This window comes from Liolophura sinensis, chromosome 10 (genome assembly GCF_032854445.1).
Source record: "Liolophura sinensis isolate JHLJ2023 chromosome 10, CUHK_Ljap_v2, whole genome shotgun sequence".
NCBI lineage: Eukaryota > Metazoa > Mollusca > Polyplacophora > Chitonida > Chitonidae > Liolophura > Liolophura sinensis.
The window spans coordinates 25,326,886-25,471,064 of NC_088304.1; the positions used below are offsets into that span (position 1 = coordinate 25,326,886).

Genomic DNA, 144,179 nt, shown 5'->3' on the forward strand with positions numbered 1-144,179 from the left:
TTATTTATCGGTAGATTTAGCCTAATGATCAGTGCTAAATTGATTCATTCGCTGATTGTTTGATTAAGCTTATTATATTATTGTCTGAATGATTCAATAGTGAATTCAATCATCAGTGCACTGACTTATTTATTGGCTGATTGGTCCGTTTGCTGATTGATTCAGTGGCTAGTTAATTCTCTGACTGATTTATTGATGCATTAAGTGATTGATTTGTTGGCTGATTCATTGATTGGATTGTTCATTGGTTGATTGATTCATTTATTGATTGAGTGATTCATTGTCAGATTTATTCTTTGGTAGATTTACTCATTGGCTGATTGATTATTTGATTGATTTTATTCTTTGGCACCTGTCATGTCTGTACCAGTACGGTACAGTTAAATTCTTAAATTGGCTGATTTTAAAATCTGACAGATACATGGACTCATTGATTGGCCTGCTGATTCTTTGGCTGATTGATTCGTTGATTCGTTTATTGATTCATTTGGAGATGAACTCATTTTCTGATTGTCATGGCGTTAAAAACAAGAAATATTATAAATAAAATCAGTCACCAAGAACAGGGGCAAGGGTTTTAATTGCAGAGTGACCTCCCTTTAGGCACTCTCCTGTGTCCTATTGACAACGGCTGTGGCAGTCAACAGGAAAATTGTAAGATCAAAATAGTTAAGTCTTTTGTTATAATTTGAGTGTTTTATCCCCGTAATGATGGTAGCTTTTGGAGCTATACAGGCTTTGTTAGAGACCCTTCTTATCGCAACGAACGACAAGGTGTTTGGACACATTGAACGACAAGTCTAGATGCGCGATGCTGTTGTTGTATTTCTGCCACTGATAGTTCCGATCGGTATCGCTTTCGCTTACGGTATAAACACTCTTACGAATGCCTTGGCGAATGTGTTGGGAATATGGCAACGAGTCAAGAAGACCAAGCTGTAACATACGCAGAATTTCACGCAGTCCCATGTACTATGTTAAAATTCTGACATCTCATATCCTCATTGTGAAAATCTGGTCCTTCAGTGAATTGACCTTGCTATGGCATATAACAGCAACCAGAACTTTCAAATTCCCATATTTTTGGCATAGCATTACATAGCCGTGCGAATGTGGCTCAACTGATCTAACGATGCACTGACGTGCCGAGCAGACAACCTGACTTGTGGTATCATGCAAGATGTCCAACATGTTCTGTGAGTATCGGTTGCAGAACGTTAGTTTTTTGACGAAGTTATTATGTCTTAACCTGCGTAAAACTGGTTTCTGCGAAGACACAACATGTAAAGGGTTGCTTCAAGACAAACATGCAAGGTCCCTACTCCAATATGGATGACAAAATCAAACGATTTGGGCGCGCAAGTTGCCTCCATGTGTCCATGCCTTTAATGTGTTGGTTGCCATTTTTGGCTGTTGTACTCCCTGTCATGTGATGCGGGCATTCCAGCTGGAAACATCATAAGCTGTCAGCTATAAATAGCTTGTGCGTCACACAGATGTATATTCAGTTCACTGCGACCGCTAAGGTTACAAATAAATTACTTAGAACCTCCCTCATTGCTTTTGATTTGTTGACAATTCATAGTAAAGAAACTCTTTGGACATGTCTCCTTGCTGTGGAAAAATGACAGCCACAATTAACGCAGTTCCCGCTTGACATCTGGCTCTTTTGACTTTTCTCTGGTACTTTGTGTGACCCTTGGCCAAAGGTCAGGGAAGTCCAGTAAACAAAACCACATAATGCAAAGACCAGTGTTTCACAATGTCAGGTGACATGAAATTGATTATTGCGTGAAAGTTAGTTGATACATGGCGGTAGTATACCGAACCGAAGACGTTTGTCAGAACACCAAAGATTTACTCTACCGGACCCATTGATCGGAACATAAAGCTGAAGCTACATTTGAATGCAGACATGATTTATCTGTTCATCGATGCATACATCTACAAGGTCAGGGTTTAATACTTAAAATTTAAGGTCACTGTTAAAGTAGAACAGTGAGCGTATCTGGGATCATTGCAGAAGTGTGTGAAGCTGACCTAGCAGCTGGGTATGGTAATACATTGTTAAATCTGCTGTCAACTTCACTTGTGGAGCTAAGCATTACTATGAGGCGGCAGTAATACAGTGTTCAATCAAAGCTTGCAGCGATCATGTGCGCATCTGCTTCGTTATTCATGTTTTCTGCAGAGTGCCTTGCGGAATGAACCTACAGCGTTTTTGAATTCAACGATTAAACGTTGAGGCAGGTAAATAACAGAAATTCTTGAAAATAGGCTCCAATGCCTAATTTAATTGAACAACGTGAAATAGTTCTAGACGATAAAATGTTGAAAGCGACTTTAACCCCATGCAAACAAAAGAGTGACCAGTGATGTATATTTCATTTTAGGTATATATTGTATATCAAACTGGCTCAAAAGTAGCTCTCAAATAGTTATTATTAACCTGAGGATGATCGTGGGTTTCCCTCCTGGCTCTGCCATATCTGCTTGGTTTTCTTTCCCCCTGATGCTACCTGCAGTCATATAAAGGAAATATTATTGAGTACGACGTTAAACACCAATCAAATAAATAAATCAAATGGTTGTTTATTTTCCTCAAAATAAATAGTGTGCTTTTTTCTTTTCAGCAATGTACATCAGATGAAGCCTGTATCTCTGAGTTGAAAATGGAGTTGGTGAGAGAACCTGTGCAATACCAAAATACTCCTGCCAATAAACATGCTGTAAGTATGCTTCTTTTCCACAGGAGCTTCTCACTCACTGTGAGCCAATTCAGCATTTCAGGAGTCTAGCAAATCCTAGCAAAATTTATGCAAGTCCTTGGGGTTCTCAGATACTAACAGGGCTAAGTAAAGTATTTTATGGAAGCTGCTAATGGCACTGTTGAGCCTACAGGAACGACTGTGAGAGATGTATATTCAGTATTTTAGCTGCGTTAGTTTGCAAGAACTTCGATTCTGCCTCATCCAAACCTGAGTGAACTTGTGAGACACCTGAAAGGCTGATTCGGCTCACTGTCACACCCATTTGATTGATTTTTGGATGTAAAGATGCATTTGGTATGTAATAAGGCCCACTGTAAAATCGTTTTAAATTCTGCAGTCAACTTTGTCCAGGCTCCCTTGGCTGGGATGTATATCGGTTTGTCATTGGCCAAGAAGCTCACATGTCCTGCTCCCTCTTGTTTGGCTTGACCATTGGGTGAAGAGGTTTGTCAAGAAACTGGAATTATCACGATATGGTTAAAATAACAGTAATCCAGACATTTAAACTTTTGAATCAAGTGAGTCGAAGCAATGTCTTTCAGGTTTTAAATTCGAACTTTTGCCAAGTTTCAGTAAGGTAGACCTTGAGCTATGGTTAGTCTTGACTTCTGCCTTGGCACCTTGAAGAAAACACAAATTAAAATAAATGAACCAATGTCTGTTGCAACAAGATAATACTTAGTAGTTAGTAACAGAAATGTCATAATTATGCACGAGTTTAGAGTAGTGTCCTGAAAATTTGTAAATCAGACATCATCTGTTGTGTTGTCTCAGGATTCCCATTTGTCACTTTAAAATATGAATAAATAAATGCATATATAAGTTTCAAGGTACATGTATTAAACTGGTTAATTAATATCCATCAGAACTCTACAAGCTTCGAGCGTCATTTTTTTTTTGACCTTCAGGGAACTTTGGCTGGACAAGGAAATCCAACCTTCGGGATTGTCAAGTCCAGTTTATCGCCAAACAAAGAGTCACATTTTGTTATAACAGTATTACCTCCGCGGAGTAAAGGTAGCAATGATCCAGCTTCAGCAACAACGGCATCATCGAAAGTGAAAGTGAAACCGACAAAGGGGAATGGGGAATACCCGTGTTCTTTTTGTGGCAAGGTGTTTGAACGAGCGGCTTACCTGACATTGCATATCAGAATGCACACGGGGGAGAAACCTTATGCCTGCAAAGTTTGCGAGAGTAAATTCTCACATCAGAGCGGTTTGAATCGTCATATGAGAGTTCATACGGGAGCAAGACCTTACAAGTGCAAGTATTGCGACATGAGTTTCACACAGTCCACGCACAGGAACACCCACGTCAGAGCTCATGAAGGCATGCGAAGGCAAACCAAGCAAGGCAAGTCCATCGCTGACATAGATTATGAGGACAGACCGCTCAAATGTCCAGATTGTCCGAAGGCTTTTTTCAACCAGGCTGCTTTACGGTCTCACGAGATCATGCATTCCGGCGAAAAACCGTTTGTCTGCAGCTACTGTGGAACGTGCTTCGGTCGGAAGTCTGCCAAAGACCGACATGAAAGAGTTCATGCAGGGAAAAAACCATACCATTGTGCTTACTGTGATAAGACCTTTGTCTGCACCACTGGGAAAAAACGCCACGAACGTACACACACAGGAGAGAAACCGTTCAAATGTAGTGTTTGTGAACAAAGCTTCGGGACTTCCTCGACAAGGGCTTCGCATGTCAAAAACATTCACGAAAATCCACTTCCGAACCGGGTTCACTCGAACATTTTGCCATTGAACAAGGACTTTAAGTGCCCAGACTGTAACAGGTCTTTCGCTTTGGAACTGTCCTTGAAAATGCATAGAGACTTGGTTCATAAGAATGGCGATCAAACAGAGTAGTCCGTGGACATTTAATCTTTAACCCGTTACACAAGTTACAATTCTGCAGAACTTCTCTTTTATTCTTTTGATCTGATTCTCTAAAGTACTAAGGGCTGCTTTCCCAAAGCTGTTGTACATGTAGGCTAAGTTGATTATAACTACTGTGGCGACACATGTTCAAAGAATATGTTCCCGTGGCAGTCAACTTAGGCTTTGTGCAATAGGTGCCAGAGCTTCGGGCTTCTTAAACACAGGCATTTAAAAGACAGAACTGATAAATGCATTACATTTAAATGTGTTACATATAATATTGCTTTGTTTACAAAAAAATTATTCCCGCATGAAGCACTTGTAATTTATGGTGGGGGCTCCTGCTGACCAAGTGGGCTGAAATGTCTAATACCTGGCTTGACCATAAGTCAAAAGTGGTCAGGTAACTGATGTATGACAATGGTTTACTCTGGTCACTCCAGTGTCCACTTAGCACTCATTGACCTGATTACTTTCATATGCATGTAAGTGGGAAGCTCTTGAGTACAGTGTTTGAAACGGATTAAAGAAATAAATGTTTTCTAGCCTTCAAGCATCTGCCTTATGATAATGATGATAATACCCCTTGTTGCCTTGTTTTAGAAAAAACAATACCCTGATCCCGGTAGATAAAACGTGAACATTATTCATGTAGTTTACTTTTGAATTTGGTACTAATATCTCTTGGCACAAGAAATGCAGGCTCCATGCCAGCCCTCTTAATTGGGAAAATTTGCCACACCGTTTAAAATGCTGATCTAAATTCACTGGGGATGGCTGTTACAACGGCACTCTCCATGGCAGCAATTTTACTTCTAAAATCTACTAATTCTGATTGAAGTTTAATAAGTTGTTGCCTCGTAAATGAAGTTTTAGTGGGTTACTCTCGCCATATACGGTTTTGTAGTACGGTTTTATTTTGTTTCGTATCCTGTATCTTTGTCTATATACTTAATGTCAACACAACAGCACAATTTCATTCAGTTGGTGTCGGCTGACCTAAAAACAATGCGTCAGTAATTACCACAGTTTTTGCAGAATACCGTGGCTAATTATTATGCGGGGCTGCAATCTGGATCATGGACTGTGAATATGTGGATTGCCTGTTGTTTGTGAGATGTTGGTGACGATAAGTGATCAATGCTGTCTCGCATTTGTGATGATAGACTTGACTTATCCAGGGCTATCATTGGGTGTCAAATACATGATTGTCCCTTGAACCTCAAAACAAACTTTTTCAGTCCCTGTTATGTGCAATAACGACATGTCATACACCTTTCCCTCATTACATTGCTGTTGTCAGTGGACAAATCTGCCTACTGTGCTATAAGTGAGGTGCTTTATATCATCAATATGATGTTCTTTAACCACTTATTTACTTATTTGATTGGTGTTTGACGCCATTCTCAAGGATATTTCACTGATACAACGGCAGCCAGCACTGTGCTGGGAGGAAACCGGGCAGAGCCCAGGGGAAACCCACGATCATCCGCATGTTGCTGACAGACCTTCCCACCTATGACCGTAAAGGAGGCCAGCATGGGCTGGGTTTGAACTCACAGCGACCGCATTGGTGGGAGACTGCTGGGTCAATGCGCCATGCTGTCATGGAACCTCCTCAGTTAACCACTGATAGTCTTTGACATAATAACTCAAGAATGGACAATGTGATGCTGGATGTTCATTGGATTAAAGCCAGATTAGAATAGTTTCAGGACTTCCACTGGATAATTACATGATAACGAAGCATCTGAATTGAAAGAAGATACAAAATCTGGTGGTTTTCTTCACCCAAACTATTCTCAACAAAAATATACATGCTCAAAGCAAACAGAGTGGTTGGAAATAACAGTTCACAGCACAGAGTACCAAGTGTGTTCACTATTAACATCCTGAAGTGTTTGAACTGTGTTTACCCACCACTGTTTTCATGGTTCCATAGCTCCTGGTTTACTGCTCTAAGATGTGAAAATCTGGTGGAAATAGAAGCCAAGGTTGTTGGTGGACTGAACCAACCAGATGGGTAAGTAAAGTAAACAAACGACATCCATACACCCGGTTGTTTGTGGACTGAACCAACCAGATGGGTAAGTTAAATAAACAAACGACATCCATACACCGGTTGTTTGTGGACTGAACCAACCAGATGGGTAAGTAAGGTAAACAATCTACAACCTGTTAAGATGTACTATAAATATGCAAAATAACTCTTAAGAATATTCTCAATGTTTTGACTCGGAACAAGGCATCCTCAGGATGACTTGTTCAATGAAATATTTTGAGATCGATTATCAAAATGAATTTCTTCAGAGTTACCTTTGGCACTGTGCCTGTGGACCATCATTACATAACATTAACACATGAAATATGACTTGGATACCTTACTCTTTCGCACCGCTTCGGTGGCCTATTGGTTAGAGCATCCGCTTCAAAGTCAGGACAACCCGGGATCAAACTCTTATCGGTTCATACCAGACTTGTACTTGATGGTATTTATTGCTGCCTTGCTTGGCACTTGACACTGAGAGGTTTATGCACTAGTACTAGTACAATATCACTGGATGGGTTGTCATGGTTGGTGTCTTCGGAATGATACTTCAGTGTGGCAGCATGGGCTCAAAACGACACAATATATCTACAAACTAACTGACTCCTTGTCATATGACTTAAATATTGTTAAGTATGATGTTAAACTTCTAGCATTACATAAATACTCCATCGTTCAGTCACCACCTTTGACTATCGCTATGTTGTACATGCAACAGGTTTGTCTAGGTAATGTTGAAGTATCCCAACTTCTATTCGTATTTCACGTAGAGGCAGAAAAACTGAAGATTCTTGGCCAAGGTTGTATTACCAAACTGTCCAACAGACAGTGAGGTCATTCACAGGACTAGGAAATCGTCAAGAAATCTGATATAAAACTAATATGAAAGATTCCGCAACAGTGATACAGATAACTTTCGCTGTTTAATAAATGCTCTGTGGCTTTAATAACAGCTGACATACACGTATGCAACTGCCAGAAATACAGGTACCATTCTATTCGATGAGTCCCTAAATGACAACGGACAATTTACCCTATTCTATGTCAGTGTCTGTACCAGTGAAATGGCTATGACCCCGCACGCTCGGGATGAGCCATGTCCTGGTGAAGTCTAAGAGACAGTTCCAGAGCGAAAGTTCTATCACACTTTCCACATTTGAATGGTTTATCTATGCTTTCCTTAGCACCAGGTTTTGATTTCGCTTCTGTCTGGGTGGCATCGTGAACAATTTTGTGTGCTTTCAGCCGAGCGGGGATACTGAACGTCTTTCCACAAATATCACACTTGTTCGGTTTTAAGCCGGTGTGGTTCATTTCATGGCCTCGCCATTCATGGCGAGTGGCATAGGTTTTGGGGCAGTAGGCACACTTGAACGGACGTTCTCCTGTGTGTAGGCGGGTGTGAAGTTTGAGAGAACTTTTGGAGGCTAAGCGCTTCTCGCAGTAGTCACACTTGAAAAGCTTTTCTCCGGGTCTGTCATGCTTCACCATGTGTCTCTTTAACTCAGAAGCGAACTGGAAGGCGACTCCGCACACTTGACACCTTACTGCGGCCAATTGGCTAGCACTGAGGTGGCGCACAGCATGCTTCTTCAAAACACACTTCTGCCTAAACTGCTGTCCACAGATCTCACACTTGTGTGGCTTCAGTCCCTTTTTAAAAAAAAAAAACAAAGCAGAACAGAATTATCAAAATTTGAACAATAAAGCAGTCATTAACTAAATGTAAGTATATATAGGGACTGTACATTTCCCCACCCAAAATAATAATTCAAGAACTGTCCTGATCTCACACTTGTGTACCTTCAGTTGTTTTCTAGAAAAAAAAAAAAACAAAACAAAAAAAAAAAAACAAGAAAAAACAAGTCAACGGGAGCTGGATTTGAACACACAACCTAACTGGTCAGGGGCCTGATGGCCACAGTTGGCCAGCACATCTGAGCCAGTGAGGCCCATATCTTTTTAACATATGCCTTCTATCTTTAAACATGGCTTGAATGAAAGCCGACAGGAAATTTTCCTTGGGGGATGTTGCATGCAGCTAGTGTCAGTTTGAGCTTATTTTTACCTTGTGGATTAAGCTATGCCTGTTCAGTCCTGCCTGATCGTAGAAATTCTTCCCGCATGTGTCACAGTGGTAGGGCCTCTCGCCGGTGTGAATCCTTGTGTGTAATTTCAGATATGATGACTTGGAGAAGGTTTTTGGACAATGTAGACAAGAATAACTTTGGCATGTTTGACTCCCTGAGCTGGTTTTCTCCTTTGGCTGATGACAAGGTATTTTCCCTTCCCATTCTGCAGATGGCTGCTGGCTCAAGGCTTCAACAGGAGCAAGCTGAATGCACTCCAAAATAATCTCTGTAGCGACATTTGCCATCTGTGAAAAATATAGGTGTATATTATATGTAGCTCTGCGCATGCACGTCACAACTTGGGGATTTGTAAAGCTGAGGTAGCTGTCATGTGGTAGAGTTATGATAATTTATTGAAGAATTTTGTTTTTTTCACAATGAACATCAGAGAATTGGATGATCAACAAAGGCAACAACCTTGCCAGGCCACATGTCTTTGCTCAGGTAGCTGTAAGTGTGAGATGGTCTACAACTAGGGTCAGTCAGTCAGCGCCGTGTACACATCCCTGTAAGCCTCGGCATTTTTGTGAGTACACGATAAATATCAGTAGGCCTGATTGTGTAATCTTTGTCAGAAATATCATGTCCACAACAGATCGCCGTGTTCATTTCTCTATACATCGACAATCATATTTACATGCCATCAGTTTTCAAACTTTAAAGTCCAGAAATAATTCTAAAATGTGTATTTTACAATAGCAACATTTAACAACTTTTATAGATCATATTGTATATAACATATATTATGATCGCAGACATATATCGAAGCCCATCCCGCTAGCTTGAACATGCATTTTATATAGTGAGCATTCTGACTAGATGATGTTCTGATTGTAATTCCTCCAGTGCAGGCCGACACGATGGGGTTACCACCGCTACATATTCATCACCATTATGATCACGTAACATAATGCTCTGGCTGAAGTTGTCCGTTATTAACACATAAAGAACTCCTATTCAACAAGGGCAATTCAAAGTGACATCTAACTTTTTAAGTAGCGCCGCCCCATAGTTGAGAGAAAAGTGTACATGGTACTTAGTAAGTAGTAAATGAAGGCCCCACAACTTACTTTTTACCGATGCATTCAGTTTTACAGCAACAACAACAACCAGTCGCTTTGGCAGCTACTCGGCTGATTCCGTTTGTTTCCCTCAATGTCACGCACACCGAATCCTGCAAAAATTTTCTAATACCATTGGAACACTCACTTTCTTCTTCCTTAACAGTTTCATATCTGACTCATGAAGACGACAACTTCACCTGCCATTAAACATTACGAAATGGCTGTTTTAACGATATGATGTTGTTCCATATCTAAAATATGGCTGTTCGAAGCAAACGAGGCGTAAATGAGCACTTGTGACTATTTTCTCATGAAACATCACGAGATCTCTCGTGAAAACAAAGACACGGCCTGTAAGCCGGCACTTAACAAAATTAAAGACATTCTGCTAAGGGCATTTCATAAGTGATGATCTACGGATCCAGTCTGATTGATACAATCTCAGTCAAAGGTATATTTACTGAGGAATGCATATCATCGAATTTCTCTGGCCGAAAAATCAGTCAGAGAGTGAAGTCCTGTCTTGTTTGGTGTTCCAGCAAGCGGAGCTACCAGCAAGATTGCAACAGTTATGTGGCACAGAAACGTTTTGTTGTGTACAGTCCAGGGCCCCGGGTCCAGTTTTCGTTACATGTAGGATAGACAGGTTCACATTTGTTATTTACAGTAGCGGTGACAACGTTTATTACGTCAGAAAGCCAGTTTAATGTCTGAAGCTTAAAATTGTTGTTCCATCACACAAGAAGGTTCCATCACACAGGCCTGGGCTGGACTAATTATATTAACCCTACATGGCTTTACCATTGCTCACACTCCGGAGGAACCATACCACATTCCATTTTAAAAATTTTCAGCAGTAGTCTCAGCGTTCTGTCGCCAGCACCTCAGTTGCTTATCGAGTGTCTCTTGTGAAAGTACAGGAGACTTTAAAATTTTGTCCTAGCACTATGTTTTTTTGAAGCAGTAAACTAAGCCCATGAATGTGCTATCATATTTGTCATTTTGCATTAGGTTTACTGGAGACTGAATACTCTTCACCAGTAACGCCTATCACATACTGATCAGTTCGTCGCAAATGTGTAACTAATTTTAATGTTGCAGGGATGAAAAGATGCATATTTTTTGTGCGATTTCTTCAAACAGAAACAACGCCTGCATCCACAGTTGTCACTGGTAGTTGTACATTGTATTCGAACACTTACCACAAGGAAAAATCACACTGTTATCTCCTTTTTCTTACAATTTCACACTTTAATCCAGACTTTTTTGACACAGCTAATGCAAAAGTTCATGTAAGGCAAGGTACCAGTTCAAAGTACAACTCTTCAGTAAGGAGACATAGCAAAATATCCTCTGACACATTAGAAACCATTTACCACTGTAATTCTTGTGACTTCACCGATTGAATCAAAGTTGACATGTTTGCAGCTACAATCCATGTCACATGTATTAATCCCCGAATAAATCTGAGCACCATCATAGAAGTGAAAAATTGTTACAATATACCACTAAGTACTGTGCATTAAATAAAGTACCTCAATCTACATGTGGCATTAACTTTTAAAATCTTTTTTTTTTTTTCCAGAAAATATTGATGCCATATATAAAGCAGCAATCCATTGTCAAGTGTGTGGTCTTAAGACTCAAGCCATCGGATGACAATGGAAGCATCACTTATTGATTGTGCCAGACCTCATGTGTGTGCTGTGTGCGAGAAAGGCTTTGCTCGTCGGTCAACTTTGAATGTTCATATTAGAACGCACACTGGAGAGAAACGTTACTGCTGCGACTTGTGTGGGGCGATGTTTTCAGGCAGCACAGCTTTGAAGCGGCACACTGAACGACACAACAAAATCCGGGCGTATAAATGTGACACATGTGGGAAAAGTTACATTGTAGAGCACGAACTCAAGGAGCATAAAAAAATACACAGTGAAATAGCGGAACAGCTACTGAAGAAATACCCTTGTGATATGTGCCAGAGAGTTTACAGGTATCCTAGTCAGCTTAAAGTGCACAGGAGAGTACACACTGGGGAAAAACCAGCTGAGTGTACAGTGTGTGACGCCAAATTTATCTCTACTGCGAGCTTGGCTGTTCATGTGAAACGAGTCCATGAGAAGGTAAAACACTGTAAGTGTCTCTTGTGTGGGAAAGGTTTCTTTGATGGTCATGAGCTGTACAGACATTCTGCAGTTCACTCCATGCTAAAACCATTTAAATGTCAAAAATGTGGCAGGTGCTTCAGCTTGGTCCGTCACCTCAAAAGGCACCAGAAATCAGACTGTGTCAAGAAAATGATCACAACTGAGAGTGAAGAGAAGGAGAAATCAGTGATAACTGGGGTCCGAGGGAATTGGAAATTAGCGCGATCTGGGAGACGCGGGAAGAAGAAATCAGGCCAATCGGGGGCCCGAGGGAAGAGGAAATCTGTGAAACATGGGACTCTACGGAAATTGGCTTCCACGGAAAATACTGTTGTGAAGAAAACCCATACATGTGACATCTGTGACAGGAGCTTTGCTTTGGAACTTTCCAGAGATATGCATGTAAAGTTAGTTCATGGTAGAAATGGCAATAGTGAAAATTCACAGTTGCAAAGTACGTGAAAGTCATAATGCAGACAGGATGTGCCCAAAGAAGTTCTGAATACCATATCAATTTATTTTTTGAGTGATAGGTGAAAGGTTTGATTTGATTGGATTGGTATTTTATGCCGTACTCAAGAATATTTCACTTATACAATGGCGGCCAACATTATGGTGGGTGGAAACCGGGGCAAAGCGCGGGGGAAATCCACGACCATCCGCAAGTTGCTGATAGACCTTCCCACGTACAGCCGGAGAGGAAGCCAGTATGAGCTGGACTTGAACTCACAACGACCGCATTGGTGAGAGACTCCTGGGTCATAGGACTCCTGCCCTAGCGCGCTAACCAACTGAGCCACAGAGGCCCCTGATAGGTGACAGATAATCAGACTGACGAGAAACTTGGATTTTTGTTTAACATGCATTGATCGTTCACAAGAACAATGTGTGATATAACAATGTGAACCATCACTTCAATTTGTGAAGGTATAAATCTTGACAATATTTTTGAGTCTGGTGTAAAACATCAATCAGATAAATATAGATCCTGACACATGTATTTCAACTATCTATAAATTATGATATGAATTGATTTGGCTGTTGTTTTGTTTCTTATATAAAGGATGTGGACAAGATCTGAAGCCATGATCCAGAAACTCAGATGAAAGAAAAAGTAGCTTTAATGTTGTGTACATGTATCTGAACAACATCATTGATTAACGTAATGAAAGCCAGAGCCCAGTTTCACAAAGATGTTGTACATGTACCATAATCACACATATAGGACAATGGTACAGTAATAGTGATGTACGAAATATCGCACAACAAATGTATGATTAAAAAAAAATGCTACGTGCTGTTTTGTGAAACTGGGAACTGAACTGTTATCACCCATTAAAGTAAAAGAAAACCAATCATCGGACAGGCAACTGGAAACTATGCATAAAAATACCTACACTTAAAAACTTATGCGTGAAATGCGTAAAATTTACTTCGTTTTATTTTTTTTAGATTTTTTCAAAAGAGTCTTGAAAGGCATTCAAATATTTTAATTCTATGGTGGGCTTTATGAGCCATACTGACAGTATGTAGGAACTCTGATGTAACAACTTTTTCAAATGATATTCACCAGAAAGAATAAAGGAAATTTTGACATTTTCAGCAATCTTTTACTCATGGGTAAAAAAAAAAGTTATTCCAACATTCAGTGTTGTGAATATAGTTGGAAAGACTTCCTGTAACGTCAGAGTTCCTAAACTCTGATAGTATGGTCTGTAAAGACCACCTTAGAATTCAAATGTTAGAGCGCATTTAATCCCCTTCAAAAAAAATAAAAAAAAATAAATGAAAGTACATTTGTGCATGGTTTTAAGTGGTCTATTAAGTGATGCCTGTATTGATTTTTACAGGTCTTTTCCTTTAGGTGTTTGCTATCGATGAGAAAAGTTCAGGTATTCATTCATTTGATTGATGTTTCACGCTGTATTCAAGAATGTTTCACTCATACGACGACAACCAGTATTAATGTGAGCAAAAACCGGGGGAAACCCACAACCATCCACAGGCTGCTGGCACAGCTTCCCTTGTACTGCCGGACAGGAAGCCAGCATGAGCTGGACTTGAACTCACAGTGACCGCACTATAAACTGGAAAGTCCTAGAAAGCAGTCCTTTCTTGTGGGGCCGATGTGGTTTGCGGGTGACCACGGTTAACAGGCCGATGTGGCCAACGTGGTTAAAGTGGCAATGACTCCAGCAGCTTCTTACCAATGCACATTGTTCATAAACATAAGAAATGCAAAACCTTGTACGATGCATTTATTCCTTTACTTCTACCATTTCATTCTGACCTCAGCAGTAGTTTATCAAAATCATCGTACATACATATCTTTCTGGAATTCTGGAATAGGAGTGGAGCAGTGGTTACCATGTCAGTGTGGTGCCTCTCACCAATGTGGTCGCTTTGAGTTCAAGTCCAGCTCATGCAGGCTTCCTCTCCAGCCATATGTGGGAAGGTCTGCCAGCCATATGTGGGAAGGTCTGCCAGCAATCTGCAGATGGTTGTGGGTTTCCTCCAGCCTTTGCAGGGTTTCCTCCCATGATAATGCTGGCCGTGGTCGCGTAAGTGAAATATTGGCGTAAAACACCAATGAAATAACAAACATCTTATCTCAGTCATCCATTGTGGAGATCTGGAGGGCAACAGCTGGATTTGAACCTGATTTCATAGGTCATGAGAAAACACTAAAGTCTACAATTTAGCATCCTAAACCACTTAGCCACCAAGGGACATAACTTGTATTCAACACAGTCGATTTAACAACCACTTTTTACATATAACCGTGATTACTGAATCTGGCCTAAAAATTCACCATCAAAAAGTCCATATAAAAGTGCAAATAAATGTCATCAATTATTACTTTCACTGCTAGTAAGGTATCATCCTGCCTTCCACACAAGCCTCAAAACACTTTTCTAAGAATAACAGAAGTTGGACTTTGGGTACCACGTAAAACAAGTAACATAATCATGGTTTAAATTTGAGGTCACACACACGAATTAGTCGATTTCACGGGTACATGCGACCTCATTAACCTCATTAACAATGACATTCCATTGTTGTTTATGATGTTCATCGCAATAAAATCACACAACTTTTACAATAACAGATTCTGAGTCCTTTTCTTCTCCGTTTTTGTAAGATGTTTCGCTAGCTTGGCCCTGCTCAACCTCCTCTGTGCTGTGAACCATTCTCATGTGTAGATCAAGGGATAACTGTAAGGCAAATGTTTGATCGCAAGTACCACACTGGAAAGTTTTGTCTTTGGTATTATTTGCACTTTTAACAGTCTCCTTGAAATGAACCTTTCGATGACTTTCCATTTTGTATCGCCTCTGAAAATGCTTATCGCACAAATCGCATTTGAAAGGTTTTTCGTTGCGATGGATCATTTCGTGTCTGTTTTTATCAGATGTTGTGGCAAATCGCTTGCCACAGAACAGGCACTTGGAAGGTTTTTCCCCAGTGTGAGTCCTCTTGTGTATATACAGAGTCTGTGGCGTGCGAAACATTGTATGGCAAATATTGCACTCCACAGGTTTTTCACCAGTGTGACGTCTTTTGTGAATTTTCAACTGGAATGGATAGCGAAAAGCTATGCCGCAAACATCACATACGCATTTTTTTTCTGCGTCAAAACCATGACCCTTGCGATGTTCACGCAGATCTTGCTTAAGCACGTAGTCATTGCCACAAATGTCGCACTTAAACGGCCGTTCCCCGGTGTGACGCAGCAAGTGCCGCTGCTGTGCAGTCCTGCCCGTGAAGCGAGCTTCGCACAAGTGGCAGGCATAAGGCTTTTCCCCAGTGTGGACACGCATGTGAATTTTGACGTACGCTGATTTGTTGAATCCCTTGCCACACACAGTGCATTCATGTGACTTGTCTCCTGTAGACTTTGTCCATGTAGCTGGAGCAGACAGCTCTTCTTTTGCAGACTGAGTTGGTGGCTCCTTATTGGGGTCTGCTGGCGAAATTTCATCTTCGCCCTGTCGACCCTCAACAGGACCACCTGTGGGTGTGACCTCTGAATTATCTACAAAGGGAACATCTGCACTGACTTGTGTCCCTGTGGGTGGATCAACAGGTGATAGCTGGAGCTGGAAAACATGAATATAAATTGTGATATAATATTTGTGATCTGCTCAGTATTGATCAGTAAAATCATGCCTTATGTTAGACCTCTTTTTTTTTACCGTTTATTTATTTATTTATTTCATTTATTTCTTAAGTGGAGGAAACCAGAGTGCCTGGGTAATCCACTAACCTATGGCAAATTCATGATGAAATTTCCAAAGTATGATCTACAGATATGCACACGATATAATTATAAGTGATCTTCATTGTACAAACAGCCAGTGTCATCAATCACTGTTTGTTACCAGGATGCCATCAATAGTGAAAGCAGGAAGTGTACAAGTTCCCTGTCAAAGGCCAGGATTGAACTCACATCTTATGTGTCGGAGTGGTTGAATAGCATGCAACTTAACAACACAATCATACATGGACTGCTACTTATTGATGGTATTATTAAAGGCAAAGGAAACCAGGCAGCACTCAACACTACCACCACCTGTGTTTACACAGGTTCACACAGAACAAACAATCATGTAACCATCTTGAACAGTCCTTGACCATGTTCACATTTCCATGCACAATGGTATGGAGGATGGTATCCATGTAGGTCAAAACACAGTACAAAGTGTCATTCTGGGTGTAATAAATCAGAACTCACATAATGCAACTGTCCATCCATTTCAATGTATACCAAGCCACCATTTTCTGCCATCTCAAAGCCCTAAATAAAATAAAAAGTAAAACAATTAAAAAACTATTAAACAAACAGTTGAGCTCAAACATTTGAAATTAAGATGTCATTACCCATGTTGCTGCTATATTAACATATGGTGTTGCAGGCTCTAACAAACTCAGCTAACAGGCGTGAATCTACAGCAGTGGCTTGACTGAATATCCATCTTGCATAATCATAATAACAACAGCACTGTAAGCAACTGCCATAAATTCATGCCTGACTTAGACACGCCAGTTTACAAGTATCTCTTACCCACAACTACATGAAGTCATAACACTCCTGATATGGAGATTCGCCTTATTTAGTACACTTCTTGCAGCTGTTGTGCTCAGGCTAGGTTGTTGTTTATGTTCTGCTCTCCACCTTACTTCATAACTTTATTCATCCATGCTTTGCTGAATGAGGCTGGGACTCATGACATAAGCATATCCACACTTAAACTTTACAATACTTATCTGTTTTAAACACGTTTAACAAACATATTCCATCACAAGAAGCCAAATGGTCTCGTGCTATAGATTTCGCGATACAAAAGTTTGAATCCAGAGGTAACGCAGTGAAGTATATATGTATGAAAGTTTGTTGGATTGTACCTTATTGCTTATGTTAACAATCTGCTTTATCATTTACAGTCCAAGATTTCTCTGACGTTAGGTTTGGGAAAATTATGTTTGGGCAAGGATGGCCCAAACAAATGAGTTATTTTTGTCTCAGACACCGTGGCAAGCCGCCATGGCAACTGCACTGCCATCAGGTTTTTAAATAAGCGTATTGACGTTGGTTTGAGGCCATCCATTGTCGATCAAACTGTTTGCCAAATCTAAAACCAGAGCAATCTCGGGCTCACATTTTTATGATCGGAATGAGATACACAGCTGAACATGTACAACAACAACACATGATACAGACACACAATTAACGATGCATCTACTTGCATATTTCATTTCATTTTGAGACCAAATAGTTTAAATTCAAATTGATATCAAAAGTCAAGGTACTAAATCCAAACCCACTTGTATACAATGACGTTTTCATTAGGTGTTTGAAAGCATTTAAAGGTCTCCTTCGGCTTCGGCTCTAATGACTTCGCACGTTTTGTGACCTGGGCCCGTCACTATCCGGGCACCTGTCACTCATCGGGTCTTAGAAGTTGTGTACTTATTCTCAGCCGCAAAATTCGGCCTACGCAAATGTCCAGGTTGCAAGCGAATTTTATAACAGATGTGAGGATTCCAAATGCTTTTGGAAAAAAATATTTAAATTCGTCACAAATAGACAATCAATCCCCTTTGAAGGTATGCATAATCGAAAACTATAACAATAGTCACGTGACTAGAAAAAAGCGAACCGGGAAAATAAAAGTAAAACCCCGACCAGCAGACGGGCCGTGTCGTAAAGGTGGTCAGGGAAGGCTGTTACTGAAGTCGGCCCGTACATGTAAGTTTTCAATATTTTCACTGACAACATTTACTTGAGTAATATGGTCTAGTTTGAATACTAGGAAGGTGACAAATACCCTTCCGGCACAAATGATTGGCATGTTTGCTGGCGCAAAAAATACAAACCTCAAACTTTCCAGCAGTGGTTCAATCAAGCGTCTATGCATTATTTTATTTATTTATTTATTTATTTATTTTATTTCATTTTAAAAACTCGTTAAGTTTCAAATATATATCTTAAATTACCAGTAAGTCATTCTCAGAAGTCTCAAGTATTGAGTAGGCTCTTGTTGATATGTGGACTGTGTATTTCGAGATGTCGTGATATCTTTTCACCTAGGCTACCGGTATTTCAAATTCTTTTTAACACATCCATTTTCCTAACACAAATATAACCAAACCAAAAAGGTACATATATAACACAAGAAGAATTTGAGATCATATGTCAGTTATTTCAGATACAGGTAACTTGAATTTATTTTAATAAGGACATTACTTTTGCATGTACTGTTGACTGAAATTTTTTTTTTTTTTTTTGGGCCTATGTGAAGGATAAAATATATTATGGTAACCTTAAAATGAATTTCAGATGTGGATATCCAGTTATGTCAGTATACGATTTTCTGAAGTACATTGACCAATTTCCAGATAATGGTATCAAGACAACTTAATACCGTACAAGATATCTTAAATAGGGCCTAAATGCTTGCCACGACATGGCTGGACACTGGCGACTTGGTATTAATTAACCCATAATCCTTCATTCTTAGATAACTGCCCTAAAGATGAAACAGGTTGCCAGACAGCGCTCTTATATTAGTCCTGGACAACATCAAGTCCACCGTAAAACACTTATTATATACTGATCACTTAAAGAGCAGATGTTCCAAGTTCTTGGAAACTTTTTTTTCCTTGATGGCATAAATTTTTCAATACGGTAACATTAGCTTTTTATGCAGTTATTGTATAGTGACTGTGCTACACTTAACACTATCTTCTTTACCCAGAAATGTTACACATTTAAATATATAGTGCTGAAATGTTTTTTTCTTTTACAGGAAATGAATCTAATGTTAAGATCACACCTGCGAAAAAGTATTGGAAGAGGAAAAAGGAAAGGAAAGGAAAGGAAAAAAAAAGAAAAAAAGAAAAAGGGAAACAAGGTACAAGTAATTGCAAGGCTTTAATTTGGTGTGGGAACTTCATTTTTCTCTGTCAGATTTAACGTTCTGTAACTACAGGATGACAATCTAGCACGGTTAAAGGAGAAGAAAACATAAAAATGATGACAATTAAAATCAGATGAAAAGTGTGAAAACTTCTTTACATATATGACGTTAAGGTTTCTTTAGATTTTTTTCTTTCAGGAGAAAAAGGTATTTGAAAATATTTTTGTTAGATGGGTATTTGGGACCACTTCTTGGTACAGATCACCGGTAGTAATATTCAAAGTAAGGATGTGATGCAAGCCTAATAAATCTCTTTGAATGTAAATTTATTGCTGGATCCCAAAATATGCATTTAATCTGAATTATGATATTATTTATAAATATATTTCAGTTAAATTAAATTAAAAATTAAATATATTAAATATTATGATCAAAATCCAGGCTGAACACATTTGTTAGCTGAAATTCCAAATATATTTGTTAAACATGTGTTACATCTTATTTATAAAATTATTATGAAAAGACAGTGTAGTTAAATACTATATTTTAACTTGATACTATTGTACTAGAAGTTAGATAGCAAGTCAGTGTGACGTCATTGGCAGCATGTATTATTATTATTATGGTTCATGAAGCCCACCTTAAAATTCAAACATTTGATTTAGATCCTGCAGAAATGGTAAATTAAGCTACGTGGCTGAGGAAATATGCCATCTTTTTGTCATGTTATGCTTCTCACGCATGTGATAATCAAGATTTGTATTCATTTGTTCTTGAAATGGAATTGTTGTCCAGGAGTGATATTTGACTGATTGGCACCCTCTTGCATGAAACTGTGGTCCAACCAGCATCAGATTTTCACTTCAGATTTGTAGTGGCTCTATCAGGATACATGTATAGGTTGAAACCTGTTTCCTGGTACATGTACATGCGTGTGTCCATTTCTTTCATGCCTTCTTGCATGAAATCACCACCACGTGTAATCATATGTATATCATTGCCTTTTTGCATGTCTTCTTGCATGAAATACCTGCATTGAACTTTAAGCCAGACTGTCCATTTTCTGTTTTCTTGAGAACTGTGCACATAGCACATCTATGGGAACATGTGTGAGCTGAATGAGCGAACATTTCAGACATGTTATAGTTAAGTTTCTGAAATATTGGTTTGCATAGGTAATGGGCACGTAGGCCTACATGACAGGTGTATAATTGGCATGTGGGCCTACATGACAGGTGTATAATTGGCATGTGGGCCTACATGACAGGTGTATAATTGGCATGTGGGTCTACCGGGTGGATTTATTCATCAAATAAATGACGTTTTGATTTGTTATTAAGATAACATGTATTTCCTTATTTCATATGTTCAGTATTTTTAATTTTTAATTCTGAATTTAACAAAATTTACATTTTCTGTCCTATTTTCAGAGCATATGTTGTGCACTTCATCACCTAATGTAATGTATCCAGCCATTTAAAGTTTATCTTTTTGTTAAAAAAGGCAGATGGAAAAGTAATTGTTTAGCTCCACTGCGATGGCCAATGTGGTTTAGACATGGTGGATAGGGTTACAGTATTCATCTTATTATAGGGCTGTTGTCCTTCACACAATAATCATTACATATAATCTTATGTGGGTCAAACATAGGTATCTTAAGTACCATAATAGTACATGTCTGTCTCGAATACTTAGGCAGAATGTATGCCCTAGATTTAGAGGTATCCAATGCCCCATGGGACCAGAATGCTGTTAAGTACACAAGCATTTTACATTTACATGTGTATGTCAGATTTTTAATTGTATGCAGATGAATTAATAATTCATTCTGACATCATTATTCTTGCTGATTTTGATTCTCATATGAACATTTTATGTACATGTACAGTCTAATGGAAAACCATGGTAACAGCTGATTGATGATGTGTTCAGCATTGTTTGTTCCTGTAGTTTAGAAGGGTTCTTAGTTCATACCATTGTATCTCAATGGTAAGACAGAGTCTAGAAGGGAGTTTATACAGTGATGTGGCTAGGCTGTAGAGGGGAGTTGATGCAGTCATGCGGCTAGGCTGTAGAGGGGAGTTTATACAGTGATGCGGCTAGGCTGTAGAAGGGAGTTTATACTGTGATGCAGCTAGGCCCTAGAAGGGAGTTTATACTGTGATGTGGCTAGGCTGTAGAAGGGAGTTTTTACTGTGATGACAGCTAGGCTGTAGAAGGGAGTGTACACTGTGATGACAGTTAGGCTCTAGAAGGGAGTGTACACTGTGGTGACAGCCAGGCTTGTGAAAGGAGTGTACACTGTGATGACAGTAAGGCCCCAGATGGGAGTTTACACTGTGATGACAGCTAGGCTGTAGAAGGGAGTCTACACTTTGATGACAGCTAGGCTCTAGAAGGGAGTTAGGCTCTAGAGGGAGTTTATAACTTGATGACAGCTAGGCTGTAGAAGAGAGTTTATACAGTGATGCAGCTAGGCTCTAAAATGGAGTGTACACTGTGATGACAGAAAGGCTGTAGAAGGGAGTGTACACTGTGATGACAGTAAGGCTCTAGAAGGGAGTGTACACTACAAAGACAGCTCAGCTTTAGAGGGGAGTGTACACTGTGATGACAGTTAGGCTGTAGAAGGGAGTGTACACTGTGATGACAGCTAGGCTGTAGAAGGGAGTGTACACTGTGATGACAGCTAGGCTGTAGAAGGGAGTTTATACTGTGATGACAGTTAGGCTCCACAAGGGAGTGTACACTGTGATGACAGTAAGGCTCTAGAAGGGAGTGTACACTACAAAGACAGCTCAGCTCTAGAGGGGAGTGTACACTGTGATGACAGTTAGGCTGTAGAAGGGAGTGTACACTGTGATGACAGTAAGGCCCCAGAAGGGAGTTTACACTGTGATGACAGCTAGGCTGTAGAAGGGAGTGTACACTGTGATGACAGATAGGCTCTAGAAGGGAGTGTACACTGTGATGAGAGTAAGGCTCTATAAAGGGAGTGTACATTGTGATGTCAGTAAGGCCCCAGAAGGGAGTTTACACTGTGATGACAGCTAGGCTGTAGAAGGAAGTGTACACTGTGATGACAGTTAGGCTGTAGAAGGGAGTGTACACTGTGATGACAGTAAGGCTCTAGAAGGGAGTGTACACTGTGATGACAGCTGGGCTCTAGAAGGGAGTGTACACTGTGATGACAGCTAGGCTGTGGAAGGGAGTGTACACTGTAATGACAGTAAGGCCCCAGAAGGGAGTGTACACTGTGATGACAGCTAGGCTGTAGAAGGGAGTGTACACTGTGATGACAGTAAGGCTGTAGAAGGGAGTGTACACTGTGCTGACAGTAAGGCTGTAGAAGGGAGTGTACACTGTGATGACAGTAAGGCCCCAGAAGGGAGTGTACACTGTGATGACAGCTAGGCTGTAGAAGGGAGTGTACACTGTGATGACAGTAAGGCTCTATAAAGGGAGTGTACATTGTGATGTCAGTAAAGCCCCAGAAGGGAGTTTACACTGTGATGACAGCTAGGCTCTAGAAGGGAGTTTACACTGTGATGACAATTAGGCTTCATAAGGGAGTGTACACTGTGATGACAGCTAGGCTCTAGAAGGGAGTGTACACTGTGATGACAGTTAGGCTCTAGAAGGGAGTGTACACTGTGATGACAGCTCAGCTCTAGAAGGGAGTTTACAATGTTATGACAGCTGGGCTGTAGAAGGGAGTGTACACTGTGATGACAGTAAGGCTCTATAAAGGGAGTGTACATTGTGATGTCAGTAAAGCCCCAGAAGGGAGTTTACACTGTGATGACAGCTAGGCTCTAGAAGGGAGTTTACACTGTGATGACAATTAGGCTTCATAAGGGAGTGTACACTGTGATGACAGCTAGGCTCTAGAAGGGAGTGTACACTGTGATGACAGTTAGGCTGTAGAAGGGAGTGTACACTGTGATGACAGCTCAGCTCTAGAAGGGAGTTTACAATGTTATGACAGCTGGGCTGTAGAAGGGAGTGTACACTGTGATGACAGCTAGGCTCTAGAAGGGAGTGTACACTGTGATGACAGTAAGTCTCTATAAATTGAGTGTACACTGTGATGACAGTAAGGCTCTATAAAGGGAGTGTACACTGTGATGACAGTAAGGGCCCAGAAGGGAGTTTACACTGTGATGACAGCTAGGCTCTAGAAGGGAGTGTACACTGTGATGACAGCTAGGCTGTAGAAGGGAGTTTACACTGTGATGACAGTTAGGCTCCACAAGGGAGTGTACACTGTGATGACAGTAAGGCTCTAGAAGGGAGTGTACACTACAAAGACAGCTCAGCTCTAGAGGGGAGTGTACACTGTGATGACAGTTAGGCTGTAGAAGGGAGTGTACACTGTGATGACAGTAAGGCTGTAGAAGGGAGTTTACACTGTGATGACAGCTAGGCTGTAGAAGGGAGTGTACACTGTGATGACAGCTAGGCTGTAGAAGGGAGTGTACACTGTGATGACAGCCAGGCTTGTGAAAGGAGTGTACACTGTGATGACAGTTAGGCTCTAGAGGGAGTTTATAATTTGATGACAGCCAGGCTGTAGAAGGGAGTTTATACAGTGATGCAGCTAGGCTCTAAAATGGAGTGTACACTGTGATGAGAGCTAGGCTCTAAAATGGAGTGTACACTGTGATGAGAGCTAGGCTCTAGAAGGGAGTGTACACTGTGTTGACAGTTAGGCTCTAGAAGGGAGTGTACACTGTGGTGACAGTAAAGCTCTAGAAGGGAGTGTACACTGTGTTGACAGTTAGACTCTAGAAGGGAGTGTACACTGTGATGAGAGCAAGGCTCTAGAAGGGAGTGTGCACTGTGATGATGGCTAGACTAGAAAGGAGTGTGCACTGTGATGATGGCTAGACTCTAGAAAGGACAGTACACTGTGATGATGGCTAGACTCTAGAAAGGAGTGAATACTGTAATGACAGTTAAGCTCTAGATTGGAGTGTGCACTGTCATGACGGCTAGATTCTAGAAAAGGGAGTATGCTGTAAGCATGTGTGTCACTGTGACTTTCTGTCATATGTGTCATAAAATTGAAGTATGACTACAGCATAGAGAGAAAAACAATGCAATGATAACACTGCGACAGGCAGTAAATGATAAAACGCATTACTGGTGAAAATCTGGCCTCTTCTTAATTTACCTCAGTCAGGGTTTTTTTCCCACTCTTCATATATATGCTTTGAAAGAGGTAATTTGCAGAACTCCCATAGCAGATGATAGCTTAAGCAGAATTAGATAAAAGTGCATTGATGCCACTTGTAAATTAAACATTGCATATCACACATGGCCATGCAACTATTACTGGTTATCATAGTGAAGAACACACAGTATTTCTTAACCATGCCTTTGGGCTCATCTGTGACCATATGCCTGTCACAACAACTGGAGGCTCACCGGTTTTCCACTTGAATGGAGAGCTTTTGTTGGTCAGAAAATATTTACCTGTAGCTTTCGCTCTGCATGAGTAACTTTCTGGGCCTTCACAGGTTTAGTAACGTGACGCTGCTTGTCAGTGTGCTGAGAATATGCACAGAAGTTACATGTGCGTGTATGTACAGAAAGCCATGTGATGCAAGTGTCGCTCTAATTGACATACGTTGTTTGGCGGGTGAGTCCAGAGTACGTGTACGTGTACCCTAGCTATTTACAGAGACTTACAGAACTTACCGGAACCATGAAATCAGTGACAGATGTAGTACATGATTTTTGATGATCATTTTCATGCACATTTAAAAGTTACATAGCTTAACTGTAGCATCCAAAAAGTTGAATAATTTTCCCCTCAGCTATGTAAGCAAAATGTGTGATAAACTGAGTACCACACATTAGCTAAGGGAGACTGTGATGTAAGCAAAATGTGTGATAAACTGAGTACCACACATTAGCTAAGGGAGACTGTGATGTAAGCAAAATGTGTGATAAACTGAGTACCAGGTATGAAAAATGATGCCATGGAGAACCCTATGTATGAGAATATGTTAATAAATATAGATTTGTGTTGTTTTACCTTGTTTTGATCAAGTTGTCAATTTAATAAAATAAATAAATTAATAAATAAATAAAAACTGTATGTAGTGCTGGAAAATTCAACCGTACAATTTTTAAAAAATTTATAAAGCACATGCTGTATTATCTCTAAGCCTGCATGATTAAGATAACATACTGCATAGGTGTATGAACATGTGTATTTCAGGTCAAGTGGTGGGGCTGGGGGCGTGAGGGTGGGGGAGGGGTTGGGAATCCTCTGTGTGCATGCTGAAGATAGAGAGTCTAATAAGGAGTCTAATAAACACATGTAGACTTGTTTGTATTAAGGCCACTGTGAGAGCAATTGTAATTGTTGTTCTACGGACAGAATAAAGCTTTCCTCAGTGGTGGAGGAGGGTATAAAAGTAAAACTTGAAAATGTTCTTAGATTTTGGAAAATTTAAACTATCTTGGCAATTTTTCATCTTGAAGATATATTTACATGATTAAAAAGCCTTGCAAAAAAAAAAGGAAAGTAGTAAGAAACATCAAGATATTTACTGTTATACAGATACCGGATCTGCTGAGAAGACCCAGGTAATTCACTACCGGCATACCTTAAGTCGCAGTAAAAGTTGCCTGCCTTTAGGAGTGAAATTGTTGTATGTATCGGTTCATTGACCACAGCGTTCCAGGACGTATTGACATGGGTCAGTCGGTCACCTCCAGTTAAATTAACAGGTAAGTGACAGTTTTCTGTATGATAAAGGTGACTATTTGCCTGTCTACACCTCCCATACTGTTTACACTGGTAGACTGTGATTGCTGTTTACAATTTCTCGCTGAAAACATAAATGTTAGAGATCAATACAAAAAATGTCCAATTCCATCTTTCATAGTGGGGATGTCTTTTTTGTTGTTTTTTTTTTTAGCATACAGAAAAGATCTACATGTAGATGCGAGCATTTTTCCACCTGTGGCAAACTTTTGAAGACGCAAACTTAAGGAATCATCATGGCAGTCGTAGGAACAAGGGTGAGTAACCTTTGACCTCAACTCTTACTCAGATATCAAATTACTGGAGGCTTTCTGTTGTGTTCTTACATGTTCTTCTAAAGGTTTATGTTTTCTTAGATTTACAGACCTTGGCCCTATATGACCAATCAGGTCATAAACTCGATGAATTCCAGCTCTTTAATGAGTCGAATGTCCAGGTTAAACCACCAACATTTGGCAAGATACTGACAGACTTTCCCTTGTGTGATATACACATGTACATATTTACACCTTATCCATGTTATTAGTGAAAAACCATTACAAGAAAAGACAACAAAAAATATAGACAAAGTTATTTCAGATGAGGGGTCCATACAGACCAAAAAGGGCATAGGCATTTGTTTATTTATGTACATGGTAACTCCATAAATCACCTTTTAGTTCAGAATTCTTGCAGGATCATGGTATATGTCATTAGAATAATATAGAATAATTGGAATCACGATGTTGTGTCATCCATACCCTACGTTTTTCATTATTAGAGGCGAGAGACCCCTTTTGCCGGGCAAAGTAGGGTCTGGATGATGTCACTATATGGAACAGATGCCCTCTCAGGTGGTATAAATATCTCGTCTTTGATCGGTTTAAGCTGGTAGCTTGGCGACTGATTCAATTTTCCGTATGCTGGTGTTTTTGCTTGCTTTGAACTGCAGTATCTCTGTTATCCTACATCACAAAAATAAAAAGTGATGTTTTTTTTCACTTTAAATCTTACTCTTGTTTGTGTACTCCAGTGTTGCCTTTTCTGTTAAGTACTAAAAATTGTTGAGAACGATGTTAAACGCCAAGCACTCACTCACGCTCTCTTTAAAGTACTGGATTTCAATGAATGCTAGACTGTACACATGCTCATATAGTGTCATCGGTACTCGACTCGCTTATCATCACCAAAACTCTCTGAACAGTGAGATCGGAGAATTCACGAACCTGACACACTTGTTTATGGGACTATTGTGTTATGCATGTGGGGAAATATTCAACAGCTGGCATATGCATTGCATAAAACACTTGTAAACAAATAAACAGGGCCCAGGGTCATGAAGCTCTGAAAACGTTACAGGCTTGCAGCTACCATGATGACACAATGCCTACAGTGCAGGTTGCAGTGGAAGTTAAGTGAACGTAACGTTTAGAGTGCTTCGTGAAAGTAAGCCCAGATATTTGAGAATGTGGAAATAATGACACAATAGCATAGTGCCATAGTAGTAGACTTCATGGTTACATGTAAGTATATATATATATATATAGACCAGCGCATATCCCCTGACCATTATCGAAAAAGTTTTGCTAGGAGATTATTGGTAATTGATCGTGAGCGTTAAGCCATTGGTATCAATACAGTAGCTATGGAAGTCTTAATGACTGTATATGTACAGGTATGAGGTAACATTTTATCCTTGACCAAATCACTCAGCTTGTCTAAGTTGGAGAGTTCTATTTGCCTTAGACGGGTGTTCAGAGGTTTGCTTGGAAGATAGGATGGCATACTATATGAAGTTATTGTGTAATTTGTCGTATTTTTAAATCATTACATGATGAGTCACCACTATATCTAAAAGAATTGCTTGTTAAAAACACAGCAGTGCACATTTAGTTTCTTAGATCAGCTGTTAACAATCGTCTTACTGATAAACAGAACGCCTAACTATGATAAAAACAGTTTTACAGTAGTGAGCTGTCATGCTTGTAACATTTCAGAATGTCTAATCAAAACAACACCATCACTGTCTGCTTTTAAGTCACATTATTTGAAAAATTATTTCAACCAGTAAACTTTATTAGCTGATATATGTACATGTGATGTTTTATTGACTGCTTTCATGTTTTTAAAAATGTAATTAGTATATACCGTTTGTACTTGGTCAATGTTCATTGTTGTATTGTTTTGGAGGGCCTCTGGGGAGAGCAAATTGTTAAATCTGGCACAGCTACCCTCCTTAAATAAAGGTCTCATTCGTTAATTCAAGAAATGAAAGCTTCAGCTCTGAAAGTAATATTTTATTACTGACTTTTTGAGGCAAATTTTTAAGGCAGATGCTGTAATTTGGCATCAAACTGTTCTACCTGTATGTATCTACATTTGCAGGTACACCATTTGTTATACATAAGGGCAGAACATTTGGTTTTGTTAAGTTTAGTAAATTCAAAAAGAAATTGAATTAAAAATTTTAGATATTTTCTTTGAATAGTGAGATTAATTAACATATTTAGGAATGCAAACGTACTATGTAGTCCTTGTGTGTAATGATATGTGAATAAAACGCTCAGAGTGGACTGTGATAAAAATGGTGCTTTGAGTAAAATTTTGAACAACTGACAGCAGTTATTATAGAAAATGTAGATAATTACTAGGAAAAGCCTTTACATGTACCATATGACTAAACATTTACTAAATGATTTTCAGAGCAAGTATAATAGCACACTTATTCTGAAATATGCAAATCAGACGAAAGCAACAAACCTCACATGTTCATTGACAGGTGTGGTTGCAGTTTTGAATACAAATTTGTCTCAAGAATTTCAAAGGACAAAATACAAACAGGTTGAAGAATACTGTAATAATATAATTACATGGACATGTGTATATATAATGTACATTTGTGTATACATAATGTACATTTGTATGTGTAATGTACATTTTTATGTATAATGTACATATGTATATATAATGTACACTTGTATATATAATGTACATGTGTATATAGAATGCTTGTTTTGTGGTTAAATGTGCTGTTTGTACTTATAGCAGTGGTTTTAATATAGGAAAATCTCCCTAATGCCGTTAAAGGCTGCATTATCTGAGGTGTGGTCCTACTCACAGGCTGATGCCACAGGTGATTGACAGGTCATTAGTAAGGCAGGTGGGCAGTGATCAGGTGTTAGTGACAAGGACAGGCGGCCATGCAGTAATGGCTGCTGATCGGCATTTAGTCCCAGCCACATATTCTCCTGGAACTGACCAGATTATGAAAAAAATGTAAGTTCTGATTATTTTTGCACAAACTACAGGCATAAGAGAGTTAAAATTTAGCAAGTGTACATGCAACTATATTAATATGTCTATGCAACTATTGAACAAATACTAGTTATATTCAAACTGTGTAGAAAATTTACCTGTATATAGCATTTGGCTGGTACACATGTATTAAAGGAACATTTTTTTTTTAAACATGTACAGTTCATTAGGTCATATACTGTAATTGCAAACATTCTGAACAACAAACTATTGACTATTCTTAATTTACTCTGCACTCATTTATACATTGTTTACAGGTTTGTTCACCCATTACAAAACACATGTTTGGGCTGTGTGCACGTTATTTTTAAAAGTGTTAAGAATTTTGCTTTTTGTCATAGGTGTGGAATCTGTGCACAGTGTACCATTGTTCACAGGTGTAATGTGATGTTTTGGTGTAATGTTTACATTTCAAACATGCATGAGCCACATGACACGTCACCCATCTCAAGAGGTTTTATCTGTGAGGCCAATCACACTGGATTCCTAGTTTCCCCCATCAACACTCGCATGCCATTTTACCTCACCACTCTCAAACCCCAATTAAATGTTTTCCTCTTAACTGTTGTATATATCTACATTTTGTTTAGAGTATCCATATGCACTGAAGGTTTATCCTCTATTATTCTGCAAAAGCCATGCCATCTGTGATGAGTGTTGGCTAGCCTGCACTTTGAATTCTACAACTCCTTGAATTTCCAGGGAATATTTGATGTTAATTTATACATTAAATTCTCTTCGAAGTGGCGCAACCTGATCTTTGTTTTTCTTGCATGTGCATAATGCCTAGTGATGTAATGCATTTTGCTGTTTTAGGCATTTTGCTGTTTTAGGCATTTTGCTGTTTTAGGCAATATAGGCCACACCAATTTAAATTTTCACTTTTTATGGGCAGATCGAATGAATCTTTTTCAGTGTTGGAGGAGAATAAAAATAAAATTAAAAAATCACTTAATTCGTTAGAATGCTCAAACAATTAATATTTACATGATCCGAAAGTCTTGAAATACTGGTAAAAAAAAAATCATAAAAAATATCAACATCATACCTAATAAGAAAGTTTATTGAGTTTCACTTTTATTTTTATTGTGTTGACCCGCCATAAAAGACAAAAATAAATTCAGTGTCACCTTTTATACAGTGCTAAGGAAAGGAAATGCTATGGAATAATGCTAAGCATAAAAAAATATAAGCGTAGGCTGAGTATGTCGACTTTCAACATCAAAGTCGAGAAAAGCATGTAAACCTAATAACAAGTACATGGTCATACAAAGCCAGTCATAATTTAGCTGTACACATGAGCATGAATCACTACAGTACACCTCTATGAGTAGGCTATGAATCACTACAGCTCACATCTGTGTAGGCCATGAATCACTACGGTACACCTCTGTGTAGACTGTGAATCACTATAGTACACTTCTATGTGTAGGTCATGAATCAGTACAGTGTACCTCTATATGTAGGCTATGAATCACTACAGTACACTTCTATGTGTAAGCTATGAATCACTACAGTACACTTCTATGTGTAAGCTATGAATCACTACAGTACACTTCTCTGTGTAAGCTATGAATCACTACAGTACACCTCTGTGTAGGCTATGAATCACTACAGTGCACCTCTGTGTAGGCTATGAATCACTACAGGACACTTCTGTGTAGGCTATGAATCACTACAGGACACTTCTGTGTAGGCTGTGAATCACTACAGTGCACCTCTATGTGTACTGTATGTACAGGTGTGTGCTATAGGGACATATATGACAAGGTGGGCAGCCTGTCTGTTTTATAAAAGGCCCAGTTTATACCCAGTGCACATCCATGCAGGCAGTTCTGTTTAAATAGCATCGTTAGACGTACAGGTATGAATATAATATGTCTTAAGATATTGTTGTAGCTTGGAATGGGGAGCCAGGTGGATAAACTGTAGGTGAGTGCTTGGTGAAGAAAGCCATGTACATTTTATGCACCATTTCACCTGTCAGTGACTCTACTGCAGCCATAGTGGATATAGTCAGTATTAGGACTTGGCTGCTCTCTTGTTTCAAGGGATATTCTTGACTGCCATATATTCTTGACTGTTTCATTTGGACATACTTGCTACATGTCCTTCTCCAGCGTTTTAGCATGTCACATGAGTTAATATCTACAGCTGTGTATAGCCATTGTGATGACGTCTCTGTTCTCTTTTGTTTCAACGATATTCCTGTTGGAATACTTTCGTTCCGTATATTGCACTCAGTAATCAAGCTGCATGTACTTTTACAGTGTTTTACCGCGTCATACCCACATTTATTTGGCAAAGGTTTAATTGTCTCTAATCATTCTTGAAGGCAAACTGCAAAAGTTTTCATTTCTTTATCTATTTATTTCATTGGTGTTTTACGTCGTACTCAAGGATATTTCACTTATACGATGGCTGCCAGCATTATGGTGGGAGTAAACCGGGCAGAGCCTTGGGGAAACCCACGACCATCCACAGGTTGCTGGAAGACCTTCCCACACACGGCTGGAGAGGAAGCCAGCATGAGCTGGACTTGAACTCACAGCGTCGGCATTGGTGAGAGGCTCCTGAGTCATTGCGCCATGCTGGTGTGCTAGCCGCCTCGACCACAGAGGCCTCCCAAATGTTTTTAATCTGAAACTAAAATTTGTAAGAATATGAATACATGATGCTGAATGTGCTACATCTTTAAGTTTTTTAATTGTTTTGTATACGAGTATGCAATTTGTAGCTTATGTTTGGCCAGAAATAATATTCTAGACAGAATATAATTTGATTAAACAATTGTAATGGTTAATACTCGGACTATATTTAATAAATTATTTTTACAAAGAAATTAAACTTAGACATACAAAAAGATTGCAGAAGTATGTCAGAAATTTGAAGATTTACAAAGATGAACACCAAGTGTATAATTATAATACATCCATCAGTAAAAACCATATTCACCATTTTGCTAGAAAGTATTTCACTGTTTTTTTTTATACGCGTGAAGTCCTCACTCATTTCTGTCCTTTCTGTCTCTGTCTATGATTTTCTTTATATTCAGCAATTGAAAATAAACATCTCGATAACACATGTATCTAGCTCACACTCCTCCCCCTTGCCTTGAAACCCCATCCTGGAAATGACCCTGACATTGAAGCAATTCCGGCACTGCATCTGCTTGATCAATGTGCAGTGGCGATAAATGACAGGTGGCCATGGTCGACAACTGTACCCAATGCCAGACAACCATAAGCTTATTTAATACCCCAGGTATCTGATTGATTTTATATCTGATCTTGCTACGGTGATCAGACTGACTTTGAGCAGATAACAATTATACTGGATAAAAGGCACTGATTAATTAAGTGAGCTGATCCCGGCCTAAGAGATTAGACGGATGCCTGTTGTCACTCCAGCTAGCCAATCACAGCGCAGAGTACAGTAAGAGTAGTAAGAAGGGACAATTAACGTGTGAATTGAACATTACGCTCCTTCTTCATCCTTCCTGACTCTCCCTCATTGTGTGTTCTGTTTCAAGCTGTCGTGTGTGACAAATTTTCTGGGGTTTTTGTTTAATTTTGGGTAAGTTTCTTTTATTCTTCTGTCATAATTTCTTCCTAATTGTTACATGTATACACAGTTATAAGCTACATGTACATGTACTTTGGAAGACATTTTGCCATCCATGTGCTTGCAGTTTGGTGTTTAGTTCATTTACTTGTTTATTACATTGTTCCGGTAACCCTAACGCTTTACTGATGATTTTTTATATGCCCCTGCCATTTGGCGTAGCGTTTTATGTTATAGCGATTTTGTTTGTCTGTCTGTCCATCGCTATTTTTCTCTGGGCTATATCTCCAATTGTTTTCTGTGTAAAGTTTTCATTTTTTGTGGATGTGTACGTACATAGAAGACGATGGGTCACGACTCACATTTATTCATTTCCGTGGTTGTCATGGTTACCAGATTGCCATTTTCTGTATATATGCTACATAAATAGATATGGTTTAGTGTCCGAACTATAACTCTGTCTTTTACGAACACTTTAAATTTTTGGTGGGTACATAGATACACAGAAGACGATGTGTCACGACTCACAGATGTTCATTTCCATGGTTGTCATGGTAACCAGATAGCCATTTTCCTTTTAAATACTATTTATGGATATGATTTTGTATGGGGGCTACAAATCCAACTGTTTTCTGCATAAAGTTTTCATTTTTGGTGGACACATTTGTTCTCTTGTGCGGTTGTCATGGTAACCACATACTTACATGTATCATCAACATCCATGAAGATTCCCCTCAGGGGTTATACTCACCACAGTGCTGCTGGTATTTTTTTATACATTTCAAACAAATGTTGGGGCGTATGTTGTGTTCACCCGAACTCTTGTTCACTTATACAGTGGCAGTGAGTTTTATGCGTGGAGGAAACCCATGTGCCCAGAGTAAACCACCAACCTTTGGTAATTTACGGATGAACTTATCAACGTGTCACTGTGAGATGCAGATAAAATAGACTGAGCGTCATCATACAATTACTTCTTGTCACCAAGGCTCCACATGCAAACACGTAGAGCAAAGGGAAGCACAAACCTTGTGTCCAACATCGGGATTGAATTTGTACCTTGTTTGTTTATAACAAAGCTGTCAACAGCACATAATTTGTCTCATTCTTGCAAACCAGGCTCATTCAGTGCTGTTTACATGCTTATTGGACAGCCATGCTAAAGACACCAGACATGACACTATATCCCACCCTTTGGTAAAATACATGTCTAGACACCTGAGCTATAGGCTACATAGTACTTTAATAGACATACCTCACTTGTGCAGAACTTTAAGAAATGAAGTACTAATTTCCTAGTTTAATAAAGATTACTGGTTTGGGATGTAAAAGTCATGTGACCCCACTCAGAATTGAACTTGGTTTCTCCCCAGCACAGTATTAAGCATTTTTGAAAATATTTGCTTGACCAGTTTTAGTAATTATAGTATTTTTGTTGTGACATTATCACATATAGAATGGGTGCTAATTTTAAATGCCATCCTTGTAATGAAGTGAGTACTTTTTGTCAGTCAAGAAACCTTTAACATTAATTTTCAAAAACATACTAAATGTGTAAATGGCTTTGTTCACTCGATATGTACAAAACTCAATGAAATTACTGGTCTATTCCATTTTGTGAACAATTTTTTTTTCTGCCAATTTGTTTTATGTTGATTACTGAAATTTCGTAGTAAATTATTTTTCATGGTTTTGAAAAAACTTTTCTCTAAATTATGTTCAAGCTTACATTAATTCCAGTACAAAAGTTGCATGCAAGTTGTTTTCCAATGTACATCAATAATGTAAATATCCAATGTGCAAAAAACAGCTATTATGCGCAGTCCACAACTGTCTGGCAATACAACAACAATAACAACAACATGAAAGCAAAGTGGTATTTTAATACTGTAGATTTCGCAAAATTTTCTCCATGACTGAAATTGCTGGAACTCATTTTTCTTGATTCTGACAGTTCTGTGCTTTTGTAGCATATGTGTGCCGGAGGGAATGGAGGGTTGTAGATATAGCTAGGGTGATGACCTGGAGTGTAAGCCTCAGCACTAAAAATAATATGACATTTTTTTGTCTCTAACAGTGCCCTTATTGGGGCAAAGTTTGAGAGCCAATACCGTTGTATTGTTTATCATTAATTACATGCATCTGTGTGTTTATTAACACTGAATTAAAAACAAACCAGAGGGAACATGCTGGCAGATGTGTCACAGGGTACTAACAAGTATGGCAGATACTGGAATAAAGTTTTTGGAAAGTGAAGAAGGCCTTGAAAATGAATTTAGCAATTTGCTAAAATAATTTAGCAAAATGTGCATTAACTATTGTTTGTCTGGATGTTAAGCAGTGTGTGAAATGGTTTGATGCGTTCGCCAGTTGATGATGTCTGATTGACTGATAATGGCCGGCTTAATGCCTGCACATGTGAAATGATATTATCTGACCATCTTATGAACAATGGCCAATGACACGCGATCTTTCATATTAAGGAAAGAGAGGACCCCTGGTGTCAGAGATTCACACTCCCTGATTGCACAGGATTCCAAACAATCAGACCTGGCTTCATTTTTGTATATAGGGTTATATAAAGACTGAAACAGTCATTTACAGAATTTGGAGACCTCCGATGTTCAAATGTGTGGCAGTCTAATGTCACAATTCATAAATACAAAAGCAAGCACACCCAGGTGTTTGCCAGTCCACACCAGATATATTCATGTATGTATATGTACAATGTATATAGTACTTTGTGATCCCTGATCTTCTAAAGTCATAACCTTCATTGCTATCAGTTTTTTTTAACATGTTTCCATGGTAACAAGTTGATCGTATTTCCTACAGTGACAGACAGGCACACGTTGAGTAGGACTAACATCATATTGTTGCATCGGGATGGTCACATTATGTCACAACATGATCGCGACCAGTCTTCCAGCGTGTTACAAAACTCGATAGTGTTTTTATACACATTTCCCAGTGTTCTTATTTAAAGCCTTAATACGTAGTGAACTAACCTAAATATACAAAGAGTCCTATTTATTTCAGCGCTCCACCGTTAACTGTCAATTCCACAGTTGTTAAGGCTTTACTAAATCAGCATCCCTTGGAGATTAGCCAATCATTTTCTCACAACTGTTTACAAAATTTGACATCTTTTTTGCCTGTTTGACTACACATGTATCACTAGAGCTTATTATATGTGTTTTGGTGGTTGACAGATATCCTTCCTGAGTGACAGCGATCGCATAGACCAAAACAACATGGCCTGCAAGGTTCAGAATGGTGAAGTTCAACGAAGCCCCAAAGAAGAAGCTGCTATTAAACAGGTTGGTCATTAAAATTCCATTTCCAACATTATCAAAGAATTTTGCAATTCAAAGATATACTGAAAAGAAGAGAAATAAAGGTGTATGACGGAGGCCAGCATTATGGTGGGTGGAAACTTAGTGGAAACCCATGACCATCCACAGGTTGCTGGCAGACCTTCTCACATACGGCCAGAGAGAAAGCCAGTATGAGCTGGGCTTGAACTCACAGCGACCGCATTGGTGAGAGGCTAACCAACCGAGCCATGGAGGCCCCTGAATTTTATTTGAGTCAAATAAAATTGTACGGTGTTTGAAATTGGCCATATGTTTTTGTGTTATCAAAGGCATCAGGCATATTTGATACTTTCATTATCATACATGTTTGGTGTACGTCACATATTGGCATATTTGATATTGTCTCTGACATGTTTGGTGTCACATAAGGCAAATGTGATATTGTCTCTGACATGTTTGGTGTCACATAAGGCAAATGTGATATTGTCTCTGACATGCTTGGTGTCACAGAAGGCATATTTTATATTGTCTCTGACATGCTTGTTTTCACATAAGGCATATTTGGTATTGTCTCTGATATGCCTGGTGTAACATAAGGCTTATCTGACATAGTCTGTGACATGTTTAGTATCACATAAGGCATATTTGACATTGTCTCTGACGTGCTTGGTTTCACATAAGGCATGTTTGATATTGTGTCCCAAATGCTTGGTGTCACATCAAGCATATCTGATATTGTCTCTGACATGCTTGGTGTCACATAAGGCATATTTGATATTGTCTCTGACATGCTTGGTGTGACATGAGACATTTACTTGGTGTCACATTAGCTTCTATCCTACACATAGTTTATGTTACATAGACGTATTTAATATTGTATCAAGGGCCGGCATGTTTATAGTTTCACATCAGACATACACACAGGTACGCTCATACAAGTCTGTTGTTAAATCAGACGTGTGTTGGTCTTAAATCAGGCATACATGTATTTGATCTTGCATTAGATGTGCTTTGGTGTTAAATCAGGCACCAAAGCATTGTATCAAGAGCCGGCATGTTTATAGTTTCACATCAGACATACACACATGAACGCTCATACAAGTCTGTTGTTAAATCAGACGTGTGTTGGTGTTAAATCAGGCCCATATGTATTTCATGTTGCATCAGACATGCTTTGGTGTTAAATCAGGCCCATATGTATTTCATGTTGCATCAGACATGCTTTGGGTTCAAATCAGGCATACATGTATTTGATTGTTGTATTTGTGATTTTTAACAGTTCCGTGAGAAAGTAAAAGATTTGCTGACCGCAGATCATGATGACCATGTCTCATGGAAATGGCTTAAAGGTGAGCATTAATATCAGATATACACATAACTGTGACCCAGAAGAACTGGAAGTGCTTATGCAAGCCTAACATTAAAACATTATGTACTGTAATTCCTCAACCTTTTTGCATGTGTGCAAAGTGTTCATTCAAGTATCTTCAGAAGGCATTGTTATTTTTGTGAAGCCCTGAATTGACCAACCCAACCAATGTAGTTTTGTCTCCGAAATTAAATTAAAAATGTGCATAAATTGCGCTGAAAGCTAATCTTTCATATACGGTTGAGGAATTAGTGCGGCTTGTATACAGCTGAACAATCTCATGAAGTCTTGTCTTAGCTCTAACATTTACTACGTCATCTTTTCACTGTTAAAAAAGGGTATGTGGCCTCAGTAATTAGATCATGACGAGAAAACACCAACACACAAAGGTTTATATTTATTTATTTATTTGATTGGTGTTTTACGCCGTACTCAAGAATATTTCACTTATACGACGGCGACCAGCATTATTGTGGAAGGAAACCAGGCAGAGCCCGGGGGAAACCCACGACAATCCGCAGGTTGCTGCAAGACCTTCCCACATATGGCTGGACAGGACAAAGGTTTAAATGGAAATCAAGTAAAGCATACATAAACAAATAAATGTAATAACATTTTATAATATGTGCAGAATGGTATGCTTTATATATTTATAAAAGTACAGAAATATCGGCCTACACATTTCTATGACAATTCAATCATTCTTTTTACAGCTAGGGATTTCAATGTCAACAAGGCTGAACAGATGTTTAGAAATGTGAGTATATGAGTACACCTATACTTGAGTACCAATATTTTTTTTTTTTTATTTAACAAACATTTGGGCTGGGATTACTTCTGTGATCCCACTGAAGCTCATGTGGTTTGTACAAATGGGGTCAAAGGCTTGAATCTAGCAGGTGCTCATTGGCAGTAGGAATATTTCACTTATATCCCGCCAGCAATATTGTGGGAGGAAACCAGGCAACCCGTGACTATCCTGTGCTTGATGGCAGACCTTCCCATGTTCGGATAGAGAGGAAGCCAACATGAGCTGGATTTGAACTGACAACCAAGGCATTGGTGAGAGGCTCCTGGGTCAGTCTGCTGTGACTCCAGCTAGCTGAAAGCTTGTTCTCAAAGCCAAGTATATGGCAGTTGGCTGTTGTAAACCTGACCATTTAACATACAAGTGAAAATCACTTCAGTACAGAAATAAACGCCCATCAGATATGTGAATTGTAATTGACATGTTAATTTATCACTGACTACATGCACTTGCTGTCCACAGAGCATGGCTTACAGAGAAAACATGAAGGTGGACACACTGGTACAGAATTACAAACCACCAGAGGTAAGCTCCAGAACACCAATCACATTAACTACTTAATTTATTTATTTATTTGATTTGTGTTTTACGCTGTACTCAAGAATATTTCACTTACACGACGGCGGCCAGCATTATGGTGGGAGGAAACCGGGCAGAGCCCGGTGGAAACCCACGACCACCCGCAGGTTGCTGGCAGACCTTCCCACTTACGGCTGGCATTAACTACTTAAAGGGATACATACATTGATTGGCTGACAGTGGAGATAGGATTTCCTGGGTTAAAGCATACAGCCTTGGTCACGCGTGAATAAATACACTGTACCTAAATTTCAGGATAGCCTGGACTTGCCCATCTTTCACAGCTGCCAGTGAGTGATGAATCTCAGGCTATATACCTAAGCTTACAATAACAGACCACAGACAGCAAAGTCATCATCAGCATCGCCATCATCACCATCATCATCATCAAATACTGAAAGCTGTATCTAACTTTTAATACATTCATTCAATTCATTCTTGAAGAGAAACGCATTTAAATATTTGATTTCTAATTGTTTGACATCCTTGATGTATGTTAATTGACAAATTTTTTCTACCTGTACAGTAAGCCATTAGTTGATAGTAACAGTGCATTTTGTGATATATGGCCACATGAAATTGCACGCACAATACTTACTAACTTAAAAGAGGAAGTTGTAGCTTCCTCCCTTGACGTTCAGCATGAAGGGGAAGTGCAACGACTGGTTGACCCTTATCAGTATAATGGCTTGGGTGGGGTGGCTTACTTGCCTTCAGTAAGTCATCTCATTGAGTGAGTGAGTGAGTGAGAGCTTGGAGTTCAACGTTGTGCTCAACAATTTTTCAGTCATGAGACGACGAAGGAATCCTGAGTGTGTATGTAATGTACCTCCTTGTTGCAGGATGGATTTCCACGACCCTTTTATCTAGTGCTGCTTCGCTAAGACGACTTACAGAAGGCAAGTAAGCCGCCCCACCTGAGCCATTATACTGATTGGGGTCAACCAGTCATTGTTGCTGAACGCCAAGCGAGGAAGTTATAATTTCTTCTTTTAAAGTCTTAGATGTGACTCGACCCAGGATTGACCCTGGATCTACTGCTCCCAAAGCAAATGCTCTACCAACTGTGCTATCCGGGCCAGTATTGTCTCATTGAAGCAGCATTTGATAAAAGAGCAGTGGAAATCCATCCTGCAACAAGGAGGCACATTATACATGCACTCTAAGGACTCCTTTGTCATCATATAACTGAAGTATTGTTAAGTACGACGTTAAACCCCAAGCACTCACTCACTCACTCACTCACTCACTCAGTCGTCTGTCATTAATGTTGATGATCAGTGCATTTTATATTTTCTCATTGAATTCACTTGCTTTAATGTCTTTATTCAATCGGTGATTATCGTTTTTTTGATGCGGAAAATTTTATGTATCACAACAATCTGAAATGATCAATGATCCTTAAAAGAAGAAGGTGAAAATGACATTGAAAAAAAGATTCTTTCTGCCTGTGAAACACAAATTTTGACTGGTGTGGCCTGTTGGAAAGGTGTTGGTGGCAGTTTGGATCATCATCCCCTAACATGTACAAATGAATCAGCATTTTCAGAATTCTGGCAAGGATTCATCATTATAATAATAATCATTATAGGTATCACATTGTAAATAGATACCCCCAGGTACATGTTGATAATTTGCGTCTTTGGACTGCTGAATCACAGTTGTTCAAATCTATACCATGCATGGGATGCTGTGGTCCAACAGTCGTTTAATAGTGAATGTGTTGTGGGCGATTTAACGTTTAATTCAGCGGGGCCTCCGTGGCTCAGTTGGCTTGCGTGCTAGCACAGCATAATGACCCAGGAGTCTCTCACCAATGCGGTCGCTGTGAGTTCAAGTTCCACTCCTGCTGTATGTGGGAAGGTCTGACAGCAACCTGAGAATGGTTGTAGGTTTCTTCTGGGCTCTGCCCGGTTTCCACCCACCATAATGCTGGCCGCCGTCATATAAGTGAAATATTCTTGAGTACAGCGTAAAATACAATCAATAAATAAATAAATTTAATTCAGCAGTTGCCATGGCAACAGGTTTGGAAATTAAGATGCTGGCATATATGTTGACGTGAATGGAGAACAACATTTTTGCCCACTAATATTAAAATGTACTTTCGAGAATAATACAGGTTATTACTTTTAATTAATTGAAGAGATGACCTCATTTGAATCATTAAGGGCTAAAAATTTTTTTGTACTGTTTTGTGAGAGCTAGAATTCAGTCTCGTTTGACACCCCTTGACGTAAACACACACGCAGTGTTTGGAAAAGAGACTATATATTGTCTCATGTTTTGTGAGCTAGAACAAAATCAGAGGAAGCCACATGTCCGTATTACAAGTCTGTCAGGCAAAGATGGGGTTAATGAGTACAGATAATTAAGTGACTGGAATCATACGGTGTAATTAATTAATTAAGCCTATGGCAGGAGGCAAATCGCTATTGATGCTTTAGCTTTCAAGCTATAATAGACTAATTGCCATCTCCATTTTATGCCGTCTGCCATTACCAAATTTCCATTCTGTCAATCTGAAGCGCTTGTCTAACATTTTCAGCCTGGATGTATCAGTGAAACAGTGTTTAAAACATGAGATTGTAACTCTTCCTTTCAATTTGGATATATAGATGTATTCTCCCGGCTTTTATTTATTGTTTAACACCATAGTCATGAATTTTTCACTGATGCGATGGTGGTCAGTGCCTGACATAAACCATCAACCTTATAGCAAGTTGCTGACAGACTTTCCCACACGTGATCTTCAAGGAACATGTGGAAATAAGTGGTCTTTAATGAATATTAGACATACAAGTAATGTTGACCACTTACTGTCACCAAGATCCCACAAGTAGTGAAATGGTAGGAATCTACAAACTTCTGTGTAGGGGGCTCGGTTAATCCTACACCTTGTTTGCGGTTGAAAGACAAGCTCCTCTAACCACAAGGCTGTGCCCCACTGCCTGTATATGTTCTCTCTCTCTGCATGTTTATATTGGCTCAGACCTTCGCAAATCCAATTTTCCACACAATTGAAAGTTTTAACTCAACTTTATTGTGACTTTTCACCAGACCAGGGCCTTTAATTGCTGGCTAATTCACCTAAAGTGTCTAATACCGCTACAACTATTCCAGGACCAGCGAGCTCAAAAAATGCAATTTCAGAAGTTTTTTTGTTTGGACAGGTTTCATAGGTTGGTTCCTAATGAAGGTCCAGTCCAGCTCTGTGTGTTGAGTTCCAATCTAATTTATTGCCTGCATTGTAACATTTATTTTAATCCAACTCTGCAAGTTTGGATCCAGCTGTGTGTGCTTGAGTCCAGTGTTGAATGCTTGAGTCGGGGTTTTGCGTGCTTGAGTCCAGTGTTGCGTGCTTGAGTGCAGTGTTATATGTTTGAGGCCAACAGTGCCTGTTGAATCCATTCTTTCAGGTTTGAACAGAGATCTTGCTTGCAGGGTTGCAGTGCCTCAGAGGGTTTGTGATATATTAGCTTTGTCATATCACAATCAAGCAAAACAATCAAGGCACATTATCATAGTGTAGCTTTGCTCAGTGTGTACTGATACTTAAGTATATTATTATGTATGTGTGTTTCAGGTGTTAACGAAGTACCTGACAGGCGGGTTCTGTGGCCATGACAAAGATGGATCACCTGTGCGCATAGAGCCGTACGGCCACCTTGACATGAAGGGCATTATGTACTCTGCCAAAAAATCGGACCTCGAAAAAACAAAGCTGTTACAGTGCGAACTGACTCTGTTAGATTGGGAGGAGCAAAGTAGAAAGGTAAGATGGCTGTATTACATTGGGAAGACCAAGGTAAAAAGGTAACATGGCTGCGTTTAGATTGGGAGGAGCAAAGTAGAAAGGTAAGATGGCTGTATTACATTGGGAGGAGCAAAGTAGAAAGGTGAGATGGCTGTATTACATTGGGAGGAGCAAAGTAGAAAGGTAAGATGGCTGTATTACATTGGGAGGAGCAAAGTAGAAAGGTGAGATGGCTGTATTACATTGGGAGGAGCAAAGTAGAAAGGTAAGATGGCTGTATTACATTGGGAGGAGCAAAGTAGAAAGGTGAGATGGCTGTGTTACATTGGGAAGACCAAGGTAAAAAGGTAACATGGCTGCGTTAGATTGGGAGGAGCAAGGTAAGAAGGTAAGATGGCTGTGTTACATTGGGAATAAAAAAAGATTAGATTGCAAGGAGCAAAGTAAAGAGGTAAGATTAGCTGTTCCCTGCTTCAGAAACTGAAGCTTCAAAATGGATATATTTAACTTTTAATGATATATTTTGTAGATTTACATGTATATATAAAACAGTAGAATGGAATGGCTTTGTTCCTTCTTCTTTACTTCTTATGTGTACATGTGACTTTTATAGCAGTAACATGATTTCGGTGATAGACACCAATGTAAGTCTGTATTGTTCAACTCGACGAGTAATTGTGTATGTGCTATACATATTTTTTTTTTCAATTTCATGTCTCAGCGTGGCAAGAGGGTAGATGGCTTGACTGTGATTTTTGATATGGAAGGTGTGAGCTCTAAAATGCTGTGGAGACCAGGTCAGTCTTGCAATGAGGATTTCTATGATATACTGTACTGTTATTCTGAGGACATTATTCTGGGTTGACTGATAATATTATAGCTTTCCTGAATTCCTAAAACCAATGTAGTTGGGTCTTCAAAATCAGATTGGGTCGTAAGTGGGGTCTGCCAGGTCTGCCAGCAACATGCGGATGGTCGTGTGTTTCCCCCAGGCTCTGCCCAGTTTCTTCCCATCAGAATGCTGGCTGCCATCGTATATGTTAAATATTCTTGGGTATGGCATAAAACACCAATGAAATAAATATATAAATAAAATAAAATCGGATTGAAAAGATGCATAAATTTCAGTGAATGTAGCTGTGTTAAATGCAAGAAGGCTGTTTGAGGATGAAGTTATAAGTATGGCAAGTATATCACTTATAAATGACGAGCTTTTTTTTTGAAGTGATACATTTTCTTTGATTCTAATTGATTCATCCACCTTATATACAATTTTGGTACAACTAAGTACAGTTTTTGATGTTTTCTTTTGCAGGTCTTCAAATGTATCTCTATTTAGTTAAAGTATTAGAAGACAACTATCCCGAGATGATGAAGAGGATGTTTGTTATTAATGGTAAGTTGATTAAGGGAGCGTTTGTTATTAGTGTTAAGTTGATTAAGGGAGTGTTTGTTATTACTGGTAAGTTGATGAATGGGGTGTTTGTTATTAGTGTTAAGTTGATGAAGGGAGTGTTTGTTATTACTGGTAAGTTGATGAAGGGGGTGTTTGTTATTAGTGGTAAATTGATGAAGGGAGTGTTTGTTATTAGTGGTAAGTTGATGAAGGGGGTGTTTGTTATTAGTGGTAAGTTGATGAATGCGGTGTTTGTTATTACTGGTACAGTGAACTGAAAAAGCAGGTGTTTGCTATTAATGGTACAGTAAGTTGAAAAAATGGGTGTTTGTTATTAATGGTAAGTTGATGGAAGAGGATGTTTTGTATTAATGTTGAATTGATGGATTAGTTTTTTTTATTATTACTATGTTGATGTAGTAGATGCATGTTTGTTAGAAATGGTACAGTAAGTTGGAAAAAATGGGTGTTTGTCATTAATGGGGAATTTTTTTAGATGCATTTTTGTTAGATGTTTTGGTTTCAAGTCTGTTCAGAGTGAGGCTAATTAAGTATAAAATATACCTCACAAGATAGTTTTCCTTAAATCAACATATCACTATAATCTGTGTTTATATTATTGCTTTTCTGTTTTACCTTTTATTGGTACACCTCACCTGATACAGCGTGTAAATATATACAGGGGTTTCTGTGGCTCAGTTGGTTAGTGCACTAGCACAGCGTAATGACCCAGGAGCCTCTCACCAATGTGGTCGCTGTGAGTTCAAGTCCAGCTCATGCTGGCTTTCTCTCCTACATGGGAAGGTCTGCCAGCTACCTGCAGATGGTTGTGAGTTTCCCCTGGGCTGTGCCCAGTTTCCTCCCACCATAATGCTGGCCGCTGTCATATAAGTGAAATATAGAGTACGACGTAAAACACAAATGAAATAAATAAATAAATATAATTATATACTTATTATTTACACAGAATCTGTCTGTATGAAATCCACTTGTCTTTCCCACTGTTGTCTATTTATCTTCTGTGTCAACAGTTCAGTGTGCAATGTTCTTACATTCTTTTCTTTGTTTTGTTAACAGCACCCAGGATATTTCCAATTTTATATAAAATTTGCCGACCTCTGATTAGCGAAGATATGAAAAACAAAATCCATGTTCTTGGAGGTGAGTATGTACCTGATTTTCTCAGCATGTTTACACAGAAGAATTTAGAAATACAGCCCAGTTTCTGATCAGACTTGATTGTTGGAATCTGACATTGGCAGCCCTTCAGTGAGATTCTTGAATCCATTATCAGATATCTTGTACAAAAGCAATATGTAGTCGCTGTGAGTTTCAAGTCCAGCTCATACTGTCTTCCTTCCTGGTCGTACAGGGGAAGGTCTTCCAGCAACCTTTGGATGGTTGTGGGTTTTGCCAGGCTCTGTCCGGTTTCCTCCACCATAATGCTGGCTGCCTTCGTTTAAGTGAAATATTCTTGAGTATGGCGTAAAACACCAATCAAATAAATCAAATAAATAAATAAACAAAAGCAGTATGTGATGTTACTAGGACTTATGCCTTCATGGGACAACAGTTCTTTCATTTTTATATGGTTTTCTTGAAGGAATAAATTTATCCATGCACTTGTTATTGGCTGGATGAAATGTCAGATTCTGTTCTGATATAGTTCTTGGATTCTTCAATTCTGAGAAACCAGAGCTCTCTTTGATTAATGAAATATTAAAAAAACATGTGATATTTTTTGATGAATGGTAAATGCAGAAAATGTCTTTAAAATTGACAATTTTGGAAACTCCACTAACTCTGGTCGACCTGGTGTTGGTAGGTGTACACAGTGATAGGTTGAAGTGTCATGTCTGATGTCTGTTGATTCACATGGTGTCATTTTAGTGAAGAAACACCGTCATGACATTGATACTGATGCCAGCATATGCAGAAGAGATCGAGGAAACTATGCTTGTAATAGCATATACCTGTTAACAAATATTGCATTTTCCACCTGGCAGGTGATTACAAGTCTCATCTGTTGAAGTATATAGACGCTGATCAACTTCCCGCGATATATGGTGGTGATCTCAAAGATCCAGATGGTAATCCTCGCCTTGCTTCAAAGGTATGCTTAAGAATCCTCATGTGAGCAAAAGGATGTAAGATTTTGTGAAAACATGCATATTGTTTTGGTTTGTTCTGTATAATAGTGATAATTGTATAAAAGTTCTAGTTTGGTTTAATGAAGGCCCATAAGACCATTATTTGAGTTATTAAAATATGATTGGGGGCCCAGTTGGCTCACTTGGTTAGCGGGCTAGCGCAGCGTAATGACCCAGGAGTCTCTCACCAATGCAGTCGCTGTGAGTTCAAGTCCAGCTCATGCAGGCTTCCTCTCCGGCCCTATGTGGAAAGGTCTGTCGGCAACCTGCGGATGGTTGTTGGGTTTCCCCAGGCTCTGCCCGGTTTACACCCACCATAATGCTGACTGCCTTCGTATAAGTGAAATATTCTTGAGTACGGCCTAAAACACCAATCAAATAAATAAAAAATTAAAATATGATTGTGTTATTGTAAGTTTTTGTCTGTCTCTTGATAAAGTCAAGTCATCGATTTTTTGTTCAACTCCATACTCAAAAATGTTTCACTGATACAATGGCAGTCAGTTTTATAAATGGAGGAAACCAGAGCACCAGGTGTAAACCACTAACCTTTGGTAAATTACTGACAAACTTTCCCACATGTAATGCAGGTACAGATATTAACACCATATCAAAGACATGTGGTCTTGAATGAAAATTTGACTGTGGAACCAACCACACAGGAGCTTCAGCGAACAAGTATTGTCCATTGAGCAAGGTTCACAAGCGATGAGAGCGGGGGGAAATTTGGGAATTTTCTCATACAAGCTCGAGTTTGAACACACTTCTTTTCTCCGTGTATGAAAATGTACGCTCATTAGATATATATGAAATTGTAGGTATGTCAGGGAGGGGAGGTGCCAGAGTCATACTTCCTCAAAGATCAAGATCTGTTCAGCAACATGGAATGTGTGACCGTCCCCAGGGGGGAGAAGTTCTGTTCAGAACACATGGTAGAGAAGGCAGGCAGCCTTCTCAGGTAAACGATGATTTCTTGTTACTCAATCTTAAGTGTTGGTATCCAAAGTATCATTTTAAGGCCTTTATGTCTTTCCGAAAGGGCATTTTTATGTACCAGGCTTTAGGTGAAATACATAGAGGATATTGCACAGTGAAGGTTGAATACCATAAATATTTATGGTACTCAGCCTTCACTGTGCAATATTCTATTTATTATTTATATCCTGACATTTTCTCTACATGTGTATAAATTTGTATCAGTTTATCTGTTGCATCCATGAAAAAAATGTGCAATGTGCCATCTGCGTCGTATTTTTTATTCTATTCATATGCGCTGCAATTTCGTTCACGTCCGCGCTCACAAAACCTTTTTACAGTTTTAAGCGCTGTCTGTAAGCAATTATACATTCTACAAATGTGCTTAATGCTAATGCTATATAGGTATTTACGTAAATTAAGCACATGAGGAATTTCTACCATCTTTTGTTTTTTTGGGCCAACTATATATATTGCGTGGAAGTGCAGGGGCTTGTCACACGGTCCACGAAGGGTCAAGGTCTCCAGTAATGTAATAACAAAATGTAATAACAAAAGTGATATCTAACTGCTGAAGATATCATTTTTATCAGTGAAGGAAATACTGGGATTTCACTGATGTATAAATAACAAAGTAATTTCTTGTATTCTCACTTCTGTGCTTGTACAGTAGTCTGCCTTGTTGTTTTTTTTTGTAAAGGTGGGAATTCAAGACGGAGGAATATGACATCAGTTTTGGTGTGTTTTATGAAGAGGACGGAGAACAGAAGCCAGTCGTGCCCACCATCCGCGTCAACTCTCACATCATCCCAGAGGACGGCACCTATACCTGCGAAAAGGTCGGAAAATGTAAGTATAATGTCATTTTACATGTTAATACACTGTATGTATTCATCTTGATGATGAGGCTTTAGAAATTGTTCTTTTGTTTTTTGATGTGGCTCATCCTTCGTTAAGTTGCTAGATTAGTAGGAACGCTGAAGGTACTTTAAGATCAGATTTTAATAAACACACATGATATCAATAATATGATATCTAAAGATATTATTTTCAGTGTGCCTGTCTGTCTTTCTCTCTGTCTATGACTGAAAATTGTTGCTAGGGAATGAAATTTTTGTAACATTTTGTGAACTTATCTTCTTCTGATAAGAATTAAAACTTAATTATGTTTTATCAGACTACATTTTCAGTCATGTTCTTCTGGATGGAAAATTTTTGCTTTATTTCACCAAATATTTTGACATTTGCAGTTTTGCGTCTGCACAGCTTTTCCACTGGTAGTGTATGTTTTCAAATAAAATTTGTTTTAAAACTGAACAGTGACAGAACAGATTAAATTAAAAATGTGTGTTGGCAGAGATGAAGTCAACCCGAAGTTTTACCTGCGTGGGAGTTAATTGTTAATTTTTTCTTATCACTGAAGGGGTAATGAACATTGGTTGTTAAATAAATCATAAACAGCAAATATTTTTGGAAAGTCCACATTTTCCAGGAATAGGGTGATTTTTTCAGTTTTATTTTCATTTTCATACACTTCTTTGACTAAAAAAAGTATTAATTTTGTTTAAGTGACTGATGCACATCCCGCAGAAATTCTATAAATCCGTAGTTACGATTAATGTAACCAATGGGATAAGTTACAGTTGCCTGTATGGGCATGATAGTAGTTTTTTGTGAGGATGTTTTTTGATGTTGGATTAACTGAGGAATGGAGAGTCAGTAATAATTGCTGAATCGGTAATTATAGTTTAGTCAGTTATAATTGCTGAGTCAGTAATAATTGCTGAGTCAGTTATAATTGCTGAGTCAGTAATAATTGCTGAGTCAGTTATAATTGCCGAGTCAGAAATAATTGACTCAAAGGTACTTAAGTTTGATACATTTTAAGGAAACAAAGGGATGTAAATATTCCTTTTAGAGATCATCTGATTATAATATTTCATGAAAACACCTTAAATGTGTTTCCTGTGTATGTGCTTTTATCGATCACAAGAAATGTACACTAATTATCATTGTTGCAGATATCATGGGATTTTCTAACAAGTATAGTTGGCTTAAGTCCAAACGTCTCAAGTACAGGATAGATTTAATAGAACCCGATGACGACGATGACTGTAATCAAAATGATTCAAACAATCCTCACTGACAAATATTCATCCATTCTATAGGGTAATCCTGTCCGTTGTCATGGTGATGTTATCATGTTGCCCCGGTTTGTGTCCGTCATCTTTGTTGATTCCCATAGCTGTTGTGGACATAATTGTAGGCAATGCTATGAAAACCTGCAAAGTCTATAGCAGCAGTTAATTATGCTAAGCCATTGAACAATAATAATTTAATACTTAATTAATTAAGATCATCTGTCAATCTGAAGTTCATCAACAATCCTTAAATTGTCTTTACTTTGTTTAATTCATTTTCTGGAGAGTTTCTTTTAAAGCATAGAAAGATAAATACTTGGGCCTATCTGGTCCACCATTGATACATTTTGTTTCCAAATGATGTTTCACAACAAAATCTGTTTTGGTATTTATTTTAATATGTAGTTTTTACTTAGTCCATTGTGTCTCCAGAGTACATGTGTATTTGGTTGTGTGTCATGTCTGTCTGTCTGTCAGTACATTTTTCTTTACAATGTTCAAATTTCACAAAACATCCTTCATATTGTTTGACAAAGTTTGGGTCAAAGTTAAGCTAATTGTCTGCAAAATACTAAGTTAATCATAATTTATGATATCTGATGCTGTTAAGTGAAAGTTATCTAGCATGCCAATAACTCGGCCAAGGTGTATAAATTTATTGCAGATATATTGCTCTTTATTGTTAATGGCCATTTTTCCATTACCTTAGTAAAGTCATCTGAATGGTCTAGCCTTGAGGAAAACGTCACATAAAATCATTTTGATCATGGAAGTATTTCAAGGGCTTTATGAAAAGTAAATTGTTTGGATTTTATAGTTTTTGTGTGTTTGACCCTCTTTCTGACATTTTTCTGTGGCTTAATTTTATCATCAGCTTTGAATATACATGTACATCTATGATGACAGTTTTTGGGGTTATTTAAACTGATAGAGGGTTGCCCCATTTCAATAGTAGGGGCCCTGTTTCCAGTTGGTCATTAGTAGAAATTGTCATACATGCGGTCCACAATATTTATTTATTTATTTATTTATTTTATTTGATTGGTGTTTAATGCCGTACGCAAGAATATTTCACTTATACGACGGCGGTCAGCATTATGGTGGGTGGAAACTGGGCAGAGCCCAGGGGAAACCCACGACCATCCGCAGGTTGCTGGAAGACGGTCCAGAATAACACCCAAGGCTACCATTGGATGAAGGTATTTCAGGTCACCTGCTGGCTCATAATTGTTAAGATAAAGCATTGTTTCTTAGTCCAGCCAGGTGACTCTCACCCTAAAGTTTGCAGGTTCAAGTTCAGATTTCGATAGTTCCTTAGCAGTTTTAAGTCAGGAAGTTTTATTGGCAGGTGCTTGGCAAAGGTGTGGTAATTTGTTTTGCAGTCCTTTCAGTATCCTTCACCCATAAAATTTATTAAAACTGTATTCAGTGAGGTATCCTTGAGTTCACCCAGTAAATATACATGTATAAAAAGAACGAAAAAAGCAGTAAAAATGCAGTTGCTGTCTGTCTTACAATAGAGTAGCTGTCTTCCTCTCGGGCTGTATGTGGGAAAGTCTTGCAGCATCTTGTGAATGGTTGTGGGTTTCCCCTTGGCTCTGCCCGGTTTCCTCCCACCTTAATGCTGGCCGCCGTCTTTTAAGTGAAATATTCTTGAGTATGGCATAAAACACCAATCAGATAAATAAATACAATAGAGTATCATTCAAAATTACACTGATGATGGCCAGTGTTCATATCATGACTCATGGAGCTGTTGTTGTTTGATATCATTGGTAAATGCTATATTCCCATTATATGCCCATCATTAGTGGAGCGTCTTTAGTATGGTATGGTCAGGAATTTAGATCTTAATTAGACCTTAATCTGGGCGTGCCCGGTATTGAAACAGTTGGTTTCCGACATTTAAATGTACATTTTTGCTGATGTAGAGGTCATTTACTCAATCATCTAAGTTGATTAACATTATTAACATGACAAGTTTATGTAGTGAAATGAATGTCTTTGTTTTCCCCCCATTCATCGGAGTGGAAAAAATGTTAAGCTTTCAGACTGCCACTTTGTATTTTGGTCACACCTTACAGTCATGGAAAAGGCAAAGTCTACATGTGTAAAACCTCAGATGGCATTAGTCCGGTACATTGGTCAGCATCAACACTATATGTACTGGTGTTTTACTTAATAGAGTTTTTAAAGTTGACTTGCATATGTACCGACCACTGATCCAGAAGCCTATTGAAAATGGATTGGTTATTCCCCTTTTTGTAACATATCGGTTTTTTATTTCGTTAACACTGTATACTAGATCTACATGTACAGATTTTGCTTAGACTTTTCAAAAATGGGATGCACATGTACCTAAAGCTTTCTCTGTAGTCAATTGAAACTAGATAATAAAAAATTGATAGTTATGCGACTTTTTGTGCTAAATTGGTTTTTCATTCATGATACCTACAGAAATGCTTCAATTTGAGCTTTTATATTTGGGGTGTGCATGATCCTCTATCAATGACCCAGAAACCTATTGAACATGAATCACAAAGGTGCATCTTTGTTTGTAGAAAGCAATATCACTTCTAGAATTCTTGTGATTATATATGAAAGTGGGCATATAAATTTGGTTTATTTTCAGTAAGATCTAGTCGTAAGCAGTGGTTATATATGCAGTTTGATTAACTTTTGTTTTGTTCTGATATACTTTTCAAAACACACAAAAAAGATGTTTTTTGCAATGCTGTAATGGAACATTTCATTGACATGTTGTATTTTTGTTTTCAGATGTTTTGTGTTTTGATAACAGCTTCAGTTGGACTAGATCAAAAACAATCCACTTCATGGCTGAAGTGATCAGTGCAGAGATCGATAATGTCAAACCCGAAATCGACACACTGATTGATGGGGGAAACTGGAACAGCTTGGCTGAAAAACTGGAGGCAACAAAAATGTGAAGACATACATGACTGACACAGTCCGTATTCCAATGGTGGCCTTCCTTTGTTATAATTTCTTCTTATTTCTTCTTCTGTTTTAAGAAGATCAGTAAGTGATCTTAAAACCAAGGCTTGGTGACTCTCTTTTTTTAAGACTGAGGCCTGTTAGTAAAATCAGTGGAAGAGACATTTCTTTTTGCGTTTCCCATGCTCAATCTTTTAGCTAACCTAAATTAGGACAGTGCATATAATAATTCTTTGGTTTGATTTATGAAATGACCTGTGAAAGGAACTTTTTTAAAGGTGTGATAATTCTGTATGACACGTATCATGATTTGAATGGTCTATTCGAAGGGAGAAGAAAAAAAAACTTCTTTCTGGCACAAGTAACCTTATCCAGGTATCATCTTTCTGATTGGTTGATACTGGATTGGTGATCTTGGATTAAGTTTGTTGTTTGTTGCTCTTTAATTGTCATGTCTGAGTGCACTATGACTTTATAAAAAGTACAGAAAGTTGGTCTTCTCTCGCAGCAAATCAGTGCTTCATGTTTTGTTTTTACCTTTAATAGAGCGATATTTATTAAGAAAATCGACTTTGGTACTGATGTTTTTCCTTAATCTTTTTATACATATATACATCTCTCCTCTAGCTTTATACCTCTCTATCATTTGAGTATTGTAATTCTTCTTAATAAAATCTTAAAATTGTGATCTTTACATTCACATGAACTTCAAACATTTTGCTATCTCAACCAAAATACTTTTTTAGGTTGTTTGTTGCTCTTCGTTATAGTCTTTTGTAGTTCACGAAGTATTTTAAGTGTGTAGCACAAAAAAAATTATAGAAATTCATTTCCAAGGAGCTTGCATGGATTTATGAGCTATTGGTAGGTGTTTAATGATATCAAAAAAGTTAGCGCAGTGTAATGACCCAGGAGCCTGTCATCAATCCGGTCGCTGTGAGTTCAAGTCCAGCTCATGCTGGCTTCCTCTCCAGTCGTAAGTGGGAAGGTCTGCCAGCAAGCTGCGGATGGCCCTGGTTTTGCCCCGGGCTCTGCCCAGTTTCCTCCCACCGTAATGCTGGCCGCCGTCGTATAAGTGAAATATTCTTGATCAAGGCGTAAAACACCGATCAAATAAATAAAATAAATATGTAAAAAGTTATCTCTACAAGTGAAATCTGAGGTACATGTTTATTTATGTACAAGACCTGTGTGGTTATGGACACAATAAACATTGAATGCTTTCATCAGATTCTTTCAGTTTTTCTCATAGCCAAATTCTGTAGTTTAACTGACCATACAAATGGAGGCCGTATGGGCAAGACAAGATATTGCCACAAGATGGAGGGTCGTGGTTGATTAAATTGTCAAGCAGTGTAAATGCTACCCAATTTAGATACTGATTTAATTCATAATTTGCCTAAAACTTGTTGGGGTAAAAGATAACGGATCAGGTCTCTTAAAGCATTAATAAATAAATGTATTAAAATAGAAGTAATAGTCAGAAGATGTAACAGGGTGATATATAAGTGCTATCTACCTCTCGACTGGAGGGAATTTCCCTTTAGTCTAGTGGTTGAAGTGTGGAGTGGAAACCCAGAGATTGCTGGGTCAAATCCCCATCTGGTCAAATCTCTAACTGGTAAGCCCCATCACACTCGAGCTGTTCCTATACATGTTCTCGGCTTGTGCGACTATTATGAGGACACATTTTAATAATATAATTGAAAAGAATTATGAAAGTTCATACAAAACAAATGTCTGCATTTTATGACATACGCAGTATAATAAATGGTGATAAGTTGATAAGTTTTTGAGGAGCGTCCCAGGTAGATTGAGCTACCCATGGTATGGAAACTGAAATGCTCGATCTTTTTTAAGGATGTATCTGGCACGATAAAAGCATTTCACACATTTAGCCCAATAAATAGTAAGACTGTCGAGAATCCACATAAACAAGTATATGCCAACATAATAGTTCATTGTATTGAAAGACCATCTATAAATATGATGCTCCGTGGCCGAGGTGATTTTGCGTGCCAGTGTGACGTAATGATCCATTGCCTCGCCCGAACGCGGTCGCTGTGAGTTCAAGGCCAGCTCATTCTGGCGTCCTCTCCGGCCGAAGCCTACGTGGGAAGGTCTGCCAGCAACCTAGGGACGCTCCTGGGTATCCTCCTACCATAATATTGGCCGCTGTCGTATAAGTGAAATAGCACCAATCAAACACTGGGTGTGTGAGAAATAATTTCAGCTTATATTCACGGCCCAGTAACCTGCGTTTTTCACCGGACTATGCCCGATTTCCTCCCACCATAATGCTGGTCGCCGTCGTATAAGTGAAATATTCTTGAGTACGGCGTAAAACTCCAGTAAATATATTCACAGCCGCAAGGTATATGCAAAATACTGTATGCTAATATATCCACAGCCGCTGGGTATAAGAAATAATTTATGCTTATATCCACAGCCACATGGTATATAGGAAATAATTTAAACTTATATCCACTGCCGCATGGTAGGTAAGAAATAATTTAATCTTATATCAACAGCTGCATGGTAGGGCATACCGGTATAAAAGATATAATGTATGCTAATATATCCACAGTCGCTGGGTATATAGTGACTGTCAAAAAAAAAAAAGGCCCTGTAAATAGTGTGCGGCACTGCCTTGACGGGCAGATAGATTAGAACGTGTTTTTCATTTCTGACTTTTCAACATGTAAATGTGTTGTTTGTCTAGGTAGGCCCTATATCTACTACGTGTACAAATTGACCTGAAGAAGAAAACCAAGTAAACTAGGTAACGTTATGTCTGTTTAGATTCCACAATACCAAGGGTTGACCTATTTACAAGCAGTCGGCGACGAGGTGCATGTGGTTTGTATTAACTGAAAATCGTCTGCTAAATCGGAAGTACTTATCTTTGAGATGACAACAGCTTGTTTCACGCCAGACGCAGACATATCGGCATGAAGCGTGAAGCGACAGCATTTTTGTTATTTACTGCCTTTGATTTGCAGACAACTGAACTGGCTAGTTTTTAATGGTAAGTTCGTGTTAGCCTATCTTATGTCGCCCAGCACTGTGCATAGTGGGTCAACATAGCAGCATGCATACAACTTCAACTGAGCTGTAGCGGCCAGGTCAGAGTGTCAGAGCTCAACACCAGTTGTCTATGTTCAGAAAGCTGCTCTATTTCCAGCGGTAATTAAGGATAAGGTGGGCAACATATACAGGTGTTCAGTTTCAACTGTTTTGCAGAACAGACAGCCAGCAAGGTTAAAGAGACTTAGTTTATTTAACATTTATGCATAAATGTACATCTGCAGGTGGACGTGGATAAGATCTGTTTGAAATTTTCATTGACGAATGAGAACTTAGATTGAGTTCAGTCTTCTGAGTTCAAAATACATGTACGCTGGATTTCTTCTACTGAACAGTCTCATTATTTTGGGGTTTGCTGACAGTTTAATTTAATTGGATTTCTTTACTAGAAAATCATGTTCTGTTCCCAACATAACCTCAAACAACCTTTTTAAGATCGAAAGAACCTGTAGAATGAATCAGGCAAAACATACAACTTGGTCATGGGAGAAATTTTCGATCATTTACCATAAGTTTGTGGGTGAATGTTTATTAGTGAACCATCACATTTTTGTTCAATTTATTTCATAGTTTTAATACAGCTTGATTTGTTTCTGCACCCAACAGTTTAGGAAATCAAATGTTTTCGGCATCTAAAATGGCTCTAGACGTGACCTTGGTGGCAAAGTGTGCTGGCCTGCTCAGGGTAGTGTGGTTAGCTAAGGAAAATATTGTATGGCTTTGGTGGCCTAATGGTTAGAGCGTCCGCCTTGAAGTCGAGAGATATGGGATCAAACCCGGATTCAGTAATACTAAAGACTTTAAAAATGGTCTTGCTGTCTTGCTCGTCACTCAGTCTTGAAAGGTTATGGTGCAAGGAAACTGGTTGAACTGGTGTCAGTTTAGTGTGATTGGGTGGGGTTTCATGTCTGGTGTCAGCGGTATGGTATTTCAGTGGCGAAAGCAATTTATTGGTAGCATGTACTCGCCCTGCCACAACAAGATACAGTATATATGTACATGCACCTTGTCATGTATACATGTATGACTAACATATTGTATGACGTGAAACGAATAAACAACGCCAAGTAATGTAGCTGTTGTGTATTCATTTTGTTGTATACTGGTATGTTCTTTATTTTTTACTGCCAAGTAATATAGGTTAACCAATAGGCCTTCATAATGGTAAATGTGAGGTTAGTTTGATTGGTCCAGGAGAATGGATCTAGAGTTGTGTCCCTTGGAATGTGATTTACAAATTTTTTAAATACAGGATTAAGTGAACCATGGAAAAGTTAGGCCATAAACGTGGTGCAGGACTTTCTCCAGGAGACAATCAACCTCCTAAAAAGAAGCATGGAAAGTCTGAAGATTTGTCCTCTCGATTTGTGCATCATGTTGTGGATGTGTCCCATGCAGAGCAGCCATTGAGCTGTGACTCGGTCTGGCGCCAGTGGGGCCCTTATCTGGCAGAGCGACACTGGGGCACAGTGAGGGAAGACGCTTCAAGGGATGGTAATTGGTGAGTAATTTGGTTATTTGTTTACTCCAGGCAATGCTTAAAGCTGTTTCAAAGATAGTAACAAAAAGAAATTTGTATGCTGTTTCAAAGATTGTAACAAAAAGAAATTTAATAGAAATACAAACACTTGCAAGTATATAAATATTTAGTGTAAGGTGTGGTTTTAAATTTTCTGTCATGATAGATTGAATAATTCCAACCAACAGGGACCTCCATGGCCTAGTGGTTAGTATTTTAGTACAGCTCAAAGACCCAGGAGCTTCTCACCAATTTGGTCAATATGAGTTCAAGCCCAACTTGTTCTGGCATCCAGTCCAGCATGGAAAGGTCCACAAACAACCGGCTGATGGCAGTGGATTCCTCCTGGGCAGTGCCCGGTTTCCTCCTACCATATTGCTGGTCGCCGTCCTGGGTTGTGTGAGAGAAATATTGTTGAGGAAGAATGACAACAGCAGTCAGATTAATATACATGTGTGAATAAATAAAAAAGTTCATACATAAATAAATAAATTCAACCAACATATGAACTGAAAATAGGCTCCTGCTCGATTTTGTCATTTCTATCTGATTGTAATTTTGTCATTTCTGTTTGATTGTAATTTTGTCATTTCTGTCTGATTGTAATTTTGTCATTTCTATCTGATTGTAATTTTGTCATTTCTATCTGATTGTAATTTTGTCATTTCTGTTTGAGGGTGGTGTTGTCATTCCTATCTGATTGTAATTTTATCATTTCTATCTGATTGTAATTTTATCATTTCTATCTGATTGTAATTTTGTCATTTCTATCTGATTGTAATTTTATCATTTCTATCTGATTGTGATGTTGTCATTTCTATCTGATTGTAATTTTATCATTTCTATCTGATTGTAATTTTGTCATTTCTGTCTGAGGGTGATGTTGTCATTTCTATCTGATTGTGATGTTGTCATTTCCATCTGATTGTGATGTTGTCATTTCTATCTGATTGTGATGTTGTCATTTCTATCTGATTGTAATTTTGTCATTTCTTTCTGAGGGTGGTGTTGTCGTTTCTGTCTGATTCCCCTGAGGTTTAAAGGATCATGGTTTGTCATTTACAAAGTGTGGTGGTTTTTGTGGTAATAATAATAATAATAATTAAAGGTCTTATCTTACAGCGTTGCCGGGAATCCACGCCTCTAGGCTTTTACCACTTCTAGTAGCCTGGTGTTTATAAAGTTCTTGATAATGGGGAAAAAACGTGAAAAAGCAAATAAAAAAGGAATGTACTGGATTTGAACCCTAGACTGCTGGTCATCATTTCGAATGGACCAAGCACTGAAGAGTAGCGTACAGATAAGGCAGCTTTGATCGTTTGTTGATAGCCGAGGACAAAAGACTTTGTTGCAAGTTGGTACCTGAGAGAAAAGACAAAAAGAATACATTGTTGCAAAGCTGATGCAGTCAATGGTTTCTTGCATTCAAGCTTGAAGCCCCCATGTTATATACAAAGGGTAGTGTATTTGTTTGATGATTTTAAGCAGTTTTAAAAATTGACCTACTCTTGAGCCGAATTCATTGGTCTGTTTTGGCCTTATTTGCATACCAAACTACAAGTTTTTTTTACAATATGGGAAGGGTGATCAACCTAAAAAATGTAAACGAGAAGTCTATCTCGATTTTTAGAGAAGAAGATTTTTTGAGCTTATCAGTAAAATTCAAAATGGCGGCTAAATCACGTGACTGGTAAAACAGTACAAAACATCAAAAGTTGCTTCATATGTTCCTCATTAAGACTCCAGACTGTCTTTTTTTCTGCCTTTACCTGTTTTTGAGATATTGCAGTTTTACAAGTTGATGAAGAATAATAATAATAACTAGAATGGATCTGCGAATAGCAGATCCTAGGCCGGGATCCCGGATCGGATCGATGACATTTTCCCCTGCATGTCCTGTGGTTCTTGACACAGATCAAAGATTTTTGGCACACATAGTGTACGTATTTAGCGCTTTGCACTCGGTGATTTTCAGCTTTACGGCTGTTACGGTTTCCTCGCAATAGATCTCCAAATATGGTGAAAAATTGCGCTTTTTCGCGTTTTCATCGCCATTTGAGGCAAAACTATGCGTCGCCGGAAAGAAATAAGTCCAGATTCATGATCAGGACGTCAAACTACGTCGGGTAGCATGCTTACATTGTTCGTGCCTTTATCCCAGTCGCAAATGCATTTAAAATGCATCATATAACATGGGGACGTCAAAGTGCCAAATATAGCCAATCGGCCTTTGGACAATATTTGAAGCATTGCAACTCCCACATTTATTGACACACTTCCATGATTTTACGCACGCCTACAGTACACATATTGCCCTTTGCACTCAGTGATTTTCAGCTCCACAGCTGCAGCAGTTTTGTGTCACGTGACCGCCAAACATGGGCGAAAATTGCACTTTTTCGCACTTTCATAGCAATTGGAGACAAAACCGTGCATCGGACAAAGGAAAAACCACCAAATTCGTCATCAGAACATCGAACTACGCCTAACAGCCTACTTGAAACCTTAAAATTCACAACATTTTTATCGCCTGACAAATTGGCTAAGCTGGAATCGAACTCTGACATGACTGACAGGCGTCACACCACGCAGACGGAAGACGGTTAGCGTTTAAATCCTTGTGTAATTAGGTCAAGTCTTAGAAAATTTCGCCAGCGTCTCCCCTACCACCCACACTATTGTATATCTCACGTAGTCCCCAATGAAGTCGCAAATCTCACTTCAACTCTACATACAAATTTTCTTTATGCTTTCATCTTTTATATGAGAACATAAGTTATTGGTCGAAAATCAACACATAACTAGCTACACGGCTTTCAAAGTCTCCATGCGACCTTACACCGTTTGTCAATGAGGCAGTCGGCCGGTCATTCCCTATGCGACGCTATGCCCAGTGAAAAACAGTCATTCCTTGGCAGACTTGGCTGGCATTATGTAAGAAATAATGTAAAAACACAGCCCGTGTAACAGCAAATTTGAACTTCCACGTCTCAATCCACGACCTGCCATGCACAGACTCACAGCTCTACTGATAGCTCGGCTGTTGTCAGAAAGTCAACACCTGGACCACGGCACATGTCCATATCTGTCAATCACCCTGGCCTGGTTAGCGTATAGTAAAGAAAACAAGGTCTGCGCAAAACAAAGCTAACATTTACAGGTCCACGTCGTTTGCTGTTGTAGTTAGATCTCTACGCCATCTAATAGAGTACTGGAGTTAGATGGGAACTGGACTGAATGTCACAGCACAACCGTTTCTGGAGGTCACGGACAGTGTAGCCGAAAGCATCAGGTCAAATACTACAAACCCAGTCCAGTCCCCATCTAACTCCATGTTAAAGCAATCGGATTCCCACCTTTTTCTAAACAAAAAACGGTCTTGTGATTTAAGCGCTTGTAGTTAAAAAAGTATTGATCGGAGCTCAAATCCGTTGACGAATGATCAAAAGAGCATGTCTTGGGCTACAATTTGGTGAAGGTTGCACATTTCTAGCTGCCTTAGTTCTTGAGTTACAGGTCCTTGAAGTTGCGTAACTTTTTTCAGTTTTTTGCTAATATCTCAAAAAGATACACCGATATGCAAAAAATACAACCAGATTCGGACTCAGCAGCTCAAGATACATCAGAATACGTTGAGAACAATTGAACTTTGAGAACTTTTTATAACGTCACAAATTCGACCAATAGCGAACTTCCAGAATTTTGACCGGAAGTGAACCATTTTCGCAAACTTTAAAGAACTCGTAATCTACTAGCTGCATGTCAAATTTGAAAACGATCGGTTCAGTGGTTCTTGAGAAGAAGATTTTTAAAAGTTTTACACAAAATCCAATATGGCGGCCGAACCACGTGACATGAAAAAAAAATGGAGAATTTATCCCTGGAAAATCTCCGCCAGAATTTGTGTGCAAAATTTGAGATCTCTATGTTGAAAGGTGAAAAAGTTTCCTTGCTAACAAAGTCGGTGAAAAAAAAATAATAATAAGAAAAAACAGAACGATAACAATAGGGATCCCGTTCGGGAGAACGGGATCCCTAATAACAATAATCAGAACGATTTCAAGAGGTGTCCTGCTAGGATACTAGTGTGGACCCCTTATAATACTTTATTTCCTGAGAGAGATCAATTAGTTACACACCAACCTTCCCTGAGTCCGTTGTGAATACACACATGCACACAAAATGTCATGTACCGTGTATATACAGTATATATAAAATATAGGTGGATGATAACCAATAAATGATTACCAACTATATACATATATTTTATTTATTTATTTATTTATTTATTTGATAGATGTTTTTCACCGTACTCAAGAATATTACCAACTATATACAATGTGCATCATAGACAATTCTACACTTAATCAGCAGACCCATATTTTGACATTTTGACATTCTGTGATGTTTTAATATGTATGGGAAGTCGGTTCCACAGTGTCAACCAGAATATGTTAAAGAACGTTTAAGGGCATTAGTTCTAGGCTTGGGAGGGGTGAGGCTCACGGATGTGGTGGCAGGATGTGTCTGGTTTTCCCCCACCCATAAACCTGACTGGTCTTTTTTGTATTAGTGCGATAGTCTCGAGTACAGCATAACAATCCAGTGAAATAAGTAAATTAAAAAAAAAATAAGCAGATGTTGCTATGTAACATTGCAAATTAATGGGACGTAACTTTTAGCAAGTTGGCATTGATCTGTAGTGATAATACGGTAAATGACCAAAACAATAGGCTGCATATTAAAAAACAAATAAGTGTCATCAAATAGTTATTTGATATTTATTTCAATATTTGCTGAAGCTTACATTTTTCCAGGTGAATATTAACCTGTCATCCAAACAAACATCAAAGCACTGTTCTAAGCTCAGTGGATTACTCAGAATCAGGCAAAATGTGCAAGCTAGTCATCAGAAATTTTAGGTCATTTTACTATATGAAGTGTATTTCATTGGCTCTGTGTTTTCAGCTGGGATTACTTCCCCTTTGATCAAGCGGGTGTGCGGGCATACAGGTCAGGAGAAGATGGGCTACTGGGCTTCTCTGACCACCAGGGGGAGCTGTGTATTGGGCTGGCTCTGTCCAATGGGAAAGATGCTTTTCTGAAAGAGAGATTGTTTGGCCTGGGTGGATGTCAGGTAAAGTGGATGTAATGTATTATTTTCTCTGGCTGAGTAGCTTTTATTTGTGCGAACTATGAAGGTAAGCCGCTTGGATTCAAAAGTTGTTGACTACATCAGATCGTAGTTTTATATTTTATCAGATTGTTGTCAAGTTTACTTTCTCTGGTAATATATCAGACATTTTGTCAGGTGCAATATGGTACTGAAGGATAAAATTGCTGTCATCTTAGCGTGGCGAATCAGTAAAGTTTCAAGTTTGGGCTGTTTGGTGGGTAAAGGTAAAAAAGCCCTTACTGGACCACGTGACTTGTCAGAAATGTCAGACAGTAATTGTTATTTACATACATGTATACTGTAACATTGGCATCTATATGTATTAATTGTCAATTATCTCATTGTGGCAGGGGTCAGAATGATTAATTGACCTTATGCTGTGCACCATATGTTTTTGTCTGTCTTGATACATGAAGTCACATGTGTTGTACATGTACTTAAGGGCATTTGTCTGTGTCATTGCAGAGTGTTCTTTTTCTTATGTGTGCATAGGTGTACTTGTGTGACGCTGTATTTAGCTACATGTATGTACTTGTTTTTATCTTGCTATGGGCGACAACATACGGGGAGACCTCGGCTGGAAATCTACCCATCACCCTCTTTCATGGTCCTTTGTCCAGTAGCTATCCCAGCATCCTTTTCCCGTGCATTCCCGTGAACTGAGACTCTGTCTTAACGGTCATTTCGAAAGTTGTGTCCACTACACCATGCGTGTTTGATATTTAAAAAGTTTTACTTGATTTGTTTGCCTGTTGTACCATGTCTTGGGCAACTCGTGTGAGTCCTCTTCTCCGTTATATTGTCAGATTGGCCACATAATGCGGCTCTCCGTCCAGGAGACATAGATGATCTTTCTGTTCATTTTACCGGAGGATATCATTGGCGATCAGACAAACCTCGGGCTGAACGCCTACCAGCACTCTCTCTCTAACCGTTCAAATTGTCCACGGAAAAATCGCCTCATTTTCTAGTCAGTTTGCCGTTCATGAGGAATTTCAGCTGATGTCGCAAGTCTATTAGACATGTTTTTTCGCCACCACTACATGACTACTGCTAAGCTGCATGGAAGACAATTCATCGCGCCCTAGTACCATCCGGTCAACAGAGACGAGTCTGTGATTATACTCACTCTCTTGCGCTGGGATATCCTTTTGTCGTGCCTTCGGGTGCTGTGGTTTGAAAGTGAGTGTCGAGTATGTTTGGCGATGTTGATGTGGGATCACTGTCGTATCTCAATTCCCCTCCAGTTAGGTGAAAGGAATACTGTGTTTCGAGTCATCGGTGTGCTTAGTTTGTTAACTGCAACACCGGGATGCTGTATTTCGTCATACTTGGATTTCCCGGGAAAAAGATCAGTGGAATTATGGTGGACTGTACTACTAATTCAGGCCCCGCAGGGCAGATCTGGTGTTTCTCATTGCTGTATTTGTGATTTTCAAGGTATCAGTTCGCTTTGACTCGTCATTGCAATGCCAAGATTCGGGTTAGCGATGATGTTTTTCTGATTCTCCTTGGAAGGTGCCATTATTGATAGGGGGAGGGGGGGGGGCTCCGTGGCTCTGTGGCAAGTGCAGCGTAATGACCCTGGAGCCTCTCACCAATGCGGTCGCTGTGAGTTCGAGTCCAGCTCATGATGGCTTCCTCTCTGGCCATAAGTGGGAAGGTCTGCCATCAACCTGCGGATGGTCGTGGGTTTTCCCCAGGCTGTGCCTGGTTTCCTCCCACCATAATGCTGGCCGCGGTCATATAAGTGAAATATTCTAGAGTACAGCGTAAAACACCAATCAAATAAATAAAATAAGTTATTGATGGAATATTGTGTTTCAAGTCATCAATACGCCTTAACTCTCCACTCCAACCATGATGTGTGGTCAGTCGTGTTGTATTGCGATTCCCAAGGTTGGTGCCAGTATTCGTGAATGAAAGTACTGTGGTTCAAGTCATCAGTTCACCTTGTCTTGTCGCAACACCTGTGAATGTGCGGTCGATCACTGCCGTGTTTTGATTCCTCTCCAATGGTGCTGGTGTTTATGCCGTGTTGTGCTTGATGTTGTCAGTGCATCTTGTCTTATCTGGTCTCGTCTCGTCACCGCAACACCTATAATATGCGGTTGATCACTGCCGTGTTTTGATTCCTCTCCAATGGTGCTGGTGTTTATGCCGTGTTGTGCTTGATGTTGTCAGTGCATCTTGTCTTATCTGGTCTCGTCTCGTCACCGCAACACCTATAATATGCGGTTGATCACTGCCATGTTTTGATTCCTCTCCAATGGTGCCGGTGTTTATGCTGTGTTGTGCTTGATGTTGTCAGTGCATCTTGTCTTATCTCGTCTGGTTTCGTCACCGCAACACCTGTGAATGTGCGGTCGATCACTGCCGTGTTTTGATTCCTCTCCAATGGTGCTGGTGTTTATGCCGTGTTGTGCTTGATGTTGTCAGTGCATCTTGTCTTATCTAGTCTCGTCTCGTCACCGCAACACCTATTATATGCGGTTGATCACTGCTGTGTTTTGATTCCTCTCCAATGGTGCCGGTGTTTATGCAGTGTTGTGCTTGATGTTGTCAGTGTGTCTTGTCTAATCTTGTCTCGTCACCACAACTGCGCCTATATGCGATCGAACAGTGTCGTTTTTTTTTTTTTTTTTTTTGATTCGATCCTTCAGATGGTGCCAGTGTTCTTGCAGTTTTGTGTCTCAGGCAGGTCAGCAGTTTGTCTCATCTTGCCATGATAGCCGAATGCAGATATGCAATTGATCAGTGTTGTGTTTTGATTCCTCTCTGGTCGTGCCAGTGTTCATGGAATTTTGTGCCTCAAGCAGGTCAGCAGTTTGTCTCATCTTGTCATGACAGCCGAATGACGATATGCAGTTGATCAGTGTTGTGTTTTGATTCCTCTCTGGTCGTGCCAGTGTTCATGGAATTTTGTGCCTCAAGCAGGTCAGCAGTCCATCTTGTCCATGCAACACTGATAGGCTGTTGATCAGGGTCGTAATGTGATTGCTTTCGGAAGGTGCCAGGGTCCAGGGAGCATATCATTGTTATTCCATTCATGAGTGGTACATTGTCCCTGAGATTCCGTCATACATTGTCACTGAGATTGTGTTGTACATTGTCCCTGAGATTCCGTCGCACATTGTCCCTGAGATTCCGTCGTACATTGTCCCTGAGATTCCGTCGAACATTGTCACTTAGTTTCCATCATACATTGTCGCTGAGATTCCGTCGCACATTGTTCCTGAGATTCCGTCGCACATTGTCCCTGAGATTCCGTCGCACATTGTCCCTGAGATTCCGTCGTACATTGTCGCTGAGATTCCGTCGTACATTGTCACTGAGATTCCGTCGTACAATGTCCCTGAGATTCCGTCGTACATTGTCACAGAATTCCGTCGTACATTGTCACAGAGATTCCGTCGTACATTGTCACTAAGATTCCATAGTACATTGTCACTGAGATTCCGTCGTATATTGTCCCTGAGTTTCCGTCATACATTGTCACTGAGTTTCCATCATACATTGTCGCTGAGATTCCGTCGCACATTGTCCCTGAGATTCCGTCGTACATTGTCCCTGAGATTCCGTCTTACATGTTCACAGAGATTCTGTCGTACATTGTCACGGAGATTCTTGTGGTACATTGTCACTGAGATTGTGTTGTACATTGTCACAGAGATTCCGTCGTACATTGTCCCTGGGATTCCGTCGCACATTGTCCCTGAGATTCCGTCGCACATTGTCCCTGAGATTCCGTCGTACATTGTCCTTGAGATTCCGTCGTACATTGTCACTGAGATTCCGTCGTACATTGTCACTGAGATTGTGTTGTACATTGTCACAGAGATTCCGTCGTACATTGTCCCTGAGATTCCGTCGTACATTGTCACTGAGATTCTATTGTACATTGTCACTGAGATTCCATCGCACATTGTCACTGAGATTCCCTCGTACACTGTCACAGAGAGTCCGTCGTACATTGTCCCTGAGATACCGTCGTACATTGTCCCTGAGATTCCGTCGTACATTGTCCCTGAGATACCGTCGTACATTGTCCCTGAGATTCCGTCGTACATTGTCCCTGAGATTCCGTAGTACATTGTCACAGAGATTCCGTCGCACATTGTCACTGAGATTCCGTCGTACAATGTCCCTGTGATTCTGTCGTACATTGTCCCTGAGTTTCCATCATACATTGTCGCTGAGATTCCGTCGTACAATGTCCCTGAGATTCCGTCGTACATTGTCCCTGAGATTCCGTCGTAAATTGTCACTGAGTTTCCATCATACATTGTCGCTGAGATTCCATCGCACATTGCCCCTGAGATTCCGTTGCACATTGTCCCTGAGATTCCGTCGCACATTGTCACTGAGTTTCCATCATACATTGTCGCTGAGATTCCGTCGTACAATGTCCCTGAGATTCCGTCGTACAATGTCCCTGAGATTCCGTCGTACATTGTCACTGAGTTTCCATCATACATTGTCGCTGAGATTCCGTCGCACATTGTCCCTGAGATTCCGTCGCACATTGTCCCTGAGATTCCGTCGCACATTGTCACTGAGTTTCCATCATACATTGTCGCTGAGATTCCGTCGTACAATGTCCCTGAGATTCCGTCGTACAATGTCCCTGAGATTCCGTCGTACATTGTCACTGAGTTTCCATCATACATTGTCGCTGAGATTCCGTCGCACATTGTCCCTGAGATTCCGTTGCACATTGTCCCTGAGATTCCGTCGTACATTGTCACTGAGTTTCCATCATACATTGTCGCTGAGATTCCGTCGTATATTGTCCCTGAGATTCTGTCGCACATTGTCCCTGAGATTCCGTCGTACATTGTCACTGAGAATCCGTTGTACATTGTCACTGAGTTTCCATCATACATTGTCGCTGAGATTCTGTCGCACATTGTCCCTGTGATTCCATCGTACATTGTCCCTGAGATTCCGTCGTAGATTGTCACAGAGTTTCCATCATACATTGTCGCTGAGATTCCGTCGCACATTGTCCCTGAGATTCCGTCATACATTGTCCCTGAGATTCCGTCGTACATTGTCCCTGAGATACCGTCGTACATTGTCCCTGAGATTCCGTCGTACATTGTCGCTGAGTTTCCATCATACATTGTCGCTGAGTTTCCATCATACATTGTCCCTGAGATTCCGTCGTACATTGTCCCTGAGATTCCGTCGTACATTGTCACAGAGATTCCGTCGTACATTGTCACTGAGATTCTGTGGTACATTGTCACTGAGATTGTGTTGTACATTGTCTCTGAGATTCTGTTGACATTGTCCCTGAGATTCCATCGTACATTGTCCCTGAGATTCCATCGTACATTGTCCCTGAGATTCCGTCATACATTGTCCCTGAGATTCCATCGTACATTGTCCCTGAGATTTCGTCGTACATTGTCACTGAGATTTCGTCGTACATTGTCCCTGAGATTCCCCTGAGAGTCCGTCGTACATTGTCCCTGTGATTCCGTCGTACATTGTCCCTGAGATTTCGTCGTACATTGTCACTGAGATTCCGTCGTACATTGTCCCTGAGATTTCGTCGTACATTGTCCCTGAGATTCCGTTGCACATTGTCCCTGAGATTCCGGCGCACATTGTCCCTGAGATTCCGTCGCACATTGTCCCTGAGATTCCGTTGTACATTGTCACTGAGTTTTCATCATACATTGTCGCTGAGATTCCGTCGCACATTGTCCCTGAGATTCCGTTGCACATTGTTCCTGAGATTCCGTCGTACATTGTCACTGAGTTTCCATCATACATTGTCGCTGAGATTCCGTCGCACATTGTCCCTGAGATTCCGTTGCACATTGTTCCTGAGATTCCGTCGTACATTGTCCCTGAGAGTCCGTCGTAAATTGTCGCTGTTATTCCGTTGTACATTGTCGCTGAGATTCCATCGTACATTGTCACTGAGAGTCCGTCGTAAATTGTCGCTGTTATTCCGTTGTACATTGTCGCTGAGATTCCGTCGTAAATTGTCGCTGTTATTCCGTTGTACATTGTCGCTGAGATTCCGTCGTACATTGTCACTGAGTTTCCATCATACATTGTCACTGAGATTCCGTCGCACATTGTCCCTGAGATTCCGTCGTACATTGTCCCTGAGATTCCGTCGTACATTGTCACGGAGATTCTGTTGTACATTGTCACTGAGATTCCATCATACATTGTCCCTGAGATTCCGTCGTACATTGTCACTAAGACATCTGTATGCATTTGGTACTACATATTGTTTCTTCCAGCGGTCAATCTCTCGTCTTGTCACCACAGCGTTGATATATGCTGTGTTGTCCAGTGCTCATCTCCGACAACACTTTGAGTGTTGTAATTCTAATGTTTGCCAGTCTGTGTATGTATATGTTTATATATATAGATATATATGTATATAAAATGTGTCCTCTCTTGCTGTGAACTCTTATTGCCTCTTGTTATTGCCCATAACAGTCTATACCAGGGTAGCTGCTGCTTGTGGATTACCCTACAGAGCTGATTCTAATGTGGAGGCTCACGGCAGGGGTCATCGCTTGGGACTGCCCCTTTTTACTCGTTGTTGTATTCCCGTTTGGTAATTGTGGGGAATATGCCTTTATTGCGGACCCTTCTATACTAACCCGGGGCTGGTGTTTTATTATTGATTTACACAGTCCTCCAGCAACTTCAATTACTGATGTTTTACACATGTAACATGTTTGCTATTTGACTGACATTGCATTGTGTGATTTTCTCTCCCCTTGACTTCCAGCACAACATCGATATTGCATTTAATCATTGTTCTTCTAATCGTCTTACATGCGTTTTCGGGCAGTGTTGCTGCATGTGTTGATATATCACATATTACTTCTTTTTGATGTTCCGTATTTTTAAATTTGTGTTACTATCAGACCCAGTGATCTGTTACTCTATGGCATGGGAAATTATATTTTTGGACCTGTTTTTTAACCCATGATGAATATCGCATTTATTTTTTGCTTGTTAATTCTCGATCTTTTATTAGAATAACATCTCTTTTCATGAGGTGAAACTCTCCCGTTTGTTCTGTTTTTTTTAGCCATCCTACATCTAGGTGATAGCTTTTTCAGTATGTTTCAGGCTCACTCCATGAGTCCTGCGCTTTGTATTCCACATTTGATGATATGTACATTTGCTTATGCCATTTTGTTATCTTTTCAAGTTGTACAATGCATGAACTTCTTCCCAGATATTCAAACCCGTCTTCCTAGTTGTGTTTTACTGTTTTTTTTTTTCTTTCTGCGATTCTGTTTTTTTTTAACACTAACTTGTTTTGTTCATAATTAACTTGTTTTGCCTCTTGCCTTTCGAATTCACTGTTTTGCCCTTCTCACCGATCCACGGCGTCCGCAGTGTGCTTTCTTATGTCATAGTTTTCTTGTGGGGATCACCTGGCTAGCCATTTCAGTTTCCCCCCGTTCCAATCTTATATGCTGATTCCGATCTTTATGATACATGTCCTCGGCTTCAACCAGCAGCCCCTGGTAACGTAACATGGTACCGGTATTTGAATTTTGATCTCGTACGGCTGAGAAACTTAAGTTTCTTGTTCGTACTGTCAACCTTCATACTCCAATCGTTTATTTCCATTCTGTTTTTCGTTGGGTAAATTTCCAGCTGAGCCTGTTTAGTATGTGTTTTTCATATTTTGGATGACTTGTTATAGTTACCATTACATGTGATATACACGTACTAGCAGGGCCTTGTTGGGCCTGCTGCCTCACTGTAATAGTTTACATATAATTCCTGCGCGATTTTATGTCACATTAGGTTGGCTTAAAGTATACAACATCTTATATCTTGTATGGGCTCAGTGCGGATTTTCCTCTATACATTTACCCCCCCCCCCCAAATCATTAACGGCAGCCTTTTAGATCCTGTATTTGCTTTTTGCTATTTTGTCTGTGACTTTGAGTTGGTGCTATGCATGCAATGTTAATTGCATGAATCTTCAGTTTCAGATTTCATTGATGTGTTTTATAGATATTCTTCTACTGGGAAAACGGAGTATTATCACCCTCTGAAGGTATGAATTGTTTTTGGTTGCCAGGGTAACCATGGAGAAGATGTGAAAGAGCTGTATTACTACCTCGATGGAACTCCTTCCCACTCCTACATGAAGGCACTCTACCGGTATCCACAGCAACCGTTTCCATACCAACAGTTGGTTGAAGAAAATGCTCAACGTTCAGCAGTAGATCCAGAGTTTGAGATTGTGGACACTGGTATGTGTGTGGCGCTATAAGACATGGATCAGAATATTTACAATGACCTGTTCTTCCTTTTTCTGCAAATTCACACTTTTTTGGTTTTGTGGATCATTCTTAACTTAGTGGCCATATTGAGGAAACATCCAAAATAGATCTTGTTTAAAATGTGCTAACAACAGATATCAACCTCAATCAAAGCATTAATCAGAACTGAATGAATTTTCTTCTCCACTTGTCTTAAGACTGTTATTCATGTTTTCTCTTTACAACAGGCTGTTTTGACGATGGAGAGTATTGGGACATCTTTGTGGAATATGCCAAAGTGTCAGCTACAGATATTGTATGTAGGTACTCCCTTCACAACAACGCTGGAATCAAGGTTGACATACATGTGCTGCCTCAACTCTGGTTTAGGTGAGTTTTAATATGACTGGTTGTTGTAACAGTGGACATTCATGTACTGCTTCAACTCTGGTTTATGTGAGTTAGTGACATATTGTTGTGACAGTGGACACACATGTGCTGCTTCAACTCTGGTTTATGTGAGTTTATGACATGTTGTTGTGACAGTAGATACACATGTGCTGCCTCAACTCTGGTTTATGTGAGTTAATGACATGTTGTTGTGACAGTGGGCAATGAGGTGCTGCCTTATTACTGGCTCAGGTGAGTTTATGACATGTTGTTGTGACAGTGGATACACATGTGCTGCCTCAACTCTGGTTTATATGAGTTTATGACATGTTGTTGTGACAGTGGACACACATGTGCTGCTTCAACTCTGGTTTATGTGAGTTTATGACATGTTGTTGTGACAGTGGATACACATGTGCTGCCTCAACTCTGGTTTATGTGAGTTAATGACATGTTGTTGTGACAGTGGGCAATGAGGTGCTGCCTTATTACTGGCTCAGGTGAGTTTATGACATGTTGTTGTGACAGTGGATACACATGTGCTGCTTCAACTCTGGTTTATGTGGACAGTGGACATGGAGGTGCTGCATCAGCACTGGCTCAGGTGAGTTTATGACAGGTTGTGACAGTGGACATGGAGGTGCTGCATCAGCTCTGGTTCAGGTGAGTTTATGACAGGTTGTTGTGACAGTGGAGACACATGTGCTGCCTCAACTCTGGTTTATATGAGTGTATGACATGTTGTTGTGACAGTGGACATAGAGGTGCTGCCCCAGCTCTGGCTCAGGTGAGTTTATAACAGGTTGTTGTGACAGTGGACGTACATGTGCGGTCTCAACTCTGGTTTAGGTGAGTTGGTGACAGGTTGTTGTGACAGTGGACGTGGAGGTGCTGCCTCAGCACTGGTTCAGGTGAGTTGGTGACAGGTTGTTGTGACAGTGGACATGGAGGTGCTGCCTCAGCTCTGGTTCAGGTGAGTTGGTGACAGGTTGTTGTGACAGTGGACATGGAGGTGCTGCCTCAGCTCTGGTTCAGGTGAGTTTATGACAGGTTGTGACAGTGGACATGGAGGTGCTGCCTCAGCTCTGGTTCAGGTGAGCTTATGACGGGTTGTGTTACAGTGGACATACAGGTACCGTGTACACATATGTGTTCATCTGGGTATATTCCAGAAGGGTCTAGATTTTCAACACGGATTAATGGGTATGTCATATTCACTAAGCTAGCTTGAACTGAAGGATTATCATCAGTACAGCAAAATAAGTTTAATTTGCATAAATTGTATAAATTATAATTTTTCTGAACTTTTTTTTTTTTTTTTTTTTTATGCCAGGATTACCTCAGAGGAGGAAGACGAAACAGATGAAAGTCTGGATAAAAAACTGGAACTGGCAGGAGATGGGAAAGTTCAAGTTACTCACCCTAGTCTAGGTATTTTGGTGTTTTATTCATTTATTAATTACGGTATAAATAACTGACTTCAATCTCCACAAACACAATTGACCCTGTTAAAGAGATGATAACAGCAACAGATAATATAATACATACAGTGTAAATGCTGAACAGAACGTAAAGGGTATTTTATGTAAAGGTGTAACAACAGGGCCCCTTGCTCAAAGGATTCGTAAGAGTAAACTGATTGTAGATCTCTAGGATTACGATCATGGCCTTAGCTATAAACAATCAGCATCGTCTTACATGAAGGAATTGTAAGCTAAGACTCAGTTTGCAAAGATGTGCAGTGTAATTGTCTCGAAAGATGGTAAGATCACTTTTTCACATGGGGTTGTTGTTGTTGTTCACTGCTGTGGAACTTTTTTGAAAATGAAGGAGAGAAAAGTTATTAACCGATTTATTGCTAATTTACACTGCTCACCATTACATGTATGTACTAGTCAAATTTGGCTTACAATCAAGCTGTAACTTCAAAAATTTACAGTTGCCTTACAGTTTCTTTGTGTAAGGTGTTTTTTACAGTCAGTTGTAAACTCAATTGTAGGGTCTACAGTTGATTGTAACTACAATTAATCTTCTTGTTGAAGCAGGCCCAGACCCTCACCTTCATAAATAAAACATCACACTGACAAGAGTGACTATGGTTATAGACTAATGCAGGAATATTTTTAAATTGTGTAGTAGACTTTGCAAGAAGAAAACAAAGACACTGCCAATTAACAAAAGGAAGTAAATTTATTTATTTATTTGATTGGTATTTTACGCCGTACTCAAGAATATTTCACATATACGATGGTTGCCAGCATTATTGTGGGGGGAAACCGGGCAGAGCCTGGAGGAAATCCACGGCCATCCGCAGGTTGCTGACCGACCGGAAGAGGAAGCCAGCATGAGCTGGACTTGAACTCACACCGACCACATTGGTGAGAGGCTCCTGTTTCATTACGCTGCACTAGCGCGCTAACCAATTGAGGCCCCCCCAAAAGGAAGTAAAGATTAATGTCTTCTTTTAAATGAGTGGTGGGCAGCAAATGTTTGAGACATGTTATAAAAGACTTCTCATGAATATTGCAACCAGTGGTAGGCAGTGCACATCACATCTGCTAGCAAGAGAGCTTTAAAAATCTGAGAAAGATGATGTATAATTGCAAATCTTGGCTGGCCTAGACATGGAAGATAATGTGGACGTAATGGCCACACATATACCCTTTTAAGTCAGTGACAGATGGTCACCTGTTTGCTAGTGGTCGACAGCCATTTTGTTACTCAGGGACCTATATTTCCTCCACCCATAAAACTATCTATCATGGTCAAAATTTCTTGAGCATGTTGTTAAACAACAATTGAATAAATTTATTTATTTATTTATTTGATTGGTGTTTTATGGGGTACTCAAGAATATTTCACTTGTACGGTGGCCTTTGAGAATACATGTGGATTCCATGCAAGTTCTGGCTCCAGGATTTAAAATTTGCATTTAGGCTCCAAGATAAGTTCAGTTATAATACCACAAGTTAAGGTAAAAGACAGCTAAAATATGAAGTAAGGTTCATCATACAGACTGCTGGACACTATGCGTAAAAATACTTTCGTTTATTTATTTTTTTGTATTTTTTGAAGAGTGTTGAAAGGCATACAAATATTTAAATTTTGTGGTGGGCTTACTGCGAGCCATATTGCCGATGTCTAGGAATTCTAACGCCATGTCCTTCCCTGATGTTCACCAGAAGGAATGAATTTTTTGAGAACATTATTTCAGCAATCTTTTACTCATGGGTAAAAAGAGTTATTATGACATTCAGTGTTGTGGTTAGAGTGGGAAAATCTTCCTTTGATGTCAGAGTTCCTGAACTCTGATAGCATGGTCCATAAAACCCACCTTAGAATTCAGATGTTGATCCCCTTTAACTCTGTACACAAAAATCTAAAAAAGCAATAAATGAAAGCATCTTTATGTACAGTTTTAAACGGTTTGTTCAGTGATGCGTACTTCAATTTTTAGAGGTCTTTTCCGTTAAGGCTAAGTGTGTACCTTGTAAGCCCAAGAAAGCTTTCTGATCCTGGGCACCGCATGATCAGCTCAGATACTCGAAGCCTTCATGGATTATGGCCACAGTTAAGGTTGTCATGTGCTTTAGTTCTCAAGGCAGTTCAGGTTTCGTCAAATTTTACATGATTTTCTGAAGGTAGATTCGTGGAAATAAATATAACCGAATACTACATGGGCATATGGTTTGCAGATTCCAATTTTCATTGAAACAGAGAAATACAGAATGAATTTCTTACCTGCCAAAGTCTGTGACACTCATGAGGATCCCGTGATGTTATTCACTAACAACGCCACCAACGAGGACGCTTTATCAGGAAACGCAGAGTCTGCGTCATCTCCGAACCTCACTAAGGACTTGTTCGGTAGATATGTAGCTGCTAGATTGAAAGGTAGGCAGACGCTACATGAAATTCCTCGGCCTTTTCACATATGAGAGAGTAAAACTGCATTGGTTGGGTTGGCCAGTTTCGGAGCTGCTTGCCTGGTCATCACAAAAAGAATAATAATGTCCTTTGGCTGTTGTCGTATAAGTGAAATATTCTTGAAAGTGGCCTATACTTCTAATCAACTGAATAAATAAATAAATAAATAAATACATTGTAAATGTGTAATATTTGGTAAGTTTACTATTGAGATTTTGATGGTTTTTAAGCTTTGCCTGATTTTGACAGGTGAGTCATTCAGTACACCTGCCTCAGGGACAAAGTGTGCAGGATATTACCATGTGACAGTCCCTGCAGGAGGCACAGCGATCATCAGGTGGCAGCTGTCATGTGACTCAGAAACCAGCCAATCAGAATGTCTGTCTGCAGAGGGAATTGATAGCGTCATAGAGCAGAGGATTGCGGAGGCAGATGATTTCTATGACAAAGTAATTGTTTTGAACTTGTGAAAAAAAGCTGGCTTTGTCCCATGGTTTTGGAACATTTTTAGTTTGATCAGATTTATTTGGCTTAATGTACATAAAGTAAAAAATAATGTGTGCCTCAAACGAAATACACCAAGAGGCCTGTTTCAAGGAAGAGTTTAAATTATTTTTAAAGAAATTCAATGAAAATTTTTTTCTAGTTTCTGAGTTTTTTGAGACCATATTCTCTAAATGTTTTACAAATTATTTTTAGCCCATAAAAATTCGTTCAAATGTACTATTTACAAAGTGTCTTGATAACAAAAAGGGACAATTTTTATGAAGAAAATGATGTGACATCTCATCACTGTAAACACACTTCGAAAAGGGCACCATATTTTATCCTAAATTAAATGCTTTTTATGGTGCAGCAAGTGCTTAGAGTAGCACTGACTTCCGTGCAATATTACTCGCCCCGATATCACAGTTGGTAGAGCTTCCGCTTCGGGAGCAGTAGATCCAGGGTCAACCCTGGTTCGAGTCACACCTAAGACTTTAAAAGAGGAAGTTGCTACTTCCTCGCTTTGCGTTAAGCATAAATGGGAAAGTGCAACGACTGGTTGACCTGTATCAGTATAATGGCTCAGGCGGGAGCATTGATGACTTAATGTCTAAAGGCAAACAAAACCCTGAAGTAAAGTATTAAACACTGTCCAGGAAAATAGTTTAAGTTAGAAACACTGGAGTCATTTTGATGCATTTTTGAATGATGGCATATAGCCTTCTATGTGTCAAGGGGCTAATAGTTGAAGTGACACCACAGGTTCCAATATGGTCAGAAAAGACCATAGTAGAGTCCAAAGCTCTAAATGTATTTTACTACATGTGGGTCGAAAAACATTATAAAAAAAATAAATCAACTGTTTTCCCAGACAGTATTTAATGGTCTTTCATCTGACATGTACTTCATGCCTTTGAGGAAGATCCACAGTCTTTGACAACTGAGATCACAGGTTCAAATCCAGCTTTCTCTAGTTTGGCTGCAGATTTAAGTCAGGAAGTTTGACATTGTATGTGGAAGGATGTGATTATTTTTTGTACATTCTGTCCTGTTTCCTCCCACCGTGATCCAGACCACTGTCATATAGATGTCGAAGTACAATATTTTTGAATACAGCATGTGACTTCACTGAAATTTATTTACTTATTTATTTGTTTGGTGTTTTATGTCGTACTCAAGAATATTTCACTTCTACGACAGCGGCCAGCATTATGGTGGGAGGAAACCAGGCAGAGCCTGGGGGAAACCCGCAACCATCCGCAGGTTGCTGACAGGGCCTTCCCACATACAGCCGGAGAGGAAGGAACTTCGATCAGATTAAATTTTTGTCAAAAAAAATTAAAGTAGGTCTTCCTTTGTGAGAAATGTAGTATCATGTCTCAGTTTTTGACTTTCAGGTCATTCCGTCACGGTGCTCTACAGAAGAGAGAAATATTATTCGTCAAGCATATGCAGGCCTGCTCTGGAACAAGCAGTTCTATTGCTACAATGTCAAACAGTGGTTTCAGAGAAGAGGTGTGTTTTTGATAATACATTTATGTAAATTTAAAATTACTGTAAGAAAATTATTTCCTAAGTTTTACCTGTTGTAATTGTTTCCCCTTATCTTATTACTTGTTTAAATGATGATGGGTCTGGCAGCAACCTGCGGATGGTCATGGGTTTCCCCCTGGGCTCTGCTCGGTTTTCTCCCACCATAACGCTGAGCGCCAATCCACCTATCACATAAATAAATAAATAAATGATAGTGAAGGACAATTTTACCATGCAACAGTTGTGTGAAAACATATTGACCAGTAAACAACAACAGGAAAGAAAATATATGTAAAGAACCAGACACTGAACAAGCATAAACTGGTATTCTTCAGCTATGCCAAATTCCATCAGCTTCAGCATATGATTGTGGAATAGAATCACCAGGAACTGTCTGTATACTTTACTTTATCTGGTTTTATATTAGACTTGCTTTATGTACAAGATCACAAACATTTTCATCCAACACTTTTACATACGTGTATTAGCTTGAGGCTTTCTGTGGCTCTCCACGGTCATCAATTCCCACTGGCTCCTGCTAGTTTAAGTACTGCAAAAGTTGCTTCCGTCACAGATGTTGATGTCATCAACACAGTCTTTTAAATCAGATAAGATTCATTAAATGGGGAGATGAAGTAGTTCCATGTGAATTTGTGGGTAGTTCCACCCCAATTTTAGAACCAGATCAGATTTCAAGTTCAAGTTCATCATGTAGCTAAACTGTCTGCTGTGTTGTGGGTTGCAAAAAAATGGCTAGGGGCCAATTTCACAAAGGTGTCGTACTTTTATGATAATCAGGATAATGGTACGCTAATAGTGATGTACAAAATATCGTACGACAAATGTACGATAAAAAAATGTTGTAAGCCGCTTTATGAAACTGAGCCTAGATCTTCATCGGTGATCCTCGAATATATAGCTTACATTGGCACAATGGTTAGCCCTAAGGTAGACTTCTCATCAGATGTAATAAATAATAACACTGAATAACAGGTCAAATTTTGTGGTGTCCTGTGGGCTGTGTTTGGCTTTCCTCACCCATAAACCTCACCATAATTGTATGTTAAAAGATGCATGTAACGGTTGGGTCTTGTTTGTAAATATGGAGTTTAGGATATGGTCTAACATATCAAGGTAAGAAAAAGCTTATCAATTTTCTTCTTGAGATGTAATAATAATTTTAAACTACAGGCCTTATAGCGGTCAGTCTGGATAATCGGTATATGGCCCGCTGTGGTGATGTCAGTAGTGGTGGCTGTCAAAACCAAGTTGTTGTGGGGTGATGCAATCCCAGTATGTTCTTTAATGGTGTCATTTCCAAGTATTTGGGCCAATGACTACATGTGCATTAAATAGTGGATCTATCAATAAATGTAAAGTGTATTCCTCAAAGATGAATTTTGAGATTTTTTTTCAGTCTTTTTCTTCATTTTCCTTAAAACACTACTCTTCATTTTACGGTACCTTTTTATGTATCTTTTATGTGAAATATTTCTTTAATAATGTGAATAATAAAAACTCATTACATTATCGAAATGTTTCCCTCTCCCCAGAGAAGTTGCTGGGCTCTGGTACCGAGGAGCACCCAGCTGATGATGTCAGCACTTCACATGGTTCTCAGCTAGACCTGACAGAAGACAGAGTTTCTGAGGAATGTTCGAGGATTGGTGACTGGGGGACACTGAAACCCTGCCAGCGGAACATTGGCTGGCAACATCTCCGAAACCATGATGTAATCTCTATGCCAGACAAGTGGGAGTTTCCATGGGTTGGTCCTCACAGATACATTATTGGTTATCACTCTTTTGTCATGGAGATATCAAGTAGTGGTGAAGATTGGTTAGTGCTATGGAGATATGAAAAAGTGGTGAAGATTGGTTATCACTCTTTTGTCATGGTGATATCAAGTAGTGGTGAAGATTGGTTAGTGCTATGGAGATATGAAAAAGTGGTGAAGATTGGTTATCACTCTTTTGTCATGGTGATATCAAGTAGTGGTGAAGATTGGTTAGTGCTATGGAGATATGAAAAAGTGGTGAAGATTGGTTACCACTCTTGACATGAAGATATGAAGTAGTGGTGAAGATTGATTAGCACACTTTTGTCATGGAGATATGAAACAGTGGTGAAAAACCTTGTTTACTCCACCAATGCAAAAAACAACATAAAATCTAATCATTGTTTCAGACAGACCTGTGAAAACTACTGTCCTTGTATCTGTCCCATGATTTTGCAAAGCAAAGCGACTTTAAATTAATATGTTAATTTGCCACTTATTTCATTATTAATTTTTGTGTGCAGCATGTGTTTGTTCGGATACACATGTGAATTAACCTCAGATGAAATTTGAAAGCATGCAAATACAGTAAATTCGTGTACATTCATTCACTTATGATAGCTTTTCTTCCCTTTCTAGTATGCAGCATGGGATTTAGCATTTCACATGGTGCCTTTCTGTAGAATTGATTCGGAGTTTGCGAAACAGCAGCTGCTTCTCTTCCTGTCTGAGCGATATTTGCATCCCTCAGGAAAGGTGAGTTTGATATGCTAAGGTGAGTTTTGATATGCTAAGGTGAGTTTTGATTTGCTAAGGTGAGTTTTGATATGCTAGCACTGTGTGAGTCCTGAGTTTTGTGTTTACAGTAGTTTGGGTTTTGAGTTGATAAGATTTTGAATTGTGCTTGAGTTTTATGTTCGTTGAGTGTGAAGCTATTTGATTTTTGAATTCTTTGAGCTTTACATATTTGGAGTTTAGAGTTGCTTAAGTTTTGGGCTGTTGGAGTTTTGTGCTGTTGTAAAATCAGTTGGAGATGTTTGATTTCTGAATTATTTGAGTTTTGAATTGTTTGAGTTGCTTAATTTATTTGTTTCATATTTGTGATTTTTTTTAGCTTGACCTTGTTTGAATTTTAGTTCTGTGATGTTGTAGCTTTGTGTTGTTTTGAGTTATTTTGGATGTCTGTTTTTTTCCCACTAATTGAGTTTTGAACTACGTTGTTCGAGTTATTTCATTGTTGAATTCTTTTCATTGTTTGAGTTTAAAGTTTGTGTTTTGAGTTGATAGGATTTTGAATTGTGCTTTTGAGTTTTATGCTCTGTGAGTGTGAAGTAATTTGATTTTGAATTCTTTGAGCTTTACATGTTTGGAATTTAGAATTGTTTTGTGCTGTTGTAAATTTGAGTTGCTTGAGATGTTTGATTCTTCAGTTCTTTAAGTTTTAAATTGTCTGAATTTGGATTTGAGTTTTGGGCTAGAGAAGTTTGGTTTTTGTACCTGGTGTTGTCCATATGTCATGTTGAAGTCAAAATATTTGGTAATATATACTCTTTGCTTGATGGTAAAAAAATGGGCTTAAGACAAATCTGCTCAGTGTCACTTTAATGTACCAATACTTTAAATGTGGTGTCATTATTCGGAATGAATTTGAATCTACATGTAAGTGAAACCCTCCAGTCTTCAGCTGGATTAGGTGTTAAGCCTGTGCAAAGGTTTTTCACTCAGGGGCAGGAAATAATGGAAGTGGAATAAAAAGAAGGTATTTGTTCACACGATGGCAGAAGTGATAAAACTTGGTGTGTATATAAGTGTATTCTTGCTCATACTATAAACCATACTCCTTACAGCAATGGCGCTGATCTGTAGGTTTGCTTACATCAATGCCACCATTAGCCACCAAAATTTGTACTAAAGTTGTGAACAACACTAAGGTCAAAGGGAGTCGTGGTGGTGAGGCAGGAAGTGATGTCAGAGTGAGTGAGTGCTTGGGGTTTAACGTTGTACCTAACAATTTTTCAGTCATATGACAACGAAGGAGTCCTGAGAGTGCATGTAAGGTGCCTTCTTTTTGCCCAGAATGGATTTCCACTGCTCTTTTATCTCGTGCTGCTTCTCTGTGACGCCTTACCGAAGGCAAGTGAGCCGCCCGCCTGAGCCATTATACTGATACATGCCAACCAGTCGTTGCACTATTCCCTTAATGGTGACTGCCAAGCAAGGAAGCTACAACATCCTCTTTTAAGATCATAGGTGTGAGCCTACCCAGGATTGATACCAGATCTTTCGCACCTCGGTCTGAAATGTCAGGAAACTTGAACACGCTGTCTCAAACTCTGTTTGTACAATAATGTGTAAACATGCCTTCTGTTTATGTGAAGTATGCAGAACTTGGTTTTCCTACATGCGGAAGACAGTGTTGAGGCTAAGCCTAAACAAGTCTGTATACATGTATGTCACCAAGGCTCCAAAGGTCAATCATGTCTAATGATGCAGCAGTGATGTAAGGTGAGTGAAGAGAGCAGCACATGCGCTGTAAGGGGTGTGACTGTAAACATTTCTGTTTTTTGTGTATTATGTTTTCAGCACGTTTTTGATAAGCAGAGAAACTTGCTAGTTTTAATAAATGTATCTCTCAGGAGTAAGACTTTTTCCAAAACCACTGTTTGTTGTGCAGCTTCCAGCCTATGAGTTTGCTCTGAGTGATGTGAACCCGCCTGTCCATGCCTGGGGGTGCTGGAAGGTTTACACCAGGACTGGGAGACAGGACAGACATTTCCTAAAACAGTGCTGTCATAAACTCCTTATTAACTATACGTGGTAAGTATTTATGCTTTGCATGCCTGAACATAAAGAAATCATGTACTCTAATTGACCCGAACTCCATTGTATACATGTATACGTTATGGTGAACAAAAGACAACAGTCTATTTACTCTATGCGTTCGCTATGAGTTCAAGTCCAGCTCATGCAGGCTTCCTCTCTGGCCTTTTTGTTAAGGTCTGTCAGCAACCTGTGGAAGGTCGTGAGTTTCCCCCGAGCTCTACCCACTTTCCTCCCACCATAATGCCGGCCGCCGTCATATAAGTGAAATATTCTTGAGTAATACCAATCAAATAAATAAATAAATATTTACTCTACAGATAAATAATAAACATTAGAAATCTCAAAATGAGGATTTTCATCATAGACGAGAAAGTTTAGATCAAATATACATGTAGTAAATATCAAATATGGTATACCTTAGATTTGATAAAAGCAGAAAGGAAAGTTGGGCTTATATACATGTACAAAATCAATTATCTTAAGATTAATAAAATTAACTTAAAGCTGGGTGGTCATGGCTGAGTGGTTGAGACACTGCCACATGTATGCCGGCGGTTCAATCCCAGCCCTCGACAAGCCATCCACAAGAGAGTCCCCTGCTGTCGTGTCCCGAGTGTTGTCGATATTACCCGAAACGTACGCGCTATGTATTATGTGGGCCATGTGCTCAGTCAGTTGGGTACCGGCATTCGGAAGTAAAGAAACGTAGCCATTATGCAGCTCTGTGTCAGTATTAATTCATACAGTAATTAGCTTAGGCCACCCTGGACATATACATAACACCTGCTACTGTTCTTCTTGTACTTGGTGGCAAGAAGCAGTATACAAGGCTTTCAAGGACATTTCAGTTAGCCTTATGTGAAGCTTCTTGAAGATCATTTCATTGCTTATTTGGATGAAAAGTGAGTCATATAAGTGAAATACATGTAGTGAACATGGTGTTAAGGACTATACTATCAATTAATCTGTCAGTCATTGGCTTCAAACTATTCTCTGTGGGTGAAACATTTCTGTGTTACTTGAGAAAGTTTGTCAGTTACCTACCCAGATGCTGGTGGTTTATTCCAGTCACATTATACTGACACCTGCCAGCTTGAACTTACAGTGACCACGTTGGTGAGAGGCTCCTGAGTTATTTCACCATGCTGTCTTTGCTAACCACTCAGTGGTAGAGGCCCTTTTGGTTCCTTTTATGTGGAACCATGCAAATTTTACAGTCAAAGTTTATTGAATGAAAGGCATGATGCCATTGCTCCAGTGATGCGTGGCTAAAAAGCATGATAATTCAAATGGTGAACTAAATGCTGATGTGTTTACATCATTGTAATTTTACTGTTATTCAGGTGGTTTAATCAGAGAAGATCTGAAGATTTGTTCTTATTTAGTGGTGGCTTCCTAGGCCTGGATAACATCAGTGTGCTGGACAGGTCATCTGGTGTACCTGAGGGCTGGTCCCTCGATCAGGTAGGTGTGTACCTGTCAGGATAACATCAGTGTACTGGACAGGTCATCTGGTGTACCTGAGGCCTGGTCCCTCGATCAGGTAAATGTGTGCCTGTATTGTGATGACTGTCTAGGTCAGGATATCACCAGTGTACAGGCCAGGTTATCTGGTATACCTGAGGCCTGGTCCCTCTATCAGGTAAGTATGTACCTGTTTGGTGATGAATGTCTGGGTCATTATAACATCAGTGTACATGCCAGGTTATCTGTTATACCTGAGGCCTGGTCCTTCTATCAGGTAAGTGTGTACCTGTTTGGTGATGACTGGCTGGGTCAGGATAACATCAGTGTACAGGCTAGGTTATCTGGTATACCTGAGGCGTGGTCCCTCTATCAGGTAAGTGTGTACCTGTTTGGGTCATTATAACATCAGTGTGCAGGACGGGTCATCTGGTGTACCTGAGAGCTGGTTCCTTGGTCAGGTAAGTGTGTACCTGTTTGGTGATGACTGGGTCAGGATAACATCAGTGTATAGGCCAGGTTATCAGGTACCTGAGGGCTGGTCCCTCTGTCTGGTGAGTTTGTACCTGTTTGGTGGTGACTGGGTCTAGATAACATCATTGTACTGGACAGGTCATCTGGTGTACCTGAGGGCTGGTCCCATGATCAGGTAAGTGTGTACCTGTTTGGTGGTCACTATCTGGATCGTTATAACATCAGTGTACAGGCCAGGTCATCTGGTGTACCTGAGGGCTGGTCCCTCTATCTGGTGAGTGTGTACCTGTTTGGTGGTGACTGTCTGGGTCAGGATAACATCAGCGTACGGGGCAGGTCATCTGGTGTACCTGAGGGCTGGTCCCTCTATCTGGTGAGTGTGTACCTGTTTGGTGGTGACTGTCTGGGTCAGGATAACATCAGCTTACTTGGCAGGTCATCTGGTGTACCTGAGGGCTGATCCCTCTGTCAGGTAAGAATGTTTCTGTTTGATGGTGGCATGCCAGAGCTAGATGTATGTGGGAAGGTTTGCCAGCAACCTCCGGATGGTCATGGATTCCTCTAAGCTCTGCCTGGTTTCCTCCTCGTATAAGCGAAATATTCTTTAATATTATATGTCAGACAAAATCTACCTGGATTTCTTTAGTGCACAACAGGTACATATATATAGTAACCCTTGTTAAATGCAAATGCATTGTCAGTTTTGTAATACATTTGCAAATACATTATTTAATGATTTTGGTTTGGTTGAGGCATTGACTTTAAAATGTATATGTGTTTCTACATTACAACAGAGTTGTTAAGTACTTTTCCCGCTTTTTTTCTTTTGAAGGCAGATGCCACAGGGTGGATGGCATTTTATTCCCTCCATATGCTGAAGATTGTGGTGGAGTTAGCTCATGGTGACAAAGTCTACATAGATCTCATCCCTACCATCTTCAGGAATTTTGTCAGTATCTCTGAGGACCTAAACAAGTCTACAGAAGAAGGAGGTCGGTGGTCATGTGACATTCAGGGGCAAGTGAGAAAGTAGTCTGACCATTTTTAGTAAAAGTGCTATATCTAGAGGCTATAGATTACTGTAGTTTGGGCATATACCCTCTGATGTCTGATTTTTGGTCTTAATTTTGAAGGTCCCAAAATTTATATAAATTTTATCTTTTTTGATGATTTAGAGGTTATTGAAGGGCTTAAATATGTTTGTCTTGCAATTATTTCACCAAGATTATTGGATGAAATGGATATTTTCTTTTCACTTTAAATTTAACAAAAAATGTTCTACATTTTCTTGTGGCTGATTTTGGGTGCTTTGTACAGGTATTTTTTGTGAACTTCCTTTAACATCAAGAACTTGGTGTAACCTAAAGCAGTGTATAGATGAGGAAGTTAAGCTGAGTACATGTAATATTCTGAAGAATAATATCTGGCAGACAGAAGGCCTCAAGAACAGTTGGTCAAAATTACTGATTTTGCTGGGTTTACGGAGTTTACGCACTTGAAAAACCTTACGTATATATATATATATATATATATATATATATATATATATATATATATATATACGATGTTTGACCTAAAATTTTCAAAATGTGAAATCTTTTCGATCGGTTTCTTTTTTTTTTTTTTTTTCTAGGTTTATGGGACGATGCAGATAGATTTTTCTATGATGTATTGCATAGGACTGACAAGTGTGAACCAATCAGAGTTCGCTCCCTTGTTGGCATAGTTCCCTTATTTGCTGTGTGTGTACTGAATGTATCGGATCTTAATGTCCTGACAGTTGATGCCAACAGAAACGTCCTGGAAATGTTTTTGGAGCAAGGCCATAAGGTAATTAGATGCTTTTTGTGTATGTATGGTTGGAGTATATGTAGATTCATTGTTCATTTTGTGACTTTGTCATCTTCTAACTGTGTGGGGGCCTCCGTGGCTCAGTTGGTTAACGCGCTAGCGCAGCGTAATGACCCAGGAGTCTCTCACCAATGCGGTCGCTGTGAGTTCAAGTCCAGCTCATGCTGGCTTCCTCTCCGGCTGTATGTGGGAAGGTATGCCAGCAACCTGCGGATGGTCGTGGGTTTCCCTCGTCTGGTTTCCTCTCACCATAATGCTGGCCGCCGTTGTATAAGTGAAATATACTTGAGTACGGCGTAAAATACCAATCAAATAAATAAATAAATTTAACTGTATCCATCTATGTGCACTTGGGATGTTACCTTGTACTTGACAATTTTTCGGTGATATGACGACGAGGAGTCCCTAGGGGTTTATACATGTACTGTGTCTCCTTGTGGCAAGGAAAGTTCATGATACCAAAGTGCTCCTTTCACTGAAGTATCATGACAAAGACACCAGACAAGACACCCCACCCAGTCACATTATACTGACACTGGGCCAACCAATCCTGTTTCCTTGCTCTAACCTCTCAGTGCTGAGCACCAAGCAATGCAGCAAAACATACTATTTTTAGGGGATTGTTTTTGATAAGTTTTTGGGAGGACCTGAGTTTGATCAGTAACCAATTAGCGCATCAAAGTATTGTTTAATTCTCTTCAGGGCTAAGTTTAATTTTCTTGTTAGAGTGTATAAGTGTAACTCAAATTTTGCACACAAAAGTGCATTTGTATAGGCAAATAAACATCACAAAATATTTTTGATTTAAGGAAATTCAAATTTTTCAGTAGACTATCATCTCATGGTCCAAGCAAACCTCAAAACACCTTTCTAAAATCAATAAAACTTTCAGAATGGGTAAAAATGGGTGTTGTAGTCATGGACTAAATGTATGGTGGTTTAGGGTATTTAGAAGGTGAAGGCCATTTGTTTGGTAAATCTACATATGTACATGTATGCTGTTATAAGGAACTCGTATTTCCTTATGATGACATCAGTGTAATGTCAAAATGAGGCACAAAAGTAAATCCTTGACTTTCTTCAGATTGAGTTACTGGTAGTGATCATTCAAGTTTTGCATAATGACATACTTTACTTGATTTTTGTTGATTCATTTACATCATTTGACCACTTAAAGGAGAAGAAAACTTAAAAAAAATGACAGGCTATAGGCTGAAAAGAGCACATTTTTTTTCCATCTGGTGGTGCCTGCTGCATAATTTTGCGATTTCGCCTCGCCATACACATAAAGTCTGAAAACGGCAAAGCTGGCATAAATCGCCGAGTTCATCACGTCCTCCATCTTTAACACCCTGTAATTTATGCTGGGGGTGTGTTGCCTCTCAGCCATTGAGAGTCATTAAAACTGACAGCTTGATTGTATAAAATTGGAACCCAGGTCCAACATTCTGGTTTCCCAATCGTCAAGCGGAAAACGAACTGTACAGTTCGCTACCTTCTGGGAAGAAGAGTTCTACCGGAAATGTATGAACTGCACTTTGGCAGTTTCCGACGGCAATTCTTCTCCTAACACAGAAGACTTCAGGACTAGTTCTTAGGCAAAATGGAGTCGCCCACAGCAGATTTTGGCACTGACTATATCTATAATTTATCAACTTGAGGTACATTTTAGAATTTTTTTATGGCATGCACTTGCGAAGAAATGCATACTCTTTTCAGTGGTATTTGTTTGATATTTAAATCTTCTTCTCCTTGAAGAGATTTTTGTAGAGTTTGATTAATTTCGTATCAGAAAAACTTAAGTGGTAATAGTATTTCAAAGCCTTTATGTTCTTCTGCATTTTGTACAGTTACCAAACTTAAGGTGAAATACAGTTATTTTGTTTTGCCTTTTAAAGTGAACAAGTCAGCCACTAAAGCTGAATTAATTAACTAATTAAGTGGTATTCCAGAAATGTTCTTAAAATATTCTGCACCGCTCGTCAACAAAATAAATAGCAAACAATCGTCAGTACCTGGCCAATCATTTGGTGATGCCCTTTTGCCCTGTTATAGTTATCTAGAGTGACAAGTTACTGCAGTATCCTGCCTAACATGTACGCATGATGACACGAGCAGGCGTTCTCAGCTCCCTGCTCATTAATGCGTGGTCCAAAATGCATCATTAACACTTAAACTAATAGCAAAATCCAGTTTATTGCATGGATATCTCTTATCCAGTGAAAGAAACCACACTGACAAGCAAGAGCTTATAGGTCTTTTGACCTGACAGCCAGTTATCACATGACGCTTTCAGTGCTAGTGATTGGCCAAGTTCATAAGGGCTTCTACAACATGGCTACTCAGAGTGAATTGTTCGTCAGTGCCAAGCCCCCAGTACTGAACTTCATTTTCTCGGCTTTCAAAACTTTATAGAATTTTTTACATATTTTTCTGTGATTTCTGTGTTCTATATCATGTTTTCTATGTATATATAGTGGCAGACTCTATGTTCACTTTAACCATGTGTGCCTGGGGTAAGATTGATACGACATTGTGTTTCTGGTTGCTCTATAACATGATACGTCTCATTACATCAGACCCTTTAGGTCTGCTTTCATACATCTTCCTAAATATCTTTTCTTTTAATTATATTTATAATATGAATTGTAAAGAATTTATTTGTTTCAGTTTGTTAGTGTACAGGGAGACATGGTGCTGCTGTCAGCATTGAGTGCAGGGCGATCAAAGACAATTCTCTCTTACCTCATGAACACTGAGGAATTTCTTTCCCCATTTGGAATCCGTTCCCTGTCTAAGGTAAATATACATAAGTGAGGAAATCTTCACTGCATGTATGAGAAGCCAGCAGAACACATGTAGATTTTACTCTTGGTTTCAAGGATTCTGTGTAGCTTACGGTAAATGACTACAAAAAATTATTCTGGAACTGTAGTACATGTACCCTTGATTTACTCTTTTTGCTGTTCGGGAAAAATGATCAACACATTTATATCATTCACTTGCTTTTCAGTATTACCTTGACCACCCCTATTCCCTGACAATAGATGAGGTCTTTTACAGTATTACATTTGACCCGGGAGAGTCTACCACTTCTTGCTTTGGGGGGAACAGTAACTGGCGAGGCCCTGTGTGGTTTCCAAGTAAGAATGATTGTGTGAAATTCCACGTCTTTTTAACCGGCTATTGTTACAGAATACTTTGTTTTTTATTGTTAACTTAAGCCAGAGCAATTTTAATTGTTGCCTTATAGGTGGAATAAATCTTTTCTCAATGCCCAAGGGGGGGTATAAAAATGAAAATTAAAAACATATCATGTAATTTGGGGCAAATGTGGACAATGTTTGGTAATTTTTCCTGTTGGAGGCATGGTTACATGATCAGACAGCCTTGAATTGCCATAGCAAAATTTTCAGCTGTTATATTATAATATGATATATGATATATATATTTTAGTGTCTGTTCAGCCGTAAAAAATATAATGTCAGGTGTATTGAGGATGGTGTTTCAATGAGACACACCTGTAACAACACTGACACTGAATCATCAGATGCAAATTTATACACACCACAGTGAAATAATCATTAAAATAACAAAAAAGGAGAATGTCACAGTGAAAGGATGCTTCTTGCGTTATTTCTTATGTGTGGTTAGGTGTTTTCTAATTTTATGGTAATCTTTCAGTGAATTATCTCATCCTTGAAACACTGATGACTCTGCACTGTTTTCATGGCGATGGTTGGAGTAATGTGGAGTCTACTGGAGTAGATACTGGTATCAGTTTGAAAGCCATGGTAGAAGATATTCAGAAACGCCTCATCTCATTGTTTTTGATTGGATCAGATGAACGAAGACCCTGTCATGGTATGTCAGTTAGAGACTGTGTGACATACTGCATTCATTTCCACTAAAGCTCAGCATTATTCAAGTTACATTTTCTTTGGTTCTGAATGATTAAGGCCACTTAAGAATTTTTTTGTGAAGTTTGATTGAATTTTTTTATCAGAAAAACTAAGTGTTATCATAAAAAAAAAGACTTCTATGAGCTTTTGCAAATGTATAATTACAAGCCAAGTTTTAGATGAAATACAGCATAAGCTCTTGGCTCTGAGGAAAACTGTAGATCTACATCTGACAATGTAAAATACTAGCTCAATTAAGACATAGGAAGCTCAGTAGATATATGTACTTTCAGTTACAGCTAATCACTGTATAGGTAACCGTCAGAAAAACAATGTGTGACAAACTATTTAGACAGAGGGAATTTGAAAGTTGAGGGGCCTTCATGGCTCAGTTGGTTAGCGCGCTAGCGCAGCGTAATGACCCAGGAGCCTCTCACCAATTCGGTTGTTGTGAGTTAAAGTCCAGCTCATGCTGGCTTCCTCTCCAGCCGCACGAGTGAAGGCCTGTCAGCAGCCTGCAGATGGTCGTGGGTTTTCCCTGGGCTGTGCCCGGTTTCCTTCTACCATAATGCTGTAAGTGAAATATTTTTGAGTATGGCGTAAAACACCAATCAAATACATTAAATAAATTTGGAAAATGAAGCTGCTATCATGCGGTAAAGTGATGTCAGTTCTTTGAAGAGCCAGTTTAACATTTCACCTGGAGCATCTGAGAAGGGGCTCATTGACTAACAATATGATAAACCAGGGGTCTGTTTCATGAAACATACTTAGTGTGAAGTAGCCCTTAGCAATGTGCACTTTATATCTCTACAACATATGTCATCATGGTAGTTAAGGGGAAACTTAGGTAAGTGAGTTTCATGAAATGGGCCCTGGTTCTTACAACTGCCTAGGCTGGTATATACAATATATCTTCTGTAAATAATCATTCATTGTTAGATCATTTCATCCAGGCTGTGCCCAGTTTCCACCCACCACAATGACGGCAGCTGTCATATTTGTGAAATATTTTTGAGTACGACGTAAAACACCAATCAGATAAATAAATAAATATATTTTTTAGATGAAGGAGAAAAGCAAAACCAAAAAAATAATACACAAAGTTTCATGAATGACGATGAATATTTAATCCAAGTCGTTCTAACTGTCGCTGAATTTAATTATGTTTAATGGATGAGTCATTGTGAAGGAATTTGTGTGTAGCTTCATTTATGTAAAGTGCCAGTACCTCAGATCAAGTAAGAAAACAAGCCAGATCCGTGCAAAGGTATTGCTGAATGATTTCCAGGATTCTGAATGGATATTGGTTTCTGCACCGTAACTGCCTGAAATGTAAACCGATTTTAGTAAAATTTCTGTGCAGCTTCATTTGTGTTCCCTCAGATCAATTTAGGAAACCACCTTGATCAGTGTCTGGAGTTCAGTATGTTGTTATCAAGTGATTAGATCTTATCATGGGTTAACTGCACAGCAGTCTTGTACTTTTATGTTTGGTTATTTGGTTTACCAGTGTTTCACCATGACACCTTACAGATCATCTTCAAGGTTTGGACTGTTTCATCTGCTTTTGACAGAAATAAAGGATTGTCTTCTTCCAGAATGGTTTGTCATTCTGAATTTAGTCTGGGACTGCTCTGTACAGTATACAGTAGTCCCAGATTTACTGTAATTCCTCAACCGTTTCTCATGTTTACAAGGTGTTCATTCAGGTATATTCTTAAGCCATTATTATATGTACATTGAAAAAATTATACTTTTTGTGAAGCGCTAAAATTAGCCAATCCAACCGGTGTAGTCTTGTCTCGAAAATAGATTTTAAAATGTGCATAATTGCACTGAAATTTGCTCTTTCAGAAGCGAAAAGTTGGTGGAATTAGGAAAAGTTTAGTGAATATGAAGAGTTAAAGCTCATGCATGATTTCAAGATCTATTTAGGTTATTTTTGTTCTTTCGTGCTCTGTGGCAGTTTTCCGCTCTTAATTGTTTTTTTTAAAAGGGTTCATCAAAGTGTTGACCTTGTACATGTACATATACATACACTGAATACAGGGATGGCTGAACCATACACCTGTACCATACATCTGTACCAAGAACACAGTGTTAAAGGTGGAGAAAACATAAAAATGACATAAAGTTCAGATGAAAGAGTGCGAAAAGTTATTCCTGAATGTGGTCTTCAATATTTTTTCCAGTTTTTCCTTGAAGACACTTGAAAATAATTTTTGTATGGTGGGTATTTGGGACCACCTTTTGGTATATGCAATCTTTGTTTAATAATGTCATAAATATGGATGTTTATTTATGTTTTTAATATGTTCATTAGTGTTATCATAATTTAGGTTAAATGTATATGTTTTGACATAAACAACAAATTTACATTCAAATAAATTTATTAGATAATAAATAAATTTAGGCATCACATCCTTATTTAGAACATTATTATGCAACAATGATAAATACCAAAAGTTGGTCTCAAATACCCACCATACAAAAATATTTTCAAATAACTGTTTTCTCTTGAAAAAAAAAAATCCAAAAAAATATTAAAGACCATATTTGCAAATAAGTTTTCAATTTCTTTCATCGGATTTTGGCATCATTTTTATGTTTTCTTCTCCATTAAGCATTAAATGAACACAGTTTGGGCAGTCTTTTGTTGAATCAGTGATCTGGTGACAAAATATATCTATGTATCTGTTCACAGGAGACTGTAACTTGTACAGTTCTCAGGAGGGCTGGAAAGACTTGATTCTGTTCCATGAATATTTCCACAGCGAAACAGGTAGAGGATGTGGTGCAAGGTGAGCATTTTCTGCCTAATGCAAAGTGTTTACCTGACTGCATTTTCCTGAAAAATTCACGCAAAAATATTAGATGTTGGAGGTAAATAAAGGTCATGATGAAGTATTGCAAGAAAGATTGGTGCTGAAACTTGTTTTTTTCAAGGAGGATATCTTTCTATCTTCCAACTAAAGGCCAAAACTGATAAGTTTCAGGCGAAATCAGGATAAACAGTGATGAGCGAAATTTAAAGTCATATATGAAGCATTTACAGGTATCTGAAGTATTTTCTGATGCAAAACAGTTTACTTTTCAACCTATTGGGATCTTAGCCCATTAAAACCCTTGGGTTCTAATCACAAGAATCAGTCTTTGTTGTCGTGAAGTATTTTCTTTTCTAAATTCTTCCCAAATTTTAAAAATCGTGCAGAAAATATTAGTTTGCTTTCAAAAACGTTGATCAAACTCTTAACTGCTTGTGTCACTTTATAACTTGAGTGAAAAAGTTCACACACACATATATATATATATATATATATATATATATATATATATGTACATACATACATATATATATATATATATATATATATATATATATATATATATATATATATATATATATATATCCACATTTACAACCTGGTGTGATGGTTGTGGGTTGGTTTTCCCTGGGCTCTTCCCCGTATACTCTACCATAATGCTGGCCGCTGGCGTATAAGTGAAATATTCTTGAGTACGGCATAAAACACCAATCAAATCAAATCAAGTCAATCCACATTCACAGTATTCTTTTTTGTTGTTACAGTCACCAAACTGGATGGACTGCTTTAGTTGCAGAACTGTTTGAAGATTTAACAGTTTGAACATGTTGGCGCTTCGGAAGTGATTAATCAATTTATGTACAGGAACAAGGGTGTCCAGCAGTGAGGGTGTCCAGCAGTGGGGGTGTCCAGCAGTGAGGGTGTACCACAGCTAGGATGTACAACAATGAGGATGTACAGCAATTACAGGAATTAGGGTGTACACCAGTGAGGGTGTACAGTAGTCAGGTGTACAGCATTGAGGATGTACAGCATTGCGGGTGTACAACAATGAGGATTTAAAGCATTGATGGTGTACAGCAGTGAGGGAGTACAGCAACTAGGATGTACAACAGCAAGGGTGTACAGCATTAAGTATGTACAACATTGAGGGTGTATATAGCAATGAGGGTGTACAACACTGAGGATGTACAGAATTGAGGTGTACAGACGTGAGGGTGTACAGAAGTGAGGATGTACAACAATGATGTACAGAACTGAGGGTGTACAGCAGTGAGAGTGTACACCTATGAGGATGTGCAAAAGTGAGAGTATACAGCATTGATGATGTACAACAATGAGGGTATACAGCAGTGAGAGTGTACAGCAGTGAGGGTGTACAGAAGGGAGGGTGTAAAATAGTGAGGGTATACAGCACTGAAAGTGTGCAGCAGTGAGGGTGTACAAAAATGAGGGTGTACAGCAGTGACAGTGTAAAGTAGTCAGGTGGGCAACAGTGAGGGTGTACAGCATTGAAGTGTATAGCAGTTTCCGATCAATGAGGGTGGCAATGTATATTGTTCAAAACAATACTGTTCAAACGTGTTAAAACAGTACCAGCCTATCTCATTTATATATTATAGGTGCATGGTGCGGATGTTCCAGGAGTGTAGATGAGCTTTGTTGAGGTGTGGTGCATTCAAACATGCAAATTAGCACCTCGCCTATACCGCAAATAAAATACACTTCATGTGAGAAGAGTGAAGACGAAAGCCCTGCTGAATAAATATCCGGTGATCAGTATTAGTGGCGTATCTTGAATGATATATAAGCCTGGTTGTTTTAGAACTTCAGTCAACTCGTTTTACCTGGATACTGGGGGCGGTGTATTGCTCGCGGATCGAAAGCTTTATGGCCAAATCCTACGATGAGAATTTCGTTGAACACTGATGTTCGGGTTACCCTGTGTGAGGGCGACTTATCTGAAAACTAAAAAATAAAGTACCAACAAGGCTAATAAGTTAAGCAATTGCCGTTTCGCAGCTTACTTTAAACTTGTATACTCTTTCTGTAAGAACACAGATGTTATTTCAATTATTTCATCTGAAGGTGCTCTTATTTTGAAATTTTTTTATCATTACGTGTGAGAATGAGAATAGCTGTCTCAATCAGTTCTGCTCTGAACGGTAGTTTAACCTCGTGTACAATGTCATGCCTATCATAGGCATCATTGGTGTTATAATTCTCGAAAAAGACCCAGGACTTATACTGCTTTTCTGTGGTTCAGAAGCAGTCATTTTGTGGACTTTTGGTAGCAGTTATATATTTTTGAAGAATATATTCAATACCTGTGGGTTGTATTGATACCCGAACGTATCTCCATGTTTCTTTTTTTATCACGCGCAAGTTGCACGTCTGATTTACCTCAGTGTCCGGAGTGAATGTCGTCATGGCTGTTTATAGTAATAATTGTTAAACTTTTATGTAATCCCGGTGGTGGTGTCAAATATATTCTTAAAGCTGAAGAAAACGTAAAAAAGTTCAGAGGAAAGATTGCGACGAGTTAGTTGTAAATGTCGTCTTCAATTTTTTTTTCGATTTTTCTTTAGAGCAAAAACACTTGAAAATAATTTTTGTATGGTGGGTTTTTGGGACCACCTTTTGTGTAATAATAGTTTAAATGATGATGTAACACATGTTTTTTAAATATATTTGCACTAGAATTTAGTCTTTCCATATTTATATCTTTGATGTATTCATAAATATTATCAACAGATTAAATGCATATGTTTGGATATAAACGACAAATTTACATTCAAATAAGTTTATTAGATGTGGATCACATCCTTATTTAGAACATTATTACGCAACGACGATAAATACTAAAAGGTGGTCCCAAATCATAAAGAAATATTTTCAAATACCCTTTTTTTATGGAAAAAATATTGAAGACCATATTTCCAAATACGTTTTGACGCTTTTTATCATATTTTCATTCTTTAAATGCGACTTCAAACCGAAACTTGCAAATCTTGTCAAATGATATAAGTTGTTCAGTTGTTTTTGTTCACAGTGGTTGTCTCAAAAGCTGGTCTCACCTCTCCGTTTGTAGGCAGACGCCACGCGGCGTCTCTTTCAAATCACAAATGTGCTTATTGCCTACAGTGCCCTTAACTTCCTGACAAGCTCAAACAGCTGTGCGACTACCATGGTTACTAGGGGGCGACATTCTGTCTTGATAAGCTTGGTACGCGTACATTGTCAGCTTGCAAAACACCTTTTGTTGCAATAATTCCCCATAAGACGTTTGTACCTATATGTACCATCTCTTGTCTTCTACTAGTGGAACACAATGACCCAGCAGGCCTCTCACCCAATGCGATTACACTCTCTGGGCCTGGATATGGCGCAGATTCAAATGCTGGAAACTGCCTGGCATAAGCCCGGGTTTAAAACCAACAAATATATGTCAACTGTCTTTCGGGTTCATTCCACTAACAGCCTCCCACAGAAGCAATAACGACAATGTTGTTATATAATATTCGGTGTTTAGCATGCGAGCGCAGCGTAGTAATAATGAGGAGACTTTCACCAATGTGGTCGATGTGAGTTCAAATGCTGTCATTCTTTCCAATCTTACGTTGGAAGGTCTACCAGTATTATGCGCGTGGCCATGGGTCCCCCCCCCCCCCCCAATCTCTGCCTGGTTCCTTCCCGCCGCGGCCTAATAGGCCTAAGCGAAGTATTCTTGAGTGCGGCCGTAAAACACCAGTCCATGTAAATTAACGAATAAATCAATGCAGTGACATTGCTGATTACATATACCTGCGACTAAATGTCTGACATCAACGCCTTTCTTAAAATAATGGTTTTAGATCCAAATTCCTTGGCACGTAAAAGCAGCGACTTATTTAGACAGTTTGCCATTGGTATATTTATTTGGCTCACATTGTATTTTGCTGTCTACAGACGTACAAAAACAACATGAACATATGTTATGTTTAATGTGGCATATAATGCAGACATGATGACTGCCCTGTGACACGATTTTTACCAGTTGGCAGACGCTTGGTTAATTCAACTTTGTTCTGAACGGGTTTGAGGAAATCCAAACATTATGACCATGTTAGAGCCTGAATGGTTTGTTGGTTATGTGTGGGGAAGGTTTGGGAAGGAAAAGGGGGAGGGGGGTATCCTTGCTGTACCACTAAGTGCAGACCCAATTAGCTAGAGTTTTCTTGGTCCGATAGAGAGTGTGCCACAGCAGCTGGCACGGTTAGCTTGGGGGAAACAACTAGATAACATTTCTCCATCATTTTCGGCTTATTTTCATTTCCGTCATTGCGACAAAACACAGTGTGAGGACGCTATTTAAGGGGGTTATCGGCTAGTGTCAGGGGGAAATAAAAAATATCATTCATGTTTCAGCCAAAATGTACAGAGGAAACAAAAAATCTACATGCCTTAATACATGGCCATATATGTAAATAACACAAATATTATTTACGAATATTGCTGTTGCAAGGCCGAATAAGTCTCCAAAATGGTTCATTTATGTGTGAAGAATTGACGTTGACATTTTCGTTGATACTATAACAGATACATACCGTTCAGCATAATACAAAAGCATGGATACTCCGAAAAACTGAGAAGTCACATACATGACGTTTCAATATTTCGACAAAATTATATTTGTCATCTTCAGGATACGTACGTATGGAAACGTTATAACACGCGACTTCTTCTTTTTTTCGGAGTATCTGAGCTTTGCAATATGCCATGCTTATTGAAGGATAAACACGCTTTCACATAACCGTTCACAGTACGCAATTTAGGCATGCAGACTACACTAATTTCCTCTCAGTTTCAAACAGTTCAATTATTGATTTAGGATTTTTACTCTTTGTTCTTTTTGTGGCTCACATAATTTGTTGTGGTTTGTTTCTAAGTGTGCCACTCTGTAAGGTTTTTTGTGAAATTGTAGTTGTAAATCAGTTAATCCCCATGCCGTGTGAACTTGATATTGAACAATCCATGTGTGTGAAAATGCTGAATTATTATTCTTTATATGACCCCTACGGTGCAGCACCTTGTTAAAAGAAACTGACAGTCCTGAAAACATGTTCGGGTTTCGTATAATTATGTATAAGTAGCTTTAGCAATGTATACACGCAATAATTATAAAGGTATAGTTTTAGTTTTACCGTCATGCAACCTAACCTAATTACGCTGACACATTCATATGCATAAGTATGGGTGCATATCGCACAATTGCCTGACAATATTCATTTTTATGCACCTTTCCACGAACTGTCCATTTTCGAGACAAATGCTACTCCATGAACCCACCTGAATACCTGCTGGTTACACTAGTAAAACTGACAAGTAAGCTAACCATTTGCTCCTTAAAAAGGCTCACACACTTCTGCGATGAAACAGACAGTAATCGGGGACAGAATATAATCGTACTCAACCATAACTTTTCCGTTTGTTATTAGACATGAAAGAAACTTGATATGTAAATTGACAGAAAAATCTCCACAATGTAAGTTTTTGAAACTGCCAAGCGCTGATTGTCGGACAAGTGTCTGCACCGACTGAAGTATTTTTTTTAGCGTTCTTCTGATTGGCTAAGTCAAATTTTGGAGGCGTAGCACTCGAATGGTTTATTAGTAACCAACCTATGAGCATTTCTGCCTATGCAAAGGTTTTACCTGACTGCATTTTCCTGAAAAATTCACGCAAAAATATTATAAATAAAGGTCATGATGAAGTATTGCAAGAAAGATTGGTGCTGAAACTTGTTTTTTTTCAAGGAGGATATCTTTCTATCTTCCAACTAAAGGCCAAAACTGATAAGTTTCAGGCGAAATCAGGATAAACAGTGATGAGCGAAATTTAAAGTCATATATGAAGCATTTACAGGTATCTGAAGTATTTTCTGATGCAAAACAGTTTACTTTTCAACCTCTTGGGATCTTAGCCCATTAAAACCCTTGGGTTCTAATCACAAGAATCAGTCTTTGTTGTCGTGAAGCATTTTCTTTTCTAAATTCTTCCCAAATTTTAAAAATCGTGCAGAAAATATTAGTTTGCTTTCAAAACGTTGATCAAATTCTTGACTGCTTGTGTCACTTTATAACCTGAGTGAAAAAGTTCACATATATATATATATACAGTATATATATGTACATACATATATTTATATATATATGTCCACATTTACAACCTGGTTGTGACGGTTGTGGGTTGGTTTTCCCTGGGCTCTTCCCCGTATACTCTACCATAATGCTGGCCGCTGGCGTATAAGTGAAATATTCTTGAGTACGGCATAAAACACCAATCAAATCAAATCAAGCCAATCCACATTCACAGTATTCTTTTTTGTTGTTACAGTCACCAAACTGGATGGACTGCTTTAGTTGCAGAACTGTTTGAAGATTTAACAGTTTGAACATGTTGGCGCTTCGGAAGTGATTAATCAATTTATGTACAGGAACAAGGTGTCCAGCAGTGAGGGTGTCCAGCAGTGGGGGTGTCCAGCAGTGAGGGTGTACACAACTAGGATGTACAACAATGAGGATGTACAGCAATTACAGGAATTAGGGTGTACACCAGTGAGGGTGTACAGTAGTCAGGTGTACAGCATTGAGGATGTACAGCATTGCGGGTGTACAACAATGAGGATTTAAAGCATTGATGGTGTACAGCAGTGAGGGAGTACAGCAACTAGGATGTACAACAGCAAGGGGTGTACAGCATTAAGTATGTACAACATTGAGGGTGTATATAGCAATGAGGGTGTACAACACTGAGGATGTACAGATTGAGGTGTACAGACGTGAGGGTGTACAGAAGTGAGGATGTACAACAATGATGTACAGAACTGAGGGTGTACAGCAGTGAGAGTGTACACCTATGAGGATGTGCAAAAAGTGAGAGTATACAGCATTGATGATGTACAACAATGAGGGTATCAGCAGTGAGAGTGTACAGCAGTGAGGGTGTACAGAAGTGAGGGTGTAAAATAGTGAGGGTATACAGCACTGAAAGTGTGCAGCAGTGAGGGTGTACAAAAATGAGGGTGTACAGCAGTGACAGTGTAAAGTAGTCAGGTGGGCAACAGTGAGGGTGTACAGCATTGAAGTGTATAGCAGTTTCCGATCAATGAGGGTGGCAATGTATATTGTTCAAACAATACTGTTCAAACGTGTTAAAACAGTACCAGCCTATCTCATTTATATATTATAGGTTGCATGGTGCGGATGTTCCAGGAGTGTAGATGAGCTTTGTTGAGGTGTGGTGCATTCAAACATGCAAATTAGCACCTCGCCTATACCGCAATAAAATACACTTCATGTGAGAAGAGTGAAGACGAAAGCCCTGCTGAATAAATATCCGGTGATCAGTATTAGTGGCGTATCTTGAATGATATATAAGCCTGGTTGTTTTAGAACTTCAGTCAACTCGTTTTACCTGGATACTGGGGGCGGTGTATTGCTCGCGGATCGAAAGCTTTATGGCCAAATCCTACGATGAGAATTTCGTTGATCACTGATGTTCGGGTTACCCTGTGTGAGGGCGACTTATCTGAAAACTAAAAAATAAAGTACCAACAAGGCTAATAAGTTAAGCAATTGCCGTTTCGCAGCTTACTTTAAACTTGTATACTCTTCTGTAAGAACACAGATGTTATTTCAATTATTTCATCTGAAGGTGCTCTTATTTTGAAATTTTTTTATCATTACGTGTGAGAATGAGAATAGCTGTCTCAATCAGTTTCTGCTCTGAACGGTAGTTTAACCTCGTGTACAATGTCATGCCTATCATAGGCATCATTGGTGTTATAATTCTCGAAAAAGACCCAGGACTTATACTGCTTGCTTTTCTGTGGTTCAGAAGCAGTCATTTTGTGGACTTTTGGTAGCAGTTATATATTTTTGAAGAATATATTCAATACCTGTGGGTTGTATTGATACCCGAACGTATCTCCATGTTTCTTTTTTTATCACGCGCAAGTTGCACGTCTGATTTACCTCAGTGTCCGGAGTGAATGTCGTCATGGCTGTTTATAGTAATAATTGTTAAACTTTTATGTAATCCCGGTGGTGGTGTCAAATATATTCTTAAAGCTGAAGAAAACGTAAAAAAGTTCAGAGGAAAGATTGCGACGAGTTAGTTGTAAATGTCGTCTTCAATTTTTTTTTCGATTTTTCTTTAGAGCAAAAACACTTGAAAATAATTTTTGTATGGTGGGTTTTTGGGACCACCTTTTGTGTAATAATAGTTTAAATGATGATGTAACACATGTTTTTTAAATATATTTGCACTAGAATTTAGTCTTTCCATATTTATATCTTTGATGTATTCATAAATATTATCAACAGATTAAATGCATATGTTTGGATATAAACGACAAATTTACATTCAAATAAGTTTATTAGATGTGGATCACATCCTTATTTAGAACATTATTACGCAACGACGATAAATACTAAAAGGTGGTCCCAAATCATAAAGAAATATTTTCAAATACCCTTTTTTTATGGAAAAAATATTGAAGACCATATTTCCAAATACGTTTTGACGCTTTTTATCATATTTTCATTCTTTAAATGCGACTTCAAACCGAAACTTGCAAATCTTGTCAAATGATATAAGTTGTTCAGTTGTTTTTGTTCACAGTGGTTGTCTCAAAAGCTGGTCTCACCTCTCCGTTTGTAGGCAGACGCCACGCGGCGTCTCTTTCAAATCACAAATGTGCTTATTGCCTACAGTGCCCTTTAACTTCCTGACAAGCTCAAACAGCTGTGCGACTACCATGGTTACTAGGGGGCGACATTCTGTCTTGATAAGCTTGGTACGCGTACATTGTCAGCTTGCAAAACACCTTTTGTTGCAATAATTCCCCATAAGACGTTGTACCTATATGTACCATCTCTTGTCTTCTACTAGTGGAACACAATGACCCAGCAGCCTCTCACCAATGCGATTACACTCTCTGGGCGGATATGGCGCAGATTCAAATGCTGGAAACTGCCTGGCATAAGCCCGGGTTTAAAACCAACAATATATGTCAACTGTCTTCGGGTTCATTCCACTAACAGCCTCCCACAGAAGCAATAACGACAATGTTGTTATATAATATTCGGTGTTTAGCATGCGAGCGCAGCGTAGTAATAATGAGGAGACTTTCACCAATGTGGTCGATGTGAGTTCAAATGCTGTCATTCTTTCCAATCTTACGTTGGAAGGTCTACCAGTATTATGCGCGTGGCCATGGGTCCCCCCCCCCCCCCCCACAATCTCTGCCTGGTTCCTTCCCGCCGCGGCCTAATAGGCCTAAGCGAAGTATTCTTGAGTGCGGCGTAAAACACCAGTCATGTAAATTAACGAATAAATCAATGCAGTGACATTGCTGATTACATATACCTGCGACTAAATGTCTGACATCAACGCCTTTCTTAAAATAATGGTTTTTAGATCCAAATTCCTTGGCACGTAAAAGCTGCGACTTATTTAGACAGTTGCCATTGGTATATTTATTTGGCTCACATTGTATTTTTGCTGTCTACAGACGTACAAAAACAACATGAACATATGTTATGTTTAATGTGGCATATAATGCAGACATGATGACTGCCCTGTGACAGATTTTTACCAGTTGGCAGAAGCTTGGTTAATTCAACTTTGTTCTGAAAGGGTTTGAGGAAATCCAAACATTATGACCATGTTAGAGCCTGAATGGTTTGTTGGTTATGTGTGGGGAAGGTTGGGAAGGAAAACGGGGAGGGGGGGTATCCTTGCTGTACCACTAAGTGCAGACCCAATTAGCTAGAGTTTTCTTGGTACGATAGAGAGTGTGCCACAGCAGCTGGCACGGTTAGCTTGGGGGAAACAACTAGATAACATTTCTCCATCATTTTCGGCTTATTTTCATTCCGTCATTGCGACAAAACACAGTGTGAGGACGCTATTTAAGGGGATTATCGGCTTGTGTCAGGGGAAATAAAAATATCATTCATGTTTCAGCCAAAATGTACAGAGGAAACAAAAATCTACATGCCTTAATACATGGCCATATATGTAAATAACACAAATATTCTTTACGAATATTGCTGTTGCAAGGCCGAATAAGTCTCCAGAATGGTTCATTTATGTGTGAAGAATTGACGTTGACATTTTCGTTGATACTATAACAGATACATACCGTTCAGCCTAATACAAAAGCATGGATACTCCGAAAAACTGAGAAGTCACATACATGACGTTTTAATATTTCGACAAAATTATATTTGTCATCTTCAGGATACGTACGTATGGAAACGTATAACACGCGACTTATTCTTTTTTTTCGGAGTATCTGAGCTTTGCAATATGCCATGCTTATTGAAGGATAAACACGCTTTCACATACCGTTCACAGTACGCAATTTAGGCATGCAGACTACACTAATTTCCTCTCAGTTTCAAACAGTTCAATTATTGATTTAGGATTTTTACTCTTTGTTCTTTTTGTGGCTCACATAATTTGTTGTGGTTTGTTTCTAAGTGTGCCACTCTGTAAGGTTTTTTTGTGAAATTGTAGTTGTAAATCAGTTAATCCCCATGCCGTGTGAACTTGATATTGAACAATCCATGTGTGTGAAATGCTGAATTATTATTCTTTATATGACCCCTACGGTGCAGCACCTTGTTAAAAGAAACTGACAGTCCTGAAAACATGTTCGGGTTTCGTATAATTATGTATAAGTAGCTTTAGTATTGTATACACGCAATAATTATAAAGGTATAGTTTTAGTTTTACCCGTCATGCAACCTAACCGAATTACGCTGACACATTCATATGCATAAGTATGGGTGCATATCGCACAATTGCCTGACAATATTCATTTTATGCACCTTTCCACGAACCTGTCCATTTTCGAGACAAATGCTACTCCATGAACCCACCTGAATACCTGCTGGTTACACTAGTAAAACTGACAAGTAAGCTAACCATTTACTCCTTAAAAAAGGCTCCACACACTTCTGCGATGAAACTGACAGTAATCGGGTACAGAATATAATCATACTCAACCATAACTTTTCCGTTTGTTATTAGACATGAAAGAACTTGATATGTAAATTGACAGAAAAATCTCCACAAGGTAAGTTTTTGAAACTGCCAAGCGCTGATTGTCGGACAAGGTGTCTGCACGGACTGAAGTATTTTTTTTAGCGTTCTTCCTGATTGGCTAAGTCAAATTTTGGAGGCGTAGCACTCGAATGGTTTATTAGTAACCAACCTATCAGCAATTGGCATGGGTCGGCCAGAGTTTGCTTGTTTAGATAATAACCTCAGTGAAAGGAGCGACCCCCCGCCCACCACCACACCCCTTATATAACATACATTTATTACCTGGATTTCCACCCCAAGCTTACAACCTCGCATCCCCGTCGCGTCCCCACGCATGCCAGCCGGTTTGTGTATATATAAGGACTCGGCCTAATTGCACAGTTGTTCAAGAACAAGGTTTTGGGTCAGATTACTAAATCGCCAGCAGTTACCGACTTCCTTCTCAGCAAAATGGGTCTCGATCATGCCGATGGTGCATCACAAGAACCAGGTTGGTACAAACTTCATGTTTTAGAAATACAGATATACTACCCCTATGCCATTATAAAAGGTATATAAACGTAGGAAACGCCGGCCCGCCCGACCCCACCTCGGCTATACATTGATTGATTCGATTGGAAAATTGCCTTGCAATTACTTACTTAACTTATCTATAAGTTTGGTTGACGGCTAGTATACGAGTGTCGGTTTCGACGCAAAAATAACAAAAAAAAAGGCAATCTGCCACCAGTTTTGGCGCACATCATTTGTATTGATGCTATACAGTATTTTACAGTTTATACATGCAGTCCATGTCTATTTTTACCACATAAGACACACTTTGACCTGATGACCACTTCTCTTGCACATCGCTTTTTATAAGGCCTAGGGTACAGGGGATAGCATGGTACAAGCAGTGCGATCTACTTATTTAATACAAGGCCCTTGGGTTGAACATAGGTCAATCGCCAATCTTCTCACTAGTCTGGCCAACATTCCATGGGGGTAGCAGACATTAATTAATTGACAGAATCTCTGACTGATTGTTTGATTTTTTTATTGGTATTTGTAAACGCAAACATCACTTTGGTAATGCCGTCATCATGTTTCTGTTACGTATGTCCATGTGATAGCTATCATAATTAAAGCTGAGCATAAACACTGCATACACAATAATGATATATAGTTTACATGTCACACTTAAATATGCATTAACATTTTGTGATATAAGCCAGTGCCTTTTAAATTTTAATTTTGGAACTGCCCTTGCGATTATTGGCCTCGAACGTCATTTTGATTGATGGCTGGTATACGAATGTCTGTTTTGGTGCCAAGGTTTTAAATAATTGACGCGCTTTGCACAGCTCTGATTTACTTGGCCTGGCGGGGATGTGTGTCAAATACAGGTGTCGGCTTGAATTCCTCTGCACAGTGGGAGTGGGAGTTAGGGTGGGGTGCGGTGCGAAGGGTGGTCAAACTGCTTTGTTACTTGATTGAATCGTTGTTACAAGCGTTTCGATGTGGACACGAAAGTCTTTTCTATCTTTTTCGTGCCCAACATTCCAAAGTTTAGTCTTTTGTGGTCTGTATATACCTTTAGTGTATGTACATACGGCAAATGCCTACCTAGTCTATTCTAATTTATCCGCATGTTAAGAAGGGTCTATCCGAATTTAAACTCGGGCTGTGAAATTTTAACCCTGAACCGCAGGGAAATGTACATGTAGGCCTTTCGTATATGTAGGCCTTTCGCGTGGCAGACAAGGATGGATGTAGTAACTATCGACAAAGCCTATATAGGCCTACAAGTAGCCCTTGTCTTGGGCCTTTGTCTACAAAACACACTGCTGATAAGTTGAATTTATAATTATGTCGACCTAGCAGAGAACTCATAGGGGGCCTATACACAAGAAACTTTTATCTTGGGCTTTCGTCTAGAAAACAAACTGCAAGTTGAATTTACTATGTCTATTTCTTAATGATAAAACTAACTGGACCAGAAAAAAACGCAGTTGTTAAAAACTGGGTCGTTATCTCTGCTATTGGCCTGAGACAAGTTTATAACTCTCTTGGTCTGCGGTTGCATTTCACCTAAGTCTTTATAATCGCACAGCATGCTCTCCAGATCAAAATCAATATCTCCATACATATCTTCTCCATCGAGGTTACAGGTAAGGGGTGAACTACTGCATCATCAGAGACGAAGTCACTTGGCCTAGCGAATGCTGACTGTAGATTGGATGCCGATGAACTGGTAGTTACAGTAGCGGGAAGTATGACTGGGCCTGACATGACAGAGCTAGATAGTCTAGGTTTTGTTGATGATGGACTGACAGTTACAGTAGTGGGAAGTATTACAGGAGTTTGTATTCCAGAGATAGGCACACTAGGTTTTGTTGATAACATACCAGCAGTCATGGCTTTAACAAATACCAAATTTTCACCCTCGGATACACGCGGATACACAACAACGCTCGTCACACTTTTGTGACCCGTGACCGCCATAACTTCTCAACCGCTGAAGTTGAACTTGAAAGTATCGTGGCCCCTGTGGCACGGATGCTATGATTTGTATATATTTGGCACAAATTACAGTGTTCACTCAGTTTTGACATGAAGCGTGCTAGGGTGTCCTTCACCAGTGGTTTCCTGGTAAACCAGACAGTTTCTTCATCCAGAAATGAAATCTTTGTCTACTGTCAGAACCTCTCCTGATCGGGATGCAGTTTAGCGATATGTGTTTGAAGTGAAGCCACAGGGCACATGGGCGAGTCTGGTTCTTCTGGCATGAAACCAGAAACATCATCTTTGTCACAAGCTCTAAGACTTATCAGTTCGTCCACAGTCTTAGATACGTGTTTTGGTCCAGTGGTACCGTCCACTTTCACTGCAGATGTGGTCTTAGTCATCTCTTCCACGTTTTCAGGTGGCCTCATGTCAAACACAAATTTATTTAATAACCAATCAGGGGTTTTGGGACTGAGGTGTATGGAGGAATAAATCTTCTTCCTGTCAGCTTTACACATGACAGGGTAATGGGTTGTTGGCCATGGCCATGTTGTTCCAGTTCATTTTCGGCTCTCCTGAACATCTCATTTGCATCGGTACATACAGGGTCTCTCATGATGTCAAATTTCTTACGGTGGGATGTAGCTTTCAGATAGCGATTTAATCCTTACCGGGAACATTCTAGGGAATTTGTTTTGAAATGAGTACGGTGTTCTTTGCAACAGTTAATTTAAAAGTGCAATATAGCTTCATTAAGACTCACGAGGTCGTATGCCACATCTTGTTGTTTTTAGAGGAAGTATTCGCGAAATAATCTCGCCTCGGTTGAATTACACATTTTTGTAGACTCTGGAATAACTTCTAGCAATTCTTTTCTGGTATGCCATGCAGATCTGTTCTTGTCACCTGTAGACACATCGACGTTATCCTCCATTTGAGCGACAGACAACCCCAGCAGACGACAGTAGGCCGAACTGAGTTATCCCCCTTATTATAATCCTGCGTGATAATTCCAGTGCGCAGGGTCTATAACATTTAAACCCCCGATGTGATTCATATACCCTGTGTGGACCTGCAGCTGTGGCAAGTGTATGTCAACATTTTGACCCGTCTGATCAGCCAATGGCAATCGAGAATCAAGCATGGTATTGGGTCAAAGAAAGTATATTTGTAGATGTTATGCGAATAGATAATGTTTGTCTTATGCCAAACACTGATATACAGTAGACTGAGGCCCAGTTACTGAAATGTCATAAAACTGCCATGTGACCGAATGAAGACAAATAATCCTGAATAAAAACAGCATGGCGCATGTACAGTATTAACGTTGATATGCATTCAGGAACCAAAAACTGGGGGGAAACGAACGGGGCGACAAATGAATGATAATCTAGTAGATCCGCTGAAAAGCTTAAAGCCTAACAGACAAGAAAGAGCCTGTCATCCGCAACAAAATAGTCATGGCCTCGAAACCGGTGGTTGACAGGGAACCGGCCGCCCCCTTCTTCCAATTTTCAAGTGGTGGCCCATATACGCCCCCCACCCCGCCCCTCTCCCTTCGCCAAATACACGCAGTTTAGGGTCAAGGAGAATTTACAATGCAGGAAATGTAAAACGCTTTCTTCCAAAATTTCAACTCTTCAACACGTTAACTGTACTGAAGTGAACAACAGGGATTAGACAAGGAAGGATCGCTGAGCTTCAAGGGTCTAAGCGGGCACTGGACATTCTCTTAATGTGCTGGAATAAACTTTTAACCCCCTTGATATTTCAGAAATCCGAAGACTTGAATTTACCGACCCTGATGGACAGATTCTTCCACTCTTGGCCGTTGGAGACGCCGTCATGTTTCCAATTAAAGGACTTCAAGAGAACTTTCGTCAAATCAAAGATTTTCAGTTCAAAGATGATGACGTCATCGTGACGACATATCCACGATCAGGTAACGCACCCAGGTCATGTTTCTGCTTCTTGGATTTCTTTAATCGCATGTATATGATTCAAGTGGACATGAAGTCTGGTACTGTGTATAGACGTAAAAAAGAGGCCAAGAGGACAGAAGTATGTCGCAAAATTTGTCTGGATAAGTTGGAAAAAAAAAACTGCCAGAGGACAGATGTTGTCATGATTTTTCGTTTCATAATTTTTTCCTTATCGAGGCCAGATTAATGATGGAGATGTGAGCTTCTTAATTGCGTCTAATTCCACTTAACCTGGGGGCCAGGGGCAGTATATTCATTATGCTGAATTACATCGCCACGTGGCATATATGAACAGTTGCAATCAAAGCGCAACCGAGATACATACATCTTCCTAACATCATTGAAAACTGTTCACAACTTCTCTTCGCAAGATTCCATCCTGTTTTCGTAATATATATACTTTCTTAGTTCTTTGGTGGTTTGTGTTATACATGATTTAGGGGAACTGGCCTTGCGATTGCTGACCACGAACGTCCTTATTGGTTGACGGTTGGCATACGAATGTCTGTTTCCACGTACAGGCTCCCAACTTCTAAAGAACATAATCCGTTTCAAATCAGAAGGCCCTGTTGTGAGTGTAATAAAACTTCAATGAAACCACAACAGTTACATGTATATATGTTGCCAGCGAGCAGTTATTTCATGTTTTTTCCCCTGTGTTATCTGGCACGCACATCAAATGGGAAATCGTCCGCATGCTTTAGCATTCTGCAAAACCTTTGCACGGATCTGGCTGGCTTTATTACTTGATCTGAGGAATCGGTTACATTACATAAATGACACCGCACACAAATTCCTACTCAATGACTGATCTATTAAACATAAAAATGTTAAATTCAGGGACAGAACGACTTGGATTAAACGTTCAACGTCATTTATGTTACATAGATGACCGTTACACTTTATATATATATTTTTTAGATTTTGCTTTTCTTCATCTGAAAATTAATGATTATTTACAGGAGATATATTATATATGCGTGTACCAGTCAAGGTAGTTGTATAGGCTAGGGGCCGATTTCATGAAGCACTCTTAACGTTAAGTTCACTTTACTACCACGGCAACCAGTACTGTAGGCATTACCTCACCCTGGTAGTTGCGAGCTCGTAAGTTCGTGAAATTCGGCCTAGGTTTGTCTTTTTGTTAGTCAGTGAGCCCCTTCTCAGATGCTCCAAGTGAAAAGTTAAGCTGATTCATCAGTGAACTGACATGACTTTACGATAACCTCAACTTTCAAATTCCCCCAGTCTAAATAGTTAGTCAGACAAAAAGCTCAACCACACATAAGAACAACACAAGAAGCATCATTTCACTGTGTTTCACAGAAATTTTCCTCTTTTATTATTTTAACGATTATTTCACTGTGGTGTCTATAAATTTGCATCTGATGACTCAGTGTCACTGAAACACCATACTGAATACACCAGGCATTTTACTTTTTACGGGTGAACCGACAATGAAATATAAAAAAATGTAATAAAAGTAAATATGAAAATTTTTGTAACGCCACGGTATATTCCTTGGTATATTCCGTGTCTGGAATGTTGGCACGGCAAGCAGTTTGCAACCGGATGAGACGTTCAGCCCTGAACACAGACGACACAAACCTTGTGTCACGGACTGGAATCCCTTCAGATTCCCCGTACATGTGTAGCTGCTCACAGTGTGAGTTGACTATGAACGAAATAGAACAAACTTCCGTGATTTTCATATGTTGTTGTTGATATCGAAATTGAATGTGTTCAGACCAAATTTTAAAGTATTCTGGTAGTTTACTGTATTACAACACATGCTTGCGTAAATACCATTCAAAGGGTGTCTGCAATTATATATCTAATCACGATATACCTTCTTTGTTAGCGCCATTTCGTTAAAAGTGCTGTTAGCTCTATAAGCACGTGTTCCGTTGTACTTTCATCTAATTATACCTCTGTCGGGGCGTAGTAATACATTACATTCCAGCTATTAGTGAAAGGCCCTTATTTTGTAACACAAATGAACTGTATGTCGAAAATACCTAACGAAGGTTGTTTCTCCTTCATTGTAGCTTTTTATCTTCTTATCACCTCGACACCTTGTGATCATCATATGACTTCATATCTCCATTTCATTAATAAAGCATCTACTCATTCACAAGGAGCGAGTTGTTGGTTAACAAAACTGATAGCTTCCTCGCATGTAGGAAGTGAGGCAGTACAATTTTGCTATGGCAATTTAAGGCTATATGAATATGTAAACATGCCTTCAGTAGGAAAAATGACCAAAGATTGTTCATATTTACCACAAATTACATGATAGATTTTTAATTTTAATTTTTATACACTCCAACGACATTGATAAAAGATTTATTCCGCTCATAAAGCAACAATTAAAATTGGTCTGGCTTAAGTTAGCAATAAAAAAGAAAGTATTCTGGAACCATAGTCCAAAAAAAAAACAACAAAAATTGATTGTTCATCAGTTTTTCCCGAACAGAAATGTAATTGCCTAAATGGAAGGTACATTAGTACAATTCCATTTACCGTAAGCTACACAGAATCTTTGAAACCAAGAGTAAAATTTACATGTGTGCTGCTGGCCTCTTATACATACAGTGAAGATTTTCTCACTTATGTGTATTTACCTTGGACAGAGAACGGATTCTAAATGGAGAACGAAATGCCTCGGGGTTCTCGACGTATGACAGATTTGTGATAACAATTATATGCATGTATTTTGCTGGCGAAGTGTTATTTCAGGTGTTTTCTCTGTATTATCAGGCACACACTTCATCTGGGAAGTCGTCCACATGCTTAAACGTGGCTCAGCAGAATACATCAACAGTGAAAAAGAAGCGGAATATCTGGAAATGTTCTTCTGGAACGATGTCGCCAACAAATCAGACCGAGTTATCAACAGCCATTTAGTACCAGAGCTCCTTCCGGTTACTTACAAAAACCGGAAGTGCAAGTTCATCCATCTTTACCGAAATCCCAAAGATACTATGGTGTCACTATACAATCACGCGATCAATTCTAAAAGTTACCTTGGATATGACGGGAAGTTTTCGGGATTCTTCGAGTTGGCAATGAAAGGTCAAGGTATGTGAGAATGAGCATTCTATACCGTAAACATTCTTGGATATACATTTTTTGGAGGGGCTTCTCTGGTTTCCAACAATCCCAACTTCAAAGGATTTGAATTAAACTACATTTAATTCTAAAACAAATATTATGGTTATTTGTTTTTTTACAGCCATCAAAGCAGTGTGTTTAAGTTTAGGACAGACCGCTTGGGCCTTAGAAAGACTTATTTAAAGCCCCCTCCCCACCCCACCCCATCCTACTAAGATAATGAGACGTTAACACGTATCCTAAACTGCATATTAGGAAATAAGAACAACACGCGTTATGAATCCATTATCAATACTTTTAGGCTTGGGATCTTTATAAGAAGACATCAGGTTTAAAATAGATGGAGATTTCCATATTATCAGACAGACTCGTGTTCACGCGTTAGTCCCAATGACTTTCGAGGAAATTCAGGTTGAACGGAATTTTTCTTCACATGAACTGTGTCCCAACATCTGTAAACATAAGGGAATGAATTTAACATCTGATGGTAATATATTTCTTTCAGTTCAAGCTGGGAATTGGATGACATTTGAACTCAAATATGAAGAGTTTTTCAAAAACAACCCCGATATTTGTGGCCTAATGATGAGCTATGAAGAGCTCAAACTGGTATGTTACAATCCTACATATTATTCAAAGCATATATTTCTGCCCGTATATATCCAAAAGAAACAGAAAACGCCGTAAGCGTTACTGTGAAATCTTTCATGAGTTTTGACCGTTAACTACGTTATCAGTACGTCAGAAAACACCTGATCAAATTTATTCCATTTATTTATTTGATCGGTATTTGATCGTGGTACTCAAGAATATTTCACTTGTGCCTCGACGGCCAGCATTATTATGAGAGGAACGGGGCAAAGCCATGCAACTTTAGTCTAAAATGTAAAGACGTACACGAGGCGGCTCAGCTGAAAAGACACCTGTAAAGAATGTAGTGTAGCGGCTGATTATCTTGACGATCGATTTGACAGTGTGTTAGTTGACGTATCAGTGTGTAATTTGACGTATCAGTGTGTTATTTGACGTATCAGCTGGCAAAATTAAGAAAAAATTTTTTTCTTTATTTCGTGTTTAACGCCGTGATCAATAATTGTTCACGTATATGAACTGCGCGTGATAGCCGTTGCGAACCAGCGCTTCAACCGCATATTCTATCAGTAATGAAGTTATTTAACGGAGTAATGAATAAAAACACCATATAAATAGACAAAATATAGGCAAGACTGTTTTATTGCAGGATCCAATTACCAGCATAAAGAAGATATCCGAGTTTCTGGAACTTGACCGGGATGACAGTTTGATCTCCTCTATCGCCGACGCAGTCTCCTTCAGTAAAATGAAAGCCGGAAAGTTTGAACTCAAATCCGATATTCTCAAAAACCGAGTTTCGAATGAGCATTACTCCAAGCTGTACAGAAAAGGTAAGTTTGCATCAAAATAAACCAACTGAGGAAGAAAAATCTGTCGTTTACTGCATTTAAACGGTTGTAGTGACGTCATCGTATTCAGAAACCGTAATTTCTCTCTGAGGAAAATTACAGCAGTCTTACTTTGTTAAAGCTTTTCTTCGACATGTTGCCACACATAAAGAATCATAGCTAAAACATAGCCCCCCCCCCCCCCCCCGTGCTCTCTGCGCAATTCGTATGCCTTCTCCCTCCCACCACTAACCGTAACACTAATCCAGCCGTTTAGGAGGGACAAAGACCTCGTAATTGTGTATTCGTGGATAACAAAGTCCTCGGCGCCTTGCGCCTCGTATTCTTCCGTATCCACGTGTGGACAGTTACCCTTGCCTTTCTCCACACCAGGGCTAAAGGTCATTACCTGAATATATGTGGCAAAATGTTGAAGAGTGAATTTAATGCATGTAATGACACGTAACTGGAAACCTATTTACAACTCGTTTTTTTTGTTTGTTTTACTCAAAGGCGTTGTAGGAGATTGGAAGAACTGGTTTACTGTTGCCCAGAGCGAGAGATTTAATGAAGAATACGAGCGTAGAATGAAAGGCTCCACGCTGTTTAACGAGGACGTTCTGTTGGCGTAGGTGGACCCAATCTGAGCTGTAACGGAGGATGCGGGAACTGACTTCAGTTGTAGCGGAGGTCCTTGAAACTGACCTCGGCTGTAGCAGAGGATAGCCGAACATACAGGATCAAATATCAACAAAAGCCGAGGATATGAGAATAAGTGACCTAAAATTATGACTCCCAAAGCGCACTTTTTGGTGGAAATATTAGATCATTTAGGTTGTATCAAGCCTCTTTTATTATTCACTTACAAATGCCTGTATGTGGAGATATGTGAACAAAGCAGACTGTAATAATAGGCTTATGTAGCAAAATATCAGAATTTATACTTTGGACATTTTTGCATCGTTCATGTGTTACTGTTGACATATCAACAAAACTCAACTGTATATATAAACGAGGTATAACCATATACTGGGCAAGATGGCACAAGAATAAAATCATCATAATAAATATATTGATCAGATTGCCACTTAGTACATTTTCGTGAAATCTCGTTTGAAGCAACTGAAATAAATTGCAGTTGTCATGCAGTAAAACTTTTGACTTGTTTCTCATGATGAAGGAGTAAGGTACGGTTTTGCTCTGTCGGATTTAACACCTTAGGTTTTTTCTGCCTAATGACTGCTATTATCCTCCTTTCTGCGCTCTTAAATAGGGATTTTTCTGAATATTTGTGTTGCAAAAGTACCGTTTCATCTTTGGCTTCATAAATTGAGACTCCTTTCCGTATATGTGAGTTTCAAAAGACTGGATTCATTTTTAGGGCCCTTAAATGAGTAGATCTTTCTGTGTATTTGCGCTCCAAAGAGTACGTTTCATTTTAGTTTTCTTTTCGGATCTTTTTGCATATTTCTGTTCCAGAAGGTTATATTTTGGGTTTTTAAATTAGTCTTCTCGTATATTTGTATTCCAAAAAGTACGGTTGCACTTTTGGATTTTTAAATCGAGATATTTCGGTGTAAGGCTGGCACACTCCCACTCGTGTAATATCCCACTCTGAAAAACAACACATGACTGACCTGAAACGTTTGAATACATTATATAAGTTGTTCGCTTGAGATACCTATATTTGCAATTTACAACCACTTTTTGTACATTATTTCTGGCGTATATAATTATTTCTGTGAAATGTTTATTTGATCTTTCATTGGCCTAATTCAAGCTATAATTTCCACGTTGGTATATAGACATTTGACAGTTTATCATGAGGCTACGAGGTGTAACTCCTGTCGGGACAATTACGGAAGCCTTATGATATATACTGTAGACACATAACACAGCTCAGCACATTGCGTTTTTCTTGAAGATAGTAATTAAGACTATTTCCTCGAACACCTCCGTTTTACAACTAATCCAGTGAATAATTAACATCGATGACAGGATATATGATCGACTATTCCTAACGTTGACGCTCCACTTCAGAAAACAGCGGATTCTTGGAATCGCAATTATAGAATTTGCGTCACGCGGACATTTAGTAGGAAATGTTTCCAGTGAACTGTACAGGAAGTGCACGATCATGATCAGATGTAATTATGGCCTCATATTCCAAATGTAATTTTTCTCAAGGCCGCAGTTAAGTTGTTTTTCTTTCTTCTTTTCCTGGAAACAACACTGATTCTTTCCTTTTGTGTATGAAGATAATTCAACCGATTGGACAACACACTGAAAAACGATATAGATTTTGTGGATTTATGTGAGTATATTTGACTAGTGGTGTCCTCGTCAGAACACGACATGAAGAAGATCATAAAATTTCGCGAGCATGCAATCACACTGTTCAGTGTTGATCAATGCTTTAATGGGATTTAATGGTATTTTCAGAACTCTAAAAAAACGAAAGAAAAAAAAACACACACACACACACAAACTCAGAAAAAGTCCTTGTTTTACACCGTACTCAAGAATATTTCACTTGTACGACGGCGGCCAGTGTTATGGTGGAGGAAACAGGACTGAGTCCCGGAAAAAACCCACAACTATCCGCGTGTTGGTAGCAGACCTGCCCAAGTACCACAGAAGAAGGAGCCAGTACGACCTCGTAGAAATTTAAGCATATAAATCCGTTTAAAGAAAACAAGAAAAAAATCCCTCTATATTATATCTTGAATAATATTCTACCCCCCTGTTAGTTGCGGGCCGTGTGCAAGTATAAATTCTATTACCCTTCGATTCCTTTTTATTACATACAACGCACTGCTTGGCATTGTGCCAAGTGAACATTATCTACGTCGTTAGATACCCCAATCACGAGACAGAAGCGTTTGACTTCTGGACGGGTCTATTGTAGTTCTATGGGTGGATAGAGGTTGTTGTTTACACTGAATAAAGCAGACGACAAATATACACAAAGTAACAAAATGGCTATTTTTTCTGTCGGAGCGAACGTTTATTTTAAAGGAGACAAATATCAGGTTACAGATAATTTAAAGCTCATAGGGACATTTCACTGCTACACAATAAGAGATAATAATGGTTTCACGAAAAGTTTTTTTTTTTTTTTTTACACATGGACCTGATAATTCTTCCTGCGAGTCTTTCTTTGAGCGGCCTCTCCTAAACGTCCCAGTTGACCACCAACCATGGTATGGCAATCAACCAATGGGTAACAAAACGATCGGATCCATGATGTCTGATATTTGCCGCGATGCAAAACTTAACTGCTGGTACACGAATCACTGCGTCCGGGCTACAACAGCCACAGATCTACCAATCAACCAATGGGTAACAAAACGATCGGATCCATGATGTCTGATATTTGCCGCGATGCAAAACTTAACTGCTGGTACACGAATCACTGCGTCCGGGCTACAACAGCCACAGATCTACCAATCAACCAATGGGTAACAAAACGATCGGATCCATGATGTCTGATATTTGCCGCGATGCAAAACTTAACTGCTGGTACACGAATCACTGCGTCCGGGCTACAACAGCCACAGATCTACCAATCAACCAATGGGTAACAAAACGATCGGATCCATGATGTCTGATATTTGCCGCGATGCAAAACTTAACTGCTGGTACACGAATCACTGCGTCCGGGCTACAACAGCCACAGATCTACCAATCAACCAATGGGTAACAAAACGATCGGATCCATGATGTCTGATAATTCCCGCGATGCAAAACTTAACCGCCGGTACACGAATCACTTTGTCCGGGCTACGACAGCCACAGTTCTTGCTGATGGCGGGGTTTCTGTGATGGACGTTATATCTTTGACGGGCCACCGCAACGAATCCAGTGTACGGAGTTATGTCACCAAACCGTCTGTTTCAAAACGCCGTGAAATCAGCAATATCCTGCATGCTTCAAGTGTGTTATCAGAAAATGCTGTAAGTGAAAAGGCCGTTGAGTGAAAATACTCCCATGTCAGTCACGCCACTCCCAGTGCAAATGCCCGGCGCTGTCGACTGTAATGTCACACGTAACAGCAGCAATACCATCTAAATGGCAAAATCCCAGTTTTCAATCACGCCTCAAAGTTTTGGAGGGTTGCAACAATAAATAACAGAACAGTTCACATCAGCTTTACATCCTCAGGATAGCGGAATAGCTGCAGATCGTCCTTTTCAACTCCCAATTCTTGTTTGATGTTTATCCGTGTTAAACTGTTGTTTTATCCCCCACAATGTTCAGTCCGTTTACTCATGTTTTCTCACCATAAACGCCATTGTCTGACTGCCACCAATATATTGCCGTTGACCCAGATCTTCAAATTTGGTACATCATGTGACCTTTATGCATGAGTCTGAAGAGTATATTTTACGTAACTGGCACGGCGCACTGAGTGAAACATGTCCACGTGGCTGGTTTAATGTACATTAAACTTCGTACAGATTGCGTCATCACAAATTTAAATTGTGATAGTCATTCATTGTATTTCACAATACTATAAACGCAAATCATATTTATCCTCATGATACCTTGAACATATAAATTATAATATATTTATTTGCTTACTTAAAATAAAAGCATAAACACATATCTATGATGCTGTTATTGTTTTATTATTTATCAACATATGTTGAGAAATTAACACTGAATGGAAAATGTGAACAGAAGTGTTCCATTATTTCAACATTCGTTGCCCAGTGCTTATAAATTGATACAGAATACAACACGACCGCAAAGCATTTACACAAGCAAACCAAATAAAATTCAGTATCGAACTATTGTTAACCTAATTTTGTGTTCAAATTATTATTATTTTTTTCGTATGTAAGTCAAACCTTAATTACGTTTAAACAGTTAAGTTCCCACTTTTGTTGTCGTTTTGCTGATGCCAGAGGTTTCCAGCTCCTTTAGCTCTGTCAGACAGAGTTTGGGACTTTTAACCTGCCCGAACTCCCGCTGCCAGCAACGAGCGACCTCACCGGCTCTCTGTCAATGTTGTCGCTGTTTGACACCATGCCTATCTTACCGAAGCCTACCCTGATAACAGCGTCTTTGCTGAAAGCAGAACAATATGAAAGCAACCCTGCAAATGTTTTATTTTATAGTGCTATTTTTTTTATAGTGGGAATTGTTTTCCCACTAAACAAACGTGTTCTTTTTATTATTCTATCCTAGTCGTGAAGCACGTCCGTAATATTTAACATCTCATTTTAAAACCCCCTGTAAAACACATCATGATTTCGTCCAGAATTATGTCACGCCCTTTAGAACGTTCGGTTGGACGAAAACAACGAATCAGGGAAAGTGGGGCCGTTTTTTGCTGTTAATCTACACCGCAATGGCGTTATTGTTATAATTAGGAAAACATTTTGCTGCTACCAAGGTAATAGAATAAAAATAATGTTCGTGTCAGGGTAGTCTATCGGTAGTTTTGCATCAAATCGATGTGGAAGAGTTTATATAAATCCTTCCACATCGATTTGATGTAAAACTACCGTTAGACTACCCTGACGCGAACATTATTTCTTAAATAGTATGACGTCATATTACATGTTCAGTGTACTTCTACATTCCTACATCACGCAACAATGTATACGTAGCCTTGAAATATCTAGGTCAACTGCAATGGCCCAGGCTTTAATTGGTCTGAAATGCAGAAATCAAATCCTTCGAATGCTGCGCATTCACCGCTGTAGTGTTAAATCCTTAAACTTTAACTGGATAGTTATACCTATTTGCATATTGGTTTCACAGTTCGTGAAGTTAAAGCATTGTATAATAGATAAGCTACACTCAAAAAAATAAACTTAATTTTAACAGAAATGCTGCTGTCTGAGTGATGATAGAATGCATTCTGCTGTTGCAGTATACTGTTCTGTTAAATATAACATGCATATTCCATTCATTCAACATTTATTTATTTGATTGGTGTTTTACGCCGTACTCAAGAATATTTCACTTATACGACGGCGGCCAGCATTACGGTGGGTGGAAACCAGCCACAGCCAGGGGGGAAACCCACGACCATCCGCAGGTTGCTGCAAGACCTTCCCACTTACGGCCGGAAAGGAAGCCAGCAACTCAGAGCGACCGCATTGGTAGGAGGCTCCTGGGTCATTACGCTGCGCTAGCGTGCTAACCGACTGAGCCACGGAGGCCCCTTCATTCAACATAAAAATTCTATTAGCGTAACGGGATATTATGTTGAATATGACAAAATATTATGTTAGAATAATACATAATAGGAACAGAATTTCTGTTAAGATTAACAGATTATTTTGTTAGTGTAATAGGCTTTTTGCTAATGAACTTGCTACTAATCATCTTTCTGCTACTGGACCGTCTACTAATGGACTTTTTGCTAATGCGCGCTCTGCTGATGGACTTTCTACTAATGGACTTTCTTTTAATGCACGTTCTGCTGATGGACTTTCTACTAATGGACTTTCTGCTAATGCACGTTCTGCTGATGGACTTTCTACTAATGGACTTTCTGTTAATGGACTTTCTGCTAATGCACTTTGTGCTGATGGACAAGTTAAAAAGAGCTTCCACTACAGTGATACAAAAGTGCATTTCTGTGCTTTTGACTGTTGATAAAATTGGATTCTACTTTGTCACATTTTAAAGTTGTTTTCGTGCAGCTAGTGATTAAAATGAGCCTCTATGTAGCCGTAATAATAGAAATCCTTATAACGGATTACAATTGTTGTAGGGATTCCAGAAATGTGCCTTTATTCCATACAAATTACTGTTCTTCTCCCAGAAGCGTCTAAAAATGATCAAATGTAAAGTTTGATCCCGAAAAACTAGTAATGTCGTCGGTATGATGAAAATTATATTTGCTGAATAATCATTTTCCCTAGTCCATTAACATGTTTATTACTTTCGGCAGAAAGGATCGCATCAGATTCTAAAGAACTGATTAATACACAGCCGTAATAGTGACGTTGTGAAAAAAAAATAAAAAAAAAATAACAACATAACTGTTATAGGTTTTTTTTTTTAAATAAGTCGATCTCACGAGATAATTGACCAAAAGTTTTTTTTAATCTATCTCAATTTTACGGTTCTGGCTTACGTTAATCAGGAATATTGCATTTGCTATTTGTCATGCCATGTTTTCAACAAAGCGATAAAACTAAAAACAATATGGATGCCATGCCAGTATGCTTTCTAGCACAAAGAACGTTATTGTATAATACAATGCTGGTGAGCTGGCCGTGCATGGTCGAGTACTACTCATTCAGCCGCTAAGGTGTGTATCACACGTGGAAAAGTTCTCCAAGAACTCGCCAAAGCTCGGTGGTTTACCTCGGACACTCCGCTTTGCCCCGTAGACAAAACTAAACGCCATCGTAAATATTTCATCATAGAAATAGTCCTGCTACGTCTCATCAGGTTACACCCAATATTGATTTTGTTGACGTTTTTCATCGTAGTGATCATTACATCTCGTTGAACATTTCCAGCTGACACCATAAAGGCGTTTATTTTGATCAGCTGATATTACAGGCTGTTACTGAATGTGTACAATAAACGTTCAGTTTAACTTCATGTGTCGTTTGAGTGCAGTATTTGACTGTGTTTTTGTTGAAGAAGAGAAAGTGAGTAGATAAGGTTTGAAAGCGAATTGATAATTTTCTTTGTGCCAAAATATGCATGATTTAAAAGCAGAGCAAACACTGAAGTAAAGAGTATCTCACATTAAACACAATTAAAATTGTCCCGGAAAATAGGTCGCTTTCTTTTGTTTTTTCCAAACGAGGAAAATGCCTTTGAAACACCAGACTCTAGGGTGGTTTGTAGTGACACGGAGGTATTGGTGACGTCACATCCATATTTAATGGACTTTAAGAGAAGAAGTTGTAGCTTCCTCGCTTGGCGTTCAGCATTTAGAGGATAGTGCAGCGACTGGTTGACACGTATCAGTATAATGGCTCGAGCGGGGCGGTTTATTTGCCTTCGGTAAGTCGTCTCAGTAAGGCGGCACTAGATAAAAGAGCGGTGGAAATCCGCCCTGCAACAAGGAGACACATTACACGTACATGTACCTTGAGGACGGCTTCGTCGTCATATGACTGAAAAATTGTTAAGTACGACGTTAAACCCCAAGCACTCACTCTCTCATATTTAATTGACAACAAAAACGTGCTGCATTAAATTATGTGACATATTCAAGAGCATTAATTTGTCTTGTTTTTCACAGTCTTAGACGGAATGCTCTAGATAAAACTCCAAAAGCAATGGTGTTTTTGTGTTTCATTTTTACGAGCTTTGAACTATAGTATAATGAAAATCTATTTTTATTATGTATGGTACTTTGTAAGAAATCACATGCTTTGAATCATTATTGTGAATGTTCAAAAATACATTTGACATTTACGGATCAAAGGGCTGGTTATTTCATGGGTTCGGCTTTGTTTTCTTTGGACTATGGGGCATACCTTTTCCGTACTGTTAGGCCCTGCATGATTCCTATTTACTTGGTATATACACATTGTCTTGGTATGTCGTATTAAAACAGGCCTTGTGCGCGTATGTGTGTGTATAATTAGCGTCTTCATCAGGCTTTGCGTATGTTTACTATTATTTTTCCGGTCATGTTTATAAGTCTTTTCTTTCAAAAACCTTCTACGAGCCAGATTGTCATGTAGATATAGAACACACGAACCATGTTGCAGAATCTGTAATGATTCCGTACACTTGTCGTTATCCCTGTTCAATCAGCAGTGTAATGTTGTATTTTTGTGTTAACTGTTTTAACATTAGGTATAATATATACATATACTTTTCAAATAGTTTTTTACACGTTATCTGCAGATATCTCGATAGTCTTATCGTAGTACACGACTTGGATACTGATTTCACTCGTTTGTTTAGAACATACCTTGCGTCTTCCCAACATCACTGAAAACTGTTGACTGCTTCTCTTTCCTTACTTCCGTTTTAATTTCGTACCTTACTAGTATATACTTTCTTAGTTCTTTTGTTGTTTGTGCTGAACACTATTTTTGGAACTGGTCTTGCGATTATTAATGTCCACTTTTTTATGGCTGATGTACGAATGTCCGTGTTGACGCCAACATTAAACCTAAAGTTAAACAGATATTTCTGTTTTGGGTACTGGGTGAAGTACAGAGTATGAGAAAGCAAACTTTATGCTCAGCTTAGATGGTTATGGATCACAACTCGTATGTATTGAGTTTCATCCGTGCTCACGGTCGCTGTGAGTTCAAGTCCAGCTCATGCTGGCTTCCTCCCCGACCGTACGTGGAAAGGTCTGTGACATTCTCAGCTGGGTCTCAAAATTCACCACCCAAGTTTAATTTATTGATTTATATATACAATTGGTGATTTATGCCGGTCTGCAGAATATTTCGCTTAAACAACCGCGGCCAGCATTATGGTGGGAGAAACCGGGCAGAGCCCGGGGGAAACACACGGCCATCCGCAGGTATCTGGCAGACCTTTTCACGTATTGCCGGAGAGGAAACCAGTATGAGCTGGACTTGACCCAACAGGGATCGCATTGGTGAGAGGCTCCTGGATCATTATTCTGCGCTAGCACGCTAACCGACTGAGCCACGGAGGCCCCCGCTTATAATCACAAAGGCCCCTCAAGCATTGACGTCGGGGGAATTTCGATTTTGGTTTTTGTCTAGAATTTGAATGAGAAACAGTAAAATTGCTTTTTTTTAGATTTTTGAAGTGACTTAATTTTATTAGGCTGTAAATCGAAAACTATGAGTCCTCCAGGACATAGTCAAAGGAAAAAAGAAATCAGAAACACCTGAGAATATTTTTAGATCTTTAACATATTCTTCGCAGAGGCTGACCCTTTATTTCTTGAAGGGATTAGACCTCTATCATTTATTGTATGTATGTTAAGCATTGTTCACATGGTGCGATTGTCGAGTCGACATGCTGAGTTCAACTAGACGACTGAAAATGAGCTATTTCATGCAATTGTATCAATTGAGAAATGGCATCGTCTGGAGGCGGTTTATGATAAAGGCTTGTCATCGTGTGGGGGTTTTATTAGTATTTTACGACCGGAACTGGGCTGGGACCTGCCACTTCACTGATCAATGTTCAGGGATCTTCGCTGGCTCAGGTGGTTAAAGCACAGATTCACTGTGACCACCAGGTCTGTCACCAATAAGATCATAGGTTCGAATCCTGCTCTTCGGTCGTGGCTTTTTGTCAGGTGGTGTTTTACATGTATATCTGACCAAGGGAGGCGATTTAGCGCTTTCCTACATCACTAAAACAGACCGTCGTGATATAGATTAACAATTCTTGAGTACGGCGTCCAAAGCAATCACATTACTGGTAATCAAGTAATGGCCAGATACTGTCAAAAAATACTGCGTACTGTATTGTACACTCGTGTTTATGTAGCTCACGACGTAAACAAGATGTGTATATCAGATACACAATATTGTACACATTTAAAGTGTAGTTACACAAGGAATGGATGTACATATAATGTGTCTCCGCGAGTTTGTAACAATTAATGTGTGCCTACGATACATATCTTGCGATTGTTTTGGCATGCCATTTTGGTACACAGTTTGGTACACATTTAAAGTGTAGATATACAAAGATGAAATATACAAAGTACATGTCCATATTAATCTGCCGTATATTATTACAATTAAAGTGGGCCTGTCGTACATATCTTTTGAACGCTTGCGCACAGTTGCTTATGCGGACAATTTTCTTTAATGCAATTCGTCGACACGATACGGCTGGAATATTGCCTAGGTTACGTTAAGCCATTAATCATTCATTCATTCATTCATTCATTCATTCATTCATTGATGCAATCGGCCCCTGTAGTAAAGAGCACGGAACAACTTTTATCGATGCTCACTCGTCAAGTGTAGCTTCCCTTATGTCCTTGTAAACAATACGTTTCTTCATGTTCTAGCACGTGGACTTTCCAAATAACATAACAAAACTATATTGACGAAATGCACAGACAGGATCGTCATTTTTGGTTTTCTAATCTCGATTATTAGAAACAATACGCTTTACAGATAAAAAAAAGTTAAATGTCATTCGGTGAAAAACTGTCAGTATTGTGACCTGAGTAGATCAGATAATGGAACTGCACTTACTGGTTTGTAATGGATTCCAGAAAAAGCTCTTGGTTTTTCAAATGTTATAGCAGTATCGGAAAATTCCCATGTTTATACACATTACATCCGTTTTAACCCGAAAATTGCTGTAATGCTGTCATGGACATCAACAGTTGTTTTAATGCCGTGATAAAATTGGGTAAAGTCTTAATTCTGCTTCAAGGCTCAGTCTTATCTTATGGGTACCACCGTGATCATCCTCGACAAAATCAGCATGATTAATATATTAAAAAAAACAAACAAACAAAAAAAAAAACAAAAAACAAAATGAATAACGGTTTATTTACTGAAGTATTCATGAGATGACGTCATTGGGACAAGATTACTTGAACATCCACTGAAAAAATTAATCTGTTCAATTTAACTGAAAATCTGTGGCCTGAGTGATGCTAGAATATATTCTGTTATTACATGTATAATACAACATTGTGCCACATTCAACATGGTACCCTGTTGGTGTAAAAGAATGATTATGTTGAGTTAATAGAATATGTGATGTTATATTTAACAGAATAATCTGCTGCAATAAGAGAATAATTTCAAGCAAAACTCGGATAACAGACTTTCTGTTAAATTTAAGAGGTTAAATATCCGAGTGCCGTTGGATGTTTGTGTCGAAGATAGTTAACTTGTTTAAAGGATGGGTCAGATTACGTTTACACCTACGCTTCCAACAGGATTTTGTTTTACCAGATGACAGATTTGATTCTCATATATTAGACCGCTTGATCAAGCTTGAATAGATGTACCATACATATCCTGGGATTACCCCTGGCTTGCCTTTGTCTCGCACAACCGACGGCAATTCTGTATCCTTTTAATACTGGATTTTTGGATAATTTCGTAATTATGTTCTGCCATATAATAAATCTCAGTTCTAATCATATAAAAACCTTATCTTTACTCCGATCGTTTTTATTGCACTCGTCAGCTATTTCAAAACAAAAAAAAAAAAAGAAAGAAAAGAAAACAAAGAATAATAAGGACCGGAAGATTATAATTAAATATACTATAAAATTAAGAGGACTTGACCAATAATCGATCAGCCTTTCGCAAAATCAGCCCCGTCTATGCAGGGATTACGTTTGGAAATCGGCAATCAGGTTCATAAATTTCCAATGCTTGTCGTTTTAAAACTTTCTCAAACCTTAGAATTATTTTACCACCATATATAGTACATAAGACAGCCCAATGAGAGTTATGAATCGTGGGGCATGTTATGCGCATTCTGTCGTCGAAATTGAGAAATTACTTTCCTCAGTGTATAACAATTATTTGACACAGTTTGAAATGCATAAAAACTATGATGCAAATTTAGCTGAGACAAACAAACACATAATAATGCAAAAAAGAAAGACAAAAGGTGATGCGTAAATACTAAAGTTACAAGAGAAACTTTCATGTCACATTTGTCGCTGATGTTTTTTCCGCTTCCCCTTTAATTTTTTTCCTGTGAAAGGCATAGATTGTAAATTTGGTATTTTGTCAGATCAGGGCATGTTTTCCCTCGGCCTATTCTTCAGTTCCTATCAGGTCAGATGTATTCTCAAGCCAAGTTTGCTTTTTCGTGATCTTGGGCTCCGATCAGGTCAGATATTGTGGTTTCCCTTGGCCTATTCTTGGGTTCCAATCAGGGCAGGTTTTGTGTTTTCCCTCGGTCTACTCCTGGGTCCCGGATCAGGTCAAGTTTCCTATCAAGTCAGGTTTAGTGGGTTCCTTCAATCTTTTTTTGGATTCTCTCGGCTATTCCTGGGTTCCAATCACGCCAAGTTTCAAGCCTAGGATGCCGATCAGGTCAGGCTTAGTGGTTTCCATTGGCCATTCTTGGGTTCCAATTAGGTCAGGTTAATCGGTTTCTCTCTGTCATTCTTGGGGTCCAATCAGGATAAGTGTCTAATGAGGTTAGGTTTAGTGGTTTCCCTGACCTTATTCTTGGGTTCCGATCAGGTCAGGTTAGTGGATTCCCTCGGCCTTGGATTCCGATCAGGTCAGGTTTAGTGGTTTCCCTCCGTCAATCTTGGGTTCCAATTAGGTCAAGTTTATTGGTTTCTCGCGGCTATTCCTGGGTTCCACTCAAGTAAAGTGTTCAGTCACGTTAGGTTTAGTGGTTTCCCTGGGCCTATTCTTGGGCTCTGATCAGGTCAGGTTTTGTGGTTTCCCTTGGCCTATTATTGGTTTCCGATCAGGTCAGGTTTCCATCAACCTCTGTCCAGATTCCTGCAACCTCTGTCATTTTTCCATCAACCCCTGTCCTGATTCCTTCTCCTTCTGTTAATTTCGATCTACCCCTGTCCAGATTCCTTCTACCTCTGTCAGGCTTCCATCAACTTGTGTTAGCTTCCATCAACCTCTGTCAGGTTTCCATCAACCACTGTCCTCATTCCGTCTCCGTTGGTCAGGTTTCCATCAAACCTTGTCAGTTTTCTATCAACCCTTGTCAGTTTTCCATCAACCCCTGTCAGGTTTCCATTAACCTCTGTCAGGTTTCCATCAATCTCTGTCAAGTTTCCATCGACCCTTGTCAGGTTTCCATTAACCTCTGTCAGGTTTCCATCAACCCCTGTCAGGATTCCCATAACCTCTGTTAGGTTTCCATCAACCTCTTGTCAGGCTGTAAGGTTTTTATCAACGTCTTTCAAATTTCCATCAACCTTTGTCAGGCTTCCATCAACCTCTGTCAGGTTTTCATCAACCCCTGTCCTCATTACTTCTCCTTCGGTCAGGTTTCCATCAACTCCTGTCCAGATTTCGTTTGCCTGTGACAAGCTTCCATTAACCTCTGTAAGGTTTTTATCAACGTCTTTCAAATTTCCATCAACCTTTGTCCGGTTTCCACCAACCTCTGTGCGGTTTCTATCAACCTCTGTCATGATTCCTTCAACCTCTGTTAGGTTTCTATCAGTCCCTTTCAGGTTTCCATCAACCTCTGTTCTGATTCTTTCTTCCTGTCTCAGATGTACATCAACGTCTGTCAGGTTCTCATCAACACCTGTCATTTACCATCACCCCTTGTCAGTTTCCATCACCCCCTGTCAGGTTTCCACCAACCCCTGTCAGATTTCCATCCAACTGTGCCAGGCTTCCATCAACCACTGTCAGGTTTCCATCAACCCCTGTCCCGATTCCTTCTCCCTCTGTCAGATTTCCATCAACTTCTGTCAGGTTTCCAGCAACACCGGCCAGGTTTTCATTAACCCCTTTCAAATTTCCATCAACCCCTGTCAGGTTTCCATCAACCTCTGTCCAGATTCTTTCTACCTCTGTCAGGTTTCACTCAACCCCTGTCTAGATTTCTCCTACCACTGCCAGGCTTCCATCAACTTTTGTAAGGTTTGCATCAACCCCTGTCAGGTTTCCATCAACCTCTGTCAGGTTTCCATCAACCGCTGTATTAATTCTTTCTACCGGTGTCAGGTTTCCATCAACCCCTGTCAGGTTTCCATCAACCCCTGTCCTCATTCCTTCTCCATCAACCTCTGGCATGTTTCCATGAACACCGGTCAGGTTTCCATCAATCCCTGTGGGTTTCCATCAACACCTGTCCTGATTCCTCCAGCCCGTTTTTTTTTTCTCCTGCCCTGTTTCGGTGTCATCCAGCCTATGTCCCGTTTTCTTTCAACCGCTGTTATATTTCCTCCAGTCCCTGTCCGGTTTCCTCCGTTCTGTGTTGTATTGCCTCCAGCCTTTGTCCGGTTTCCTCCGTTCTATGTTATATTTCCTCCAGCCTTTGTCCGGTTTTCTCCGTTCTATGTTATATTTCCTCCAGCCTTTGTCCGGTTTTCTCCGTTCTATGTTATATTTCCTCCAGCCTTTGTCCGGTTTTCTCCGTTCTATGTTATATTTCCTCCAGCCTTTGTCCAGTTTCTTTCAGCCTATCTCCGATTTCCTCCGATTTTTTTCTGTCCTACATTCCCAAACCATGGAAGTCAGCACTAAGTAAACTAATATTAGTGAACCTAAAATGTAAAAAGAGTTCATTGCCAGGAGAATTAAACATACAGCACAAACATAAATTGGCATAGAACTGAAACTAACCATATTCTGGATAAATTAGTATTCTCCATATTGTGAAGAGCGAAAAAAAATTAAAAAAAATATCAGCTAATAAAAATCAAACAAAATAAAACAAATAATGGATTTATACATTCGTGTTTACACGGAAATCCTGGTATACATCTTTCCTGTCATTTTTAATTGGATTATTGCGTTTTTTTTCTATTTGAATAGGTACCCAAGTTATTAACAATTTCTGGGATGAGTTGGAATACTTCAGAACGATCATTACGGGCTGGATTGTGACATTTCATTGTATAACAATTATCACGGCAGATCACATGGACCATGCGTCGTGGAAGATAGACCACTGCTCCCATCCCTAATTCTGCGAGCATGGTAAGGACAGTTGCACGTGTATCTTATTCTACCAATATGGATGACGGACGCTACGACTCGCGATCTGGAGCCGTATCTTTTAATATATTTATTAATTTGATTGGTATTTAACAGCGTACTCAAGAATATTTTACTTATACAACGGCTGCCAGCATTATTGTATGAGGAAACCATGCACAGCCATCCGCAGGCTGCTGACAGACCTTTTCACGTACGATCGAATAGGATGCCAGCAGAGCTGGACTTGAACAGAAAGCCACCGCACTGGTGACCGCAAACCACCGCGAACATCTTTTAATATATACGAGAGTCGAGAATACGAATGTCGAAATTAAAGGATACAAGAAAAGATACTAAAAAGAACGAAGAGTATGGTTTAATGTCGAGATATACCTCCCAAAATTGTTTTGGACAGCTGTTTCCCTTGACATCAGCACAGCAGGCTACTTGATTACGGACTGACCGTCGAGGCCGTAAAAATCGTAGTTTAAAGTAATTTTTTTTAATCCAAACGACGCAGCTGAAAAGTTGTTTTGTACTTTTATGTTATGCCACAGCCTAATTTCCTTATAATGAAAAAAACAAGGCTTTCATGTGTTCTTGTACAAAAATCCCGCGATTGTTTTCGTAAGAAATGGTGCAGTTTTTGCTAATCTCGACCTGCGCGTTTTTATGACCGGACGCGTGGGATTAGGGATTAGATTCTTCCAGCTGCTTGCCATTGTCTCTTATGCATGCGGAGATTTCCCTCCAATTTATCAAAAACAAAAAACAAAAAAACAAACAAACAATAAAAAAAGCTTTACATCGTTCAACTCACGTCAACCGTGTTGAACAAAGTTGACCCATTTGATCTGTAGTGTGCACAGGACACTCAACTTACCTCAACATCATTCAACTCACGTCAACAGTGTTGAACAAAGTTGACCCATTTGATCTGTAGTGTGCACGGGACACTCAACTTACCTCAACAGCATTCAACTTGCTGTTGACTCTTGTTGAGTTAACAAAAGTTGAGTGATGTTGGATAGTCTGGACGGGGCTTAAGAATCCATGGACAACCCATTGAAAACGACATCCAAACCTATACACTTGTTGTCTTCCCGGATATTTTCCCTGCATAAACTGCAACCCTAATGCTATAAAGTAAACAAAAACTTACATCACTGGGATCCCACATGAGTGACATGACCTGTTGTAAGCCTCCTAAAGAACACCGTTGCATTTTATATTCAAAACAGAGATATTTTCTGGTGCAGTTTTGGGTGCATTTTGTTAGCAGAGATATATTTGCTTGCTTTTTCCACGTTCTTTCTTTCACTTTAAATTTTACCCATTCTTTTGGAATTCAAGCTTATCTAACTGGTAAAAATTATCATCATTAAAGGTGAACGCTTATAGCGCTAAACCAGGCAGTTACTGCCAGAATAGCTACTTATATCTCTTATATATGTATCGTGTTTACACGTGCAGGCAGAACATGACATGGACGTACTTTGGAAAGCTTTCGTCAAATCCCAAACATAATGGTTAAAGACTTCCTGTGGCATCACAGATACATCAAATAATTACAACATTTAAATGCATTTAATTATAATTATGAAAGTTTATTAAACATTATGGTGATGATACATAGTCTTCGGAGTTTTGTCTAACAAAGGTGACCAATACCAGTAGTCCATTAGTTTAAATCATATTGAGTGCAATGGGCAGAGCTATGGTCCGTCAATTGGTATCGTAGAAGACCTTCAAAAGCTCCATGTACACAAGGCTCGTCAACAAGATATAACCTTCCAGCCCTATGTGATAGCCAGAGGGCCAGTGTCAGGATAACAACAACAACTTTGAAATAAAGTGATTATATAAACAACCGCTTTATCAACTGAACATACAGGTATATGTGTAACTCGATGTAACGAGTCGCGTCCGGCCAGGTATTCTCCAAGGTTCACCCCCCCCCCCTACGCGGTCGTCCAGTCCAGAGTCGCGTCCACCAGAGGCCTACAGCGTTGAAGCTGTCACTGCCGGCCCGCTCAGGTGCACTCCACGTCATTAATTACTGGATTAAATCACTGGTGAACGCGAACGAGCGTCCAAGTTCTGAAACCATCGCTCCAATAATGCAAGAAAGAGCCTGTGCTCGCAGTTCTGGTCTGGCCTCTGACCCTCATTAAATATCCATAAGCGACAATGTTAACGTTTAGCGGTGCAGCTCAGTCCCAAACATTCCATGGCCAATAAGCTTTGGTGCATACCTGGCCCAGCCTGTGAGAAAGCAGCCATAAAAATCTTGACTTTGGTTGATCGTCAAAATCTGCGCCAAGGGGACGTTACTCGCAGCCTCATCACTACCTCACACCTTGTGTCCTCTCGGCAACAATTTCAAACGTTCATCAATAGTGCTCATACCTCTTCAAACTTTCGACAGTTTCCAGCGTTTTAATGCCAAGCCTGCCCCTATACACCAAAAATGGCCGCCTGGGAGCAAAAAAAAAAGGAAAAAGACTTTGCACCCTAAAATACACAGAACTACATTCGTCCTCCCGAAAACCGAAAGTTGTAATGGGGTACTGGATCCATATGTGCTGGCTGTGGCCCGCTATTTATTCCATCTGGCCAGGCTGGGCGCCAGCCAGTCAACGACCATGGGAAGTCTCTCCACCGTCATGCGCTCTTCATTGTTGCATAGGCCTTCGAGCGAAGCGGGTCGTGCTTATCAGTATGTGCGGGATTCATATACACTCATTACAACAGCAGATGAGCTGGAAAATCATTACCTGAGTATGGCGCTCACCTCAATGTGCGCTAATTGTTTTACTACATGTTTTATGGCCACGGAAATCTGTTCAAATTGCAGATTCCGTGAAGATCACTGCTGAAGAACCTCTTCCTAGCACAGTGACAACCACGGCCATCACTACTACAACCGCAACATCAACATCGGTTGGTACGACAACATCCACGAATGGTACGGTAAAACTTCAGTTTCTAATGTAATCACCAATGTTGCTCTGTTATGTTTTTTTATGTCAATGCCCTTTAGAAAATACAGTTTTCCCCTTTGAATTTTCCAGATACTTTCATTCTATCAGTGTTTCAGTTACGTACATTAAAATAGTGTGGGGGCCTCCGTGGCTCAGTTGGTTAGCGCGCTAGCGCAGCGTAATGACCCAGGAGCCTCTCACCAATGCGGTCGCTGTGAGTTTAAGTCCAGCTCATGCTGGGTTCCTTTCCGGCCGTACATGGGAAGGTCTGAAGCAGCCTGCGGATGGTCGTGGGTTTTCTCCGGGCTCCCCCGGTTTCCTCCCACCTTAATGCTAGCCGCCGCATTATAAGTGAAATATTCTTGAGTACGGCGTAAAACACAAATCAAATCAAATAAATAAATAAATACATCCGACTTAACCTAGACACAAAATGCAGTAGCGTATACGAAATGTTGCTTTGACTGCTTGTCCTCACTGCTCAGCTGTCACAGGATCAGATGTCCTGGAGAAACAATGTATATGCTTGAATATTTAACTCCATCTGTAGCCGATGGGGCTGTGATGGGACTTAAAAGGTATTTTAAGATCCGTCTGCCTGTGGGTTACTGTTCTCCTGGTTTGGTGACAAAAAGCTGTCGACATCGCCATTGGGACCCTTAAGTACGACTTCCATGTTCTCTTCCACCAATATGGCCTTCGCAGTAGTCCACGGTCTGTGGCTGGTAAAGTCACATTTGGTAAAGTTTGTCAGTTACAGCTAAAAATGGCTGTTCGTGAAAAACATTGTACAAAAATTTTGTTACAAAGTTTTCCAGAATCTTTTTTTCCAGAAGTTTTCAAGAATTCGAAGCTATGGGCGGAACCAGACAGTGTTTATCTGAACACTGACACGGTACAGCGCACGAGAATTTGCGCGAGCAATGATCAATGTGAGATGATCAGTCGTTTTCGGACTGATACTTGTGTTTTATATTTTGACGCCGGAAGGGCGTTAGAAAAAGGGGCTGTACCTGTCAAAGGGTGTACAGTTGGGCAGATTGTTAGATTTTAAGCTATGGTGATTATTATAAAGTGTCATTGAAAGTGACACTCTGAATGGAGGTAACAGAAACTGAGAGCTGACCAAAACATTTGCCTTGAACGTCAATAATAGAAATATTTATTTATTTATTTATTTAATTAGTGTTTTACTCCGTACTCAAGAATATTTCACGGCGGCGGCCAGCATTATGGTGGGAGGAAACCGGGCACAGCCCGGGGGAAACCCACGACCATCCGCAGGTTGCTAGAAGACCTTCCAACTTACGTAGAGATCTCTAGACAGAGGGAAGACAAACCAACACCGTACTTTGGCATATACATACATAAGACTACTTCTGTAAAATTAACGTTCTTCACGGAGAAAAAAAGGGCGGACATTTTTTAAACAGTTTGGTCAGATAAAAGATTCTATCCACATTTGACTACTTCAAGTCTTCACAATTTCCCCCGATGTTAGCCCGATTTGACATCATTAAACAGCTGGGACTCACACCATAATCATTCATAATAATTGTCTAAACAGAGATGAGCGCCTGAGAGAACAATAGGTCAGGTGGAGTCACATCGATACGTTTTTATTTTAGGCCAACGTCATTTTAAAGTGAAAGACAACATCTGACTAATATTTATGTGCACTGAAAGACTACCATTCAAAGTATCTTAAATCGGTATTAAATATTTTTTTCAACCCACTAAAAGTTTAGTGAAACGTCTTCAGCACGTCGCCATTATCGAGAGCAAGGTGAAGTCAGGTTTACTCTAGCTCTCTAAGGGCAAATGTATTTTACGAGCCCCGACAGCACAGTTGGTTAGAGCGTCCGCTTCGGGGGCGGTAGATCCAGGGTCAATCCTGGGTCGTATCTCACCTAAGACCTTAAAAAAGAGGAATGTGTAACATTGTTGTAACATCCTGGTTCAGCATTAAGGGGATAGTGCAACGACTGGTTGACCCGTATCAGTATAATGGCTCGGGAGGGGCTTCCGAACTTGCCTTCGCTAAGTCGTCTCAGTGAAGAAACACTAGATAAAAGAGCGGTGGAAATCCGTCCTGCAACAGGGAGGCACATTACATACATCCTTCGTCATATGACTGAAAAAGTTGTTAGGTACAATGTTAAACACTAAGCACCCACCAAGCAATCTCTCTCTTATGAGATATTTTCCACATAATGACCTAAGCAGTAGCCTATGGCAGATTAAAGTTGTCAACTTCGGCGATAAAGGCCCAGTGATAAATATAGTTTTCTGGGAAATTGGACATACTGGAAAAATGTGTCTTCCACTGCTTGAACTGTTGATACAGTGCGCCTACTATCATATACAAGAAACTCCAGCGATCCTGTTAAATGGCCTAGCTGCAGATGCACATTCAGGGTATTCCTGGTTCAGGTCGTAGCCTCTGGACGGGTTGTGCTGGTGATTTTTACCTCCTATTAAACCCTTACACAACTACAAAAAGATTGTTTTACCACTAGATTTATGCTCATTTCTGAAACAAATGGAAATGAATCTAAGCACCACTGAGGCTGATCTAAGCATTCGACTGTCGCTGAATTTTATGCTTTTGTGGTGGTGGCTTCTAAGATGAGAGCAATGCTGACCTAGTTATCTCCGATGTCAGAGAAAGAACCTCAGTTTGAACATGGCATTTCGATAATTTTACTGTAATTTATAAAAGAAAACAGAAAAAAATCACCCCTTGTTCAATTCCCATAAACTTCGAGAAAAATGATTTAATGAATTTTAAGCCGGCGTTTTCCGTTGAGATGCCGTCTTCTCATTGGCATAAACCTTCGGCATCCCTAATCTATTTTGCAGGGACTCTGATATTTGTTATTCGGAAACTACTGAGTAAACTCTATAATAAACGACGTGTTTGGGGAAATGAATGCGGTTTGGGCCGAAAGGGTATGCTACTGTCTGACATAATTTGTGAATATGGCACCGTTTGTAAATCAACTGATTTTACGTCTTTTGTGGTTCGTAAATGATACAGACCTGTTCCACAGCACTTTGTGAAATGGCCCTTCGACTATACGTAACTAAATCGTTGTAAACGATCTCAAAATGATGTCTTATGCAGTAGTTCTGTGGGACATCATATGTCAGCTTAGGTGAGTGAGTGAGTGCTTCGGGTTTAACGTCGTATTTAACAATTTTTCAGTCATAGGAGGGGCCTCCGTGGCTCAGTTGGTTTGGCGCGCTAGCGCAGCGTAATGACCCAGGAGCCTCTCACCAATGCGGTCGACGTGAGTTCAAGTCCAGCTCATGCTGGCTTCCTCTCCGGTTGTAAGTTAGAAAGTCTTCCAGCACCCTGCGGATGGTCGTGGGTTTCCCCCGGGCTCTGTCCGCTTTCCGCCCACCATTATGCGAACCGCCGACTTATAAGTGAAATATTCTTGAGTACGACGTAAATCAAATAAACAAATCAGTCGACGAACTAATCCTTAGAGTGCATGTAATGTGCCTCCTTTTTGCAGGACGGATTTCCATTGCTCTTTTATCTAGTGCTGCTTTACTCAGACGGCTTACCATTATACTGATACGGGTCAACCAGTCGTTGCACTATCCCCTCCATTCTGAACGCCAAGTGAGGAAGTTACAACCTCCTCTTTTAACGTCTTAGGTGTGACTCGACCCAGGATTGTCACAGCTTAGGCTCTGCTATCCGATAGTGTTTGATTGGATAAAATTCTCAAGATAGCTGCCTTGACTCACACCAGTCATTTGTGCAGCATTATTAGTTTGTTCTACATGTTATTCCATGGAATCTCATTAAAAAAATAAAGTATGATACTTTTTTTTGAAAAGCTTGAGTATCCTGCTTTCGATTGAAATATATTTTAGCAAGGTGCTATCTTGTCCTTCAAAGTCGTCTGCGTCAAATCATGAATGTGACGTGCAAGAAAATAGAAACCAGACAGAAGTAGACATTACACACGAGAAAGGGTAAGACACACTCTGTGGCAACTAGATAGGCAACTAGGTGGCACGCAATTTGAAAACAACCCAAAGAGGTATGGTTTTTACGTCATTGCTAATCTATGCGTCGAATTTGCATAAGGCTGTTTGCAGTTTACTGTTGTCACAATTCTTTAACACCGCTAAGCGTATGTCGGTCAGTTGTCAACTCCAATCATTCTTTGCTTGGTTATACCTCATCAGTGTGTATGGGGATAACCATGTACATTGCCTCAGTGTTCGTATATTAGTTACTACTGATTTGATACATTTTATGTGTAGTTTATATATTATCACTACATTTTACACGCGTTTAAAACAGCGCTCTTTCTCCTGGGGCAGCCGAGCGGTGAGGACTAGCGGTCACAGTAGCCTTTTGTATACGCCACTGCACTTTGTGTCTAGGGTAAGTCGGATGTCCCCAGCACGTCGGCCTACCCAAACAAAATACGTCATCATTTAAAATGACGTGTGGAGATTGAGCACACTAACTCCCTTTTCCCTTCTTTCTGTTCTTTTCTGTTGTTCTCTTTAAATAAACCTGCATTTAACTGTAAGGTAGTTTCAGAGAGTTGATGTCGTTTCTTTCAAGCTGACACTATTCAGAATTTGTTACCGCACACACTTGCCCAGATTACCGTGAGACAGTCCGGTGATAATGTCTCAACCAGGTCTTACATACACGTAGTACTGGTTTGCAAGATTGAGTTCATTTAATCTTTCACCTTCACTAACTCAAGATAATATCCATGGCCTTTGTGTTTTCACAAGGTTTTTAGCAAATCTTACATTTCTCTGGGCCGATGAATGGTCAGGGGAAAACAAACTCAGATGTCGTTTACCTATTGGAACTACCAAGAACTGTTCATGAATGTTTGGGTCCAGAAGATTATCTCGTCCGTCTAACGTAATTACCAACTACAGGAGCTAGGATCTTGACCCCTGAGGGCCAAGCTTCCCTTCATACCGTGATCACTAGTCTAGTACAATCGTGCGAAGTAAATCACCGGGTTACCGTTCACATACTAAGTTCATCGCCATACCGAGGACTGCAATCAGCCATGACAGGTTGACGATTTAGGTCAAGTCACCGGAAAGCATCGAACTGACAATCTGCCAATCTGGCAGTTGCTGAGGAACAAAATATTTCGTAGCTGCTAGAGGTAATCAGTCAAACGCCTAGTTAGCAGTTTATCGCGTGGTGTACCGCCATGCCTGTCGGGAGATCCGCCATGCCTCTGTGAAGCCACAGTGCAGTGCTCCCAGCCTGTAATAAACACTTTATTCGATTTGCTGTCCTATACTGCAAAACAGTATTGTAAATACTTTCATCGGCTTGTCGTATCGAATTCACTGAACAACGCTTCCGATCGGGGGACCATTTTTTCCCCTCCAAATTTCGAAGTGTAACTATGAAACCGGAAACCTTTGTTAGCCTCATCATTCTTACCTCGAAAGGACGTTTCTGAGATTCTAACCTTCAGCCAACCACGCAAATATAATACTCAGCCTATCATTGACAAACTCGGATCGACAAGTTTACACAACAATTAAACTCGAACGTTAGACCATTGCCAACAGTGTGCCCAGTCACTGTCAGCTGGAGAGGAAGCCTCAGTCCACACACGAAAGACTAGCCACACAGAAAAAGTCTGTCATATTCCATTTTTTCACGAACCGCACGAACGCAACTGTCAAAGCAACAACAACGACAACTTCCGAGTCGGCCCTCTGTCTTGACGATTTATACAGTCTTATAGAATAAGAAAACCTTTACACAAAGTATTAAGTTAATAGACTGTCTGCTAAGGAGTTTTTCATTTAAAAAGTTCTTTCTCTTTAACAAATGCATTAAATGCGATATTTATGAGGTATCTGCAAGCAAGGCTTACATATATGTGAAAATATCAATTTTTATTAACAGTGCAGGCGCTTTAATTGATACATTCCACAGGTGACGTAGTATCGATATTGGCATATTTTTAAACTATGACTTTAGATCTAAAGTGGACTCGGATCGCAACATAGCCATCTCCAGCGGTGGCAAGTTCTAAAACGCCGAGGAACGGCGTCCCCCGGACACCTAGCTACTTTGGCTAGGGAACTCATCCCGTATGTATTTCATAAATCCTGGGGAGGGATCTGTGAACTTATGGAGTTCGTTGAAATATGTGTAAGTGACACAGAAATTATCCTTTTGAATAATTATTTCGGTGAATTTCAGTGTAAAGTTTTAAGGGAAATTTCTACCACAGATATAGTAATGGAAAGTACATGTAGCTCCGGTAGACTTTTTATTTATTTATTTATTTGATTGGTATTTTACGCCGAACTCAAGAATATTTCACTTATACGACGGCGGCTAGCATTATGAAATTCTGGTAGAACGACGGCAGTTAGCAAACACAACGCCCTTATACTGTCATTATCTCATACGTAATTTTATTACATGGGTGACAACCTGACATGGTAATTCTGGAACACGAATGGCGGAACAAAGCAGTGTGCTTAGATTGTTTGGTGCAGTTCTATACTATAACACGTACGACAAACTAACACGTCATGTTTGGTCGTCGAGGCAAAGCATTTCCCATCTCATCAGCTTAAGATCAGACATCACCCTGATTTTGCAGCTTTTTAAATTGATCATTTGGTACGGTACCTTCTTATGGTAAAATTCTACAGCTCTGATGTCAAGGAAACGTTATTTAATGTTTTATCGCAAAAATAATCATCTGATTTGCAAATTGCAAGTATAGTCAAACTAACCATCTGTGACTGTGCAAAAGAAAAAATCGCCAAACAGTTGACCATCTTTCTGGAAATCATTTCATATGTGTAATTGTATATTTGATTGTGCTTAACGGAAGGAGGTGTTAGAACTGCAATATCAGTCACATGATATATGTCTTTCGTTCTTTAAAAACAGTAGCTTTACATTACCTTGATGTTATACAAAATAAATTAAAACATATCAAACAACCACTTAAATTTTAAGCGATGCCGGTCACCATTGTGAATGCTCAGAGCTCAAATCCAGCCGGTCACACGTGGGAATTTTTGTCAACAATCTACTGATAGTCGTATGTTTTACTCGGGCTCTGCCCGGCTTTCACTCCCTATAGTGTTGGCTGCAGCCGTACAGATGAAATATTCTGGATAATATTTTCCTACAAATGAAATATTCAAGGCGTAAAATATCCATAAGACAAATTAGATAAATCCGATTTAATTTTATTCTAAGTAACTTTATTTCACAAATTCGATGGCGGACATGTTTTTTTGGATTGAAACATACAAGGAAAATCCCGGAGGTAAAACATCTACCTTCGTTCCATATTCTGATTATAGATTAATGTATTCGACCACAACAAAAGAGGAGACACTTCTATCTGTTTGCTTCTCTTGTGGTGTAACGTTAATCATGAATGACAGCCTTTGAGTCTTTTTGTGGACAAATATTAACGAAGCAGTTTGTGTCGGAATAGCGGCTTAGAGAAAGAAGGCCATCTCCTCTAACAACGCGGCAATTCACAATAATGGTTCCATTATCTTTCGGTCAGGCGAATTTAACGACCGGTGTGTCTCCGCCTTCGCCAAAAGAACTAATTTGATGATTTCCGGTGAAGTCGTTTTAGATGTCATTCAGGTTTCCACAAATGGCTTCACCTGTCCTCACAAGCGCGTTATGCCACTGACAATTTTTTGTGTTGATGTTTTTGAGCCTTTTGCTGCTCGGCATTTTCTGAGTATTATGGAATGTTTCCGCTTCTCAAAATTATAATTACACACATTTTCCTTCTACAAAAATAACCTATTCAAACAGCTTACCCTAGTTACTCATATTCCAAACCATCACATTTATGCATCCTAGTTGCTGTCCATTAACATATCGTTATGTAACAGCTCGTTATGTGTTACCCGTGTCCCATTTGCGTAGCTGTAATAAAGAAATGCTAAAATTGATCGTTAAGTGCAAAAGCTTTACAGGCAGGTAAAATCAACTAATCAAAATCCAACTAGACAAGCTTGCTTTTATGTCATTCGAATTTAATGGCATTGTCAAGGGATGTATTGGGGTCATTTTGATTGGCTTATACGATCCGATTTGGTTCATGTTGAGAAAAAAATAACCATTTCATAACTGTGTCATGGGAGTGAGAACCTCATTTGACGTCTCAAAATTTCAATCTACCTTTACGCGCTACAGAATTGATATCGAATGCTCTGCAGCCAGATTCCGGTTGCACTGACAGCTGATCCAAATGATCAAGATATCCTTCCTTTCCTAAAAATATTTACCGGTATTTATTTATTTGGTTCTCTTCGCCAAACTCGAGAATGTGCTACTGACTTCTGACTGATCTTCTTGCTATACTAATGCTGCGGGTTTGTCAGCAGCCAGCGGATGGTCGTGGGCTCTACCTGGTTTTCACCCACCATAACGTTGGCCGCCGTCGTATAAGTGAAATATTCTTGAGTACGGCGTAAAACATCAATCAAATAAATAAACAAACAAATGATAATGTTACGTATCCTCTACCTAGAATTTTCTATATATATATATATATATATATATATATATATATATATGTATATATGGTTTGAATACATATTAAATTTAAACATCCCTTGCAACAATTCTTTCTGTTATTTATTACCGAAAATAGGTGACATGGTCTCTTTTACATAATTACGCCTTAATTTCTGTAATATACTTTCTTAGTACATTGGTGATTTGTGTTCACCGTTGTTTTGTGATTTAGTTTTGTGATTAAATAAATAAATAAATAAATAAATAGACTGCATTTTCTCTTGGGTTTTGCCAGGTTTTGTTCCACCAAAATTCAGACTGGTATCGCGTTATTACCATATTTCTAGACAGTTTTTGGCCAGAGCAGTCTAATACATTGCAATTAACATCACCGCATTATTTGTTGTTTAATTTCAGCCATGTTGCTAGGGAGACGTGTACGTTGTTACTCTGTGAGAATGTATGTGAAGAGTCTGAATAAAAGCCTGACTGAAATCAACTGACAAGATGTCGAATTTACTAGCATTGCATGTAGGCCTTTGCCAACCATCACACTGTCATCACTGCTCTTTTTTTACGATCTTTGTTATAGATGCTCTTCTATGTTGTGGCAATGCCCCACAAAACTCCATATCAAAATGATCGAGATTATTTGATTTTCTTGTTACTATTTCCCCTGGACCATAAGTACTGCGTATCACTAAACGGATTTAAGTGATATTTAAGTGATAGTTTCGGACATGGCATAATTGTGATCAGTTTTAGTCTCATTAGTAATCAGTCGTACGAATCCCCATTCTTTCGTAATCAGCTTTAAGTTACATTAGTAATCAGTCGTAAGCTTGGCGTTCCAAATTATCTCATAAGGTGGATTTGTAAGCATATTTGGCCACGTGAGTGTTTGGCAATATGGCAATCTGTAGCCTACATGGTTGATGCTAACTTGGGTGTAATGAAATTTCGTGAAGTCGTAATCGGATTTAGCCAATATTACGTAGCCCCACTCTCCCATGATCCATCAACACAGTCTTGGTTCTCAAGTAACTTTTAATGTCGAACAATAATACGATTAACAGTGGTCATTTTACAACAAAACCTGCTGTTACCACCTGCCAACTTCCGGTCTAGCCTGCTCCTCAACCAAAAGTTACCCCTTCTAAATTATTACCGAAGGAGTTAGTTCCCTTTACAAGACCAGCTTCTCTGAGCTGTCAAATCACTCTGAGGAGAAAAAAGTAAGTTCCACCGAACTTCAGTACATTGGAATTAAGGCAAAACAACAAAAGTCTGTGCTACATAAAATATTAAACAAGACTCGAGGGTGCCTGTCAACTAGAGTTTAATAAAAAGTGAACACTAGGCGTTAGCAGAAATGCACTAATAAAAGACAATGGCAAATACAATAGGGAAAATCGTCGTATTGTTGACAAGGTTGGGCTAAACGTTGAGACATGCTTCACATGGTGAAAACAGCTTTGCTGTCAAAACAGTCTTTCAAAACATTAGTTCAGTGAGTGAGTGCTTGGGATTTAACGTCATATTTAACAATGTTTTAGTCATATGACGACGAAGGATTCCTAAGAGTGCATGTAATGTGCCTCCTTATTGCAGGAACGATTTCCACTCCTCTTATATCAAATGCTGCTTCACTGAGACGACTTACCGAAGGCAAGTAAGCTGCCCAGCCCGAGCCATTATACTGATACGGGTCAACCAGTCGTTGCACTATTCCCTTAATGCTGAAGTCACAACTTCTTCTTTTAAGGTCTTAGATGTGACCCGACCAAGGTGAAACCCGACCCAGGTGTGACCCGACTCTTGATCTATCGTTCCTGACGCGGACGTTCTACCAACTGTACTATCGGGGCTGGTAATTTCAATTCAGAAAATATGCGAAGACTTAAAGATACAAACTATTGCCGTGCATTACAGCAAATGTGTATGAACACTTGAAATCGAGTTCTATACAGCATACAGCTGTTAGCTTTATAGTTGTGATATTGTAATCTGTAACGGTCAAAATGCAGTCACAACAACATGAACGATAAAACCTCCTTTGAATTAAAACAAATGTAGCAATTATATGAAAAATGAAAAGAAACGGCAAAAACAACCAAAACAAGGTAAAACCAAGGGATGAAGTTTCTACATAGCTATCCCAAACAGCAACAACAATGACCCAAATACATAGGCATTCATAATTGAATATCTGCACAAGATATGTTCTATATGAACTATTGCTGGCGCTTCTGTGGGGATTTTGTCGTGGATGCGTGGCAAGAGTTGTTGACATTTCAAGTTAAGGTCACCGTAAGACACCCAACGATTGTACTTGTGAGGAAAAATTAACCACTTAACTCTGTACATCCACATATTGTTCACAAATTTCTTCCTGAGCATTTTCTCCACCTCATAAAAGGGAGACGCATCAGTCACAGAATTGTCAATCGACCGCGGACTCTGTGGCTGGGTAGCACTCACTGTTCCGTGCCTGGAAATTGAAACGTCGGTCACTGAATCGGGTGCGACTTCACTATCGGCAAGAATAGCGGGTTCACTGAAGGAGGCGTATTCAGAGGATGTACGTGTACACGGTTCACTGCAAGCCTGCTGTCAGAGCCTCGACGCAGTCGAACATGAACGGACGAAAGCACGTCCACAATGTACTTGGGACCAGTCCATTTACTACCAAGTTTGACAGTCTGTCCAGGTACTAAGATAGGTTTGTACAAGTACACTGTATCGTTCAAGGAAAATCTATGGTTGTGGGTTTTCTTTTTTGAACACGTTTGCTCCTTTCCGTTCAAGAATAGCTTTGGCAGCTTTCCGTAAATGTTCCAACTGCTCTAACACCGGAGTAATGAATTCATGTGCCCTTTTCGACACATTTGAAGGGATCTGCAACACAGTGTCCAGTGGCGTATGTGGATGACGTCCAGGCAAGGCGTTGTATTGTAGGCAAACTGTGTGACTGTCAGAAATTCATCAAATGAGCCATGATGTTCAGCGACAGATTTAGCCAGGGAGGCCACTCTGTTTCATTACATTGGGGATGATAGTAGTTTGCGTTTTCTTGAACTGGAGCAACTTACAGGTTTCTGTCATAACACCAGACAAATAGTTTGTGCCTTGGTTTGAATGTTGATAGAGCGACGAACCATGACGACACAGAATGTTGTTAAAAGAAAAAAACCCGGCCACTGTTGTGGCTTTGATGTTCGGTACAGTAACGAATTCTACAAACTTGATCAAATAGTCTACAACCACAGTTGTTTCCAGTGTTGCGGCATTGCGGCAGGTTTCACAACCACAGTTGTTTCCAGTGTTGCGGCATTGTGGCAGGTTTCACAACCACAGTTGTTTCCAGTGTTGCAACATTGCGGCAGGTTTCACAACCACAGTTGTTTCCAGTGTTGCGACATTGCGACAGGTTTCACAACCACAGTTGTTTCCAGTGTTGCGACATTGCGGCAGGTTTCGAGAATGTCATTGCTCACACGTTCAAATGGGCCACCCACAGGCATAGAGATGATTTGTGCTTTGACAGGACGGGCTAGGCGTTTGCGACGGGTGCATGTGGCACAGGAATTCACATACTCAATAATGTCACTGCACATCCCAGGGCAGTGGAACTTCTGACGCGTCCGTTTGAATGTCCTGTTAATGCCATAATTACCACCAGACAGAAGACTGTCATGAGTTTCCTTAAGAATGTTTGAAATCAACTCACTGGGAATTACAAAGTCAATTTGACAGATGTCGGGTTTTAGCGTGAGACCTTCCCGAACCCAATGGTGACACAGAATCCCTTTGTGTAGAAAGAACCACAGTTGCTGAGCAATAACACGCTTTCTGACTTTTCTGTCACTGGGTAAAATTCCATCCCTAAGAAATGACAGAATATCAGTTAAGTTAGGGTCTTGCTCTTGACACAGTTTGAGACAGTCCATTGACATTGGTTGTTCACATCCAGCGAGTCGGCTAAAACAGTCCGGTTCCAAGGGACGAAGTGCGACACGGAAGGACCCGAACCTGGTCAAGGGGACCTCCGACTGAGACGGCTGTGTTGTCTTATCATAGGAAAATTCATATACTCTTTGGCTTAATGCATCTGTGTTGTTATGAACACGTCGTGTTCTGTACTCAACATCATGTGAATACAGTTGTAGGAAGGCAACCCAACGTGCTAAGTGACAGGAAGGCTCTTTTACAGAGAGCAACCACTGTAGGACTTGGTGATCAACAATGGCCGCAAACTTGCTACAGCGCAACATATTGTCAAAATGTTTCATAACAAAGACAAGTCCCACACATTCTTTTTCTGTAATTCTGTAGTTTTGTTCCGCGGCGTTGAACGACCGTCCACCGTAGCCAATTACACTTTCAGTTCCATTTTACACCTGGGTTAAAACGGAGCCAAGAGCAAACCCACTAGCGTCTACATATAACCGGAAGGGCAAATTTTGATCAGGGTGTGTCATAAAGGGTGCAGACGTAAGGCCTTCCTTAAAACGGTCGAAGGCAGACAGGTTTTTAGGCGTCCAGACAAATGGAGTGCCTGCCTGTAAGAGCCGGTACAGCGGGTGGGCAATCTTTGAGTAGGTAACAATGCATCGTCTGTAATACCCGGAGAGGCCAAACCACGCACGCAAGTCTTTTGTATTGATGTAGTCCGAGATAGGCACGGTATACAGTGAATGGGCGAGGCTGTTCATCAATAAGTACCTGTTAAAAACCACTTTGTAAGTCCAAACAGCTAAAATATTGCGGTTTCGGGCCTTCGTGGCTCAGCTGGTTAGCGCGCTAGGGCAGCGTAATGACAAAGGAGCCTCTCATCAATGCGGTCGCTGTGAGTTAAAGTCTAGCTCATGCTGACTTCCTTTCCGGCTGTACGTGCGAAGGTCTGGCAGCAGCCTGCGGGTGGTCGTGGGTTTCACCCGGGCTCT

The 144,179-nt window shown here is 39.5% G+C and overlaps 5 protein-coding genes across 7 annotated transcripts; 4 read left to right on the forward strand and 1 right to left on the reverse strand.

Moving 5' to 3' along the window:
- Positions 1–626: 626 nt before the first annotated feature.
- On the forward strand, positions 627–13,293 carry LOC135477023 (zinc finger protein 431-like). The gene is made up of 5 exons (XM_064757171.1): positions 627–654; positions 2,634–2,729; positions 3,680–4,635; positions 6,594–6,674; positions 11,543–13,293. The coding sequence occupies exons 2-5, from the start codon at positions 2,673–2,675 to the stop codon at positions 12,501–12,503; spliced, it is 2,055 nt and encodes a 684-aa protein (XP_064613241.1). The 5' UTR covers positions 627–654; positions 2,634–2,672; the 3' UTR covers positions 12,504–13,293.
- A 1,355-nt stretch (positions 13,294–14,648) lies between these two features.
- Positions 14,649–18,001, reverse strand: LOC135476717 (zinc finger protein 664-like). The gene is made up of 3 exons (XM_064756833.1): positions 17,868–18,001; positions 16,777–16,839; positions 14,649–16,141 (listed from the first exon to the last, which is right to left on the reverse strand). The coding sequence occupies exons 2-3, from the start codon at positions 16,828–16,830 to the stop codon at positions 15,128–15,130; spliced, it is 1,068 nt and encodes a 355-aa protein (XP_064612903.1). The 5' UTR covers positions 16,831–16,839; positions 17,868–18,001; the 3' UTR covers positions 14,649–15,127.
- A 1,436-nt stretch (positions 18,002–19,437) lies between these two features.
- On the forward strand, positions 19,438–53,592 carry LOC135476715 (retinal-binding protein-like). 3 transcript variants are annotated; one of them, XM_064756830.1, is made up of 16 exons: positions 25,054–25,106; positions 26,037–26,206; positions 26,398–26,500; positions 27,004–27,076; positions 36,314–36,421; positions 37,698–37,767; positions 38,501–38,544; positions 39,058–39,120; positions 42,761–42,949; positions 43,653–43,728; positions 44,247–44,327; positions 45,405–45,488; positions 46,334–46,440; positions 47,296–47,435; positions 48,153–48,301; positions 52,372–53,592. In XM_064756830.1, the coding sequence occupies exons 4-16, from the start codon at positions 27,056–27,058 to the stop codon at positions 52,539–52,541; spliced, it is 1,302 nt and encodes a 433-aa protein (XP_064612900.1). In that variant the 5' UTR covers positions 25,054–25,106; positions 26,037–26,206; positions 26,398–26,500; positions 27,004–27,055; the 3' UTR covers positions 52,542–53,592. The 3 variants fall into 3 exon arrangements, with proteins under 3 accessions (XP_064612899.1, XP_064612900.1, XP_064612898.1); XM_064756829.1 differs by lacking the exons at positions 25,054–25,106; positions 27,004–27,076 and adding an exon at positions 19,438–19,456; XM_064756828.1 differs by lacking the exon at positions 27,004–27,076.
- Positions 53,593–56,714: 3,122 nt separating this feature from the next.
- On the forward strand, positions 56,715–93,645 carry LOC135477024 (uncharacterized). Its single transcript, XM_064757172.1, has 19 exons — positions 56,715–57,136; positions 62,123–62,291; positions 70,414–70,588; positions 70,846–70,987; positions 71,516–71,591; positions 71,865–71,898; positions 75,164–75,363; positions 76,798–76,915; positions 78,487–78,701; positions 79,350–79,466; positions 81,385–81,527; positions 82,877–82,997; positions 84,304–84,463; positions 85,105–85,301; positions 87,993–88,121; positions 88,336–88,465; positions 89,007–89,186; positions 91,932–92,028; positions 92,817–93,645. The coding sequence occupies exons 1-19, from the start codon at positions 56,901–56,903 to the stop codon at positions 92,872–92,874; spliced, it is 2,697 nt and encodes an 898-aa protein (XP_064613242.1). The 5' UTR covers positions 56,715–56,900; the 3' UTR covers positions 92,875–93,645.
- A 12,532-nt stretch (positions 93,646–106,177) lies between these two features.
- LOC135477025 (sulfotransferase 1C2-like) lies at positions 106,178–112,785 on the forward strand. The gene is made up of 6 exons (XM_064757174.1): positions 106,178–106,232; positions 107,411–107,578; positions 110,379–110,699; positions 111,238–111,341; positions 111,973–112,156; positions 112,667–112,785. Exons 1-6 carry the CDS (start codon positions 106,178–106,180, stop codon positions 112,783–112,785), a joined length of 951 nt encoding a protein of 316 aa, XP_064613244.1.
- Positions 112,786–144,179: the final 31,394 nt, after the last annotated feature.

Coding starts and splice junctions, on each gene's coding strand:
- LOC135477023 (XM_064757171.1), top strand. CDS start 2,673: ATGGAGTTGGTGAGAGAACCTGTGCAATACCAAAATACTCCTGCCAAT. Junction 4,636..6,593: donor AAGAATGGCGATCAAACAGA/GTAGTCCGTGGA, acceptor ATGGTTCCATAG/CTCCTGGTTTACTGCTCTAA. Junction 6,675..11,542: donor GGACTGAACCAACCAGATGG/GTAAGTAAAGTA, acceptor TTAAGACTCAAG/CCATCGGATGACAATGGAAG.
- LOC135477025 (XM_064757174.1), top strand. CDS start 106,178: ATGGCCATGTTGTTCCAGTTCATTTTCGGCTCTCCTGAACATCTCATT. Junction 106,233..107,410: donor TGAACATCTCATTTGCATCG/GTACATACAGGG, acceptor TTGATATTTCAG/AAATCCGAAGACTTGAATTT. Junction 112,157..112,666: donor CTCCAAGCTGTACAGAAAAG/GTAAGTTTGCAT, acceptor TTTTACTCAAAG/GCGTTGTAGGAGATTGGAAG.
- LOC135477024 (XM_064757172.1), top strand. CDS start 56,901: ATGGAAAAGTTAGGCCATAAACGTGGTGCAGGACTTTCTCCAGGAGAC. Junction 78,702..79,349: donor ACAAGTGGGAGTTTCCATGG/GTTGGTCCTCAC, acceptor TTCCCTTTCTAG/TATGCAGCATGGGATTTAGC. Junction 92,029..92,816: donor GGTAGAGGATGTGGTGCAAG/GTGAGCATTTTC, acceptor TTGTTGTTACAG/TCACCAAACTGGATGGACTG.
- LOC135476715 (XM_064756829.1), top strand. CDS start 26,480: ATGGCAGTCGTAGGAACAAGG. Junction 42,950..43,652: donor GGGAGGAGCAAAGTAGAAAG/GTAAGATGGCTG, acceptor TTCATGTCTCAG/CGTGGCAAGAGGGTAGATGG. Junction 43,729..44,246: donor TAAAATGCTGTGGAGACCAG/GTCAGTCTTGCA, acceptor TTTCTTTTGCAG/GTCTTCAAATGTATCTCTAT.
- LOC135476717 (XM_064756833.1), bottom strand. CDS start 16,830: ATGGCAGAAAATGGTGGCTTGGTATACATTGAAATGGATGGACAGTTG. Junction 16,142..16,776: donor TGGATGGACAGTTGCATTAT/GTGAGTTCTGAT, acceptor CATGTTTTCCAG/CTCCAGCTATCACCTGTTGA.